Source organism: Adiantum capillus-veneris, chromosome 18 (assembly GCF_014529385.1).
Source record: "Adiantum capillus-veneris isolate H3 chromosome 18, ASM1452938v2, whole genome shotgun sequence".
NCBI classification, from domain to species: Eukaryota; Viridiplantae; Streptophyta; class Polypodiopsida; order Polypodiales; family Pteridaceae; genus Adiantum; species Adiantum capillus-veneris.
The window spans coordinates 120,505,637-120,649,815 of record NC_140948.1 but is presented as its reverse complement, the minus strand read 5'-3'; the positions used below and the strand labels follow the sequence as shown (position 1 = coordinate 120,649,815).

Here is a 144,179-nt window from a genome sequence, read left to right as displayed (position 1 = left end):
TCTGGTTGCACACAGCATGATCATCAGATTTCCATCAAAACTCATCAGGAGAATTTTTATAGTGCATAGACCTATTTTTTATATTTTTCACTTATTATTTTTAAGTGACTTTTGTTGGGAACTAGGTCGGGAAAATTTAGCAAGCAAGTACATAAGCAAACTAGCGCTAGCACTTTCTGGCAGAAGAGGCAGCAGGAACTTTGATTCAACAGGCAACTTCCCAGCACGAATCCCCCAGTAGACCTAGCATTTTTGCACCAGTTGCAAAGCCTAACATTTTTGCACCAAGACCAAGATCAGCCTAGCGTTTTTGCATTGCAACAGCCTGACGACAACAAGACCACAGAACATCTCTTGGCATTTTGCAAATCTATCATGACAGATTCAGCATATAGACTAGCGTTTTCAGTTTTCAGCATCAAGACTCCGCAGACCAAGTCCCAAACCTCACAGATCTCACCTTCCCACAGCAGATCCTCGCCGCACGGTCAAATCCAGTGCAGGTTGCAGTTTCAGCCCGGAAAATACAGATTTCAGCATCTGTGTTTTCATCGCGTCGTCGCCGCATCGTCGCCATCGACATCGTCATTGACATAGAGTCATAATTCAGCATATAAAGATTTGCAGATTTTTGCCATTAGCGTTTTTAGATTTCAATCCATCTCGTCGTCGTCCTCATTGTCGTCGACATTGTCGGCAAGTCCAAAGCATTGTAGAGATTTGTGCAATCAATAGTAGAACACTCTCGCCATACAGAGTGGGGCCTTCGAAGGAGGGTTTGACAACATTCTGGTGTCGTATTCTTCTCTCTCTATCTCTCAGTCTCAGTACTTTCATTCACAGTGTCTTATCACTTTGTTTGTGATCATTTGCACTCTCTCACTAAAGGAACGGAAGGCTCTCCCTTCCGTAAGTAAAAGGAACCCTTGAGCACAGTTCGGAGCACTCATCTTGAGCAAAGTTCAATATTCACTTCTTGCACCTTACATTGGTATCAGAGCTTTGGTACTGTTCTGTATCACTCAAGGAAAGAACCATAGAATTTTTTTATTTGCTTGAACTGCGATCGCACGTAACCCAAGTCCTCTTGGGTGTGTCGATTCCTAATCGTATTTTTGAAGAGTGACAAGAAACCCAAGAAAGAAGGACTTATCCAACCTCCCCTTGTGCCTCTTTTCACTCATTAAGAGCGGACCATGCACTTAGCGGCTGGCCAATCGACGTGAGGTGGGAAAAATCAACCTTGGTGTGAGCGCAAGGCCGCCAAGGGGTGCGCCCGCGAAAAAGAGCAGAACTCGGGTGAAGAGAAGATCCTTCTCTAACACAAACTGCAAGCTAAAGAATAACCCCAAGACTCAAGACCCACAAGAACCCAAGTTCCTCGTGAACTTTAGAACCCAAGACTTCAATGGATGGTCATCACCCGAAGTGGAATGGATATTTCCATGGAGGTGGTGAGCATGGGAGTCGCGAAGATGAGTTTTCCCCACTAGGAGGTTTTTCCGACACTTCCCCTTCCCCATCTACGCCAGGATTGCACTAACTCCTATGGAGGCTTTCGACAAGAGGATGATGGACAGGAAGTTAGAAAGCAAAGAAAGAATAACAGCCATAGAGCGCAAATATGAAGAAAGAATGGTAGCCATAGCGCGTGAGCACGAGCAAGCACGCTTGGAAGACAAAGTAAGAAAAGCCAAATTGGATCGTGAGCACGAAGAAAGACAAGCAGAATTTGATCGCGAGAACAAAGCAAGAAAAGAGATGAGCGACCAACACGTGAAAGAGTTGTTGAAACTTTTTTCTAATGCGTAGGTGCAGTTTTCAAAGGAACAGGAGAAGGAGACTCTTTTAGTCTTTTCCTCTCCAAAGCATGACACACATGATTTGCATGATGAATTGCATGATAATGATGTGATTATTCACAAGCATGATGATTTGCATGATCAAGATGTGATTTCTCACGAGCATGATGATTTGCAGGAAAAAGATATCATTGTTCACAAGAATGATGGGTTAGTTGATCTAACCTTATTGCAGTTTCGATCAATCGCGAAGAACCGATCTTGGCTCTCGAGTCCAGGTCCACAAAACCCCCACAAGAAGATTCGATCGATCACGAAAAACCGATCTTGGCTCTCGAGCCTAGGTCCAAAGAACCCCCACACAAAGTATTATGTGCTCGAATGATTAGTCAGCATGCATTGTTTGAGTGTTTCATTCAGTGATGCTTTCCTGTATTTTAGTCACTGTCCTTATGTGATCCCTTTTCATAGGCATGACATATTGTACGATGAACACGATTCACTCATGAATGGGCACGGATGTATGCGGATTACTCATGAAAGGATGAAATGTTTGCATTCAAGGAATTCACATTTCATGTCTTTTCCTTGGCATGACAAAGTATCCGAAAGAGCACAAGACAGATTGAGCATCACATTAGGAAAAGATTGGACTAAAAAATGGGCCTTGTAAGAAATGCCAGGTCAGCTTAGAGAGAGATAATAAAAAGTCCCTAATTTCATTTTTTAAATTCACTTTCAAAAAAACTCGGATATCAGATTTGGGGGGTACGTTCATTAAAACTCTCAAAAAGTGTTCAGACAATGATAGCATACGACGGCTCCGAATTGAACGCCGATTGTCTCAATCTTTTGGATTTTTCAAAACTAAGATTTGGCGCTCAACGAGGTGCATTGAATGTTATTCTTCTCCTCAGTTTAGCGTCTCTCTTGCTTTCCACCTGTGCGTAGTCTCCTCCCTTGAGCTCTCTTCCATTTGTTGCACTCTTGCGCTCTCCTCTGTTTTGAGCTTTCTCATTCACCAAGTCATCTCAATGTCATTATCATCTTCACACAGAACTCAGACAAGGAGTCAAAACGATGTGTATCATATGCATATCGAACTGTCCAGAGAATACGAGCTCCTCCACAAGAAGAATAAGCGAGGCATCCTTTCCGAAGCTCCAAAAGAGAACTTCAGATTTCAAGGTAAAAAAAGCGTTGATCTTTGGGTGGATGGCAGGATATATCCTGAGTATCGTATCACCAACTCAACTCCACCATTCAGAAACATAACGTCATTGCTGAACTATGTAGGAGACGGTTATTCTAGTTTATATGGCTACACCAAGCATTTGGCGGCCAAAATTGATATTCTTAAGCTTGAGAGAGACCTTGCACACAAATAAAACTTTTGCTTGAAGCAAACTGTGACAGAGTGCGCTCAGCAACTGAAAGGCAAGAATGAAAGCATCACACAGCTCACGTAGGATCTCAGAGAAAAAAATAATGTCTTGGGTCCTCGCTTAAGAGAACGACGCTTACGAGACATTGAACAGCTGAAGGTTGGTTCTGGGGGTTTGAAGAAGAGGGTTAAAGCAATCAAGTAAGATTATCATTCAAGCAGGTTTAATTCATCTTTACATTTGTAGTTTTATATCTTACTTTTCATATTTATGCTTAGATCGTTGTTACATCCTCAGTCAAATATTGACAGCAACACACCAACTTCTTCAATTCCTTATGGTCTCATACGAAAATGCAAAGATGTCGTCGGACTTTTGGACAATAAGCGCTACTGTAAGATTGTTGCTAAGCAGCTTGACACTCTTTTGAAACAGAATCAACTCCAAACACGTGATGTTCAGTCAATTCTCGATGAAGCCGGAAAATCCAACAAAGGTTATTCTGTAATTTTTAGGTATGTCTAGTGTTTGAATCAATTGTCTTCACCTGTCAAATCAAATGTCTGCAATTTTTAGGTATATTGGATATGCGTAGCATTTGAAAACTTGGAAATAGTCCATTTACTTAATTTTCTATTTACATAACTATGCAGCAACAAAGTAAGAAGTTCAATCTCAAGCACACGTTGCTGCCAAATCCTTTCTCCATTCGAAAGACAAGACTGGAGGTCAAGGGGAAATGCTTCGGACATTGGGCACTTCTTTTCACATTGAAGCAATGTACAGATCGCCATCAGCAGAGGAAGTGGTCTATGACAAATACAATAATATATTTTATGATTTAGTAGCTTTGCAGACATATATTGTTCAATTGTTCGAGATTTCTCAAGAGGAATGCAATGGAGTCTTGAAGTTTGTGCCTAAACTGGATGAGTGCGAGCTAGTGAAAGAGACAAAGGTTGAGCGTGTCACAATAACACTTATGAATAAAGCATTAGATGAAAGCATTGATTCAGACGACCCTAGAAACTTTAGCGTGCAATCCGAAAACAATATTGTTTTATTAGCCACATTCAAGGTTTGATATCAACAAGTTTTTGCTTTAAAAAATGGTTAGACATGTTTCATTTGATTGGTTTGGTTTTTCCATTTCAGGTGTCTGCAGAGAATTTCGATATTCTTAACTCGGTTTTCCATCAAACAAGTATTCTTGAAGTCATAAGCGAACAGAGAAATGGAAAGACACTCGATGTATTAGGCATGGGTTCATACACAGTAGAGTGGCATATGGCTGGAGATCTCAAAACCCTAAAGTGTATGTACAACATCTCAAAGGGAGCAACAAGTAAAAGTCCTTGTTTGTATTGCATGGGAGGAGTCATTGGTCTTGACAAAAGAAATTGGAGGAGAGCACCGGACAGGCACTTGCAGGACCTTAACTTCCGCCCAGTGTTGGATATTCCACTATCCAGAGTGCATATTTGCACGATGCATGCACTCCGCAGAATCATTGAGAAACTTATGTTTTTGTACATTTGTTTTGCTTGGACCACTCGGCCAGCATCAGCAAAACAAAGGGCTATATTATCATTGGAAACAGCTTTCTCAGATATGGGCTTGCATGGAGGACATGTGAAAATAGAGCAGGACGAGAAGAGGTCTAAGAATGGTCGAGATGTGCCAAAGAAGTTGTCTATTGGCGGTGTGAAAGCCTGTCTCTTCTTGTCGATGCCAACAAGTGGCAAACAACGCAAAAGCCAAAGTGCTCAGGAAAGGTTGACATTGAGATACAACCGGTGGAGAAACTTGCACAATGCAGTGGTTGACCACGCAGACAATGGTGCAGCAAGGACTCGCAAAGCGAACGTGTGGAAAAGTTTGGATTCTATATTCAAGTTTTGTGAGCTCAATACTTAGAGAGATACTGACTATACATTGTTTCAAGACGCTCTGGAGACCTTCCACAGGTCTTTCATAGCTGCATGGACAAATCAACACATAACTCATTCCATGGTATATTACTTTATTTGATAAAATTGTGATTATATATTTACATATAAACAATAGGCTGGGTTTTTTTTGGCATCGACAATATACATTGGAGCTTCTCTATTCTTCATCTTCGTCAAGAAAAGTTACAAAATACTTTGGCCTTTTTTCTTGCTGTGTGTTATCGTCTTCTTCTTGCCTTGGTCTTTTGCAACCTAGTCCTGCAAGTTTGTTTGTCGACAGTACATTTGTCTCCACCTCCACAGCCACAAGAGACATTTCTTCAGTAGGCAGATGCCCAATTGGTTGTTTATTGCGAAACATAGCATGCTTGTCATACTCTAGTAATTGCGCAGGGTCAGTGATTCCGCATGCCAAACCATATGCTGCTTGGGTCAAAAAATAACGACTACGCAAACCATACATTCCTGGCCCTTGGCCAAACATATACAATGCGGCCTTTTTCTCTAAAAGCATTATTTTATCTGCGTTCCACCTAATGACGGCCCCTCCTAAATATCTTGAAAGTGTCTTCAACGTCATCAAGGGTAGCTCCGCGTTGTCATTGGAGAAGGGCGAATGGAAGACCAAAAAACTCGGATACTTAAGATTCTTTAAGTATTGGCCGAGAGAGGAATTATTTCCTAAATCTCCCATGCCTTGTCCACGAGGGCGAGGAATGAAGGTATCATCATAGACCACCAACTGCAACAAATTAAAGTTATGAAATGAGATAAGTAGAAACCAAAAAGGTAAGGCAAATAAAAAAGATTACCTTCTGGTTTTCATCTTCCTCAAGTAAGTCCTCATTCCATAGGTTCATGCCGCCCTGACCTCCAGTGGGCGCATTGGAGGTTGAGGCCAAAGATGATGAAGAAGTGCTTGCCTTACCCATTTCTTCAATCCCTAGCTTTTTTTGCACTTCCATGAACTCCTTTTCTGTTGGAAGCATGCACTCATACCTAGCAACATCATTGTAAATCATCACAAGTGCACTTGCGGGGTCAACGAACTCATCGTCATTTACATGGGCATCTATAACAAAATACTTATCGTGCTCAGGGTCAATGACAGCATCATCCTCTTCGAGATTCTGTGCCACAATGGCAAGTCAATAGTCCTCTCGAAGGTCAAAAAGCTCCATAATGTCGTTAAGCATGACATACTGCAAATCACCAATAGGTATGGTAGGTAGAACACTAGTATGCAAAGCATCCTCCTGAAGCTGGGCTCCCTCTGAAACCTGCAAGGCAAGGCTTCCCCGAGACTTGGGCTCTTGATCCTCCCCAGTCTGATCCTCTAGCGAGGCCTCTGCAGCATCAGCATGCTCATCCAAAATTAAATGCAAATATAAACTAAAACTTGCATAATATTCAGCCACTCGACACTTGCGGTTATGAAGTGTACACTTGTAGTCTGTTATCCGCAAGTGCAATGGCAGCTTAAGGCAACTCCTAGAAAATATGTGTTTCTTGGAGGAGTCCGAATTGATATCCTTCATGTGAACAAAACGAACTCCTTGTATCTCGATAATGCCACCAGACGTTTGCTGCCGGTAGGTCTGCTCAAAACCTGATAAGTAATGTTGCGCGGAGACAATCCACTCATGCAAAGAAAAATCTGGATTGAACATCGGCCTGATCTCTGTCTCGCGCTGCTCAAGCCCAATGCAGTATAGAAAATGAGATAGTTTGTCTTGGGGGGTATCCTCAGAGCAAGGCACTTCCTCCTCTGCTTCAACATTGAAGGGGTCCATAACGGAAATTCAAAAGCGAAGATAGAGGAGAGAGCACAACATCCAAACAAAGGGAAAATGGGGGAGCAAGTCATATTTATAGGACTCCCGAGGACAATGATGACATCGATTGACGTGCATCATGGGACCGGCGTGCATCATACAGTCGCCATGATGATTACGCCACGTGTCAGCCACCGTGAAACAGTCGCACCACAATGCGAAACTGGTGCCGCCACAACAGAAAAGCACCGCTATCGCGTTTTGGCGCGACAACTTGTTGTCGCGTCATAACATAACGCGATACGGCCAGTCCAGAGTACTCAGGTCCGCCTCCTCGCGTTGTGCCGCGACGCCTTTTTTGTCGCGCCATGCGTGCATCATGCAATCACCGTGATGATTACGCCACGTGTCAGCCGCCGTGGAACGATCACGCCACAACGCGAAACTGGTGCCACAGCTCCACAAAAGCATCGCTATCGCGTTTTGGCGCGACAACTTGTTGTCATGTCATAACGCAATACGACCAGTGCAGTGTACTCTGGTCCGCCTCCTCGCGTTGTGCCGCGACATATCGTTGTTGCTAGGGCAACCCGTTGGGGCGCTTCTTTCCTCGTCGTGCCACCCCGCGAATAGGCAATGCCACTAATTTCGGCACCACCAATATCGCTTGAGTTCTGATGTGCCACATGGCGCGTAATCATTATGCTCGCACGCTTCCCGTCATACCTCGCAATGTCATGATTAATGCAGCCGCCTCTTCTCATTATACTTATTCCGCTAATATAAACTCCCCCCTCCCCTTTTTTTCTCATCGTTTTTTTCGAAGTGTCTCTAGTCACTCTGCCTTTTTACCCACATCCAGATTTCCATATTTTCTTGTATTCTCCTCGTTCAGGTCATGGCCCGCACAAAGCAAACAGCAAGGAAGGTTTTTCCTGGCCAGTCTGGTCCGCAGGGCTAGGCTAGCTCGTCTACAGTGCAACCGTCAACATCGCAGGTGATTCCGGGCAAGACCATGCCGCAGTTACGGGCAACAATGCGAAGAAGAAGATACGAGCAGAATAGGAGCGTTCTACTCAAACTTCGTAAGCTCCAAAAGCACATTTCATTGGCAATACCTAAACTGCCATTCCAGAGAGTTGTTCGCGAGATTTGCAAGCAACACAACCTAAATTTCCAGTGGTCTCGAAGTGCAATGGGGTGCTTGCACGAGGCCGCTGAGGATTTTTTTGTAGAGCTTTTCCAGGACAGCGACATTCTCTCGGCCCACGCCCATAGGACAACTTTGATGCCGCGAGACATCATCACACTTCGCCTTCTCAGGTTCAGGTATGACAAAACAATACCGCCTGCCGGTATTTTAGACCGAAAGATGGACAATATTCTTAGAATACCACCTATTGACAAGGTCAAAGTTCATGAAGTGTCTGCACAAATGCATCGATACAACACCCGTCTCAACATCGAGCGGGACACAACAGAAGATGATAGTGAGAGATTGGAGCAGTTACGCCTTGAGATGATGGAGGAACAAATGGCAAATGCCATCAGCGACGCCAACGCTGATGATTTGTCATTGCTGTTTCCTTATTTCCATGTTGGCCTTCCTGTGTGGGGACGCATTCTGTATTTTCCTTATCACCCCCACGAGATTGCAATTTTACAGAACCGGACGAGGGAACTCACAGACTCAATCATCAATTGCTTGCTTTGGTGCGTGCTATTCTTTTTTTCACAATAAATTCTTTTAATATATTCAATTTTGTATGACACGAATTTCTTTACAGTTTTGTAGTTTCAAATTTGCCATGGAATATGCAAGATGATGTCGCCGTCCTTGACTCGAACCTCCCGGTCATTTTGACGGCCGAGGATACATCTTTAGTGGAAGTAGTTGACTGGTTCCAGTCAGTGAACATGGATACGGCAAAAAAATTTGTTCTGGCTTATCATGAAGGATACGCAATGTTTTCAATAGTGAAATTATTTTCTCTTGAACTCTAATTTGTTGTGATGACATATGTTTTGCTTATGTTTATTTGTAACAGATCTCATTGGAGTCTTGTTCTCTTACACCTTGAACGAAACCAGTGCTACCTTGCTAATCCATCCCATAGATTTCATGGTGAAGTACGTAGGTAAGAGGTTTTGTATTTTGTTCGACATCGCATAGAATTTTGTCAAAAGTCGCTTATGAAATTTAATTGTATTTTGCGCAGATCTGTTCGGAAGCTTGTGTCTGCTCTTGAATCTTTAACGCAAGATCAGATATATGATAATCTTACGATTATTAGTTGCAAAGTCCCTAAGCAGGACGATGCCTACTCTTGTGGATGGAGGGTCTTATTCAATGCAGAAATTTTGTTAGGGGTCATGCTTGATGGAAGTCGTAGAAGTGTAAGCATTTGACACTCGTTTACAAATTTGTATCTTAATAAGTTAGTAGCTATGTTAATAAACATGATGTTCTTAACGTAGGTAAGAAATTTGGCCGATTATTCAAAGGTTGATGTTTCTTCATTTAGAAACAGAATGATTGAAAACTTAATCAATTGCCCGACCATGCGTCCAGGCGGAGCACGTGATGCTTTTATCCCGCCAGCACCAAGGCCCACGCCTAGGCCTCCGCCGACAAGATACCCCGTGTCTGCCACACCAACACAAGCACATATCAATATCTCCCCAGATGCCTCCCCAACCCAAGCTCCCACCAGCTCTCGTCGTGAAGAAACAGCTCCAGAACCCTCAAACCCCCCACCCAGCACCTCTCCTGCTCATGAAGCAGCTTCAGAGCCCCCAAACCCCCCACCCAGCACCTCTCCTACTCATGAAGCAGCTCCAGAGCCCCCAAACCCCCAAGCCACCACCTCTCCTCAACCTCAACCAACAACCCCCACATCACCGCACGCACAAGATTAAAAAGAGATTATGAAATGTACTTTTGACAAATTGATTACAAGCAGTGGATCGAAATTTGACTTTTGTTTTTATTATGGTTCAACGTTTACAAAATGTTGTGTACAGTTTCCAAAACAATGGGAGAGTGAGGATCCAATGGTGTTTGGTAATGTAGAGAGATGCCTTTGTCGAGTAATCTTTGAGAATAGTATTTGAATCATTGTGTACAGTTAGTTCACTATTTCAAGTCTGTCACGTTGGTAATCTTTGCACAAAGAGTCGTTTTTTCTTGTCTGTGAGGTACCTGCAATGTAACGTACGCGATAAGACATTGGGATACATGAGCACGATAGAAAAATCAACGTATAAAAGTAATACATGTAGCTTAGTACCTTTCGCATGTTACACTTGAAAACAAATTTTGAAAGCAAATTGAGATCGAACTCATTTAACAGATCCTCTCGAACCTGTCTTAAAGTGACATTTGATCTAACCACAACAACTGTAAGCAAATAATTTGAAAACCATATCTCGATGGACATCAAAGGATTAAAAGCATTGTCACTGAAATCTTGATCCATAGCTACCAACTGACCATTCACTCGATGCCACCTCATGTAGTAGAAAGAAACTATAAAATTATGTGATGCTATCATACGCTTGCACACAACTGAGCGCTTGTCAACTTTGCACAAAATGCCTTCAGAATCACTGACATCCCAATTATCATCCAAAAAATCAAGGCAAGTTTGGGATTTGCAGATGAACATAGTTTCTATTTTTCTAAGCTCCTCATCGTGGAAGAAATCTATAAAGACATGTAATGGCATAAATAGACTGACTCGTACTTACCTGCTTGCAATGTTTGGTCGCAAACACTTCAAAATTTCCTGATGAAGCTTGAGTTTAAAACACTCAGAGGTTTTTGAAGTTGGAACTCGCCACTTTGGAGAATCTTGTTGGGGAAGAGGGAAAGGTTTCAAAGTGCCAAATCCATGGACAGAGCAAGGGGCGTTGTAAAAGTAGTCGTAAAAGAAAACTCCCCTCTCTACGAGAGCTCTTCTCGCACTAGTTTTGTACATAAGTTCTCCCACCGAAGCATGAAAAGCATCAAAAATACCAATCATGCACTCAACTGGTTGCCAGTCTTCTTTGTTAGAAGGATAAATATCTGCAAAAACAAAAGATAAGAGAATGGTCACAAGAAATAGTCAACAAAATAACTTGAAGGATCTTTAAAGACTTTTTAGCAATATAGTAGTCACACAGTTTGGTCTATGAGCAGGAAACCCCAAAGGTGACTGTTGTAGTCGTAGTTCGGAGTGCATATATGCATGCTCAATGAGCACCTCTTTCACTGTCTTTCCCGTTTGAGACAAGCGAAAATCTTTCACACGTCCTTTTTAGCTGTTGATGAATTCATTTGACATCCGTTTTCTTCTTCTTGTTTGAAGCAGAACCCAACTACCAATGGTGACTATGGTAGACATCCAGCGAGACCATGGTCTAAGTCAAAGCTGTTGAATAGTTCCACAGATTTAACAGAGGCGGATGGTCGTCGTGGTTGTTTTCCTTCCATCTCCGCATTAGCTGTGAAGTGACACTATGCGAAAACGATAAAAGAAAAGAGGCTCATTAGTTTACACAAGAAGTAGTAGCTTGAAAAGTGTTCATCAAAAGGTGTGCCTCATTGAATGTGAGTTATGGCACATTCGGCGTTCGTCGCTCATGGCAGGGGAATAATTTACACAAATCGCGTCGTATCTTCTTATTCAGATCTTTTTAATAGAAAAAGATATTTTTTGAAAATGCACAAATTTGAGATAAAAATCAAATAAAGTGGAGCTACCGTTGTGGTGACTCAAACTCTATTGGCCGAACATCATTCTCTCTCTAACGCCAAAAAAAACCTTTTTTGAGTCCAAACTTTTCCTAATGAGCATCGGCATTTCCATTGTATTTTTCTACAGTTGATTGATTTAGATCAGAAAGTAAAGATTCGACCCCATTGTTGGCGTGTGTTTAATGAACGGTTTGGCACTCCGTCTATATGTTCATCTACATTGCATGCACAGTCTTTACAGAAGACTAGTATTTTCTAGTCACTTTACATGGAATGAGTATGTTCATGTTTTTGTGTTGGAAGTGGTTTTAGGAATTTTCATCTTCGGAGATTCTTGAAGAAGGTGGAGGCACGACTCTAGACGAAGTTGAAGCATTGAACGAATCTCAGAAGAGTTTGTGTTGCTTTCGGCACGGCCCAAAGAAGCAAGCGTTGCAGACCTTTATGAAGTTCAAGTATCTCATGCCCCATGCATCAGTGGGCCGCCAAAGAGTCCTTTCCAGGATTCCAAAAATTCTTGGCGATCTTCCTCGATGCCATATAGTTCGGTATCAGTACCTCACTTTGAAAAGGAGGGGATGTCACGTGCACATCTAACCCGATGTATACGTGGACAATCTACTTCATGATGTGGGTTCAGTTCAGTTCACCCAGCCTAGATTAGGAAGTGTTTTGGCACTTTTGTGAGTCTATTCGCATACCATGCATGTCCACACACTTAGAAAAGATGCATATCCTCTGGTTGCACACAACATGATCATCGGATTTCCATTAGAACCCATCAGGAGCATTTTTACAGTGCATAGACCTATTTTTCTTATTTTTGACATTTTTCACTTATTATTTTTAAGTGACTTTTTTTGGAAACTAGATAGGGTAAATTTAGCAAGCAAGTACATAATCAAACTAGCGCTAGCACTTTTTAGCAAAAGAGGCAGCAGGAACTTCGATTCAAGAGGCAACTTCTCAGCAAGAACCCCCCCCCAACAGACCTAGCGTTTTTGCACCAGCTGCAAAGCCTAGTGTTTTTGCACCAAGACCAAGATCAGCCCGACGTTTTTGCATTGCAACAGTATGACGACAGCAAGACCACAGAACAGCCCTAGTGTCAGCAGATATCCCGCAGCAGAACAATTTTCAACCCTAGCGTTTTTGGTTTGCAGATCAACCCTTAGCGTTTTGCAAATCTACCGCGACAGATTCACCATATAGACCAGTGTTTTCAGTTTTCATCATCAAGACTCTACAGAACAAGTCCCAAACCTCGCAGATCTCACCTTCCCGTATCAGATCCTCGCTGCACAGTCAGATCCAACACAGTTTGCAGGTTCAGCCCGGAAAACGTAGATTTCAGCATCTGCGTTTTCAACGCGTCGTCGTCGCATCGTCGCCATCGACATCGTCATAGACATAGAGTCATAATTCAGCAGATAAAGATTTGCAAATTTCAACCATTAGCGTTTTCAAATTGCAGTCCGTCTCGTCGTCGTCCTCATCGTCGTTGACATCATCGGCAAGTCCAAAGCATTGTAGAGATTTGTGCAATCAATAGTAGACCACTCTCGCCATAGAGAGTGGGGCCTTCGGAGGAGGGTTTGACAATGTCACAAGACGGGCACCACATGCCAATAGAAAAGAACAAACTGAACAGACTTTTTAGCACTTCAATAAAAACAGAACTGAGAGAGAGAGAGAGAGACGACACGGACACGGAGTGGCATAAGTCCACCCCAGAGAGTATTGGCCCCAAACCTTGGCGCCACTTTCGGTATTTCTTTATATTGCATCAACACAGTACAAGCCGGTACTCCAGACTCTGCACCTTCTCCACGAAGCATGCCAAAGAATGAGCCCTTTACCTCATATTTAAAAGCCCTAGGCCCCAAAAGCAGTTTACAGTAAAAAGCCTTCAAACTCAAAAGCATCTGGTCCAAAAGCAAAGCCAAAAAACTGCCAACGTAATTTACAAAAATCCGTACAACCTGCCACATCATCAGCCAGCACAAAACACAAAATTCCGTTTAGCTTGCCACGTCATCATTCCATCGCAATTTTAAAAAATCTGCCACAAGTCTCTTTTGTGTGTGTGAGAGTCCTGCTTTATATTAATCCTTTATGTCACTCTGGGCCCCATTGGACAAGGTCCCCATAAGTTGGTAGGACTTCTTCTTCTTTTACTTGTTCTTCTTAGGGTTTAGGCTCGTCGACCGGCATCTGCAAGTTGGCTCCCTTCTTTAGGGCTTTGACACGTCAGCAATTTGTGATAGACAACATTCTGGTGTCGTATTCTTCTCTCTCTATCTCTCAGTCTCAGCACTTTCATTCACAGTGTCTATCACTTTGTTTGGGATCATTTGCACTCTCACTAAAGGAACGGAAGGCTCTCCCTTCCGTAAGTAAAAGGAACCCTTGAGCACAGTTCGGACCACTCATCTTGAGCAAAGTTCAACATTCACTTCCGGTGCACCTTACATTCCTTTTCAGAGCATCTTCAAAAATTGCCTGACTTTTTAAATGGGCGGTGGTTAGATGCGACAATCTCAGAGGCAAAGAGAAATGGAGTGTTGATTACTGAAGAGGAAGAGGAGATGTCAAGGGATTGCGATTAGCATGTATATTTTCACAACTTCCTTTTCAAGCTCCACATGATCACATTACTTAAATAACTTTAAGTCTGTTTCAATTTTGTGGTTGCGTATCACAAATATGGAGCTTTATGGTCGTATGGAAAACACTTCAGAGTGCATCGGATCGACGAATAAAGGTTCACTTTCGACAGTGGTGTTAAAGCTACGTCCAAAAAGTAGGAGTAGTGCCAGGGATGAGAATACGGAGATTAACCAACTTGAATACTTTGGCTACATCCAAGAGATCTTGAAGATTAGCTTTAGAAAGTTTGATATTTTTATCTTTGATGTCAAGTGGTTCAAAGTTATTACAAACGGCCCTAATACAACTGTGTACAAAGACAAGAGATGATTGATTCAAGTGAACTCTATGCGGGTGTGGACAGATGCGCGAGATACATTCGTACTTCGCAGCATTGTGAACAAGTTGTGTTCACACTAGATCCACTATGGACATAAAAAGATAAAAATGATTTGTCTAAACCGCGCTGGCTCTATGTTGTTCAAGTTGCTCCACGGAGCAGGCAAGTGTGTGAAGGATTGGACGTTGAGGTCGAAGAGGTGATTCATGAACAAAGTGCAGGGCTGATGGATGATATACGTTTGGATTTTGAGTTGGAGGTCAGTGGTGAGCATATGCCTGAACCTAGAGATGAGGTGTCAAATACTGAAGCTGACACGGAAAGCGACGAAGAAGTAGAGTTTGATGACGAAGATGCAGAAATACAGATTGAGATAGACATTTGGTGCATCGGATCTCATAAAAGATGAAAGATTAACTAATGATTTTTGCTAAAAACTCTTTTTATTAGTGTACAATACACTTTAGATTCATTCATTTATGTTGCAGCTTCGTTTATTTGTTATTTGTATTGATTAAACGTTTCTTCTGTAAACTAACGTATTTTGTGGGTGTTATTTGTGTATGGCCGATGACGACGATACATACTCTCCTAATTTTAGTTTTCCTATCACTCTGGCCGGCATGTCACCCAAGCAGATGGGCTCCTTTTTGACACAGTTCACACCAAAGAAAATCGCAATGGCACAGAACCTTTGGGCAGCACGTTCCTCTAGACCTACTACGGACAACCCTACGCCTAGGACCAGTGTGACCCCTACACCGACCGGCCCTACACCTCAGTCGAGTGTGTCCCCTACGCCTAGGACTAGTGTGCCACCTACATCGACGGGTGGTTCATCTTCGAGACAAGGTAGGCGTCGTTTTGGAGGCTAAGGTTGTGGTTCTACCGATGCATCCACACCACCGAGAGAGCGTCCACTACTCTCTTCAGTAGATAGTTCACCGATTGGCACACCACGTACACCTTGGGGATCACACGAACATAATCCTAGCAAGGTGTACAAGAGCAGGGATGGGGTTGTTGTGGCGAATAGGGTCGAAAAGGCCATGCGACAGAGGATTTGGCAGCTCTGTATAGTTCAGTTTAGTCACTCTATGATAGAGATTTGGGATAATCTCGACGATGAAAGAAAGAGTTACATTGTCGAGGCCATTCAGAGAGAGTACAGGCCGGCAGAGGGGTACGATGCAGTCTTGAATGGCTCGGTTTTGGACGTGGCAAAGGCCACAATGTCACGCCGTCAGTCAGAGGCGAAAGATAGGTACAATGCCGGCAGTCCAAAGCTGGGATGGTTGGACGTAGAGGAGTGGGCGGGGATTGCACGAGAGACACAAGACAATCCTGACAGATTTCAGTAGCAAAGAGATGCAGCCAGAGCACGTTTGGAGTCTGTTGGAGCGTCACATCTTGAGAGTGGAAGCTACGACACGCTTCGACATGAGTTTGTAAGTATTATACGTATGCTTTGTATTGTTGAAAATATATATGTTTTGAAGATTTATCTCATGATTAAACCATAATTTTGCAGGAAGTTTTCGTGAAGCGCCTTCCGACACGGGAGAAGTATGGGTACAAGCATAGACTTGTGACCCTTTTGACCCAGCTGCAGGAGGAGGGAGAGGTCGTCGACTGGGAGGCATTACCCTGAGGGTCTTCTTGATACAAGTTTACTCAGTCATCTTGATACAGTGGTCTTCTTCATACAATCTTACTCAGTAACTGTTTACATGTACATGTTTGTAGTGTTTATGTCTATGGTTTTGCATTCCGTTTGCGATTATGATTGTGGTATGACAATTAGGTTATGGTTATGATTTCGCAATTATGGTATAGCACAGAGGTTATGGTTATGGTACGTCATAGAGGTTTTGGTCATGGTTTGACAATCAAGTTATGGATATGGTTTTGGAATGATGGTATGACAATCATGGTATGGTTAGGGTTTGGCAATCAAGTTATGGTTATGATTTTGCAATGATGCTATGACAATCATGTATTGGTTATGCTTTGGCAATCAGATTATGGTTATGGTTATGATTACGCAATGATGATATGGTTGTTATGGTTATGGTATAATAAGCAAGTTATGGTAATGGTTATGATATGGAAAGTGGGTTATATTTATGGTTTTGCAGTTTTTAAATCATGTTTTAATTATGGCTATAAAATCTTTATTCTGTTGTGCCTATGGTTTGAAATAGAATCCCAATGACCACAAAATTGAGAAAAGCTTTGCATCGATTCTTTGTTTTTCTCATTACTTTCACTCATGTGAAATAGAATCCCAATGACTGCAAAATTGGGAAAAGCTTTGCATCGATTCTTTATTTTTCTCATTGCTACAATATTATGATGCGTGTTTGCAAGTTTTTACGACAATAGTTGCAACATCATCGTTGCCATTATTCAATTACTAGTGGAAGAAAAGACACCAATGGTATTGGTGATATGCTTGATGGTGCATCTGAAAATTTTAGCATAGCACCAGGCTAGCCACATCAACTAAAGATGGCATTGGAGTAAATTTGACCACATTATTATAAGAGTTCTACACTAAAAAGTGTAAAGCACGCCTGCTTGTGTATAGATAGCACAACACTTATATACAAACATACTTAAAGATATGCAATAGATGCAATATGTACACACATGTGCACACGTACATGCCTACATGGACGAGTGTGCTCGTGTTCATGTGCACATGGGTCCGGGTGTGCAAGTAACTTCTGCTGCTTTTGTGGAGATTAAACTGTTGGGGAGAGAGAGAGATGGATGGAGGGAGAGAGAGAGAGAGAGAGGAGGGAGGGGGGGATTAAATATGCCATGGGCTGGTTAAATACATGCAAAGAAGCAAACATACCAATGCCTCCATTAACACCCTTTGCGACACATGCTTATCACACCCTTTACACAGACCGCAATGTCACTCAAAGCTTCAAGCCAGCGAATCCACACAGAGAAGATATGTACAAGAAAGGTCATAATATGTTTCCATTAAGATGAAGGCCTTCTTACAGGCAACAAAAAGTACAGAAACCAAATCTTTACATATCGAAATGGTTTGATGACACAGACCAATGCAAAACTTCAAGTATGATAAATATCTATTAAAGAGATGATGAGAATGTGAACAGAAATAATATACATCATCTCTTCACCTAGATTTCAAGGGGAAGCTTAGCACAATCCCTTTCAATCGTCACAAAACCCGTCCCTGTCAAGCAGCTTCATAGGTGGGGCACTCAAGAGGGAGAGGAGGGGAAGCCATATGCATTCCAACGTACATTCGAGCAACCCAAACTCTTTCGTGTACTCATCCCAGTCAGCATATTTGCAAAGAGCCTATTAGCAGTACATTAAGCTTTGACCAAGTCAATGTATATCTAGCCAGGTCCCGAGGAGGTCACCTAATAAAAATGTAACTTATCACGTAAGTCAACAGAAGGGTATTTAAAGTTCTTAGAACTTACAGAAATATATATACAGAAAGGTATTACTTTTTCAAAATTAAAAAAAAATTACAGATTTTAAAAGAAAAAGGTACATTATATTCTTAACAAAATTCACAGATAAAAAGTTTTACAAACATGTCTTGAACGCACGTGATATGGTAGTTTTACACATAGTGAACCCCCCGAGAGTCAGGTACACCTTAAATTGAAATTTTACAGGCTTGGAAGACGCATTTTTCAGATTTGCCTCATTGAGGACCTGTGCATTACTAGAACTTCAGGTGTTGTCTACAAATCAATGGCAATGGACCACCATGTGTCAGAGAATGCAAACATTAATAAAAACAAGATGTGGGCTTATTTATTTCGATAAAACCCAGAAGTGGTTCTAGGACAACAAAGCAAGTACAGATCAATCAGTTTTAAGATCAGACCTTACCATCCTGTCCATCAAGGTGTCATTCAAATCGGCATCTGAGAAGCATAACGCCAATTAGAAAACTAGCTCCAAAGCCACCTAAACAGCCTTACGTCAATTGTCATTGGTAATTAGACGCTTACTTTCAAAATTAGTCTTGTATGCTACCACCTTTTCCATAATATAAGCGCCATTGAAAGTGCTACCACTGAAGTCAGTTTCCCTCATATCTGTTGAGGTGAAATTGGCTCGCCTACAAACAGGTAGAAGCTAGGTTGGTAGGATTCATCAGCGATGGCATCCTTAATGACAGACTCCCATATCTTTTACCTGAAATTCTCATTTGTGTGAACAGTTTTCCTGCAGGACAAACCAGTAAACATGGCATTCAGGTACACAAAAATGAAACCAAAAAGCACCAACATGGGTAAGCTAGTAGTTTGATTAAGCAATTATGAATATACTGTATACTTAAGAAAAGGCGACTAAATGACTAGCAAAAGCAAATATCATTGCCTCCTCCATTCCATTCCTTCCAGCAAAAAAACATGGTCATGGCTTCATCTACATTAATTTTACAATAGCCATGACTAACAAGCAACCTTAACAATTGAAAACAAAAGCATCACAAATAGGATATCCTCTAGAGATGTTTGGCAGATAGCTGTTGGACTTGTTGCAATAAAGGCCATAAAACCGAATGGCAAGTATGAAGCAAATAAAGAACTCAGATGTTTTGAAAAGCGTTTAGAATACAGACAGAAAATGAAAAACTCATTCATATAAATTGATAGGTCCGTTTGAACAATCACCTTAAATCAGCAGAGCCAAATTGTGCAGCAGATCCTATCCCAAATTCTCCCCGCATGTCAGCCTCAAACTTGTTCAGATCGGCCTCTGCCTGGTACGTAGAGCCTAGAACAGCAACAGCCAGAGCTGCAGCTACACATGAATTTGTCCAAAACTTCTTGTGATTAATCCTCATAACATGGATGTTACCGAGGATGCACTTCCCCCTATTGTGGATCACTAGAGGGTTAAGTATGTGCTTGCATATGAGTTTTTTTTTTTTTGAAGTGGCAGTTAAACGAGTGCACATCGCTCAATACTTGTTCTAAGCTGCAACCGCAAGCACTGCCAAGAAGGGACACTTAGTCAACCATCATGGTGAGTTACAAAATTTCCTTGCCACTACCAAAGGCACTTGGGATAAAGATTATTCCATCAAAGCCGACCACAAAATTCAAGCATCCCCTCGCTAAGCCTTTGCTTTTAATTTACCTTATCTAGAGCATGTTGAATCTTCACAAAATAGCTCTAGTTTGAATACCAAGGGACAGCATAACCTGGAGATCGGCCCTGTATAATCTCTGTCATCTAATCAATAAGCGGTCGCTCCTCAAACCCCAACAAATGAGATACATCTCTAGGAGCCATGAGGAAGAACGAGTCTGTGACGTGTTGGTCCGATGTAGAACTAAGGTAACAGGGAGAAGCCATCTGGTCAATGAATCCATCCACACCAGTCAAACAAGTCTTTGGCTAGCTCACCCATCCAAGAGTACAATTCACCTCGAACCTCATCAAAGACAGCGTCACATATGTCATCGCTCTCATCTGTCACAAATCTGCTGAAGACACAGTAAACCTGTAAAAAGGTCCTTTTCCAATGAAGTGTGGCCCTCTCCTCCTGGAATCCTATAAGAGGTAGATATCAATAAAGAGTGCTCCGGCAGCTCTAAGCCTCGCCTCTGGAGATTCAAGGTCTCTGGCAACCAGGTAGAAGGCTGCTCGGGCGGCAGAGGTAGATCTGTATCTCCACCTCCAAGGCTGCACGTGTGTCCTCCACCATAGAAAGAGAGAGCTCGCTCGAGACTCGAGTCATTGCTCAATGCTCCAATGTCGGTACAATGTACTTTCGTATGCAGCCTCTATATATACATACTAGTATGGCCGGCCGCTGAAGCCCCCTCTCTCTCTCTCTCTCTCTCTCTCTCTTTTGTGCTGGGCACATGAGGCGTTCGTGCCCTGCGCTCGGTGAAAAAGGATGCTCCAGCTCAGCAAGGCCCACCACGCCCCTGCACGCAGACAAACGGCTAGCCACCGTTGCTACCGCAATGGAACCCCCCCCTTCATCACGTTCACCAACCGTTCACGGCGTTTGCATGGCGGGAGCGTTTTTGATTCACTGTGCCGTCTGCAAAAGCTGCTACACATTCACGTGGCGCTCCTTGGTTCCTCCATGCTCTACACCTTGAACATCAGCTGCAACGAACGCTGCTTGAAGGCCCTTATGTGCGCAAAGTGGCGACCAACAGGGTGCGTTCATTTTGCCATCGGACGTGTGATTGAACGTCCCATGTGCGCAACACATCTTCTCTCTCTCTCTCTCCCCCTCTGTTAACCCTCACGGCACACGGACACCCATCACCTACGATGGATTCGTATTATGTATTTGGTAGAGTCAGGTACCGGGCTTGTCGGACCAATAGGGAAAGGTAGAGTGATCGTCGATGAGAGGCGCACTTTAACTTGGACATTCAAGGGATTAGTTGGCTAAGCATGAGCGCCCAAGTGTGAATGGGGTGAGCTCCTATAAAAGCCAACTAAACCTAATTTTTACTCATTCTCTCATTTGTGCAATTGAAGAGTGCTCTTGCTCCATCTCCATCTTCTTCTTCTTCACCTCCTTGTGTGTGTGTGTGTGTGAGAGAGAGAGAGAGAGAGAGAGGGAGAGTGTGTGTGCGATCGAGCATTACGAAGGCACGACGGCGGCGAAGCGGTTGAGCGCGGCACGAATGCAGCTTCTTCTTCATCGCGGCGAGGAATCCACCACGAAGGCGAGCGTAGATCGGTGAGTGACACACCCTTTGTTTTCTTGAGCTTGCTAGTTTAGGCTTGTTGTGTGCTTGGAGCCTTTTGTGGCTCGCACGCGGTGTATCGGCAAGTCCCTTGATTCGACAGTGCGGCAAGGAGCGCACATTTTTGGCGCCGCTGCCGGGGATATGCCATACACTAAGCTCGGTTAGCACTTTACGCTTCCTTGTGCTGCAATTTCTATCATAGGAAAGGCAGGGAAGGAGTGTGTGGAAGGTTTCTGTTTTTTGCGTTTTCTGCAATTGCTGTCAAGTTTCAATTTCTGCTATTGTCTGCGTTTTTTCAATTTCTGCAATTTCTGCATTTTCAAGTTCGGCGTTTTCAATTTCTGCAATTTTCTACATTTCTGCGTTTTTTCAATTTTCTGCAGTTTCTGCGTTTTTTCTGCATTTTCTGCAATTTCTGCGTTTTTTTTGCATTTTCTGCAATTTCTGCGTTTTTTTAATTTTTTGCATTTCTGCGTTTTTCTGCATTTCTGCGTTTTTCTGCATTTCTGTATTTTCTGCATTAACAAAAATAAAAAATAAAAAAAAATGTTGAAAAAAAAATGTTTTTGAAAAAAAAAAAAGAAAAATAATTTTGAAAAAAAAAATCCAGAAATTAAAAACGCGAGTGAGTGGGCGGCGATATTAGTCTTATGATATATACTAGATTCACTCTTATATATATACCCTACTCCCTCAAGAGAGAATGAGAGCATGTGGGACAAGTCCTCCACTCTCCTCTTTTCTCTTCCCACTTGCACCCTTAGACTTTCTAGTTTGGGCCTAGTTCCCTACTGAAAATTGACAGTTTTAGGGATTCCGAGGGCATAGAGTGACCAAACGGAGGGCTGTAAAGCACGGTATGACCCTCTGACCGATACGCTCGTTTCGAGCTATCACACGGCCCATTCCACGACACGCTCTAAAAAATCTAGCAAAAAAACAAACAAAAAACACGCTAAAAACTAGTCACAAGGCCTCCTAGAGCAGCTTTTTGACACCTTAGGGTATCAAAAGCACATGCACTTACGCTCTGGGCGGGTGCTAGAACACGAGCATATTGAGGGTGCCTCTGTTCATACGGACACCCATTACCCATCCACGATAAGCTCTAGACCCTCAGCGGGGACACAAGGTAGCACCACCCAAGACCCTAAAATAGCCGCTAGTGATTCCTCCTCCGACTCAGAAATCATGGAAGCATATCCTACCCAAAACACTGAGAGAGAAGGCCATGCACCTCCCGAAGCTCCACAGCCTAGTACTAGTATGTTTAGCCGTTTCATGGAAACATTAGGTAGAGCTACTCGCTCGGAACCTGATGCAAATGAAGCACACGAAGGGGGTGGGGAAGTGGACTCTCCTTTCACATCGCACGTGGACCCCACACCCCCAAAGAGTGTCCATGTGGATATCCTACCAACTTCTTACCAAGAAGGCCCTGTTGAGCTGCCTCCTTCAGAAGTTCCCTCTAGAGTACCGTTGGTGACAAGTAAAACCACGGGGAGCAACATTGCTTCTACCTCACAAGAAACCGTTAACACGTCGACTCTAAAAGGATTGTTCATTAATGATCATTGGACATACGACCTCCACACTGAGGTGTTGACGGATCTACACTCTGGCCACGCCTACCATGTAGGATGGATAGAGATTGTACAATCCACCTCTAGTGCCACGAGCATCGAAGATCAACAGAAAATGATCTGTAATGTTATCCATGGCATTATTCAATCAGAAAGGCAAAACCGAGGGGTAAATATACTCTCAACTGGCCCCATGAGATTTCTGGATACGAGCAAGGCTCAACAACCTACTCTATCACAATGGAGACTCCTCTAATGAGTCCCATGGACCCATCTTACGTCATTTCACCTGGGGTCTCTATGCAATCTGAGCCTCCGAGTGAAAACTTTAGCTTCCCTAACTTGGCTCAACCCTCTATTAAGGAAAACACAGTGCTCACTTCAGGGATAAGCCTGACAGAGAATGTACCGATGACATCTACGGTTAGTGCAGTGCCACTACCTAGTGTCGTAGTACCTAATATGGGGCCTCGACCATATGTGCCTCTAGCCCCTTATGCACACATGGCCCCCACACCTCCAATTGTACCACTTGCTTATGCTCCTCGAGTGCCGCTCCCTAGCTCTTATCCGAGTGGACCTATGCCCGGTTATGTTCCATATCCTGCATCATCTACACATATGCCAAGACCGGTACCCGTTCCTCTCCCACATATGGTTCCAAGAGTACCTCCACCGGCCCTGCCTCCTCACATAGGTGACTTGGCAGCGTTTGCTCAAACCATAGGTCGATCTATCGCAGAAAATATGCGTCACGCATCTGATAGAGAGCCTAGAAGTAAGGCAGTACAAATTGCCAAACTCACGCAAAAATTCAATGGGGACGAAGATGCTAGAAAACACATTGAAGTGTTTGAACAAGTATGTGATTCCTTAGGGGAACACAACGAACTACATAAGTGCAATGCCTTAAGCTTGACATTAAGTGGGAAGGCTGGAGATTGGTATAGGACCCTAAGGGTGGACGAGAAAACAATCTACCCTACCCTTCGAAGGTTGTTTCTAAAGGAGTACATACGAGAAGGTGTGCTTTGGGGTGTAGCATCTCAGCTACAGAAGGCCGAACGTAAGGAAGGAGAGTCAGTAAGGGACTTCATTAGTCGTCTAAAGCACTTAAACTCTCGTTGCCCTGTAAATGAGCGCTTCAACAATAACCAACTGCTTGATCGATTCATTCGAGGGTTGAGGAATGAAGGAATCTATAATGGACTAGTGATTAGAGGTATCACAACCTGGGAAGATGTCACTGCCAATGCAATCCAACTATAGGACAACTTGATGATAGCAGGCATGAGGGTGTCTACTGACACGAGATCCACTAGCTCACAAGCCATTGAGTATGAACCCATGACTGCAAAGCACATTGCCAATGAGCCAAAGGTATTTGAGACATTCTTGACAGACCTCACCAAGGCAATCCAAGAGTCTCTTAAGGATAATCGACCCCCTCAAAATAGTCACATGTATCCAAGAAGGGAGCAACAATGGTGTTCCATTTGCTTAGGTCCACATAGCACTAGTGAGTGCCCTACGTTTAGAGTAAAATTTAATGGAACTTGCAACGCATGTGGTAGGTATGGTCACCAAGCTAAGGATTGTTTAATGATCAAACGTATGATGGCAAATAGACCACATGTAGCCTGGACGGATGCGCCTCGAGCTCCTGTATTGATGCCTACTCCACCTGTTGAGCAACTACCGCAACACATGGTCCCTAGATCTCAAAATGTTATACAAGCTACACCGTTACCACCTCCTGTGCTAGGACCGCAGCCCCCGCATCCAAGAGTCGCCCCTATGAACCAAGTGGGTTGCGAGCCATCAAATGCTTATGCAGATGGCTGTGAGGAGGAAATAGACACTAGTATTGCCTACGGACTTGATACATTGGAAGAATTTCCTATATACTACATGGAAGATTGTTGGGGACAAGTCAAGCCGGTTTATCAAGCTGCTGCTCTCGCATCCAGAGGTCAAAATATCAACACCCAGGCTAGGAGGCCACCTCTTCAATGCTACGAGTGTGGTGGACCACATCGAGTAGCAGAGTGCCCTATTAGGCTGCAAAAGAATGCTGCACAGATGCAAGTGAATCAAGGGAGCACGTCTGCAATGCCAATACTCACATGTAATCGTTGTGGCATAGATCACTTGATTGCCCAATGCCCCTATAACCCAAATGCGCCTAAAATCACACCCCTGAATTTGGTCGAAATTGCTAGTGTGACATCGCCAATACCACCCGTCCCACCCGCTTATGCGATTACACGGTCCATGCTTCAAGGGCCAGGACATATCCTCGAAGAGAGAGATACCGCGTCAGTTATCCAAGCAAAGAAAAAGAAGACACGAAGGAAGAAGTCGCAGAATACGGAAAATTCAAAGCCAAGTTCCAAACAAACATAGGAACAGGAGATGACCCTGTGTATATGAATGACCTCGAGGATGATTCAGATTCAGTCGAGACAATGGAGACTAGAACCAATACCACAAAGGGAAAGACCGACAAAGAAAACCGTAACATGGAACCAAATGAAAACCGAATGAGAGAAAACCATAAAGAGCCTCTGAAAACACCACAAGTGTTTCCAAATCCAATCCAAGACCCCCAAGATAAACCGCAGGGGCAAAAAGGGAAGAATCGTAAAAAGAAGATTGGGACGTATCCAAACCCAGTAGACGAGATTGAGCAGGTGAAACATCTAAGAGGTTTAGTGGAGGAGACTCAAAGGAAACTAGAACCAGAACCCATGCAGGTCAAAATTCATGACACAGTGTTTCCCACGCAAGTTCATCCACCCCACATGAACCATAGACCGTTAGCCATATCTAGTATCATCCAAGAAGGGAGTGAGGACGGGACATCAGAAAGTGAGCATACACCTTTCTTGTTGGAAAGGATGTTTAACGAAGGAATACCTGATCCCATTGAGGAATATGAGATTCCATCCTCACCAGTTCCTAGTCAAGGACCTACACCCTGCAAAACGCCAATGAATGTTGCCAAACTAGTGGACTTCATGTCTTCTGAGGTCCGAACCACGATCATAGCAAAGCTGTATGGAGATCCTGAGTTATTCCTTGCACTTCGAGCATTCCTTAACGGAGAGCTACGAACGGGATTACCGCAGTTTGCGCAACCAAATAGGCCTGACTCGATTATGATTGATGAGGAAAATCATGTGCAATCACTTGACTTAGATGGACACGAGTCTGTGATTGAGGTACCCATTAACGAATTAGGGCAGTATTTTGAAGGCGACGAGTCTAATGCGACCCTACCCATCACTACCAAGGGATTAACTATAAAGGGAATTCTTGATGGTGGTGCGGGAGTTAGCATCGTTACAAAAGATTGTTGGGAATCCATGGGAAAACCCCGCCTCAGTGTTACTAACATTGTGGTAAAGATGGCAAATGGTACCATAGCCAAACCTATGGGGATGCTCAAGGATCTTAAGATCAAAGTTCTAGGACACAAGGTACGACATACGTTCATTGTAATGGATTTCTCTAAACACCTTATGTCATATGAAATGATTTTAGGACGACCATTCATGAGGGAAGCACAAATGGTTCACGATTGGTCTAAAAATCATGTCTATTTGCAATTCCAAGACTCTGTCCTTAGAGTGGATTTGGTGACTGGTAAGGTACACCCCTTAGGGAGTAAAACCATTATTGATCATCGCTCTGACACCACAGTTCACTCGGCCCCACTACAATATTGTTACACTTGTAAGAAGGATACAGACATTGGCAAAGATTCTCCTTATATGGATATCCTACCTGGGATGACTGAGTCGGACAATGTGGATTGGGTCCACCTAGCATCAACCATAGACACTTGGGGAAATAGGGGGACGACCTGGGTAACACCTGAGGGGGATGAATTGCCTATACCCTTAAATATGCTACAAGCAATGCATATCGCTTCTGACAAGACTCATCCTAATGTAACGAAGAAAACATACAAGTGGGTCCCTAAAACTTCCTTAGCGACCATAGCTAGTGCTAAAAAACAGAAGCCTTGTAAGAAACGTACCACTCGCTCCAAGAAAAGTAAGAAAATGTTGCGATGGATCCCTAAACGACTATTGGAAGCCCAAGGCTACTATCAAGGAAATGATCAAATCTGGGTGCCAAAACGTAGATTGTGCTCTTACCTATCACCTGGCCCAAGTGAGCCCAATGCCGTAGCTCCAAAACGAATCAATGATCATGGAAAGGAAAAAATCACAGAATGCTACACATCCGCTCCCGAGCTAGTTTGGGTACCAAAGAAAGAACGATTTGTTCCACCTAGCTTAGGAAGGGGGGAGTCCCATGAAGATTCTAGCTCCTCATGTAATACATCCATAGAGGTAAAAGCGTCTGCACAGCCTCCATCTACAGTAGTGGACCTCCATGAAGCTACAAAAGAATCCACACCTCCCAGTGTTCAAGAATCACCTAATGAACCACTTCAAGTTCGATCCTGGGAGAGTACCTTACCACCGTTGCAACTCGACAAGGTGCCTAGGGTAATAGAAAACTACTGGCAAAAATCCTCACCTATTACCAACTGGAATAATTGGTTTCAAAGGGTGACAAGCTCATTTCAAACGGTATGATCTACCCAAGGAAGGGGGGAGTGTTTGTGGACATCCATCATTCACTTGTTTCCCTCTCAACCTTTTTCCCTGACCTCTCAATTCCAATCTTAGGGAATGTACATATAAAGCTTTATACTCACAACAAAAAAAAAAAAAAAAAGAGCAAGAGCAATTAGCAAACGAGTATGCACATTAAAGTCAAAACATTGACTCAGACCTATACATGTCACATCTGGTACAGTGAAACAGAAACCTATGCCATAAAACACCTTTGATCCTCATCACTTGAGTGATGGAGGGTAGGTAAGATTAGTACGATAGGAGTGTTTCTGTTTTAGAGTTGAGAGATTAGCAAAGTTCTCTTTTCCCATTGATGTGCCTCCTGGAGGTATTCCTTTTGTTTCCTAGTGTGTACAGGAGCGTGTTGCTATTGATAGGATTTGGACCTTCATGGAACCTTCAAATCAAGCGCGACCATCAACACAAACAGGTGTTTCTTGTCCATTAGCATTGCCCTTATCTTTTTTGCATCCATGTTTGTCTGCTTTGATTGTGATTGGTAGCATAATATTCAGCGCATTGGCTTAGTATCCAACATTTAATTCAATGTAATGTTTTGTCATAATCACTTGTTTAGGTGTAGCAATCAAACAGTCCGACTAAGCTAGTTTGACCAAGCTAGGTATTAGAAATCTTCTCTTAATACCATGGGAAATGCCTTCCTAATAAGCAATGGTTACTTAGGTTCTTAATCCGATTTAGGCAGCATTGTATGAAATGTACTAGGGCTTTCTAGTGGGCTTAACCCTATTGACCTTTAGCTTAAGTATTATAAAGGGAGTTTACTAATGTGATGAGCCTGGGGAGTGTAACAGTGTTATATGACCCCCCAAAGTTACAAAATTAAAATGCTGAAAATGAACAAACAAAAAATCAAAGTGCCACAATGTAAAATTTTAAGCTGGAAGAGAAATCTCAGCTTGATTTGGTACTTCACTCACATGTATTGCCTATGGTACTAGAGCCCTAGAGGTTCCCAGTGTGGGCGCTTTTCCTTGAGAAGCAAAAAACCCAAGGCATACAAAATAAGCACACACATCATAATGGAATCAATGTGAAAAGACCTTGGGGGGTCAAAGAAAAAGTAATCAGTCAGGCGATGATTTCATGAGAAATTCCTTTTAAGGTAGCTTAACTACAAAGTCTTCTAGGTATAGCCTCTAGTCAGCCCTCGAACATGAATACTTGGCTCTCGCGATTAAAAAACTTAATTGACCACAGAAAATTAAGAAGCTTACCCATGGTATTAATATTTGATCTCTAGTGCCTTTCGACCGTCAAATTAGTGACCCCAGACTTGTTTAATTTTCTACCTTTACATCTGTTTATGCATTTGATTACATTGCAATTTAATGTTCATTGCTACCAAATTGTTTGAAATTCTTTTACCAATCAATGTGTCTACCTAAAACTGCATATGCTTTTTAAGAGAATGCAATTACTGTGCCAATGTTGTTTGATTTTGCAGTGACTGAAGAAGGCTAAGGACATTCATCTCAAATGCTCTTCCACCTCGACGAACCAGCTTCAACTCAATAGCTTCCGAGGACGGAATCTACATCAGGAAGGGGGGCATGTTAACCCTCACGGCACACGGACACCCATCACCTACGATGGATTCGTATTATGTATTTGGTAGAGTCAGGTACCGGGCTTGTCGGACCAATAGGGAAAGGTAGAGTGATCGTCGATGAGAGGCGCACTTTAACTTGGACATTCAAGGGATTAGTTGGCTAAGCATGGGCGCCCAAGTGTGAATGGGGTGAGCTCCTATAAAAGCCAACTAAACCTAATTTTTACTCATTCTCTCATTTGTGCAATTGAAGAGTGCTCTTGCTCCATCTCCATCTTCTTCTTCTTCACCTCCTTGTGTGTGTGTGTGAGAGAGAGAGAGAGAGAGAGGGAGAGTGTGTGTGCGATCGAGCATTACGAAGGCACGACGGCGGCGAAGCGGTTGAGCGCGGCACGACTGCAGCTTCTTCTTCATCGCGGCGAGGAATCCACCACGAAGGCGAGCGTAGAGCGGTGAGTGACACACCCTTTGTTTTCTTGAGCTTGCTAGTTTAGGCTTGTTATGTGCTTGGAGCCTTTTGTGGCTCGCACGCGGTGTATCGACAAGTCCCTTGCTTCGACAGTGCGGCAAGGAGCGCACACCCTCTCCCGGCAAGTCCCGACCAATGTAGTGGCAAGCATGATGTTTTTTTTTCAACAACCCCTGACTAACAATGGGCATTACTTTCAAGATGCAAACATATGTGATTGCATCATAGAAACACCCTCGCTTTGAACACATCCGTTGAAAACAGCCCAAAGCTTCTTGGCCCTGCCCAAGTTGGACATATCCCACAATGAGTGCATTCCAATAGATGACACCCCATAGATTAAGGTCCTCAAGCACTTTTTGTGCTTTATGAAGTGCACCACATTTGGCATACATGCGGACCAAGGCAGTGCCATGCTTCAAGATTTTTACACTAAATTTCTCTACATGTTGTAGGTTTTCTCAAGTTCAAATTTAAAATTTAGAGGTAAATACCAAAATTTGTAGGTGGGATTACATTAAATCTAGGTTTTTTTCTAGCTCTGCGAGTCCCACCATCAGCAAAGCTCCGTATCAATGCAAAATAGCGCATCTAATCTTCTTTTCCCCCCAGATTTATTTGTTTGTTGCTTCGTCAATGATGAGTTGTAGAGCGATGCCTCAATCACTACAAGAGGTTGTGTGTACTTGTGACGCTGTTAGCGACGAAAATACATTGGGTTTTTATACTCCCCGGTGTCGCTAAGACCGTCACTAACAGCGTCGATACGGAAACGTCGCTATGAGCGTCGCTATAACGGTCGCTATATGCGTCCCTATATATGTCGTTGTATAGCGACGCCTATAGCAACCATCATAGCGACGATTACAGGCCATCTATAGCGACGTTTATAGCGACGTTCCAGAGCCTTATATAGCGACGGTCATAGCGACGCCCGAGAGAAAAAAAGTTTGGTGGCAGGGCATTCAACCATATTGAATGTTTCATTACTTGATTCACCTTCGAAAATAAGTGCAAGCTTAGATATAGATTTAAAGTGGTCACCCATAAGACAATATAACCATTAACTGGCAAAAGTAAATTGATGAAACAAGTAATGAAAGATACAAAACTAACAAAAGTAAATTGATGAAACAAGTAATGAAAGATACAAAACTCACAAAAGTAAATTGATGAAAGTAAATCAATGAGAATTGTACACATCATAGGCAAAATCACTTGATTGTTAAACTTTGCAAATGTAATAGTTACAACACCATTGTCATTATTGAAAAAATATACATGGTTTTCAAAAAGACGTATAAAAGTCGTCTCATGATTATGACAAAAGGAAACTAATGCTATCTAGCTACGGCTAGACTAACGTCGTTTAATCAGACGTCTCATCGTGTCCAAGCGGTGTATTTGTCGGATTCTGTAAAAAAAATAATAAGACAGCTTTCTGTAAGTATAAACATATAGGACGTTTATAAAACAATACAACAAATAGAAAAGAGTAAACCCTAATATTAACCATGCTGCCAAGAGAACTCAAAATGTCCATCAAGGCGTTTAAGCCCTTCCTGCATGCGTACTCGGGCTCGTACAGTTGGGGTCACGTCCTGTCATCGACCGCTGTCAAAATATACAAAGAATCCATTATGTTAGAGTTTAAAAACCCCTAAACTCTAAACTATCAAACCTAAAGAGCAATGTGAAAACACCTACAAAATCGGCCTCAAATGATGCCCACCCATCGCTCCCCAAGTGGTGTGAGCTCCCTGCCTCTACTCGCGCTCTGGCTGCCTCCTTTTGTTGCTTCCACTTGTCAGGATTCTCACGTACTGCTTTCTTCGCATTCTTCCAATCTTCTTTGGCCAGCCAATCTGGTCTGTTCAACCCATGCTTGATTGCTTTTTGCACTTCGAAACGTTTGTGCTTGCAGTATTCACGCATTCGAACCTTCATAAGGTCTTCATTGAAGCGGTCATCCCGTGTTGGAACGGGAAACTCGTCATGAAGCATGCTGATGACTCTGTCTTTTAAATCACTTGGTACTTCACTCCAGGTGTTTATTATGTAGTATCTAAACACCTGAGAGCAAAGACCCCGCATGCACGAGATCACCTTCTTGCCTTCATCATCCAAGATGATGAGGTCGTTGAAGTCGATGGAGTAAGGCAATCCCTCTCGTCGGTGACGCGTGAACCTGGGTGTCCCGGCAGGGATCTCTAGCGGCATGTTGACAGGGGTACGGACGTCAGGTGTATCCACTGGAGTCTGGGCCCCGAAGCGAGAAGTGTCGACTGGAGTGACTCCTGGAGGAGTAGCTAGTGGTGTGTAGCCGCTAGGAACGGCCGTCAGCCGTGCAAAACCTGGTGTAGATGGTGATGTCGTGGCTGGTGTCGGGGCGCTCAAAGAAGGGGAGGGTAAAGAGCTTCGTCGAACACGAGGCAGTGTCAAGGCATCGGCGGCGGCATCCCCACAACAACCGCCGCCGCCACCACTAGAGCGTCGGTGCTTAGACGAGTGTGAAGATCGTCTCGTCGACATTGAAGCTTCGAAGCACATTGAATGCTCCAAAACAGAGGGAGATGCGGCCGGAGTAGGAACGCACGATGGTGCACTAGAGCGATGATGCTCCACGTACCACTGTCTCTGCTCGGGTGACAAAGAAGAAAGAAACTGTTCATCATCTATACATGCATTAAACACACGAACATTTAAACTTAATATTGAATGAATGGAGAAGAAAACATGGACAAGTAGAGAGAGAGAGAGAGAGAGAGAGAGAGAGAGAGAGAGAGAGAGAGAGAGAGAGAGAGAGAGAGAGAGAGAGAGAGTGAGAGGGGGGGGGGGGGGGGGGGGGGGGGGGGGGGACTCATAAAGGGGGAGGGATTTCTGTGTAGAGATATTTCGTTGAATTTATAAAAGCACTGCGCTCCGGGTGCGATGGAGACTGAAGCTGCATTGTGAAGGTCTGCTCATAGAAGTTTCTTGCTCCACCACTAAATCTAATTAATCGGGTGAAAGAGACGCTGAGAAGCAGTAGTAGTGATTCTTAGTGTCTCTTTCACCCGATCAGCTAGATCTAGTGGTGGGACAAGCAGTATCTATATTGAGCAAACCAGCTTTGCGATTGCAGCTTTAGTCTCCATCCCACTCGGAGCGCAGTGCTCATCGTCCCTGCTTGTGAGAACATACTTAGAGCATACGTACTTGGAGTGGACGCAAAGACCATTAAATACAATGACGCAATGACACATACAGACAGAAATTGACAAAAAGCCACGTGAATACAATATACATTATAAAACGGAGCTAGATTGTTCAAATACAATATTTAGTGCTTTAAGAGGTCTCTCTCTCATCCTCGCAAAGCTCAGCATAACTTCCTATATCTATATAGAGCTCTCTGTTTAAACAGATGTCCTTCATTTCATTTTGTAGATCCTCTTCATGCACCCCATAGAGAGTAGCAGCTTGATGCTCGTCTGGCACCACCTCAGTGGCTTTTGACTGAGCATATTCTCTGATCTCCTCCATTGATGCCGCTGTGATTGGCATACGTCCATGCACTACGAGGGGTAACCTCTATGACATACCACCAGTTTGATGCAGACTTTGTAGGATGAAATATCACTTGCCAGAGCCACATAACTTACATGAGAGCTTCCAAGCACATAACTTCTAAAATGTGATGTTAACTATTTACATACATACTTGTTCACAATGCTCGGGTAGTACAAAAGTGTCTCTTAGGTCAGTCCATTTCTTACTTGAATCCACCTCAAGAAAACCAGGCTCTCCTCTACGCACAGTAGCGTTGCGACCCTCCATGATTATCTTGAACCATTGCACGTCGAACAAGTTGACAAAATGTCATAATAATCAATATCTAATTCTCCTAAATGATTTTCTCATGTTAAAGTGATTATTTAATATGGGGAAGTGACAGGGGAGAAAAAGTTAGAATATTGGTTAAGCTAGCAGACAGGCCACAGTGGGGATCCAAATGGGGGGCCATCTGCAAAAGAGCCATGTGCAACAATGGGCTAAAAAGACCCTAAGGTTCAGCCCATTAAGACTTCCAAAATGCTAAGGTTTCAAAAATCAAAGGTTGTGTCCAAAGGTCAATCTTAAGGGAATTGGATGCTTTGTGTGTGACCAAAAAAGTCTTTGCACATCCCTACATAGGAGTGGGTGAGCCTAGCATGTAGGGGATGAGAGAGAAAGCCACACACACACACACAAGCCCTCTTTACACAAAGGGAATGAGGGACACATGTCAGCTCCCTAGGCCAGATGCCCACAAGGTGTACCCAATTCCTATTGGATGGCCTTGGAGGTGGACCAATGAGAATTAGGCTAGAGTAAATCTAGTTTAATTAATTTAAAAACACTTAATAAAAGAACCAATGAGAATTAAGTCCTCTAGAAGACTATTGGACAGTCTCCCAAGGGGTCCAATGAGCATTCAACAGCCCAATGGCTTGCTTGATTCCTATTGGCCAGGAGGCAAAGGGGTCCAATGAGAGTTTAATTGAATTATTAATTAACCTAAAGCTCTCACAAAAGGGGAAAGGGGGACACATGTCAGAAGGCTATCACTTATGCTGCTTAATAGTCATTGGCTTGACTTGGGGAGGGCCAATGAGGGTTGAACAAGAGCAAATAGCAAGAGGGCTCGCCCAAGAGAGAGAGGGGGCTGATTTTTACAAGGCATTATCACACACACACAATCTCATGTGTGAAGAAAGAGAAGACTATCTCTTCCCAAGCTTTAATGGAGAGCTCATCACCTACTCCAAGCTTGTGAGATAGAAGCCTACATTGACACACTCTTGGCATGTGGATGCAAATCCAACCAAGAGCCAAGCTTCAATGCATGCTCATCTCCTCTACCATGCTAATTACTAAGCTAAGCTATGCTAATATGAGTGATTATGTGAGGAGATGTACATCTTTCTCGTAAGATACTCCTTCTTCCTCTCAATCTACTCTCATACCCTGCTAGCTCTCACCACCTTCGAAGGTGTGTGAGGTCTTGGGTCTGAGAACGGGGATAATTGATGTTGTGTTTACTAAGTGTTTTGCTTAGTGCATGAAGCTTTCATCTTCATTGCACTAGTTAATCTTGAAGGAACACAAAGAATTGTATTGTACAATGTCTCTCTTGTTGGGAGAAACCATAATACAAAGCCTTTTGGAGGGGGGACCGGCTCCATGCAAATCCGGTCCTCAACTGTTGTCAATTGCTTAATTTCTCTCTCTTTTGAAAGTATTGTTGATGCTATCTAACTAGGTGTTATTCTTTTTGTTGCTCTCTCCACCCAAGCACTCTTGTAATTCTCATTAGGAATCTATTCTAATGAAATGCCCACTATGTTCATGCTAATTTTCGCTACACACAAGTTATTAGGCCATTAAATGTTACATTGGTATCAGAGGACAAGGTTTCTCTTTTCTTGCTCAAGAAGGGAGTTCCTCAAGCTAGCTATAAATGGTTGGTATTATTAATTGCCTGTGAGTAAGTAGAATAGAGATTTTTCAGCCTTGCAGTGCGCCTGCCTTCGTGCAGTTAACGGGGTATCACCGTCGAGAGCTATGGTCTTAATAGTGGAGTCCTACCACTATTGAGCTATTAGAAGCCGGTGCTGTTTTGGTTTTGAACGACCCTCTCTTCTATTCCTTGCAATTAATGGTCTTCGAGCCGCGGGTACAGTAGCTTGAGTGCTTTTTCTAAAGGGGTAAAGAGGAGTAGCAACTAGGGCTTGAAGTGCCAAAGTACACCTAAAAGTTGTTAGAATGGCTGACAATAGTAAAAAGAGTGAAATTAATGTTGATAACTTTGATTTTGCTCATGAGCAAGCTACTAATGATGCTTCAATGCTTGTTAACTATCTTATTTCTAGGCTTCAACAAGCCATGGGCAATCCATCTCTCCAAAGTGAAGTGCAACGGCAGCTCCGTGCTCACGGGATTCTCCAAGATCATCGCCATGACGAGAGAACACCTAGGAAGCATCCTTGTGAGACTACCAAAAGAGGTCTCTCTCCGATTCTAGAAGAAGAAGAGAATCCGTACGAAGGGCTCAAGAATTTACATCTTGATGATGCATCTCCTTCCCAAAGGAGAACTCAAGAACCTCCACCGAAGGAACGAGAAATAAGTGAGTCTCCCACCACCTCGACGGAGATGGCTCCACGAAGACGGCGGGCTAAACGCTCTCCATCACCACCAAAGCGGAGAAGACCATCACACTCTTCTCCACGCCATAATTCAAAGAGGGATGATAAAAAGCAAGAGAAGAAAAAGGTGAGAAAGAGGACACCCTCTTCTCCATCTTCTTCATCCTCTTCCGCTTATGAAAGTGATGGTGAAGACAACGAAAATCAAGACAAGAAAAAGGCGAGAAAGAGGTCACCCTCCTCTCCACCTTCTTCAAATTCTTCACCTTCTGAAGAAAGTGATAGTACAACTTTTGAACCATAAAAAAGAAGAGGCCATAGGAAATCCTATGCCGCATGGAAGAGGTCGTCCAAGTTGAAGAAATTCAAAGAGGGAGGGAAGAGCATCTCTTTCCTTACCTATGATGGTACCTTTGGTGCTACGGACAAAGTTTTGGCCTTTATCCAACAGTTCGATGTGGCGTTTGGAGATGAGGGCTTCACGGAGTCCTCTAAGCTACGCCATGTAGCTATGCACTTTCAAAAGTCCGCCAGGCAATGGTGGTCTAGCCTACGAGCCAACAGTGAAGCTCCATGAACATGGAAAGCTTTAAGAGCTTCCATTATGAAGCAGTTTTTGGCCACCGATGCCAAAGACAAAGTACTCACCGAATGGCGAAGCCTAAATCTCTCTCCCTATGAATCCATCCACAAATATGTAGACAAGTTTTGGGACCTACAACTCAAAGCCACTGTCTTCAAAAAGTTGGATTTTGGAGAGCAAAAGCAACAATTTTGTGCGGGCTTAACCAAAGAACTGGAGGAGTATGTCAACTCCCAAAGGCCACGTACCAAATCGACGGTAATACACCATACTATGGTGGCCTCTCGAATCAATTTCCAAACGGGGGCTAAAAGAAATAATAAGCCCATGGAAAACAAGGGTTCCAATGAGCCTAAGGGGAAGGACAATGTCCAAAAGTCTCCTAAGGGAAACTCCAACAAAGCTAAAGAGAAGGGAGTTTACAAAGGTAAGAACAAACTCTCTCCTGAAGAGCTTGAGCGTTATCGCAAGGATAATGGGTGCTTCAAGTGTAGCGAACAAGGGCATGTGTACCGCGCTTGTCCCCAAAAGAACAACCGCCAAGATCCTCCTAGAGCTTCCTTGGTTGAAATCCAAGAGGAGGAGAATCACCACAAAGGATCTCCTCTATGCCATGCTTGGGAAAAGGTAAGAGAAGATGATGTTTTTATTCTCTTTGACCCTGGTTCTACTCACAATTTTATATCTACAGAGTTGGCCACCAAGCTAGGCATACAAGCCTACGAGATGGGAGATGTCCTACTCGCAGACAGTGCTTTCAAGGAGCAAGAAGCTTCAGCCACTCCCTTAATCGGGAAATTGAGGCTTCATGTTCAAAGCTATGTGGACAAAGAGTACTTCTTTATCTCTCCTCTCAAGCATGAGGATGTAATCCTAGGGGCACCATGGTTTGACCGCCTGGCTGCCAATGTTAAATTTCCTGAAAGGAGAATCTCCTTTAAGTTCAAGGAAAAAGACATGTATATAGATGCTAAGGAAATGGGTAACACTATCCCCATTGTACATACACCATCTTTCAACAAGTCAATAAAGAGCTCTATTTCCGTGTACATGATTTTTGTTAAAGATTCTCAAAATAAACCTAATGCTTTAGCAAAAGAAAATAAAAGCAACCAAAAGGAATTAGAGTTATCGAATTTTCTCAAGGGGTTTCAACATGTTTTTATTGACGACATCCCTTGTGAGCTACCTCCTAAACGAGGTAATGATGACCATGCAATTGAACTTCTTCCAGGAAGTTCACCACCTAACAAACCTCCTTATAGAGTTTCTCAAGCTCAACAAGAGGAGATTATGTGGCAAGTGCATGAGTTAGTTGAGAAGGGCATGGTTAGGCCTAGCTCATCTCCATTTTGCTCACCTGTGCTATTAGTGCAAAAGAAAGACGGCACATATCGTATGTGTGTCAACTATAGAGCACTAAATAGGATCACTATCAAGAATAGGTTTCCCGTTCCACGGGTAGAAGACCTATTTGATAAGCTACAAGGATCGACCTACTTTAGTAGGATTGACTTAAAAAGTGGCTATCATCAAATAAGCATAGTTGATCAAGATATTGTAAAGACCACATTTGGTCTTTATGAATACATTGTCATGCCTTTTGGCTTGACCAATGCACCAGCCACATTCAATCGCTTGATGGAGAAGCTGTTCAGGCCTCATCGAAACTTCACTGGAGTGTTCTTTGATGATATTATCATCTACTCTAATTCATTAGACGAACACAAGCAACACCTCCAGGTAATATTTCAAGTTTTAAGAGAGAATAAACTTTATGTTAATCGAAAGAAAAGTGAAATTTTCTGGCAAGAGATTCAGTATTTAGGTCACATTATCTCTCAAGATGGCATCCAAATGGATCCATCAAAGTTGGAGGTAATAAAAGGATGGCCTAAACCAAAGAATCTTCATGAACTAAGAATCTTTATAGGTATGTGTGCATACTATAGACGCTTCATAGAAAAGTTCTCACAAATTGCGGGACCATTACATGACCTAACAAAGAAAAGCGTTAGGTATACATGGTCTCCTAAGGAGAATAATGCTTTCGAAAAGCTTAAAGAAAAGCTTATCTCTCAACCTGTGCTTACACTATCGGATCTCTCAAAACCATTTGAGGTCCAATGTGATGCTTGTGGTGATTGCCTTGGAGCTGTTTTTCTCCAAGAAGGGCACGCCATAGGCTATGAGAGTCGAAGGCTCGACCCTTTTGAGCAAGCTCTAGGCATATATGAAAAGGAACTCCTTGCAGTTCTACATGCCTTAGACTCATGGAAGCACTATTTATTGGGGACTCCTTTCATTCTGCGAACGGATCACCAAAGTCTTAAGTACTTCATGACGCAGACCAAGATCTCCGACAAACAAATGAGGTGGGAAAATTTCCTTTAGCAATTTCATTTTCATATTGCTCACATTGCTGGCAAGCATAATCAAGTAGCTGATGCACTCTCAAGACGGCCGAGAGTGAATGCAGTTTCCATAGCAACTCACAATGATCTATCTTCAATGATAGATGAGTACGCTATTGATCCCGATTTTAGAGATGTGATTTCAGCCCTTGCATTAGGGAAGAAAGAAGAACCATTTTCTTTACAAGATGGTTATCTTCTCTATGGCAATAGACTATGTGTTACTAACTCACTACGTGAGAAAGTAATGTATGAATCTCATGCTCCACCCTATGCAGGGCATAGAGGGATTCAGTCTACCTTAAAGGGAATTGAAACATATTTTTATTGGCCTACCATGAAAGTGAACATACAAGAGTATGTTTCTAAATGTGTGGTATGCCAAAAGACAAAATTTGATAGAGGGAAGCAACTTGGATTGCTTCAACCCTTGCCAATCCCTAATTCACCATGGGAGAGCATATCCATGGATTTTATCTTTGGATTGACTAAGTCTATCCATGGGAATACGGGAATATGGACAATAGAAGACATGTTCAGTAAACAAGCTCATTTTATACCTGTCAAAAAGACTATCAAAGCCCATAAAATGGCAACCCTCTTCATTTCACAAATTTTCAAGTACCATGGCTTGCCAATGTCCATAGTGTCGGATAGAGATCCTAGAATGACCAGTAATTTCTGGAAGGGTCTCTTTGAGAATTTAGGGACAAGGTTAAACTTCTCTTCGGCCTATCATCCACAAACAGATGGCCAAAGTGAAATAGCTAACCTAACCATTCTCGATCTACTAAAAGCCTATGTAACGGAAGTAGATCAAAAATCCCAATGGGAGAAGTACTTACCCTTAGTGGAGTACGCTTACAATAACACTGTACATACTTCCACGGGAAAAGCACCTTTCGAGGTAATTGAGGGGAGATCAAAAAGTCCCTTGCTACTTAAGGTACATGGGAAGATCTTCGTTGCACATGAGTATAGCCGAGACCTACAAGAATCTTTTCAAAAGATTAAGGATGTTATCTCTATCTCACAACAAAGGCAAAAGGTTGCTGCTTACAAGCACAAAAGAGCCCAAACCTTTAAAGAAAATGATTGGGTCTTATTAAAGTTTCCCAAGGCTCGATTAAGGCACACGACGGGCAAGAATCCTACGGGACACCAAAAGTACTATGCTAAACTAACAAAAAGGTACTATGGTCCCTTCCAGATTCTTAGGCCAATCAATGAGATGGCATATCAACTCAAGTTGCCCAATCATGGGCTCATACACAATGCTTTCCATGTGAGCCTATTAAAGCCTTACAAAGGAGATACACCTCAAGAACCAACTATTGAAGACCCACCAGAGATCGAGGACCAAGAGGAGGTGCTGCAGCCCGAGTCCATTCTCTGACATGAAGACAAGGTATTAAGAGGCGTTAAGACTATCCGATGATATCTTATTAAGTTTAAGAATTATCCTTTTGAAGATGCTAGACGGATGCAAGGCATACAATTAAAGGATAACCTAAACCTTGTCAATGCTAACAATGATTCCCAAGAGTAAGCAAATGTACAAAATGTTAAAAATGAACAAATTCTTTTTGTCTTATAAGACTCTCTTTTTCTTTATTGTGCACAAAAATTAAGTAGTATGCATGCTTAGATCAAGTTTGTGGAGACGACGTCTCCCAAACACCAAGTAGAGCTTGTCACTATACTATGGAAGACTGATAGGACTAATGTGCAGACATGCTTGCAGCAGCCTCAGGCTCTCAAGCACCAAATGGACTAGTCATCCATTGTGGAATGATGTCGTAGGGTAACATAGGGATCCTCTACCCGCTAAGAAAAGGACTCATGAATATGCTTTATCTTCTCTACACCATAGTCGAGGACGACTATGATTTCAAGAGAGAGGTAATGTCATAATATCAATATCTAATTCTCCTAAATGATTTTCTCATGTTAAACTGATCATTTAATATGGGAAAGTGCCAGCGAAGAAAAAGCTAGAATATTGGTTAAGCTAGCAGACCGGCCACAGTAGGGATCCAAAGGAGGGAAAATAGGGATCCAAAGGGGGGGCCATCTGCAAAAGAGCCATCTGCAACAATGGGCTAAAAAGACCCTAAGGTTCAGCCCATTAAGACTTCCAAAATGCTAAGGTTCCAAAATTCAAAGGTTGTATCCAAAGGTCAACCTTAAGGGAATTGGATGCTTTGTGTGTGACCAAAAAAGTCTTTGCATATCCCTACATAGAAGTGGGCGAGCCTAGCATGTAGGGGATGAGAGAGAAATCCACACAAGCTCCCTTTACACAAAGGGAATGAGGGACACATGTCAGCTCCCTAGGCCAGATGCCCACAAGGTGTACCCAATTCCTATTGGATGGCCTCGGAGGTGGACCAATGAGAATTAGGCTAGAGTAAATCTAGTTTAATTAATTTAAAAACACTTAATAAAAGAACCAATGAGAATTAAGTCCTCTAGAAGACTATTGGATAGTCTCCCAAGGGGTCCAATGAGCATTCAGCAGCCCAATGGCTTGCCTGATTCCTATTGGCCAGGAGGCAAAGGGGTCCAATGAGAGTTTAATTGAATTATTAATTACCTAAAGCTCTCAAAAAAGGGGAAAGGGGGACACATGTCAGAAGGATATCACTTATGCTGCTTAATAGTCATTGGCTTGACTTGGGGAGGGCCAATGAGGGTTGAGCAAGAGCAAATAGCAAGAGGGCTCGCCCAAGAGAGAGAGGGGGCTGATTTTTGCAAGGCATTATCACACACACACACACACACACACACACACACACACACACACACAATCTCATGTGTGAAGAAAGAGAAGACTATCTCTTCCCAAGCTTTAATGGAGAGCTCATCACCTACTCCAAGCTTGTGAGATAGAAGCCTACATCTACACACTCTTGGCATGTGGATGCAAATCCAACCAAGAGCCAAGCTTCAATGCACGCTCATCTCCTCTACCATGCTAATTACTAAGCTAAGCTATGCTAATATGAGTGATTATGTGAGGAGATGTACATCTTTCTCGGAAGATACTCCTTCTTCCTCTCAATCTACTCTCATACTCTGCTAGCTCTCACCATCTTCAAAGGTGTGTGAGGTCTTGGGTCTGAGAACGGAGATAATTGATGTGGTGTTTGCTAAGTGTTTTGCTTAATGCATGAAGCTTTTATCTTCATTGCACTAGCTAATCTTGAAGGAACACAAAGAATTGTATTGTACAATGTCTCTCTTGTTGGGAGAAACCATAATACAAAGCCTTTTGGAGGGGGGACCGGCTCCATGCAAATCCGGTCCTCAACTGTTGTCAATTGCTTAATTTCTCTCTCTTTTGAAAGTATTGTTGATGCTATCTAACTAGGTGCTATGATTTTTGTTGCTCTCTCCACCCAAGCACTCTTGTAATTCTCATTAGGAATCTATTCTAATGACATGCCCACTATGTTCATGCTAATTTCTGCTACACACAAGTTATTAGGCCATTAAATGTTACACAAAAAATCCTCTATAATTGATCCTCAAAATCTCTTGTAGTGTGCCAAAGTAAGCTTGTTCCGCCACCACAGGATCTGCATCACAGGACCGTCATCGACTAAACTGTTCAAACTTTGCCATGATTCCACAATCTTGAGTAGAACGCTTTTTGTCGATCCGTTCCACCCTAAAATGTCGACCTTTACACCATGCTATTGTGTATGACTTATACTACAACCAACAAAGATTATGAGTGGCCGTTCAAACATCTAGAAAGTCACTAGTCGTACATTGCAAACTTACCTTGGCCACGCAACCCGGAGAGTACTCCCACTCCTCCTCAGTCACTTCTTCACCGCACTGTTGTGTACTTTTCAATTGGTTGTGCAACCATCTTAAGCTCATGAATGTTGGTAGGCTCTCAAGACCCGTTGGATAGTGCATCGATGGTCGTCTTCCCCGTCTCCACTCGATTCGTACCCTTTGTCGCTCTTGCTTTGCATCCTCATATTGTGAAATCCACTTTTGCATCACTAGATTGTGAAGCATGCAAAATCGGTTGATTTTAGCCTCTAGATCTTCCGTCATCTTCTTCTCAACACCGAGATTGCACATGACAATCCCAGATATGCGCTCATCATCCATGGTTCGCCATAGCGTGTCCCGGGCTTTATCAAATCCATCTAGCCACTCTCCAATGTACACTAGGGACTCTGATACCAGCCAACCTTCTACCATGCTACCCTCCGGACGTGCCTTCTGACGCACATATCCCTTGAGCATTTTCATGAAACGTTCTAAAAAGAACATCCATCTAGAATGTGATGTGCCAGCTATTTTCACCTCATCAACCATGTGAACAAGAAGATACACCTGAATGGTTAGCATGGTAGTAGGAAAGTGTTTCTCAAACATGCACACAAGCTTCGCAGCGTTTAGTTTGGCGAATGGTATGGAGTCTACGTTGATCTCTTTTTGTGAGATCCATTGCACCAACTTCGCAAGTTTGAAGATTGTGTTACGGAAGTCAAGAGACAAACATCCCTCAATGGCCACCAGTAAAATAAACTACAAAACACATGCAGCAATGATATTAAAGTCCACACACGAATTTGTTACACAATTCCCACTATGATATATTCCACTATGAACACATTATGAAAAATATGAACTCTCTAGGGGCCCTTTGGGATTAAGGTTAATTAGAGGCCACCCAATGAGAAGAGGGTGGTGGACACACTCTATGCCCTCAAAAATGTAGGGGGACAAAGTAGTTTTACACTTCTTAAATGGGCTCTTACCTAGTGAGAAGGTGGGGTGGGGGTGGGTGGACGGGGGGGGTAGGGGGGGCCCATATGGAACCTCCAACTTCTCTCCTTTTTGATCCGGTTTTGAAAAAATCCCAAAATTTTAAAATTTTTCAAAATTTTCAAAACTCAAATTTCATCTTCTTAAAACCCCCCTAAAACTATTTTATGGTCAAAAAAGCATTTTTTGACCTCAAAAAGTCAAAACGTGCACCCAAAAACCTTAAAATTCAATTTTTAAAAAAAACTTTTGAAAAATCGTTTTTTGCTATCCAGAGCTCCCCCAAAAGTAGTTCTTAGGCAAAAAGTGATTTTCTCTCTCTAGAACCCATTTTCCAACCCCTCCTTGGTTGCAACCATCACACTCATCCTCTACTCCAACACTCTCTCTCTCTACACCATCTCCATTGCTGCAGCAAGGAAACTCCTCTCTCCTCCCCTACCACCTTCCATTGCCACACCAAGCAAAGGTTATCCACCTTCTCCTCCCATTGCCACACCAAGCAAGGGTTATCCACCTTCTCCTCCCATTGCCACAAGGGTTAACCACCTTCTCATATCACTTTATCCCACCTACATTGTAGCAACAAGCAAGGTCCTTCTCCTCCTCCTAGTTTTCTTTGCTCAACCATGGCCAACTCTACTTCGCAAAGGCGGCCAAAGGATGAGGTCATAGCACTTGCATGCCACAACACTAGAGGTGTAGATGATGAGTGGGTGCCACAAGAGTTCACCAAAGGTGCTTGGGTATACATGCAACCATCTGCTATTGACCCTCATCGTGTGCAGAATCATGCAAACTTGGATCTTCATTGGAAAGGAAAGCTCCTTGGCTTCAAGAACCGCAAAGACAAGGGGACCGTAGCCATGGGACCGTATCCATTGTGCAACATGTTTTCTCAATGTCAACTATGCATTTGCAACAACCACCTCGATTTCCAACACATTGTAAGTACATGTTTTGAGAATACAAAGCTAGGTGTGAAATCACAGTGTAATGTTATTATGGATTCATACTTAAGATTTGTCATGCATTTATAGTCATATTTCCATCCACGTTGGTGGAGGAGCAGCCACTACATAGTCTCGCTGGCACATTCAATGCTATACATGCGGATATTGGAGCAATAATGTTCCCACACCTTTGCCCAACCAAACTGGTTCAAAGAAGGATTTTCTTCTATTCTCACTCCTATATTGTCCCTACTTCTACACAAGCGTTTGGAACGCTTGAACCCATCAAAGTAACTTCCTTATTAAGTATGGAGTGGCCGGTGCCAGATTTGTGGTCGGTAGCATCTTTCAAGCAAAAGATAATAATGGATGTCCAAAACTCTTTGAAATACTCTAAAGCTTCTAGGTCTGTGGGCTTGAGTTGGTGTTTGCCTATTCATTGTTTTGTGCACATTTTTAAACAGTTTGGATTTGTGGAGACTACCACAATGCTTGTATGTAAAGATGCGCATTACGAGGAATTAGGAAGGCTTTTAGAAGAGGACTGGGGTTTTGTGGAGGGCATGCACAATCGGGACCGGTACCGTTGTAAGGTTGGAGCTTCAGGTATTGGAATGCGCTATTTGAAATCCCGCACCTCCTTGTACATACGATTTCACTATGATCGTTGGATGTGCAAGCTTAGAGTGTGGACTCCCTTACAGAGTGTAGACGGCGCTATTGCAAGCTTTGACATTGCAGTGAAGATGCCCAACGATGCTTTGGAGGCAGTCCAAGTGAACAAGCATTGGACTCTCAGTAATGTTCGAGAACATTTGGTTATTATGGGTTTTGAGGCCCTTCAACAATCACAATTTCGTTTACAAGGTCACAAGGTGAGAATCCTTCCACCACATCTTCAATACATCATGGTTTGTCGATCATTGGATGCTTATTGTAATGAATGTCCGCAGATTGAGAAGAGAATGGAAGACAAATTGAAGGTCGAGGAGGACTGGGGGATGGATGGAACTATGCTATCGATCTTATAACTTTATAACTCTTGCAATTTTCAAACTGATCCCCGTTGTAATCAACATGATTTGCTTCGGCAAATCATGCCTTTGAATATAATTTTTTGCATTGGGATGAGAAATCATTTTTTGGTGAAAGTGCCTCTTTTTTAATGTCTTAAAAAAAGGGTCCATTATAAAAGGGGGGCCACCTAACTCATTCACTATTTTCACTTTTGCAACCCTTGAGATCCTCCACTCTCTATCTACACCCCAGGCTAGACATGGATGCTTCCACAGCCTCTGCATCTACAGCCACATCCACCCCTTTGTCACGATTCATCCTCTTCCTCGAGGACACCAAATACAAAGGGAAGTTGGACCTCCACACCTTTTTTACTCGTCTCCCTGACCTTGATGCCACAGTTGCACTTCACATGGATGCATTTGCCAAGATTTTTGCGTTCATGGAGGAGCACATCATAAAATATTATGTATCTATCCCCCCACATGTAGGGATCTCGGTGCCTTGCGATCTTTTGCGCTATATACACAAAGGTGATCGCCCATTCTCCATACGGTTGCAACGATTCCAAGAAATTGCAACCGATGCAGGCCATTACTTGGACGAGCAAGCCCCAGGGGTGTCAGCGCTCAAGAAGCGCAAGTTGGGGGTGGAGTACCTTTCTCAGCTCACAACATTCATCTTCTTGGTGAGCGAGGAACCTGATTTGGAGGAGCTTCGCTTACCACACCTTCAGGTTGGGTCCTTTATCAAGTACACCAAGGAGCAGTAGGTTATCCCCATGAACCCTGCGTGGAAGGAAAGGCACACCGGCTCGAGTACCCTAGGGATCTTGAGGAAGTGGTTGAGAAATCCATAGTTGTGGCTGGCCCTAGTGACACTCCATTGCCACTACCACTGACAGATGTGGCTATCCCAAAGGTAGAAATCAGCCGCTTCTCCTCAGTGTTAGTGGATAGGGAGGAGTATGTGTTCCTGCATGATTTGGAGAAAGCATTTGGCCTACGCATGGATGAATTCTTGAGCGTGCTATGCAATAGCACCAAATGTCCCTTAGACAATACGCCAGATGCCCTAGAAAGCAAGCTCTTGCCAGATGGGGACTCTGTTGTTGACACTATTGCAGTTGTATGTGTGGAGGTCCTGGCAGCAGAGCAGTTGCATGTGGCTGCTGAAGAATTCCAAGCCACGCAAGCCAAGGTTGAGGCTGCTAGGATGCCTATGCCATTATGGAACCTCCCATCTGATGATGCAAAGGTCGTACCTGTGGTGCATGGGAGCATTGACTTGGATGCAAAGGGCAACAGGGAGGAGGACGACAAGGAGCAGGAGGTAAATTGTATCCTAAATTTCATGTTACTATTTTATCCTTCATTGTCGATTTTTTCAACCTTCATCGTTTTATGATAGGATGTCGTGGAGGTTGATGATTTTGCTGCAAGGACGGGTGGCAAGCGGGCGGGCTTTGGACCCTGGCTTTGGACCTCAAGCTTTCCTTGCACATTACCTAGGACAACTCCCCCCTGGCGATGTGGCCATTATCCATAATGAATTTACTCCCTAAGCCCATTTTATGACTTGGTCGTTAAAAGCTTTGAGCAAGTTTTTGTGTTTGAGCACCATTGCTCAAACTGTGCATCAAGTGTTCCTAGTGCGTAGAGCCCTTGTATGCACAGCGTTTGGCACTGGCTTTCGTGGTAAAGTGCTTGCCCAGATAGGGATACATGCTTCCATTGGCTCAACTGACCCAAAGGCCATAGCACAGTCCCTCTTGAATGGGGAGTTGCCTTACGCGCAAAATAGGCACCAGGAAATGGTCAAAAAAATTATGAACTCAGATACATGATGTAAAATCACCGTTTTGGAAGTAATAAAAAATATTTGAAATTGTCTCTCTATCTTGAAAATTCTTTTGAATGTGATTTGTCAATCTTGAAAATTGTTTCAATTGGTGATATGAAAATTGTTTTGATTAGTGACTTTGTAATTTCAGTCAATTTCAGTAAATTTAGGTATTTATGTTCCCTAGGGGGTAGATAAGCCTACCAAGGGCCAAAAAAAGCTTGGCCAAAAGGGCGCGCAAATGGCCCATCCATCAGTTTTGGATGGGTCATTTGCGCGCCCTTGTGGCCAGGCTTTATTTTGCCCCTGGTAGGCTTATCTAACCCCTAGGATACTTACAAAGCACGAATTTATTGAAATGAATTGGTTTTGCATCATTAATTTAGATTCACCCTTTTTATGGCAATTCCAGCATATGTTCACACTCAAGGACACTAGAAAAGGTGAAATCAATTATGAAATGAAGTTTCCAGCACACTATCACCTGCTTTAGCTCTACCTAGTACACCCCTGCACCAAAAAGTCCAATTACATTGGACATTTGAAAAATCCAAATTAATGTTGCATAGACACTTGGTTTCAAAATATGTTATTTTTTTTGATATCCTATAGGGAATTCAAAGCTTGAAATGGCCAAAAAAGGGTGTCCACAAGGATCCATGTAAAATAATGTTGCAAAACCAATAGGTTTTAGTAAATTTGTGCTTTTTAAGTACCCTTGGGGGTAGATAAGCCTACAAGGGGCAAAAAAAATCCTGGCCACAAGGGTGCGCAAATGGCCCATCCAAAACTGATGGATGGGCCATTTGCGCGCCCTTGTGGCCAGGCTTTTTTTTGCCCCTTATAGGCCTATCTACCCCCAAGGGTACTTAAAAATCACAAATTTACTGAAATTGACTGAAATTACATACAGAACTTGAAATTACAAAGTCATTTCATTACAAAGATAATAGACACAGTAGACACAACTGTTGATCATATTGTCATTGGAAAGTCAAATCATTACAAAGATAAGGGTGTGCAATACAAAAAGAGGGGTAACTTTGGCTAATGCTCGAAGTCTCGTCGCAATCGACGTGCAAGCTGCATATCTTTTGGCTGTATTGTCACTCGCTTTGCATATATGGCGCATAGGTTGGTATCTTCCAACACTGAAATGATGTGGGCCTCTACAGCTTCTTGAATAGCCTCTAGCGCTATTGCTTGCATTCTATACTAATTTCCATAGCTTTGAAGCACCTCCTTCACAGTGCGAGCAAAGGGGGTGCGTCGAATCAAAAGCTCCGTCGTCTTCTGGTAGTGGCAGATTTCTGCAAATGCCCTTGCTATTTTTCGGCGCCACTGCGGTTGTCTTGGGGGCACTCGCACATTTGCTGGCGGGCGGCGTTTAGGCTTCTTGAAAAACTTAGACTTGCGCCTATTTACATGCTTAGGGGTTGGTTCTGCAGCCTCTTCTACTTCTTCCTCTTCCCTTGGCTGCCGATCTTGTCGTGTGGGGAGAGCTCCCTGGCCTCCAGGCAATGTATTCCCCCCAACAGCCACCCGGTGTGTGCGCGGTATTTTATCTTGCAGCCATGGTGGCTCACTCTTTGATTCAGTGTCTGTATGGACCACCCAAGTCCTGGATGGTCCTACTTGTGATTGGTGGCACGATGGATGCTCCCTGTCGGACTCTGTTGTTTGCTGGCCCTCTTCTTCTCTCCAGCGCTGGGCACGTTGCTTCATTCTCCTTCTAGGTGTTATATCTTGAGGAGGTGGAGATTCAACAGTCCTCGATGACTCTCGTGCCCTACCACCATGCCCACTACCAGATGAGTTCCTGGAACGGCCAGGCGTTCATGGCCGTTTTCTTGTGCCTTTAAGCCATGACGGCTTCTCACATCCTTGGAGGGTGTTTTTGTTGGCAGGCGGATGCTCTTTCGCGGTTTGTTTGGTGCGCGCCATTTCGTTGGTAAGAGCTCACCTGTTCTTAAGAAATGAGTGGTTTATTCTGAGAGCATGCAATATTTATAAGGGCCCATTTAAAAAGGGCCCTGTTCAAACTAATTTTTTTTTAAAAAGTATTATTTTTTAAATAAACATGTCGCTAAGAGTTGGACCCTGCGTTCACGTTTAGTGACTCGCGCAGTATCCACTTTGATCCTTGTTGCACTCTGCATCGCCGCCATGCAACATGCTTGGTGGGACCTTGCAACATTTGCCACTTGTTGCTATGCTCTTGATGACTCCATTTCCGCACTTCTATAGCAATCTTGGATTGTCGCACACGCTCCATTGTGAGCTTACGAGCAAATGTTGTGCGAAAAAACCAATTGAACATCTCCTCCAAATCATTGGATTGCACCATTCCACCACCATGTCGAGTATTTTTGAAGTACACTCCCCTTGCTCGATAATGGGACTTCTCCATGCCTTGAGTGCTAAAAATTTCAAGCGATCCATACTTGTGCATAAAAAATGTTAGGAAATAAGACGTAGCTAAATAGATAATTGAGTAGATTACTTAATGGAGAGAGACAGATTTATATACACGAGATTATAGAGTAGAGAGAGAGAGAGAGAGAGAGAGTACACACGATATACGTGGTTCACCCAATGTGGGCTACGTCCACGGGAAAGCAGCCACTCAATGGCTTTAGTACTTCAAAACAAGAAGTAGTTTACAAAGGGATTATACCCTTAATGGAGCTCCCGCCTTGCTTCACTCTCACCACCTCACACTCACCTTGTTGCATCAACTTCACACTATAAAATGTGTGTAGAAATGGCCTCCTTTTATAGGCCAAAAGGGCTGCCCTCTCTTATGAGAGACAGCCATGTGTAGCCGCCCTTGTGTGAATAAGTCCAAATCGGACCCTCCAATCCGCCCATGTGTGGCCGCCCTTGAGAAGACAAGTCCGCTTTTGAATTCGGCCACCGGCCATTGAGTTCGGCCACCGGCCACCGGCCATTGACTTCCGACCACCGGCCATCGGCCATTGACTACCGGCCACCGGCAAACCGACCGGTTGTTTTCCGACCACTTTCCGGCCGCCGGCCGGCCATAATATTCCGGCGAAAAAGAATATTCCAGCGAAAAAAAAGTCTCGAGGACCTCCGCCCCCGAGGCCTTTAAAGTTGCCCCTGATTCTTGTCCGTGAAAATTTTGGTTTCCAGTGAGTGATTTTCCTTCACGCACGATGGCTTCTCCTCATAATGGGGGCCTTACAAATGTGCGCTTTTACCACAGAAAATTACAAGGGTAAATCAGGCTCCATACTTAACAATCTCCCACTTGGAGACTGATCTCCAAACCAAACCTGTGACTGCTTTCCATTCTGGCTTCTTATCCTTGAATGCCGATTGAAGATGAGCAAAAGCTCAACTTGTCCTTGTTGACCACCTTTGTAAACATGTCTGCAGGATTTTCACTTGTATGCACCTTTCCTAGATTTAGTTGTCCCTCTTCCAAAAGAGTGCGTATGAAGTGATATCTCACCTCAATGTGCTTTGTCCTTGAATGAAAAGCTGAGTTCTTCGCAAGATGGATAGCGCTTTGGCTATCACTGTACAAGACACAATTGTCTTGTTTGAATCCAAGCTCTTCTAAGAATCTGTGAAGCCACAGAATTTCTTTGCTTGCCTCCGTCATTGCTACATACTCTGCTTCCGTGGTAGAAAGTGAAACCACTTTCTGCAGCTTTGAAGCCCAGCTTACTGCTGTGCCTCCAACCGTGAACACATAGCCAGTAGTGCTCCTTCGAGTATCTTTGTCACCTGCCATATCTGCATCAGCATACCCTTCTAGAAAAATATCAGTTCCTCCAAAATACAAAGTATTTGTTGTTGTCCCTTTTAGATACCTAAGTATCCACTTCACATCTTGCCAATGCTCTTTACCTGGGTTGTCCATGAACCTACTCACAACTCCCACTGCATGTGCAATGTCTGGCCTTGTCCAGACCATAGCATACATTAGAGAACCTACCGCTGCAGCATATGGAACTTTAGACATATAGGCTATCTCCTCTTGTGTCTTTGGACACATATCCTTCGTTAGTTTAAAATGACCAGCCAAAGGTGTAGAAACTGGTTTTGCATTTTGCATTGCAAACCTTTCTAGTACCTTCTTGATGTAATCTTCTTGAGATAGCTTTATTGTCTTCTTCGTCCTGTCCCTTGATATTTTCATACCAAGTATCCTCTTTGCAGCACCTAAATCTTTCATCGAAAAAGATTTGGATAGCTCCTCTTTTAGGTCTTTGATGTCCTGCATGTTAGCACTTGCAATCAACATGTCATCAACATACAACATTAGGATGATGAATTTCCCATCTCCCAAATTCTCCATGTAGACGCAGTGATCCGAGTTACATCTTGTGAATCCATGATCCAACATCCATCGATCAAACTTCAAGTACCATTGTCTTGATGCTTGCTTTAAACCATACAAGCTCTTCTTTAATCTGCAAACCATTTTCTCCTTACCTTTTACTTCATACCCCTTTGGTTGAAGCATGTAGATTTCCTCCTCTAAGTCACCATGAGGGAATGCCGTATTTACATCCATTTGCTCGAGATTTAGATCATGAGCAGCCACAAGGCTTAAGACAAGCCTAATTGAGTTCATTTTTACAACAGGAGAAAATATTTCATTCAAGTCAATACCTTTCTTTTGAGAAAATCCTTTTACCACAAGCCTAGACTTGTACCTTTTCTTCCCACCTTCTTCTTCCTTTAGCTTGTACACCCATTTGTTTTGAAGTGCCCGCTTACCTTTAGGCAACTCAACCAACTCCCATGTTTGGTTGCGATGTAGTGAGTCCATCTCCACTTGCATGTTGTTCGTCCATTCTTCTTTGGATTCATGTTGCATAGCTTCTTCATATGATTCCGGCTCTCCAGAATCTGAGATCAAGAGATGGTTGGAGGAAGGAACAAACCTTTCTGGAGGTCTACTTGCTCTTGTAGATCTTCGGGGAATAGGTTGAGGCTCCTCATTTGGTTGACGTTGATGCACATTGTCACCGTTTGCAGTCCTTGAGTCTTCACCGTCCTCAAGCTCCATGTACTCATCACCTATTTCTTTTGTTTGTTTTCTTTCCAGGTAATCTTTGTACATATTTTGTTCGTTAAAAATTGCATCCCTACTCCTTAAGATTTTACCATCTTCAGGATTCCATAGGCGATACCCAAAGTCTCCTTCTCCATAGCCAATGAAGAAACACTTTTTGGACTTTGCATCTAACTTTGATCTTAGGCTTCTATCTATGTGCATGAAAGCCTCACACCCAAACACTTTGAGAAATGCATAATTCACCGGTTTACCTGTCCGTGCCTCTTCTGGAACTCCCCCATCCAATGCCGTTGAGGGTGACTGATTGATTAAGTACACAGACGTACTTACAGCTTCCGCCCAAAGCTCAAGCGGTAGGCCTGCATGTAGCCGCATGCTTCGTGCTCGCTCCATGATTGTCCTGTTCATCCTTTCCGAAATCCCATTTTGTTGAGGTGTTCTTGGGGTTGTTCTTTGCCTCCGAATGCCATTGCTAGCACAAAAGCTTTCAAAAGCTTGGCTGCAATATTCGCCTCCATTGTCGGATCTGAGGCATTTAACCTTGGTACCTGTTTCATTCTCCACAAAGGCTTTCCACCTTTGAAATATGGAAAATACATCGGATTTATTCTTCATGACATAAACCCATGTTTTTCTAGTCGCATCGTCTATGAATGTTACATAGTACAATGAGCCACCAAGTGGTGGTGTACTTGCAGGACCCCAAACATTAGAATGAACCAACTCAAGTTTTTTATTTTTTCTTTCATTTCCTGATTTTTGAAATTTTACCCTCTTTTGTTTACCATAAACACAATCTTCACAGAACTCTAAGTCCACTTCTTTCAAACCTGGTAGAAGCTTCTTTGTTTGAAGGATTTGCATTCCTTTGGCACTCATATGCCCAAGTCGGTAGTGCCACACCGCACTATCAACTTCTGTAGTTGCTGCACAAGCTGAAGGTTGCGTGCTAATAGTACACAAGTAAAGTGTACCGACTTTTTCACCCTTGGCAACCACCAAAGATCCCTTTGAGATCTTCCACCGTTTGTTTCCGAATGCAATGTTGTGACCTTCATCGTCCAATTGTCCTGTAGAGATCAAATTTTTGCGAAGAGAAGGAACATGCCTAACATCTTTAAGCTTCCATTCATTTCCGTTAGCAGTTTTGACAGAAACTGTACCTTTGCCGACAATCTCACAAGCTTCATCATCTCCCAAGTATACATACCCAAAATTACCTTTGGTGTAGTCTTGGAAATGTTACTTGTGTGGTGTCGCATGGAATGAAGCCCCAAAATATACTATCCAGGAATTAGACACATTGTCTAATGAGAGAATTAGAGCATCTTGCTCTACTTTACCTGCCACATTGGCCTCCGATGTTGGCTTGTTGTCTTGAGACTCTGTCTCCTTCTTCTTCTTGGACCAGCAATCCTTCTTGACGTGGCCCTTCTTGCCGCAGTTCCAACATTCAAGAACTGACTTTGTGCGTGACTTGCTCCGCCTTGAGCGATCACGACCCTTTTGGTTTTTGAACCTCTCCTTAAGCCTTCCTCTTGTTTCCACTGATAGTGCAGCACTTGATGATTCTCCTATGCTTCTCCTTTGTATTTCCTCGCTTAGGAGAACACCCACAACATCATCAAACTTAAGAGTATTTGTGCCAGAGATAGAATTACTTACAGCCATCACAAGGCTGTCCCAACTATCCGGTAGAGATGATAGTATAAGGAGAGCTCGCACTTCGTCATCGAAATTGATTTTCACTGATCGAAGTTGACTTATGTTTGTGTTAAAGTCATTTAGGTGTTCTGCAACTGAACCATTCTCTGCCATCTTTAGATTGAACAAGCGCTTCATAAGAAATACCTTATTGGATGCTGATGGTTTCTCGTAGAAGTCGTCAAGTGACTTCATCAAGTCCTCCGTGGTCTTCATCTCCGAAACATTGAAGGCCACCGTTGACGCCAAGCTTAACCGGATTGTTCCCAGTGCCTTTCGATCAAGGACAATCCATGCTTCATCTGCCATTGTTGCGGGCTTCTTCGCAAGACCGCCTAGTGGCAAATAGAGGTCCTTCTGGTAGAGATAGTCTTCAATCTGCATCTTCCAATGTTGGTAGTTTTTGCCGTTGAACTTCTCAATCTTGAGCTTCCCTTCCTCCACCATAACTCCCACTCAATTCAAGGAATCCTTTCCTTGAGATAATTTAGCTACGAGCAAACCTTGCTCTGATACCAGTTGTTAGGAAATAAGACGTAGCTAAATAGATAATTGAGTAGATTACTTAATGGAGAGAGACAGATTTATATACACGAGATTATAGAGTAGAGAGAGAGAGAGAGAGAGTACACACGATATACGTGGTTCACCCAATGTGGGCTACGTCCACGGGAAAGCAGCCACTCAATGGCTTTAGTACTTCAAAACAAGAAGTAGTTTACAAAGGGATTATACCCTTAATGGAGCTGCCGCCTTGCTTCACTCTCACCACCTCACACTCACCTTGTTGCATCAACTTCACACTATAAAATGTGTGTAGAAATGGCCTCCTTTTATAGGCCAAAAGGGCTGTCTCTCATAATGGCCTCCTTTTATAGGCCAAAAGGGCTGCCCTCTCTTATGAGAGACAGCCATGTGTAGCCGCCCTTGTGCGAATAAGTCCAAATCGGACCCTCCAATCCGCCCATGTGTGGCCGCCCTTGAGAAGACAAGTCCGCTTTTGAATTCGGCCACTGGCCATTGAATTCGGCCATCGGCCACCGGCCATTGACTTCCAACCACCGGCCATCGGCCATTGACTACCGGCCAACCGACCGGTTGTTTTCCGACCACTTTCCGGCCGCCGTCCGGCGAAAAAGAATATTCCAGCGAAAAAAAAGTCTCGGGGGCCTCCGCCCCCGAGGCCTCTAAAGTTGCCCCTGATTCTTGTCCGTGAAAATTTTGGTTTCCAGTGAGTGATTTTCCTTCACGCACGATGGCTTCTCCTCATAATGGGGGCCTTACAAATGTGCGCTTTTACCACAGAAAATTACAAGGGTAAATCAGGCTCCATACTTAACAAAAAATGCACCATGCGCAAACAAGATATGCTGTTCACATGACTAAACGATCCACATTATTAAATAAAAACAATCCCTTGTAATGAATACACCATGTAAAATGACTTACCATGTAATGTGTTATATTATTTTCACCCCAAGAAAGGGTGAAGACCTTGGTAAAATCCGCCAAGGCTTCCTGAAATGATTGGCGTTGTTCTTATGTTGTGTTGTTAAGGCCCATAAGCTTGACCATTTTATCAAAATGTGCCCAAACTTGTTTGCAAGCTCGCCATTTGAATCATTGTCGGTAGTAGCTTTGCATAACTCCTTCCAAACATCCCAAAGGTTACCTGCTTGCTGGTTGGAGCTGTTTTGAGCATCATATCGACTTGGCTTTCCTTGGGAAACTTTCTTCAAAAAGTGTCTAGCTTTTTGTCCACTCATTGACACTTGTTGAGCAATTTCATGGGCCTCCCTTGTGTTCTTTGCAGCAACGATAGACACATTTCCACCGTGACAGCCAATGGAATTCAAGAGTACCTCCACTCTTTCGATCGCTTCCTGGGACTTTTCCAATGGTTTCATTGTGAAAGCATAGTCAATGTGGAGCTTCAATAGCCTATCAAAAATGCGCATGAATGCGTGTAATGTACAAAAATGTACATTCGATAGAGGAAATCGAAAGATTGGATTCCAAGCGTGGTCCTTTTGATCACGGTCTGGGGCATTGAGCATGGGACATCTTAGAATAGACGCTTCCCATTCTCTACCTTCATCTCCGACATCACGACAATCTAACCCTTGTTCTCCATGCCCTTGCCATGGAAGCATGGAACCGGCCTTTGCAGTGCTCTTCTGTGATTTTTTTTCCATTAGGTTTGTACCCTCGAGTGCAAAATGGACAAGGCATGAGAGAAGAAGCCCCTTATTTGCAACCAAGCAAACACTTTATGGTCTTCAAATCCCCACCTAAGTGCCACTCCATATCATAACTACCAAAACCCTCAATATCCAACTTCTGACCTGCAATTTGGGAGTGTATTACTTCTGTGATCCATGGAGTTCTCTCAAAAATCCATGAAAGTACTCCATTGGTCTCTTTGGGCACCTCAATAGCACCCAACCACCAAATGTCTTTCTCTGATTGGACGCTAAAAGATGGGGTGGGAGATGGCTCGACTGAATCCCTTCGCTTGGTTTGCAGAAGGGCCTCGTTCATTAGAGTGACACTTAGCCTCTCTAACCTTCGGCCTTTCACTAATTGACACTCATCGAGTTTCAGCACAAAAGCGACTTTTGTGCCAAGCACTATAAAATAAATAGTGCTAAGACCTTAAACTTCAGAGTCTATGATAAGAATAATACCAAAGAAAAAAGTAAAGTGTGTCACCTTCTTCAGGTAACTCGTAAAATCTAAGCATGGCTTCTTGAAGCCTTCTAAGATCCACGAAAATATTGTTCACATTGTGTAAGGAAAGCCCTTCTCCGAAGGTCTTATGGATTGTTTCTTACCTTTTCCCCTTGTCTTTGTTTCACACGAAGCATAAAGGGAAGTTGGCATTGTGTCCTCAATGTGTAGGTATGTCCCAATGCGGGAGAACACATCTTTGTTTGTGGCCTTCTTTGCGAGCTTGACCTTGTGAGGAACAGGAAATAGGTTTTTCACAATGCCATGTTCTTTGACGGCATTCTTTAGGAGTTGGAAAATAGCCTGATAGGCTTTGGTGCTGATTCCAGCCTCATCACAAGCTTGTTGAACGTCATCATCACTAACTGTTTGGAAATAAGACGTAGCTAAATAGATAATTGAGTAGATTACTTAATGGAGAGAGACAGATTTATATACACGAGATTATAGAGTAGAGAGAGAGAGAGAGTACACACGATATACGTGGTTCACCCAGTGTGGGCTACGTCCACGGGAAAGCAGCCACTCAATGGCTTTAGTACTTCAAAACAAGAAGTAGTTTACAAAGGGATTATACCCTTAATGGAGCTCCCGCCTTGCTTCACTCTCACCACCTCACACTCACCTTGTTGCATCAACTTTACACTATGAAATGTGTGTAGAAATGGCCTCCTTTTATAGGCCAAAAGGGCTGCCCTCTCTTATGAGAGACAGCCATGTGTAGCCGCCCTTGTGCGAATAAGTCCAAATCGGACCCTCCAATCCGCCCATGTGTGGCCGCCCTTGAGAAGACAAGTCCGCTTTTGAATTCGGCCACCGGCCATTGAATTCGGCAACCGGCCACCGGCCATTGACTTTCGACCACCGGCCACCGGCCATTGACTTCCGACCACCGGCCATCGGCCATTGACTACCGGCCACCGGCCAACCGACCGGTTGTTTTCCGACCACTTTCCGGCCGCCGTCCGGCCATAGTATTCCGGCGAAAAGGAATATTCCGGCGAATAAAAAGTCTCGGGGGCCTCCGCCCCCGAGGCCTTTAAAGTTGCCCCTGATTCTTGTCCGTGAAAATTTTGGTTTCCGGTGAGTGATTTTCCTTCACGCACGATGGCTTCTCCTCATAATGGGGGCCTTACAAATGTGCGCTTTTACCACAGAAAATTACAAGGGTAAATCAGGCTCCATACTTAACAATCTCCCACTTGGAGACTGATCTCCAAACCAAACCTGTGACTGCTTTCCATTCTGGCTTCTTATCCTTGAATGCCGATTGAAGATGAGCAGAAGCTCAACTTCTCCTTGTTGACCACCTTTGTAAACATGTCTGCAGGATTTTCACTTGTATGCACCTTTCCTAGCTTTAGTTGTCCCTCTTCCAAAAGAGTGCGTATGAAGTGATATCTCACCTCAATGTGCTTTGTCCTTGAATGAAAGACTGAGTTCTTCGCAAGATGGATAGCGCTTTGGCTATCACTGTACAAGACACAATTGTCTTGTTTGAATCCAAGCTCTTCTAAGAATCTGTGAAGCCACAGAATTTCTTTGCTTGCCTCCGTCATTGCTACATACTCTGCTTCCGTGGTAGAAAGTGAAACCACTTTCTGCAGCTTTGAAGCCCAGCTTACTGCTGTGCCTCCAACTGTGAACACATAGCCAGTAGTGCTCCTTCGAGTATCTTTGTCACCTGCCATATCTGCATCAACATACCCTTCTAGAAAAATATCATTTCCTCCAAAATACAAAGCATTTTTTGTTGTCCCTTTTAGATACCTAAGTATCCACTTCACAGCTTGCCAATGCTCTTTACCTGGGTTGTCCATGAACCTACTCACAACTCCCACTGCATGTGCAATGTCTGGCCTTGTCCATACCATAGCATACATTAGAGAACCTACCGCTGCAGCATATGGAACTTTAGACATATAGGCTATCTCCTCTTGTGTCTTTGGACACATATCCTTCGTTAGTTTAAAATGACCAGCCAAAGGTGTAGAAACTGGTTTTGCATTTTGCATTGCAAACCTTACTAGTACCTTCTTGATGTAATCTTCTTGAGATAGCTTTATTGTCTTCTTCGTCCTGTCCCTTGATATTTTCATACCAAGTATCCTCTTTGCAGCACCTAAATCTTTCATTGAAAAAGATTTAGACAACTCCTCTTTTAGGTCTTTGATGTCCTGCATGTTAGCACTTGCAATCAACATGTCATCAACATACAACATTAGGATGATGAATTTACCATCTCCCAAATTCTTCGTGTAGACGCAGTGATCCGAGTTGCATCTTGTGAATCCATGATCCAACATCCATCGATCAAACTTCAAGTACCATTGTCTTGATGCTTGCTTTAAACCATACAAGCTCTTCTTTAATCTGCAAACCATTTTCTCCTTACCTTTTACTTCATACCCCTTTGGTTGAAGCATGTAGATTTCCTCCTCTAAGTCACCGTGAGGGAATGCCGTATTTACATCCATTTGCTCGAGATTTAAATCATGAGCAGCCACAAGGCTTAAGACAAGCCTAATTGAGTTCATTTTTACAACAGGAGAAAATATTTCATTGAAGTCAATACCTTTCTTTTGAGAAAACCCTTTTACCACAAGCCTAGACTTGTACCTTTTCTTCCCACCTTCTTCTTCCTTCAACTTGTACACCCATTTGTTTTGAAGTGCCCGCTTACCTTTAGGTAACTCAACCAACTCCCATGTTTGGTTGCGATGTAGTGAGTCCATCTCCACTTGCATGCTCTTCGTCCATTCTTCTTTGGATTCATGTTGCATAGCTTCTTCATATGATTCCGGCTCTCCAGAATCTGAGATCAAGAGATGGTTGAAGGAAGGAACAAACCTTTCTGGAGGTCTACTTGCTCTTGTAGATCTTCGGGGAATAGGTTGAGTCTCCTCATTTGGTTGACGTTGTTGCACATTGTCACCGTTTGCAGTCCTTGAGTCTTCACCGTCCTCAAGCTCCATGTACTCATCACCTTTTTCTTTTGTTTGTTTTCTTTCCAAGTAATCTTTGTACATATTTTGTTCGTTAAAAATTACATCCCTACTCCTTAAGATTTTACCATCTTCAGGATTCCATAGGCGATACCCAAAGTCACCTTCTCCATAGCCAATGAAGAAACACTTTTTGGACTTTGCATCTAGCTTTGATCTTAGGCTTCTATCTATGTGCATGAAAGCCTCACACCCAAACACTTTGAGAAATGCATAATTCACCGGTTTACCTGTCCATGCCTCTTCTGGAACTCCCCCATCCAATGCTGTTGAGGGTGACCGGTTGATTAAGTACACAGACGTACTTACAGCTTCCGCCCAAAACTCAAGCGGTAGGCCTGCATGTAGCCGCATGCTTCGTGCTCGCTCCATGATTGTCCTGTTCATCCTTTCCGAAATCCCATTTTGTTGAGGTGTCCTTGGGGTTGTCCTTTGCCTCCGAATGCCATTGATAGCACAAAAGCTTTCAAAAGCTTGGCTGCAATATTCGCCTCCATTGTCGGATCTGAGGCATTTAACCTTGGTACCTGTTTCATTCTCCACAAAGGCTTTCCACCTTTGAAATATGGAAAATACATCGGATTTATTCTTCATGACATAAACCCATGTTTTTCTAGTCGCATCGTCTATGAATGTTACATAGTACAATGAGCCACCAAGTGATGGTGTACTTGCAGGACCCCAAACATCAGAATGAACCAACTCAAGTTTTTTATTTTTTCTTTCATTTCCTGATTTTTGAAATTTTACCCTCTTTTGTTTACCATAAACACAATCTTCACAGAACTCTAAGTCCACTTCTTTCAAACCTGGTAGAAGCTTCTTTGTTTGAAGGATTTGCATTCCTTTGGCACTCATATGCCCAAGTCGGTAGTGCCACACCGCACTGTCAACTTCTGTAGTCGCTGCACAAGCTGAAGGTTGCGTGCTAACAGTACACAAGTAAAGTGTACCGACTTTTTCACCCTTGGCAACCACCAAAGATCCCTTTGAGATCTTCCACCGTTTGTTTCCGAATGCAATGTTGTGACCTTCATCGTCCAATTGTCCTGTAGAGATCAAATTTTTGCGAAGAGAAGGAACATGCCTAACATCTTTAAGCTTCCATTCATTTCCGTTAGCAGTTTTGACAGAAACTGTACCTTTGCCGACAATCTCACAAGCTTCATCATCTCCCAAGTATACATACCCAAAATTACCTTTGGTGTAGTCTTGGAAATGTTGCTTGTGTGGTGTCGCATGGAATGAAGCCCCGGAATCTACTATCCAGGAATTAGACACATTGTCTAATGAGAGAATTAGAGCATCTTGCTCTACTTTACCTGCCACATTGGCCTCCGATGTTGGCTTGTTCTCTTGAGACTCTGTCTCCTTCTTCTTCTTGGACCAGCAATCCTTCTTGACGTGGCCCTTCTTGCCGCAGTTCCAACATTCAAGAACTGACTTTGTGCGTGACTTGCTCCGCCTTGAGCGATCACGACCCTTTTGGTTTTTGAACCTCTCCTTAAGCCTTCCTCTTGTTTCCACTGATAGTGCAGCACTTGATGATTCTCCTGTGCTTCTCCTTCGCATTTCCTCGCTTAGGAGAACACCCACAACATCATCAAACTTAAGAGTATTTGTGCCAGAGATAGAATTACTTACAGCCATCACAAGGCTGTCCCAACTATCTGGTAGAGATGATAGTATAAGGAGAGCTCGCACTTCGTCATCGAAATTGATTTTCACTGATCGAAGTTGACTTATGTTTGTGTTAAAGTCATTTAGGTGTTCTGCAACTGAACCATTCTCTGCCATCTTTAGATTGAACAAGCGCTTCATAAGAAATACCTTATTGGATGCCGATGGTTTCTCGTAGAAGTCGTCAAGTGACTTCATCAAGTCCTCCGTGGTCTTCATCTCCGAAACATTGAAGGCCACCGTCGACGCCAAGCTTAACCGGATTGTTCCCAGTGCCTTTCGATCAAGGACAATCCATGCTTCATCTGCCATTGTTGCGGGCTTCTTCGCAAGACCGCCTAGTGGCAAATAGAGGTCCTTCTGGTAGAGATAGTCTTCAATCTGCATCTTCCAATGTTGGTAGTTTTTGCCGTTGAACTTCTCAATCTTGAGCTTCCCTTCCTCCGCCATAACTCCCACTCAATTCAAGGAATCCTTTCCTTGAGATAATTTAGCTACGAGCAAACCTTGCTCTGATACCAGTTGTTTGGAAATAAGACGTAGCTAAATAGATAATTGAGTAGATTACTTAATGGAGAGAGACAGATTTATATACACGAGATTATAGAGTAGAGAGAGAGAGAGAGTACACACGATATACGTGGTTCACCCAGTGTGGGCTACGTCCACGGGAAAGCAGCCACTCAATGGCTTTAGTACTTCAAAACAAGAAGTAGTTTACAAAGGGATTATACCCTTAATGGAGCTCCCGCCTTGCTTCACTCTCACCACCTCACACTCACCTTGTTGCATCAACTTTACACTATGAAATGTGTGTAGAAATGGCCTCCTTTTATAGGCCAAAAGGGCTGCCCTCTCTTATGAGAGACAGCCATGTGTAGCCGCCCTTGTGCGAATAAGTCCAAATCGGACCCTCCAATCCGCCCATGTGTGGCCGCCCTTGAGAAGACAAGTCCGCTTTTGAATTCGGCCACCGGCCATTGAATTCGGCAACCGGCCACCGGCCATTGACTTTCGACCACCGGCCACCGGCCATTGACTTCCGACCACCGGCCATCGGCCATTGACTACCGGCCACCGGCCAACCGACCGGTTGTTTTCCGACCACTTTCCGGCCGCCGTCCGGCCATAGTATTCCGGCGAAAAGGAATATTCCGGCGAATAAAAAGTCTCGGGGGCCTCCGCCCCCGAGGCCTTTAAAGTTGCCCCTGATTCTTGTCCGTGAAAATTTTGGTTTCCGGTGAGTGATTTTCCTTCACGCACGATGGCTTCTCCTCATAATGGGGGCCTTACAAATGTGCGCTTTTACCACAGAAAATTACAAGGGTAAATCAGGCTCCATACTTAACAATCACCACATTTCTTAATTTACACATAAGGTCCTTGGTGGCTGCATCCTTAATGTGCTTACCTCCAGGTGATTGTAAGATAGAAATCACGTCCTGGGTATTGAGACAACTAGTGAGAAGGTTGACTCGATCATCTTGGCTTGTTCCACCGCATGCCTGCTGGATGAAGTTTCTAGCAACAAATAAACATAAATATTAGAAAATAGTGTGAAGTAAGAATGCATCATGCAAGTAAAGACCAAATCACCTTGTGGCTGTAACTCGTTGTTTGCGTGCTCCTCCCGAATGTGCAAGAGTTTCAATGGATGAATACGTGCGTTTGCGTTCCCTTGCACCAAGGGGTGTTCCTTTCAAGTATGTGATGGTGTTGGTAAGCTTTTGGATGTGGGACTCCTTTTCTTGAATTTGTTGTTCAAGAGTTTTAACTACCCACTTGGAAGAGGCAACACTCTCTTGTAATGCCGTCGTCTTGAGGTGAAGAGCTTGACATTCGTGCATCCACATATGCAAAGAAGCACCTGCACCCATACACAACCGCTTGCAATAGCCTAACAAGCCTGCTTCTCCCCTCCCAAGAAATTGAAGAAATGTGGAAAGGCTATTGAACGGTGGATGGAAGCGGCTTATAGGATCGTAAGGGTACAAATGGCCATCCACCCAAATGTCAACATTGGTCTCACAAGCGGTGCGACGTTCCTATGATGACCTTTGATCACCTTCACTAGTGGTCTTCGATGCAAATGCCGTGGGTAAGCGACTATGTATGCTTTTGGTGTGCAGAGTACGTGGTGGTGGAAGCAAACCATTTGTGATGTCCGTGAGCACCATGGAAGCTGGTACGTGAGGAAGCAAATGATGAAAAGATAGAGGGGGAAGGGTAGAGAGGTTGAGGAAGATGGGAGGAGAGAAGGAGGGAGGGGGGGGGAGGGAGAGATTGGGGAGGAGGAGGAAGGTAGAGGCAGGGAGGGAGAGGAGAGGGAGAGAGAGAGAGAGGAGGGAGGAGGGAGGAGGAGGAGAGAACAAAATGTTTATTACTTTTTGGGGGAAAAGAGTTTTGAAAAAATGGACTTTCTAAGCTTGTGGGTTAAAAAATGGGTCAAAAAATTATTTTTGGATATGTATATATGTTGGGAGGGAGTTTTAAGTTAGAAACAAGTAAAATTGATTTTTTTTTTTAAAGTCAAATTTTGTCTCTTTGTGACCCACGTTTTTGTTGATGTGGACACACCCCTATGCTTCCTTCACTTTAAAAAAACTAGAGAGAGAAAGTACCCTTTTAGGTCCACATCCTACATTTGTCTTAAAAAAAAGGCTAGAAAAGCCTACTCAAAACTACCTTCTTGCCCCCTAAACCCCACACAACATTAGCCTTAATCCCTAAAAATTTGGATTCCTTACAAGGCCCATGCAAGGTTCATATTTCTCCTAATGATACCTGACACATTTTATGCCAATCGTGTGACTTCAAACCGATAAGCTTTTCTTCTTTATTAAAACACGTTCGGAGCGAGTGCATTACACCAGTGGGGGTCCGCAAAGATCGAATGGTCTCTTTTACTTTGTGTTCTTGGGCTCCTGTGAAAATCCATGGTGCTTTAGGGAGTTTTATCGATCCATCGGATGCTGTCTGTGGTCAATATTGCTCCATACGATCCACATTTCTAAGGTCAACCCTGGCTCCCAAAGTATCTTTCTTGCCGGTCAGATGGTCCCATAGTAGATTACCCACATTCTTAAATATGTGCATTGGATCGAGCAAGTGATTGATCATGAGTCGGGGCCAATATGGTAACACCATAGAGATAGTCTCTTCATCCCTGGGGACAAACCATCATCACACATCTCCTTCTGCTCTAACCATGCTTGTGCAGACATCCTTGGTGGCTCTCTTCCCAAAAAACCGTCGCGTAACACATGATTCTCTGGAAGATACGCTTGATGACCTTCTTACATTTGCTTCCTCAATGAAGGCGCCCGACGTGCATTCATTCTAGGTCCACATGTGACACATGCTATGTATCCGCTTGTTTGAAGCCCTGCATGTATACACATGATAATAGATAAGCTTAAGAAAAACCAACATTTACAATGTTTGAGTGAGGAGCATTCTGTTAGTCCAGGATAGTCATGCATGGTCCATATTAGAATGCCTCTGATCAAAGCATTCCGTCGACCTGTGTGTCGGCTCATATCCACCACTTCTATGCCAATCCACAATTGTAATGGAATTTGCCTATTCAATTTGAGAATAGCGGAATTTAATGAGAGTACTTTCAAGAAATGATTTTGTGAGCATAGCGGGTAGACATAATTGAAGATAGCAACATAATCATAGCAATTAGTTAACTTGGCATAGACAATACTTTTGAAAGACAGTAGCTTTGAGATGTAAATCCCAAAACTTGTCTACATACTTGTTGATAGACTCATGAGAGAGAAGCTTCAAGCCGCGCCATTCGGTAAGAACTTTATCTTTAGTATCGCTTGGAAGAAATTGCTTCATGATGGAAACTCGTAGAGTTTTCCATGTCTTTGGGGCTTCTCCATTGCCACGAAGGCTAGCCCACCATTGACGAGCTGATTTTTGGAAGTGCATAGCTACATGGCATAGCTTGGAGGACTCTGTGAAGCCCTCGTCCCCAAAGGCCGCATCAAATTGCTGGATGAAGTCCAACACTTTGTCGGTAGCACCAAAGGTGCCATCGTAGGTGAGAAAAGAGATACTCTTTCCTCCCTCCTTGAACTTCTTTAGCTTTTGTGACCTTCGCCATGCAGGAAATGATTTGCGATGTCCTCCCCTCTTGTATTCTCTAGGAGAATAGCCATAACTTTCATCGGAAGAGGAGGAAGGTGAAGAAGAAGGAGAAGAGGGTGACCTCTTCCTAGCCCTTTTCTTCCTTTGTTTCCTCTCTTGCCTTTCAGAGTGATGAGGAGAAGGACTATAGGTTTCTCTTTTCCTCTTGGGAGGAGTAGGCGATCGTCTAGACTGCCGTCTTCGTGGAGCCACATCTTCAGAAGAACTTAGACTGTCATTGCTTTCTTTCTCTTTGAATTCCTCCTCTCGAATGGGAGAGAGTCTTCTTTTGGGGGTCTCTTCAAGAGGCCTCCTAAGCTCTCTCTCCTCTAGGAGAGGAAGGGAAATTCCATAAGCACGAAGTTGTTGAGTAACTTCGGCTTGCAAAACAGGGTTGCCCATAGCTTGTTGCAACCTAGTGACGAGATAATTCACAAACATGGGAGCATCATCATTAGCACCTTCATGTGCAAAATCAAAGCTATCAATGTTCATTCTACTCTCTTGATTATTGTCAGCCATGTTAACAAAGTTTATGTTTATACTTAGTGTATGCTTTGGAAATACAAAACCTTAGTTGCCACTCCTCTTAGCCTTTGAAAATCGGCTCTTAAGTATCTACACCCATGGCTCAAAGTGGTTAATTATAGAGAGTAGAGGAGTAGGTGTAACATAGCAGAGTTGCCAAGGGCTAGCTCCTTTCGGACTTCTTATGGCTCAATAATGGTAAAGCCATAGGCAAGTCTAAAAAGACTCCATTATTAAGTCCAAAGCTCCCGAGGTGTGCACCATCCCCCACATAGTGGGCTTAACAAAACCGATATTAGATCCCAGTTCCACTTACTCTATTATAATTAACAACATCAACCATTTATAGGCTACTTAAGGACCTCTCTTCTTAAGCAAGAAAAGAGAAACCAAATGCTCTGATACCAATGTAATGGAATTTGCCTATTCAATTTGAGAATAGCGGAATTTAATGAGAGTACTTTCAAGAAATGATTTTGTGAGCATAGCGGGTAGACATAATTGAAGATAGCAACATAATCATAGAAATTAGTTAACTTGGCAAAGTCTATCTTTTGAAAGACAGTAGCTTTGAGATGTAAATCCCAAAACTTGTCTACATACTTGTTGATAGACTCATGAGAGAGAAGCTTCAAGCCACTTCAGAAGATGTGGCTCCACGAAGACGGCGGTCTAGACGATCGCCTACTCCTCCCAAGAGGAAAAGAGAAACCTATAGTCCTTCTCCTCATCACTCTGAAAGGCAAGAGAGGAAACAAAGGAAGAAAAGGGCTAGGAAGAGGTCACCCTCTTCTCCTTCTTCTTCACCTTCCTCCTCTTCCGATGAAAGTTATGGCTATTCTCCTAGAGAATACAAGAGGGGAGGACATCGCAAATCATTTCCTGCATGGCGAAGGTCACAAAAGCTAAAGAAGTTCAAGCAGGGAGGAAAGAGTATCTCTTTTCTCACCTACGATGGCACCTTTGGTGCTACCGACAAAGTGTTGGCCTTCATCTAGCAATTTGATGCAGCCTTTGGGGACGGGGGCTTCACAGAGTCCTCCAAGCTACGCCATGTAGCTATGCACTTCCAAAAATCAGCTCGTCAATGGTGGGCTAGCCTTCGTGGCAATGGAGAAGCCCCAAAGACATGGAAAACTCTACGAGTTTCCATCATGAAGCAATTTCTTCCAAGCGATACTAAAGATAAAGTTCTTACCGAATGGCGCGGCTTGAAGCTTCTCTCTCATGAGTCTATCAACAAGTATGTTGACAAGTTTTGGGATTTACATCTCAAAGCTACTGTCTTTCAAAAGATAGACTTTGTCGAGCAAAGACAGCAATTCTGTGCGGGATTACCTGAAGAGATGGCCGAATACATCAACTCTCAACGGCCTGGTACTATTACCAAAGTAATCCATCACACCATGGTTGCTTCACGCATCAATTTCCATCAAGGGGCTAGACATAATGTCAAGCCCATGGAAAACAAAGATAAAAATGATGCAAAGGGAAAATCCAATGCACAAAATAATTCCCAAGGCACTTCTAACAACAACAATAACAACAACAACAATCGGTCCAAGGAGAAGGGAGTTTACAAAGGTAAAAACAAACTCTCTCCTGAAGAGCTTGAAGCTTTTCGCAAGGACCATAAATGTTTCAAGTGTGGGGAGCAAGGACATGGCTATCGTTCTTGCCCCAAGAAGAATACTCGCAATGAGACTCCTAGGGCTTCCACCATCGAAGCTCCAAAAGAGGATGCTCATTGCAAAGGATCATCACTCTCCTATGCTTGGGGAAAGGTAAGAGAGCATGATGCCTTCATCTTGTTTGACCCTGGCTCTACTCTTAACTTCATATCAATAGAGTTGGCCACCAAGTTGGGCATTCAAGATTTTGAGATGGGAGATATAGTAGTCGCTGATGCAGCTTTCAAGCGACAACAAGCCTCCGTTACTCCCTTGATTGGGAAGTTGAGGCTTCATGTCCAAAGCTATGCCGACAAAGTAGACTTCTTCATCTCTCCTCTCCAACATCAGGATGTTATCCTAGGGGCACCATGGTTTGATCGTATGGCTGCCAACATGAAGTTCCCTGAAAGGAGAATTTACTTCACTTACAGGGGAAAGAACATGTATATAGATGCTAGTGAGCGTGGTCGCACTATTCCACTTGTAAATCCTCTTTCTTTTGATAAATCAATGAAGAGCTCAGTTTCTGCGTACATGATTTATGTCAAAGAGTCTCTAAAAGCTAATAATGTTTCATCAAATGAAAATGATACGAATCAAGAAGAGTTAGACTTGTCTACTTTTCTAAAAGGATTCCAAGATGTGTTCGTCGATGATATCCCTATGGACCTACCTCCAAAACGAGGGGATGATGACCATCGTATTGAGCTCCTTCCAAGAAGCTCACCGCCTAACAAACCTCCTTATCGAGTCTCACAAGCTCAACAAGAGGAGATTATGAGGCAAGTACAGGAATTGGTAGACAAAGGGATGGTGAGGCCTAGTTCCTCTCCCTTTTGTTCTCCAATCCTTTTAGTGCAAAAGAAAGATGGTACATACCGTATGTGTGTGGACTATCGAGCACTAAACCATATCACTATCAAAAACAGATTTCCCGTGCCTCGGGTAGAAGATCTGTTTGATAAGCTACAAGGCTCTACCTACTTCAGTAGGATTGACCTTAAGAGTGGCTATCATCAAATAAGGATAGTGGATGAAGATATCGTAAAGACCTCGTTTCGCACAACATTTGGTCTTTATGAATATCTAGTCATGCCTTTTGGCTTGACTAATGCACCAGCTACTTTCAATCGTCTCATGGAGAAAATTTTTAGACCATATCGTAAATTCACTGGAGTGTTCTTTGATGATATCATCATCTACTCCAAATCTTTGGAGGAACATAAGCAACATCTCCAAGTGATTTTTCAAGCCTTGAGGGAAAACAAACTTTTTCTCAACCAAAAGGAAAGTGAATTCTTCCTTCAAGAGATTCAATATCTAGGTCATATTATCTCTCACGATGATATTCGTATGGATCCATCAAAGTTAGAGGTAATAAAATCATGGCCTAACCCTAGGAATCTACATGAGCTAAGAAGCTTTATTAGTATGTGTGCATACTATAGACGCTTCATAGCAAAATTCTCTCAAGTAGCGGGACCACTACACGACTTAACAAAGAAGAACGTTAAGTTTGTATGGACTGCTAAGGAGCAAAATGCTTTTGAAAAACTCAAAGAGAAGCTTACTTCCCAACCAGTCCTCGTGCTTCCGGATCTCTCAAAAACATTTGAGGTCCAATGTGATGCGTGTGGTGATTGCCTTGGAGCGGTTTTGCTTCAAGAAGGGCATGCCATAGCATATGAGAGCCGAAGGCTCAATAGTGATGAATGAGTCTTGGGAATTTATGAGAAAGAGCTTTTAGCTGTTCTACATGCCCTAGATACATGGAAGCACTACCTATTGGGGACTCCATTTATCCTACGAACTGACCACCAAAGTCTCAAGTATTTCATGACGCAAACCGAACTTTCCGACAAACAAATGAGGTGGGTAAATTTTCTTTCGCAATTTAATTTCCAAATTGCTCACATAGCTGGTAAGCACAATCAAGTTGCCGATGCACTTTCACGACGACCAAAAGTTAATGCGGTGTCTATAGCTACTCACAATGATCTATCCTCTATGATAGATGAGTATGCTATTGACCCTGACTTTAGAGACATAATGTCAGCCCTTGCTTTGTGGAAGAAAGAGGAACCATTCACCTTGCAGGATGGTTATCTTCTCCACGGCAATAGGCTATGTGTTACCCATTTCCTTCGTGAGAAGGTTATGTATGAATCCCATGCTCCTCTATATGCAGGGCATAGAGGTATTCAACCTACTCTTCGAGGAGTAGAGATGTATTTCTATTGGCCTACCATGAAAGTGGACATACAAGAGTATGTTTCAAAATGTGTAGTATGCCAAAAGACCAAGTATGATAGAGGGAAGCAACCTGGATTACTCCAGCCATTGCCTATTCCAAATTCACCATGGGAGAGTATATCCATGGATTTCATCTTTGGATTACCCAAGTGTATCCATGGGAATACAGGAATATGGAAAATAGTCGACAGGTTTAGCAAGCAAGCACATTTTATTCCTGTCAAAAAGACTATTAAGGCACATCAAATGGCAACTCTCTTCATATCTCAGATTTTCAAGCACCATGGATTACCCACATCCATCGTGTCAGATAGAGATCCTAGAATGACCAGTAATTTCTGGAAAGGTCTCTTTGAAAATCTAGGAACAAGATTGAATTTCTCTTCGGCCTATCACCCACAAACGGATGGTCAAAGTGAGATAGCCAATCTTACGATACTCGATCTACTCAGACTTATGTTACCGAAGTAGATCAACGCTCACAATGGGAAAAGTATTTACCTCTAGTAGAGTATGCCTACAATAATACTGTACATACTTCTATGGGGAAAGCACCTTTCGAGATCATAGAGGGAAGACCTAAAAGTCCCTTGCTACTCAAAGTACATGGTAAGATCTTCGCCGCCGATGAGTATAGCCGTGACCTACAAGAATCTTTTCAAAAGATTAGGGAGGCTATAGCCATCTCTCAACAAAGGCAAAAAGCTACTGCTGATAAGCACAAAAGAGCCTTAATGTTCAAAGAAAATGATTGGGTCTTACTCAAGTTTCCTAAGGCTCGATTAAGGCAAACGACATGCAAAAATCCTACGGGCCATCAAAAGTATTATGCTAAACTAGCAAAAAGATACTATGGTCCTTTCCAAATCTTGAAGCCCATTAATGAGACGGCTTATCAACTCAAGTTTCCCAACCATTGGCTTATACACAATGCCTTTCATGTAAGCCTACTTAAGCCCTACAAAGGAGAGCCACCAACAGAACCAATTATTGAAGACCCTCCCGAAGTTGAAGACCAAGAAGAGGTGCTACAACCCAAAGCTGTCCTTCGGCATGAAGACAAGGTACTACGACATGGTAAGATAACCCGACGGTATCTTATTAAGTTCAAAAATTATCCTTTTGAAGATGCTAAATGGATGAAAGGAGTACAACTTAAGGATAGTATGAACCTTGTCAATGCTTACAATGCTACATTAGTGTAAGCAAATGTACAACTCTCTTTTAAATGACTCATGTTTTTGTCTTATAAGACTAATCCTCTTTTTAATTGTGCACAAATTTAACTAGTATGCATGCTTAGAATCATGTTTGTGATGACGACGTCTCTCAAACACCAAGTAGAATTTGTCACTCTACATTGGGAAAATGAAATGGACTAAAGAGCAGACATGCTTGTGGCAGCTATGTCTCCCAAGCACCAAATGGATTAGTCATCCATCTTGGAAAGATGTCGTAGGGTAAAAAAGGGATCCTCTACCCACTAAGTACGATTGACTAATGACTAAGCCATTATCTCTTCTACCTCATAGTCGAGGACGACTATGATTTCAAGAGAGAGGTAATGTCATAAAATCTAATATCTAACCAACCCAAATGATTTTCTCATATTAAATTGATCACTTAATGTGGGAGAATAAACGGGAACAAGTGTTAAGATATAGATATGTGCTTATAGATCTATCTCAACACGGGGCCAATAGTAAAGGGGCCCAAATGGGAGATGGTCTATCAAGAGCAAGGCTAACCAATGGAGCATAAGACCTTAGGGTTAGCTTCATTGAAGACCTCCAATAATGTGTGTAAAAGTCCTTTGACCTTAGGTAAGCTAGGGCTGAGCTTGAGGTGGGAACCCGGCCCAAGCTCGAGGTGTTTGTCCTGCTTGAGGTGCTTGTCGTGCTTGAGGTGTTTGTCTTGCTTGAGGTGCTTGATTAAGGTGCTTGAGGTGCTTGACTTACTCCATGCTTGAGGTGCTTGACTTGCCGCTTGATTAAGGTGCTTGAGGTGCCTTGACATGCTTGCCTGAGATGCTTGTGGGAATACCCCCTAGTCCAAGTGCTTTGTCATGCTTGATGACTAAGGTGATTGAGCTCCTAAAGTCAAAAGCATCCCTACAAGAGGGGGGGCGAGCCCTTTTCCTAGGGATTAGAGAGAGAACACACACTCACACTCACAAGGGAAGCCCAAGCTTGAAGAGGCAACAAGGACACATGTCAGGTCCCTACCCATGTTACCTTCATGTGTTGCTTGAAGCTTATTGGCTAGGCTTCAAAGGGGTCCAATGATGAATTACTTGAATTATCTAATTGTTTTTGCATTTATCAAGTCCTCTCTCTCAAAGGGGAAAGGGGGACACTTGTCCCAAGGCTATCCCTGTTGCTTGTAATAGGCTCTGCTTGTCATTGGCTAGGCCTGCAGGGGTCCAATGAGCTTCAAGCATGAGCTACAAGGGGGGGTCGACCCAAGCAAGCTAGGGGGGTGCTTAGGGGGTATACTCACCCACACACACGCACAAGCACTCTCATTGTGTACTATGCAAAGTGCAAGAGCTCCCTCTCCTTCTCCAAGCAAGTAGAGGTTGAGAGCCTACACCAACACTCTTGGCTATGGAGTGCAAATCCAACCAAGAGCCATGCTTCAATGCTTAAGCTTGCCATCTTCTTCTTCTTCATTACTATGCTATTATGTATGCTAGCAACAAGAGTATGATAAGTGAGGAACTAATTCTTTCTCCTACGAAATGTTTCTTCTTCCTCTTCCCTACCCTCATTCCCTGCTAGCTCTCTCCACCTTCGAAGGTGTTTGAGGTCTTGGGACTGAGGCTTGGGATAGTTAAATCTTTCTTCAAGTTTATGTTATGTTTGTGATGCATGAAGCCTTCCATCTTCATGGAATCACCTAGGTCACAAGGAACACAAAGACTGTATTGTAACAAGTCTCTCTTTATGGGAGAAATCATAATACAAATACCTATTGGAGGGGGGACCGGCTCCACATAAATCCGGTCCTCAACTGTTGTCATGTTCTCTAAACTCTCTCTCTTGCAAAAGTATTGTCTATGCCAAGTTAACTAATTGCTATGATTATGTTGCTATCTTCAATTATGTCTACAAGCTATGCTCACAAAATCATTTCTTGAAAGTACTCTCATTAAATTCCGTTATTCTCAAATTGAATAGGCAAATTCCATTACACAATTGTTGTAGTTCTTCCAGTAGTGGACGAAGATACACATCCATATTCTTCACTTTATATCACCCCGGCACAATGAAGCTTAGCCATAGGTGCCCCTTCTTCGTAGTCAACCACGGGGGAATGTTGTAGTTGACGATGACAACGGGCCATACACTGTAAGATGTTGATCTTTGACCAAATGGATTTACACCATCCATAGCCAGGCCTATGCGCAAATTTCGAGCTTCCCTTGAAAAATCCAACCATGTTTCATCTATATGTTTCCACGCTGCACAATCTGCAGGAATCCGTAGCACACCATCCGAAGATTTATTCTCCTCATGCCATGATGCTAGGGTGGCCATTGACTTACATTCAAAGAAATGCTTGATGCGAGGAAGCAGAGGAAAATATCGCAAAACCTTTTGCGGAATTTTTTTTCCGTGGAGATCTACTTGATATCACTCGGAATCACATTTTGGACACTTCTCCATGTCTATGTATTCCCCTCTGAAAAGAATGTAGTCGTTAGGACAAGCGTGGATCGAATTGTAATTCATCCTCAAGTTTTGCAAAAACTTTCTTGCTTCCTCTCTAGAATCTTGCATCACATTATCAGCTAGCAGTATGTGCTCTTTGAGCAATCTACACAACGAAAAAAATACGGTACCATTGTGTAAAAATCTATCAGATCATTATACATCTAGAGTTTTTTATTAAAGCAAACTAATTGTAATAGATCATCTGAAAAGCGTTGTGACACTAGTGTCACTCCATCCAAACTTTGTCTGCATTTTGAGAAGAACCAAGAGCGCCTTCAATCTAGACACACGTGCTCCATCATACAATGGCGTATCGGCTTCACTTTTCATATCATCATAGATAAGCCTTTTTGAATCCATAATCGTCTCGATCATTTCATCAGTCTCGGGCTCAAACATTGCCTCATTGGGAATGTGGTCTGCATGATCATCCCCCGAGCTGTCAGAGGCTACATCTTGTGGCCTCACATATGCTTCTTGACCAAAGTGCATGTGAACACGTCTATTGGGTTGTAAGATTACTACCTATTGGCCAGCGTCAGAGTCCGACGAGTTATAATTGGCTACAACTCGATCTATAATAGATGGATGGAACTCACCAAATTTGCGAACGTGCTGCAAAGAAACGTGTCTTGTCCATCGCACAACATGCTTGCATTGATTACAAGAACATAAGATCCTCGTTGAGAGATGGGTGTTTCGGTTGGATGGCCCCACATCCTCGTCACTACTCATAATGAGGGTAAAAACCTTATAACCTGGACAACAAATTTAATCTTCTGTTGGCATTCTTTGTCTTTTATCTCTCTCTCTCTCTCTCTCTCTCTCTCTCTCTCTCTCTCTCTCTCTCTCTCTCTCTCTCTCTCTCTCTCTCTCTCTCTCTCTCTCTCTCTCTCTCTCTCTCTGTTCACACTATAAACTACCTCACATTCTCTAGTCATGTCCAATCCCCACACACCTCGGTCTAGAGGTGCACGGAGATCAGAACCACCGGGTTATAATCTTGTCTTTATTGGTCAATGCATATATTTGTGGATACAAAAAATCTACACATCCACGTCTACATGATAGTGCATGTAGTGGACAAAACCCCTTTGCCTCTTCTCTAGCTGTAGCATTTCACAGCATCTTAACATCTTTTCACAATAGATCTTTTCACCGTTCGTTTAACTCTAATTTTTTTACCGTAATTTCGAAGGTAGACTCTAATATAAAAACTCAATCCAAAATCTAATCTTAAATCTAACCTAATTGAACATGTGGTGATTTGCTCCATTGAAGGGTAAAAGACATACCAATGGGGCTACTAGCTGCGTAGATGTGAATGGGCCTCACATATACAAATACCTTAATGCAAGGGTTTAATAATCTCACCTCTCCACCCCGTCGATCCATGACCCGCTCCTCTCTTCAAGCCAGTCAGGTCTGGCATCTGTGCATCTGACCTCCGATGCTTCATGTAGTCGCGCATGTGTCTCCTCATCCAAGCATCGTCAAATGTATTCTCAAGAGAGGGAACTGGAAACTCCTGATACAGCGTAGCAATAAGATAATTCTTGGAGGCTTTATCCTGAGCCCTCCAAGAGACCATGACAGAGTACAATGTGTCAGAAAACCTGTCTACACAACTGTCGTATGCGGCCCATCACATGCTTCCCCTCATGGGTCATAATGATCTCATCGGACATATGTTTGATGAGGTACGCGTATCCCTTTGGCATGTCCCTCCCGTGAACTATAGCAACCCTGTCCGGTGAATGCTCATCGTCTAGGCCTCTAGGCGACCCCTATGTAGTGTTCGGGTCACTCCTCAGCATCTCCGACGCAGTGGTCGGGACACCACTCTCAAACGGGTAGGCAGTATGATCCTTCGATGTAGTCTAAGCAGTCTTACAAGCAGGGACACTCCTCGGTGTGTCCTAGGGACTCTGCAACACATGAGCTCCAGGAACGAGGTGCTCTCGCCACAACAACCACCACCGCTAGAGTGTCGTGGAATTGCTGGTCTGCATGGTCCATCAAACATAAATCTAGATCTAATCTAATCTTAAACTCAAAATAAACCTAAATTTAATTTAATCTAACATAAATCTAAATCTAACGCGCGTAAATAAACCTAAACTAATCTAACGTAAATCTAATTCAAAATAAACATAAATCTAATCTAATCTAACCTAAATAAACCTAAATCTAATCTAACTTAAATCTAAATCTAACCTAATCTTAAATGATAAAAAGAGGAAAATGGTATAACCTTTCTATCACCCAAGTGTGGTAGATTGGTTATGCCATTTCCCTCTTGAATAACAGTTCTTGAGTTCAACTCCTCATTGACTAGATCTTTAAGGTCTCTTGGGATAGTTTTGTATGATGTTAGAACTTTCTTCTTCTTGGGTGTGTGTGTGTGTGTGGGTGTGTGTGTGTGCCAATAAAAAGAGGAAAATGGTATAACCTTTCTATCACCCAACTGTGGTAGATTGGTTATCCCATCTCCCTCTTGAATAACAGGTCTTGAGCTCAACTCCTCGTCAGCTAGATCTTTAAGGTCTCTTGGGATAGTTTCCTATGACGTTAAATTAAACTCTCTTCTTCTGGGGTGTGTGTGTGTGTGTGTGTGTGTGTGTGTGTGTGTGTGTGCGCCAATAAAAGGAGAAAAATGGTATAACCTTTCTATCACCCAAGTGTGGTAGATTGGTTATGCCATTTGCCTCTCGAATAACAGGTCTTGAGTTCAACTCCTTGTCGACTAGATCTTTAAGGTCTCTTGGGATAGTTTCCTACGACGTTAAAACTCTCTTCTTCTTCTTCTTCTTCTCTCTCTCTCTCTCTCTCTCTCTCTCTCTCTCTCTCTCTCTCTCTCTCTCTTTTCCTCTCTCAATGTATGTGTGTATGCATTCTTTGTTTATGCATGTGTGTGTGTGTGTGTGTGTGTGTTTTGTTTATGCATGTGCTCTCTCTCTCTCTCTCTCTCTCTCTCTCTCTCTTTCAAAAACACAATGTGTGTGTGTGTGTGTGTGTGTGTGTGTGTGTGTGTGTGTGTGTGTGTGTGAGAGAGAGAGAGAGAGAGAGAGAGAGAAAGAGGGGAAGGGAACATGAGAGAGAGGAGAGGGAAGGAGCATACCTGGCTCTCCTTCCTCTCCTCGTGTGTGTGTGGGTGTGTCTGTGTGTGGAGAAGAAAGAGAGAGAGAGGGAGAGCGCGGGTTACCTTTTCTTGCTTGAGCACCGAAACTGTAACATTTAATGGCCTAATAACTTATGTGTAGCGGAAATTAGGATGAACATAGTGGGCATTTCATTAGAGTAGATTCCTAATGAGAATTACAAGAGTGCTTGGGTGGAGAGAACAACAAAAAGCATAACACCTAGTTAGATAGCATCGACAATACTTTCAAAAGAGAGAGCAATTAAGCTATTGACAACAGTTGAGGACCGGATTTTCATGGAGCCGGTCCCCCCTCCAAAAGGCTTTGTATTATGGTTTCTCCCATCAAGAGAGACATTGTACAATACAATTCTTTTTGTTCCTTCAAGACTAGCTAGTGCAATGAAGATGGAAACTTCATGCACTAAGCAAAACACTTAACAAACACAACTTGAATTATCCCCTTTCTCAGACCCAAGACCTCACACACCTTCGAAGATGGTGAGAGCTAGCAGGGTATGAGAGTAGATTGAGAGGAAGAAGGAGTATCTTACGAGAAAGATGTACATCTCCTCACATAATCACTCATATGTAGCATAGCTTAGCTTCGTAATTAGCTTGGTAAAGGAGATGAGCATGCATTGAAGCTTGGCTCTTGGTTGGATTTGCATCCACATGCCAAGAGAGTGTTGATGTAGGCTTCTATCTCACCAGCTTGGAGTAGGTGATGAGTTCTCCATTAAAGCTTGGGAAGAGATAGTCTTCTCTTTCTTCACACATGAGCTTGTGTGAGTGTGTGTGTGATAATGCCTTGCAAAAATCAGCCCCCTCTCTCTCTTGGGCGAGCCCTCTTGCTAAATGCTCTTCCTGAAGCCTCATTGGCCCTCCCCAAGTCAAGCCAATTACAATTAAGCAGCATAAGTGATAGCCTTCTGACATGTGTCCCCCTTTCCCCTTTTGTGAGAACTTTAGGTAATTAAATAATTAAACTAAACTCTCATTGGACCCCTTTGCCTCCTGGCCAATAGGAATCAGGCAAGCCATGGGGCTCCTGAATGCTCATTGGACCCCTTGGGAGACTGCCCAATAGTCTTCTAGGAGACTTAATTCTCATTGGTTTCTTTTATTAAATGTTTTTAAATTAATTAAACTAGATTTACTCTAGCTTAATTTTCATTGGTCCACTTCAAGGGTCATCCAATAGAAATTGGGCACACCTTGTGGGCATCTGGCCTAGGGAGCTGACATGTGTCCCTCATTCCCTTTGTGTAAACGGAGCCTGTGTGTGTGTGTGTGGCTTTCTCTCTCATCCCCTACCTTTAGGTCTTGCCCCCTCCCATGTAGGGATGTGCAAAGACTTTTAGGGCACACACAAAGCATCCAATTTTCCCTAGGGTTGACCTTTGGACACAACCTTTGAATTTTGGAACCTTAGCATTTTGGAAGTCTTAATGGGCTGAACCTTAGGGTCTTTTTAGCCCATTGTTGCACATGGCTCTTTTGCAGATGGCCCCCCCTTTGGATCCCTATTTTCCCTCCTTTGGATCCCTATTGTGGCCAGTCTGCTAGCTTAACCAATATTCTAGCTTTTTCTCCCCTGGCCTTCCCCACATTAAATGATCAGTTTAATATGAGAAAATCATTTAGGAGAATTAGATATTGATTATTATGACATTACTCAGATCTAAGATCTGAGTTTTCGAACGCTCTCGGTTATTTTTTTTACCCCTGTCGGCGTCGCTATGGGCGTCGCAAGTTTACTTGTAACTAGCGACGCCCATAGCGACACCTATAGTGATACTGTGGGTTTTCAATTTTGAGCATTGCACTGCGAGCATCACTAATATTAAGTACCTCTTGTAGTGAATTCCTCCTCCTCCTCTTGGCTTTTGAAACTAAGTGTAGGTCACCCTCGTTCAGTGATTGTTTTCGTCATGTGGGGGAAGGGAATCGACAACAGTAGTGGCAGATGCTTGTGTGTGTGTGTGTGTGTGTGTGTGTGTGTGCGTGTGTCCTTGCAACGCTGGCTTAGCTTGCTGGTCATTGCAAGGAGCTTGCGACGTGGGAAGATGGGGGGCGGGGGATACTATTCCCTTTTGGAGTCAAAAATATTGATAATTGGACCCTGAACCAAATAAAAATCCATGTTTCAACTCTAACAAAAATCCACGTTTCAAAGTACTGCACAAAATTAGAGATAAAACTGAACCTATCCCGGCTCCGCCCACTTTCAACATCCATGACACCTCATCATGCGAGCTCAACGACCATGCCGGTGTTCAACACCCTCTTTTGCACCTGTGAGTAGTCCAAGCACGATCCCCATTTTGGCTCGCAAGTTCCCACACACTGCTCACCCCCTTATATGGCGCTTCTCCTTGTTGTGTGACATCTCCAATCACCCTGCGGCACCTTATCATCGCCCTGTCTTTTCTTCCTCCCTTATCTATGAGCATGCCCCCTCCCAGCTCCTTCAAAAAGGTGACTGTTTGTCAAAACCTGGAGATCCAACAGACCTACAAAAAACCAAGCTAGCTTCCAACTCTGAATTGTTCTCTCCCAGCATGAAATGAGGAGTCCAATACCATCTGCTCCAAGCATCATCTCCTATGTAACAAAAATGGCTATGTTTTCGAATGATTTGACGATCTTGTTGTTGATGGCCTTGTAGGGATTGGTCCTCCGTCTTTCAGCGCCCCTTCAATTCTTATACCTGCGGGACCCTGGCGGCGGCGTCATCAGAACGACCATTATGCACAGTCACTCTTTGCGGCCATCCTTGGGCATTGACAACCAGCCGGACCATGACACAGAGCAAGAGTTGGACTCATCAACGGCCACGTCTAGTAGACGCTGATTGCAAGAGTCTCCCGTCTCCTCTGGCCAATACTTTGCACACATTGGCGATTATCTCGCACAACTAACAGTAGACGGCAGCAGCCGCCAAAGGGGGAAATAGCATAACCAATCTACCACACTTGGGTGAAAGAAAGGGTTATACCATTTTCCTCTTTTTATTAGCACACACACACCCGAGAAGAAGAGAAATGGAAAGGTGGAGACGGCGCTGAAGAGGATGTTGGTGATGAAGCTAGGGGTGATCGGCCTTGGGGTATTTGAAAGTAAGCAGGGCACCACTTGGGGGGCAACCAATGCCGTGTGTGTGTGTGTGTGTGTGTGTGTGTGTGTGTGTGTGTGTGTGTGTTTAGGAGAGAGTGAGAGGGATGACTGATAGTTGCGGCCTATTCTGAGGAAGACACGTCGAGACTCGAGATGCAAAGTTATTTTAGTTTAAACTTTAAAACACTCTCTCTCTCTCTCTCTCTCTCTCTCTCTCTCTCTCTCTCTCTCTCTCTCGTTGGGCCTTCTAACAGCCTGATAATCCACACCATTACCGTTGCATGCAACTCGACGCAAGTCTCACCTCTCTCTAGTCCAATGTTCGAGAAAAATGTGTCTCAGCTTATTCTCGTGTCTTTTTCAATTTCTAAAATGCCGGTAAGAGCAAAGGGAAAAGGATAAATTCCGCCCCAAAATAAAGAAAAATAGTCTGGAAAAATAACCTAAATTTCTAAAATTTCCTCTTTGCAAATTCAAGGAAAGGAATTTTGTGTGCTTCGAAAAATGATACTGAACACTGCCCGAGTCCCAGCTTCGAGCCGCCGCCTCGTGGACTCTCCGCGCTACTGCCATGCATAGCGAAGTATGAGTAGGCAAAGAGACATAGAGAGAGAGCACGCTTGCTGTTCAAGGGATCAAGGGCCATGAGCAAGGTAGATGTGGTAGACTGCGTAGGAGTTCTGCTAAGAAAGTTGGGAGGGGAGGGGTTGAGCAGAGCAGATCGGGCTGATTAATGGGAGATTGGGGGCCGCGAGAGGTCGAGGACAGATCAGCTCCATCAGCGGCTTGGTGAGGCTGGCTATGGTTCAGATTCCCGCTGCTTTATGATAAGCACAACAAAGTTCGAAATGCTGCTACTGATTGCGGCAAGAGCAAATCTTCTACCACTTTTAATTTTGTTCGCTCTAAAAGTTCCTGATCATCTTGGCATGGCATGCACACCCTGAGTTCGCAATGACAACTTTCTGGAGTCTTTGTGGGAAGAGATGTGCAAGACGGAAATCTACAAACCCACTGTAGCTTGTGCGGCCTATGATACTATACGAAGGTACATTCATGGTTTCCATGGCCTTCGCGATCATCTCAGCTTGAAATATCTCAGACCGACTGCAGCTTCCCTTACTTGTGGATTTACCAAAGAAGATGAGATCAGGGACAAAAACTCGGAAGTTCCTCTGTAGTGGCTTCACCTGTTCACACCATTGCCATAAGGCACTGGTAGCAAAGCCATGTATTAGAACAATGGCAGGCTTATTCTGGTCTGCTAACGTTTCGGCTGCAGAGGGCTTGCACCAGCACGCCATGGTTGTTGCTGGGTCCACCTGGAAACATAACTGTTGCAAGACGCAGCTACGAAAGAAGTAATCGAGCCGCCTATCATGCAAATGCGCCAGGCTGAAGCCAAAGCAGGGAGCTGAAGAAGCCCTGGCTATGGCGGCTTCCTTGAGCAAGATGATTAAGGAGGTGTGTGCGAGTGGAGAGAGTGGTAGTCGGCAGCCCACTTCAGCCGCAATCCAATGGACGCAAGCCAGCTTGGAGAATTTGGCAAGCCACGATGGCCTGCTATGATTGTGTGTGTGTGTGTGTGTGTGTGTGTGTGTGTGTGTGTGTCAAAGAGAGAGAGAGAGAGAGAGAGAGATGTTGCCGCTCATAGGTGTGTGGGCCATGGCAATGGCAGATCTACAACTTTGGAGAGCCACGGGGACCAATGCAGGATGGGGTTCTTGAAGTATCTGGCTTCTTCCCCCCACTTTAAGGCTCCTGCTACTCTATTGCATTTTCTTACCAATTCTCATAAGCTACCCCCCCCCCGTCTTAAGGTAGACCACGCCGGGGCTAAGAGTTTGTCTAGAAACTCCACTCCTCTCCACTTTCCACCTTTCGAGCCAAGTTTATCTGCTTCTATCATATCTCTGATCATAATAGCCCAAACTTGATCCTGTTTAGCCAAGGAGTCAACAAATTTTGCGCAACAAGCTTCTGCATGGGCCACAGGGTTGAGAATTCCAAGGCCTCCTTGTTTCCCCGTCGAGCAACTGATTCCCAACGAGCCCATTGCCATGGCCTGGAAGATTTCGTGTTATTTTTTCATAAAAATCTTTTTACTTGTTTTAAGAACTCTTTCCAGTGACACTTAGCCATCTTGAGAAGCGGGCTAGTGAAGGCAATATAGGGAATCATAAAGGCATTCATCACTTTTATCCGACTTGGGAATGGGAGAAGAGCATACTCCCACCTCCTCATTTTTGTTTTGATTTTTTCAAGCACCCACTCGAATCTATGCTTGTGAGTTACGTCCACCCCCAAGATATTCCCTTTTGTGACAATCTCCCCCGACTAGATAGAAGGGCCAGATGAGTCATTTTCCGATAGGCAAATCATCCTTGACTTCTCTATATTACACTGGGACCGCGAAGCTACTGAGAATAATTGTACAATCTCCAGCGCTTTTCTAATGACCTGGGGGCACGCCTTCAAGAAGAGGAGAGAATCGTCTGCAAAAAGTTTTGCTAGGAGTTGTCTATTTCCTGGTAAGGCCAGGCCTTGCAACTCCCCTCGTTCAGCACTAGCTTTGAGCGTCGTGATTAGAGGATGTGATCCTATGGCGAAAAGTAGGGCGGTCAGAGGGCATCCCTGTTTAATAGACCTTTTGATCACCTCAAAAGAGCCCACAATTCTATCGTTGAATAGGAGCTCTGACTGGCTTCTAGCCCCCATTACCCGTACCAACCGACATAGGCGAGGCCCAAAGCCCAGAGATTCCATGAAGGCTTCTGTATATGTCCATGTGATTCTGTCATAGGCCTTGTCCAGGTCCAACTGCAGCAGAATGCACTCCTGCATTGTGACAGTTGCGTATTCTATGCCCACCATTGCTGCAAAGATGTTATCCTAAATGGACCTTCCTTTGATGAAACCATGTTGATGGGGAGAGATGATCTTGGTTAGTAAGGGGGGCTAGTCTGAGGGCCACTGCTTTAGCTATAATTTTGTAGGCCACCGACATCATCGTTATAGGGCGTCAATGCTTCAGTTTAGAACAACAGATCTATTTTGGGATGGGCTTGATAAGCCCTCTCTTTACACTTATCTCCAACGACCCTTCTACCATGGCTTTAATGGCCAATCTTGTGATTGGGGCTTTGAGATCATCCCAAAATTCTCTATAGAATTCCACCGTCATCCCATCCCAACCAGGGGACTTTTCCTTGCCAAGGGCTTGCAATGCTAGTGAACATTCGTCTTCGAAGAATGCCCGTTCCAAGCTATTAGCTTTTGAGTGGGGGATTTCCTTCTTGACACTCTGAAGTAAGGTCCCTCTGGCGTCTTCCACTTCTTGGGACTAGGTCTCCGGCCGTCCAATGATTTGACTGAGAAAGGTCAACATTAGACCAACCATTTCAACCTGGTTATGAACTGCTATCCCTTTCTCGTCATTGAGCGAGTGGACGCGGCCCCGACTCTTATTGATTTTTAAAGCCCTAAAAAACTGAGCTTGATTAGAAGCTTCAGGTTGCAAAAAAGCCTCCCTGGAGAGAAGCCTAGCCTTTTTGATATCTTCTAACTGCTCATTAGCAAGGTTAGATTTGGCTTCGAGCCATCGTTTGTGTTCGTCCTCAGTAGCATGCCCATTGGCTTTTATGGAAGTAAGCAAGTGTACCTCCGCTGTAAGATACAAAAGGTGATCCTCCCTAGCTTTCTTGATTTGGGGGCCCAAGGTTTTGATTGCTTTCTGGATGCTCCGAGCAAAGAGGTCCCACGCATTGTGTTTGTTGAGATCGACATCCTTTTTTAGCTTACCCAGTGCTTTCTTGGTTAGATTTCTGAAAAGAGGGTCTTTGAATAGGTGTTCCCCTGTTACCTACCGTTTTTTCTCACCTCTTGGGGTTTGCTCCTCCTCTTTATTCTTCTTAAAATGTATGTACAGAGGAATGTGATCCGTAAGGATTTTTGTTGGGACTACCTTCATCTCCATCACCGTCGGTATCCAGTCAGCTTGGTGTGAGCAATAGCATTTGTCCAGTCTAGAGGTAGTGCGGGCGTACTAGAGGCTTGTGTAGGTGAACCCAGGCATGCTATTCCATGGGCCAAATTCCCATAAGTCGATCATTGCCCACTTTTCGCACAAACTTTGCCATTTAGACTTTTTTTGAGCCAGCCAACATACTAGAGGATCCTGTTCTATCCGTGCTCTTTTCTACCATATTAAAGTCGCCAACCAACAACCACTCCCCTTCAATAGGGGTATCTCTGAGATGCATCCATACTTTAGCTCTATCTTTTGGATTGCAAGGTCCGTACACATTCACAATGGTGATGGGATGTCCTTCCCATCTGATTCTAATCCCTAGGATTCTGCCGGATGGGTGGTTAAGAACCAACTTCGGCTCCAATTCTCTGTCTACAATGTTGAGGACACCACTAAAAACGTTATTTCCTTCTCCATAGAATACCAGTTTCTTTCCTAGCACCTGCTTTCTCTTGCTATGAGCATCTAGGTGGTGTTCTTGGATGGCCCAAAAGTTGACTGTCTTCTCATTTTTTATTTCCTCCCATAATAGGGTACTCTTCTTACGGGTTTTCAAGCCCTTTACGTTCCAAGATTGGATAGTGACAGACTCCATCATAAATAAGAGGTTCATTGGGATAGAGGAACGAATTCTTCAGCATCCGAATCATTCCCTCGCCCCCCCCCCCCCCCCCTTCTCCTTGGTCTCAGGAGAATCCAAGGGTTCCAAGTCTGATGATTTCTTTTCTTGCAGTGCTGCAAATGGATTGTGTAGGGGGACAATGAAACCCCCTCCTTTCGAAGGGGTGGAGGATGAATTAGATCCTTTCACCTCAAGTGTTCTCACGACTTGAAGCACTTTGGAGTCTCTTGCCACTGCCTTCACTCTTTTGGCTCTTTTCAGACCAAGGACTTGAACTGCCATCGCCGTTGTCGTTGTCATAAATTTGGGGGTAGTAGCAGGAGTAATGATCCTATTATTATTGCCTGTACCTTTAGAAGCTCGTTGTATGGGAATCAATTCCTCCACCATCTTTGCCTACATCTTCGTATTCATTTTCTCACATACCATCTCTCCTTTATCCTTCCCTGCATTTGTCCCTTTGGTATTGTCTCCCTGCTTCTCCATCCCTTCCATCAAGGATTCCATTTTATTGGGGGCATGTGCTACCGGAGCTGCAGTATCATTAGACTTCAAGGGGCAATCCTTGGCGAAGTGACCAAAGTTGTTGCATTTAAAACACGCCCCAAAGTATGTTCCAAAGTTTAGCAGAATAGTAACAAGCCCAGCTCTGACATTGATAACCATGCTTTTAGGTGGCATTTTAGACGCATCCCATCCTATACAAACCGTGTTTGAGGTTCTGACAAACCCTCTCTTGCTAGGTATAAATAAGGGAGTGCCCAGTTGGCTAGCAAGCATCCTGAGATTATCCCATTGCCAGCTAGGCAATCCCACAAACTCCACCCAGACCGGATAAAACGCTTGTAGAGATTCAGCTGAGTCGAACACTAGCTCCCAAGGATTCAGCTGAGTCGTAGTCCTATTAAATACTAGGGGCCCTTTGTCAAGGATCTTTTCCACATCAGAGGACTCTTTGAATCTCACTGAGCAAAAACCTTTAGCTAGGTAAGAAGTACTTTCAACTGCTCCTCCATGACCAAGAATTTGAGGGCCCTGAAGCCATTGAATCATCTCAAACCTGTTCAGGATACTTCCACTAAACCCAAATACAAGCGTTACTTTAGCTTGCCTTGCTAGCTGTTTTTTGATAAGTGCTGGTGGAATCTCTACAGTAATAGCTTTGGCCACCTCCACATGCTATGGCAAAGACTTTTAACACTAGTTTGGTACCTGATATTCAGGTACCAAACTAGTGTTAAAAGGACCGTAAAATCCCTGGAAAGTTTGACAACTTTGCCTTTTCCCACGGTTTTCCTTAATCTAGCTTTTTCAAACTTAAGCAGAACATATTGTCCTGTCTTAAGTTGATTTTTTTTTTTTGTGCTTGTCTACTTCTCTCTTGTGCTTCTCTTGAGATTGAAGGATTGCTCCTTTAACTTAACTCTATGCGGTATCAATATCATGCAAACTCGTCTACAACAGAAATCTTTTCTTTCCTAAGTAGTATGGGTAGCAAAACAAGCTTCCCATAGATTACTTCAAAAGGAGCTTTACCCAAGTTGCTTCTGTACAAACGTATTGTACGGAACAATACGGTATTTCCGTCCATACGGATCCATATGTGCTGTACGGATCCACATGTCTGATATGGATCCATATGTGCTGTACAAATCCATACGCAGTCAACAAAAAAATTTCATTTGCTTCAATGGTGCACCGAATGCCCACACCTAGCCTCAGTACTAAGTAGCACCCATATTTAAGAAGAGGAGGCAATGGGATCAAAGGCGGAGAAGCTCATGTGCGAAAGCAGAGGAGATCGCAGCTGCAACAGTCAAATAAAAAACTAAACCTGGACGGGCACTAAACCTGGACAGCCTGGGAAATGCATATCACCTCACAATATAAGGCCATAAAAACGACTAGGCATACATGATGCACGCGTGGGTGAGGTGGTTAGCCTATGCGACCCTCAACTTGGACTACAAGGCCATCGGTTCAAAACCCAGCAACGTGCCTCATTTTTCCCGTTGGCCGAGTTTACTGTGCCTCGTTTTTTGTACGGCGGTGTTTAGTGCACCTCGAGATCCCGCCCCTCAATCCGGACCGTCAATCCCATTACTCCACCGCACATTTAATATGGGTGTCACTTAGTGCCAAGGCATGCCTAACACTTGTGTTTATTGTTGGGTGTTATTATTGGATCAAGGAGCGTTATTAGACTCTCTGTAAGAGTTTGTTGTAGAGAGCAAGAATTACTGCAAGGACCATAGAGAGCAAAATCCTTCGTTCGAAAAGGTAAGCCCCGCACTTTGCTATGAATTCTCCGCTCTTTCACTTCTCTTTGCAGTTTTCCTGTGTTCTCGCAAGCATTGAGTATTTACTATTCTTTGTGTGCACTCTCCACATGCACAAGGAACTTTTGACCTTTCTCTACATAGAGAATCAATCTCTACCTAGAAAATCGATCCTATTTTATGGGGTGGTAGCGATCTCATTCTCCACATATAAGTGGTGAATTTAACCAGCTAGGAAAAATTATAGGAAAAAGGACTCTACATAGAAAAAGATCGAATTAGATATAGGAAATCTTGATTATAAAGTAGAGAAAATGAGATGCCATCTTTTCAAGAAGACCTTCCTAGACAATAGTTTTGAACACACTCTGCTCAGTCTAAATTACATGGTAATACCATTGAATTACATCGTTTTAGTGTACTAGAGTCTTCTTAATTATCACCCCCCAAGGAAACCTCTCTCAACCTCTCTCTCTCTCTCTCTCTCTCACTCTCACTCTCACACTCTCTCAAATAATTGTGTATAGCATGATAAATTAGATATTTGTTTACCCAAATATGTTGGTTTCCAACTTACACTCTGAGAAAATTTGTAAGCTTAACCAAGTGATGAAATCACAAGGCCTACCATATGGAATTTTGTTGCCTTCAAGAGAATATTAAGAACCTTTACTTCTATTTTCGTCTCTAAAGAGAAATTACTATCTACCATGGACAAAGTAGTTCAAAGGATTTTTAGAAAAGAAATGTAGTATTCAAAACCCCTGGGTCTAAAGAGTACGGATAAAATGGAGACTCAAAGGACAAGGCATCATGTCCACGAGGGACTTGGAATTTCAAAACAAAGTAAAGCTAAAATTTGACAAGGTGCCTAGCAAGAAAAAAAGCTAAAGCAAAAGTAGCTTTCTCCGTAGACGCCCATCTTGTTTGCCAATGCACATAGAAAACGCACAGTAGTCATACGACAAGTGGGAGCAAAAGTCTCTTCATAATCTATGCCTTTTTGTTGTGCATAACCCTTTGCAACAAGTCGAGCCTTATGGCGATCGATCTCACCATCCGGCTTGTGTTTCAACTTGTAAACCCACTTCGTACCAATGGCCTTTTTGCCAGGAGGCAAATCACATAAAGTCCATGTGTCATTCTCTATAAGTGCATCATATTCTGATTTCATGGCAGCAATCCAATTTTCTGAATTCTGTGCTTCATCAAAAGACAGAGGCTCCTCAACATCATGTAAACTAGACACAGCCAAAGCATAACAATCTGATGCATAAGATGCATGGCGAGAGCCTGAACGAGTACGACTAGATAAAGGTGCATCCAATTTACCGTCACGCAAAGTGTGCACCAGCCATTTTGGCATACCTCTAGCCTGCTCATTTTCAGCCCTTTCCTCATCAAGTACATCATGTACATCTGCATCAGTAATAGGCTGTTCTAAAACATTTTCAGAAACCCCCATAGGCTGTACATTTGCCTCATTGGAACTTACATTCGTATTTCCACCACTGAAAAGAGGCAACAAAGTGTCATAAATGTCCTGTGAGCTTACATTACTGTCTCTAGTACATGACAGCAAGGGCTGAACAGAGTCTTCCACAAACACTACATCCCGTGAAACCAGAATACGTTTTGTTTGCGGATGATACAACCTGTAACCTTTGCTTTCAGCACTATAACCAACAAAAATACATTTGACAGCCTTATCATCCAATTTTCTGCGCTGCACTTGTGGCACCAAAGCATATGCCAAACAGCCAAAAACACGCATGTGCTCAATAGAAGGTTTTCTATCATGCCATGCTTCATATGGAGTAATAGACTGCAAAGCTTTCGTAGGACACCTGTTAAGTACATAAGTGGCACACATGATGGCCTCAAGCCAAAAAGAATGCGGCAAAGCTTGACTTTTGACCATACATCGTGCCATTTCCGTTAGTGACCTGTTTTTCCTCTCAGCAACACCATTTTTCTGAGGTGTATAAGGCACTGTACATTGGTGTTTTATCCCACGACTAGCCAGAAATGCATTAAATTCATGAGACATATACTCCCCCCCTCGATCGGAACGGAGGGTGCCCATAGTACATTTTGAGACATTTTTAGCCATAGCCAAAAATTGTTTGAAGCACATAAAAACTTCGGACTTCGCTTTAAGCGGAAATACCCATGCATGCCTGGAGTAATCATCAATGAAAGTCACGAAGTACAGGTAATTGCCCAAGGACGGAGTTTGCATGGGCCCACAAACATCACTATGCACAAGCTGCAACCTGCATGTGGCCCTAACTGAACCATCCTTTGGAAACTTAGAACGTTGCATTTTACCCAGAATACAGCCTTCACAAACATGTTTGACAGGTGCTTCAAGAGGCGGCAAAGAAGCAACCATATCAGATTTCTGCAAACGCAGCAAACTGGCAAAATTCAGATGACCAAAACGTGCATGCCAAAGTTTTGCATCTGAAATAGCCCTTGAATCTGCAACAGCATTTGCAAAATTTTGTCCACACTTTTCATACAAAGTGAGCTTATACAGCCCACGGCACAAAAGCCCAGATGCAACAATTTCATCACCAAAACTGAGATCATGAACTGTACATCTGTCATCCACAAATTTGACTACAAGTCCAAGTCTAGCAAGTGCGGATACAGACAAGAGATTCTTCTTGATCCCAGGTACATAAAGTGCATCAACAAGTGTGAAGGAACTGCCATTAGCAGCAGTGAGCACAATCTTTCCAACTCCCTGAACTGGATAAGAGGCGTTGTTGGCACAAGTGACTGAATTCCCATGAGGGACAGACTCGAGAGAGGTAAACAATTCACGATGTGAGGTAATGTGCTTTGTAGCACCACTGTCGAAATACCACACATGTGAATCTGCAGCAACTGACAAGCATGCATCATGGACAGCAGGATTGTAAGTGCACTCTGCGCTAAAATCCCATTCTGCATCAACATTAGTATCACAATCTCCTTTCACAGAAGACTCAACAATGGCTGCATTTGTAGTGGAACCAGCATTTGCAGTGGAACCACCCTCTTTCTTCTTAGCCTCTTTGGCCTTCAACTTAGGACACGACTTGATCAAGTGATCATTGGCTTTACAATAATGGCAACGCATCTTCTTTTTGCCCTTATCACGAGAATTGCCAGACGAAGTGCTGCCAGCAGAAGCATTAGGAACAGAATTTTTGCCACTCGCAGCAGAACCATAAGAAGTGGCTGCATTACTGTTACCACCCTTTCTTTGAGAAGCAATAAAAGCCTGTTCAACTGCACGCTGCCTAGTCCTGTTTTTTCTAGAAAGTGACTCTTGCAACAGCAATGTGCATAATGCATCAAACTTGACAACTTCAGGATTTCCTTGGGTCATCAGTCTCCAAGTACTAGCAAAAGTCTCGTAGGAATCTGGTAAGGCATCAAGAACAGTCTGCACAAGGGAACTGTCCGAAATGACTTCAGCTGCAGAAATGAGTTGCTCATTGATATCCTTGACACTAGCAAGGAAAGTGTCCATATCATCTTTCTCATGCATAATCTTCGACTCTAGCTCTTTACGTAGCAAAGCAATTTTAGCCTCATTGCGGCTTGCATAAAGACCTGCTAGAATATCCCAAGCCTGTTTTGCAGATTTTGCTGAACGGATGTGAGGAATAATGGTGCGCTTCACAGACAACGCAATCAATGCATGAGCCTGCGCATCCTTAACATCCCAACGAGCTTGTTCTGCCGTAGGCAAAACAACTCTAACAGCTGCAATCCTTGCAGCAAGACCTGCAACATCCTCAACATCGCCTACATCTTCAGAACCAGGACGTACATCAATGCCCTGCACAATGTTCCAGACACCTTTTGACACAAGAACATGTTGCATCATATAAGCCCACATAGGGTAGTTGTCCCCATCCAACCTGTCCTCAGCAGCAAACATCTTGAACACATCTGTGTTGTTGTTGTCAGCCATGGTAAATGCTGCACCTGATGTGAAAACTGCCCGAAAATAGGAGAAATGGAGCGGGAACAACTTGTGCTATATAGCACAAACCGTAGAAGACTATAAGGCACCTGTTATGCAGAAAACGGCACTGACAGAAAATCTGCACAAAATGACGAAATAGCCTGTGCAGTACTGCCCGTAGTGGAAACGGAGGCCGAAATGAGCCCAAATCAAAATTCTGAGCAGACCAAGCTCTTCGAGCTTGCCCAAAATATTTGTCGACCTGCGAACGCTCGCCAAAGCTCACTGAAATCGGAGAAAGTGAGCAGGCGTGTGCTGGAGCAGCTGGCGACTAAGCCCGGGAGGACGTGACCTGCTCTGATACCAATTGTTGGAATTAGGGTTGCAGAGAAACACACACAGCTTGGAGAAGACGAAGGAAGCTCAAGGCACACAATAGAGAGTATGTTACTTAGTGTGCAATGGAAAGATAGTTAGCCCTAGAGTGATGGGCGTATATACAATGCACGGGGGAAAAAACCTCCTAAAGAGGGAAAAAATGCCCCGGCGGTCTTAGTGTGTTCACACACATCACTACCACATGTATATGGTAACAAGATCTTAGATTGCATTACTTTCTTAATGTCTATTGGCTTTCTAAAACAAGCCTTAGTGAATAAGAGAATTAAGCATGCATTTGGATTTTGCACGTGAAGTATTGATTTTGCACGTGAAGTATTGAATGATTGAAGGCTTGCCAAAGACATTTTACAACCAAAAAATAAATAAAGCAACTCATTTTTTATTTATTTTTAAAGCCACTCTTAAAACTCATAGAATCTTGCCATGTTTTTTCAAGGTGTGTGTGTGTGTGTGAGAGAGAGAGAGAGAGAGAGAGAGAGAGAGAGGGAGTTAATCATGTATTCATTGCTTGTGCAGTATTCAAGTGAGACATTTTTGGAGTTTTCAAGTTAAGCAAGACCATAGCGGGATTGTGGAGCTACATTGTCATCCCTCGATCAAAAAGCGTAACTCATCTCTTGTGGTACGGGTAGTTATTTTTGCTTTGTGCATGCATGAACACATACACACTCAAAGTAATTTTTTTTTCCCAAAAGCTTTGTTTTGAATTCATAGGACACACTTTATGCTTAAGTTTTGGATAGGCTACATATCTGATCTACACTTTCAGACTATCTCATGATGTGTCTTGTAATGTTCTATTGGAAAACACTTTATGCTAGCTAAGAGTTTATACTTTAGTGGATAGACTCCACATCAAAATTGTATCAAAATAGTATAGTTTAAATTCGAATACATATTATTTTCACACTTCATCACACACATACATACATCCGAAGATTTGTCCAAGCACTAAGCTTTACACTTTATGCTTGAGTTCTTTGTGATAAAAGCACTTAATTGAACAGACATACTTGCTCGTAGGCCCCACATTTGCAAATTCACTCTATGTCATGAGGTTAATTGGAAGGTTATCTAATTCGAATAGGCTTCATGCTTACAAATAGTTCATAAGAAAAACATTATTATGAAGATTAAGCTCATTTTAAGATATTTTACTTTCCCATGCGTCTCTTCTATCTTATATGATTCTCTAAATGATGCTTAGGCCATGCCTACATATCACTAAGAGTGAGTTAGTTAACTTGTCTTCATGCCACTTACAAAAAAAGTTCATAGGCATGACTAAATGTTACATCCATAGACACATACGCATTTAAAAAGAAAGTGTTCAATATTTGATCTTACTTTCAAACATGTATGTATAAGTTATGGCCGGACAAGAAATCATAGTTGAGCTTGTTGCTGAGTTAGCTAGTCCACATGAAGGAATGATTGTTTGGCCCGAGAAACAGTTCTATGTGTTAGAAAAAGAGAAACCTCTGATACGCATTTTAAGAATAGTTGTAGATGACAGTCGATGTTGGTTAGAGAATATGGCTATAGTTCTTTTAAAGGAAGTATTATATCCTACTAACTTCTACAAATTAGTTTATCATGATGTAAATAATATGTCTTCGAGGATTTTACATAAAAGGCTTGATGTGATTAAAAGCCTTATTCCTGGCAAGAAATTATGTCTTGAATAAATGCACTCATCATTCATGCTAATAATGAGGAGAAATTTTTGTTACACTTTTTGGAATAATATGTAACTCTCTTATTAAAGTTTGTTAATTTCCTCCATGCAGTGCCAAAAGTATCTGGTAACGTGCACACCGACCCTTTTATTCTTGAATCACATATAATTGTGGTCTTTGAGACTCCAACCATCTATTACACCATGACTTGTAACTTAAAGTTCATACACATAAGCATGGCTTCCAAGCATAGGACTCTCAAATGTCCACGCACGCATACCTAAGGTAAACAAATAGCTCCACTTCTAAACTCTGTAATTCTATCACAGGTCAACATGGCCTCTTCATCTAAGATGTTTAGGTGCACTTGTAATTACAAGTGTCGACATTCGGAAGAAGGTTTTGTAGACTTAGGAAAGAGTACCTATCATGTTCACCATCAACAAGATGGTCGAGGCAACGTACATCCGTCGATGCGAAGGTCAGTTTCAGACAATATACATCCCTCAGCATCAATTAGTTTCCAGCAATTCTTCCAACCGATCAGTATTCCCTGACTTGTCTACTCATGAGAGAGATTTGGAGTCAGTCACATCCAGACAATTGTGGTATAATTGTAGGGCTTATTGTAATGAGGGCAGGATGGTGAGTCGTGCAACTTATACTAGACATTGCAAGGCTAGTCAAAGATATGACACTTATTGGAGTAGCGTGCATGGTCAAATGCAGGACATCAATTTTGACGAACCATTGGATCCTTCTCATGTGGACCAAGAGTTTTCACCATTACCTAACCCCTTTGAAAGTAATGTTGCATCCCTTGAAGAAACAATAAATGAGTTAAACAGAGACACGCACAATTTTCCTAATGGAAATAATATAATGGGAGTTGAGTAAACACAAGAGGATGTGTCTTTGTATGACCAGATACTAGACACGATAGTTGAGCTACAAACCCTTTGGGATGAGCATCAAGCTTCTATAGGTTTCCAAGATAGCATGCTCCAAATTCCTTTTGGGGACATGGGAGGCTCTCAAGTTGGTAGTCATGACTCACGTGAAGGAGATGTTAGCTTAAGAAAACTTTTAATTCAAGTACCATCTACTTGGGATGGATCACTCGGTGACATTTATGTGCCAGCTTGTTGGGATCAGCTCACCACAATGTTCTCAGGTCTTGGGATGGTAGAGGCAAATAGATAAAGAGTATGTCAAGGATCTCTTAACAATATGCATATTCCTATGTTGTACTATCTCAGCTTGGAGCACAACCATAATGGAAATGTTGTTCAATGCACATGCAACAGATCTCATCATGGCAAAACAAAACTAAAAAGAGATTGCATAGATTGCTCTAAGAAATGCACAGTGTGCAATATTCCTCGAAAAGAAATGTTGTGTTTTGATTACATCTCAATCAATGACAACTGAGATGCCTCTCCAAAAGCCAAACCATCTGTCATGACTTTCTTGAGATGTGGAGGAACAAGAACAGGTGGTTATCAGATGGCAATGCAACCATAGTGACTAATATAGATGAGATTTGGGATGGTGCAAAATGTAAAGAAGTGAATACATTTTGGAATCCGAATGCTCACTTTGAGTTGCCTATTATTTGTCCCAATGCTGATTGCAAACATGCCATTAGAGCTTGGCCAAGCCCATAGAATGAGATTCAAACGACATGGATAAATGGAGAGGAGATGTACAAGATATTGTGAAAATCTTGTCAGAAATCATTTTGTAGCCTCAAACACGTATGCAAGGTATTCTATAATCCATTCTTCTTTGTGCATAGGTGTTATTTGATAGGACTTATACATTTATTTTCTTAAAACTCGTAGGGTGATTCACACAACTTTGCATTGCTTTTGCATTGGGATGGTTTTCAAACATCTCGAACTACTCAAAAGAATTGTGGAGTAGTGGAGATAAAGATTCTTAATGATGGGAAAAGATCAAAGGTCGGAGCTTTGCCAGTGGTATTTATATTCTTCAGCTGCAAGAAGATAATTGGGTGTTCATCAAAGTTGTTTCATGTTTTTTTGAGGCCTTTAATGGAGGACTTAAAGAGGTTGTTTGTCGATGGATTAGAGATAGAGTTCAATTACCCTCTTGATTTGCTCCCAATGTTGTCCCCTATGTCCTCTTCGCAAAGGTTCACAGCTCGAGCGATGTTGATGATGGTGATCGGAGATCACCCCGTCCAATGTAAGATCGACTGCTGTAAAGAAGGAGGGCAATCCTTTTGTTGTAGATGCAAGGCAAGTGCTCGTTTGGATAGTGAATAATGTGGAAGGTATGTTTATGACAAAAATAGGTATCAATTTAGATATTCTCCTGCAAAACGTCAGATAGAGGAGTCCACTACTGCTATCTTAGCCTCCAAAAGGGCCTTCTCAGAGGGCCAACATGAAGCCCTACTCAAGGAATGTGGTCTTTTTGGAGTGTCTCCACTGTCGAGATTTTATGGCCTACATGGGTTTAATCCACATCTTGACCTAGTTTTTGATTGTATGCATATATTGTCATTAAACATGTTCTTGAATTATATTGGTGCTCTCATGAAATCCCTAAGTAATGATGTGAAAAAGATGGTGGATGATGCCACTGAAAGAGTGAGTAGAGTTGTCCCTGCTCACAATCGCTATGGTCGTTGGCCTAGGTTTCCCAACAAGTATCATGAGAGCTACAAGGAAGAGCAGAATCAGAAGTTTATCAAATGGTACTTACCATATGTGCTATGTGAAGTGAGGGGAGTACCCAAAGAGCTCTTTGATTAAGGTCTTCTTGTCATAGAAATTTCCCATGCTTTTCTCAACTTCACTAGAGATAATGGATGGTCTCTGGAATATATAAGTTTGATATGCAAACTCCTTGCATCATGGAGAGTTAGAACGGAAGAGATTTTTGGTTCCAACTCAGCTCCACTGGAGCATATTGCAGGTTAGGCATATTCTCTTATAAATAAATTGAATTTATTTTAAAAATCAAAGGTTATTTTAATTTTCTATCTTTTTGGTCAGGGTTTGGTGAAATTATTGATGACATTTTGCACCACGATAGTCATGATGTATTTATATGAGCGCATGGTGTCTATTTATGTTCGTGTGAGGACAAATCACGAGGAGGATGAGATGTCTTTGGTGAACTACCATCGAAGGTTACTCTTCACTAGAGTTTTCTCAAATGTTAAAATAGATAGAGATAGACTTCTGCCAACACAAAGGATCTTTAAAGTTTTTCATAATACTATGGTCCCCCCTAGAAGGTGACTTAGTTGACAATGACAATTGGTTACATTGTCCAGAGTGGCATAAATGTGGGATTCTGAAAGTCTCTTCAATAGAGAAAGCCAAAAATTTTATGGGGCCTGGCCACAAGGCCCCATGTGGACTCCCCATGTACACAAGTGCTTGGACAAAAGGGGATTGTCATTGGTGGGAAGAAAAGATCTTACTGAGATGCAACTTTAGAGTAGAAAAGATTTTGTGCTGAGTATTTAAATAAAGATGCAACAAAAGTTGGGGTTTATAACAAGGTCTTCTTCAAACACTACAACAAAAAAAGGTGTCATCGACGCAGATATCGATGGTCGGCGTCGATATCTACGTCTATGTGAAAAGTTGCTATTTGCATCGATATCTGCATGGAAAGGCTTTATTTACGACGCAGATATGGACGCAGTTATAGACGCAGATAGCAACGCAGATATGGACGGATATATAGACGCATATATCCACGACCATAACAGGAAAAAAAAATCTTGGGCAGAGGGCAAGTAGCCTGGCCTATGCCTAGTGAAGAGATGGACACATCCACCACAGCCAGACTTCCTACCCTCTGCCCAAGAAAGCGAGCAGCACCAAAATCAACCGTGCTCCATAGAAATTTTGGCAGAGTTCCCTTCCTTTTTACATAAACTTTTCAAAAAAAATATATCATGTATACGCCTCCTACATGCTATCCATGTAGGATCTCACAGATTTAAGGCCAATGACCATAACGAACCATAACCATAACTTAAAAGCATAACCATAACTTAAAACCATAACCGACCAATATAACCACTTTGATCATAACCAAAAACAAAATTAACAATAACCATAAGCATAACCAGAAAGTTAAACATAACCATAAACAAAACCTGAACCATAACTATGTCTATACAAGAATAGGAGAAATAACCATGTCTATACAATGATAATGACAATTACCATAACCATAAGGAAAACAATAACTGTCTGAACAATAATCATAACCATATATATATGTCTATACAAAAGGAGACACAGAAGCGTGTCTTTGTCTCACAAAGCATATATATGAAATCCGGTCCACTGATGACTAGGCGTCACAACCTGCACATAAGACAACTCACAAAATTAGTATTGATATTACTTCACATATACTTACTTAATTAAATCAACTCACACATATTAACGTCTCACCTCAAGCAATCAGCGAGACTGTAAGGCCGTCCAGTCTACAGGCTCTCCTGAAGCATCAAGATCATTCAATACTTCATAGATACCTCTGCGATATCCATCTGACTCCTCCTGACGTGTCGGGGCTCAATCCATCGCAAGATTCTGCATTTATACAAAAATCAGAGTAATAAGAATACATGATTCATCGCGTTTTAAAAAACGCAATAGTTAAGATTGGATTAGAAAATCAAACTCATAGCGAAAGGTGTCGAAGCCTCCGCTGCCAAGATGAGATGCCCCCCTGGTCATCTGTCGTATCTGCGCGGCCTCATACTGCTGTCTGAACTGCGTGGCCGCTGTCCGCTCATCCTCCCTGATCTGCAGCCACGTCTCGTGTGGGATGATCGAAGGCTTCGGCGAGCCGATCCTGAAAGCCTTCCGAGCTACATCTCGTCGATGTTTCACGGTGTCTCGTGCAACACCCTTGATCCACCTCCTCAGAAAAACGTCAGAACCCGAAGTAGGCTAGTACTCTCTCACAATGGTCTCCACTATGTAAGTGACTTTGTCCTTTTCCTGCTGATCCCAAGACGTCAGAATGCTAGTCGAAAACTGTAGCTCCGCGAGCTGGCGAATCCGCTGTCTCATCTCAATCCCGACTCTATCCATGTCAACAGAACCATCTGGCCGTACAGTATAGAGCTTGGAGACACTAGGATCTTGTGCCCCCCAAGGTGTCCGAGGTGTGCCAAGAGGTGTGTCAAGAGGTGTGCCTGGGTAGGACGGGGGTCGTAATCGAGGAGGGGTCGAAGCATCTGTGGACCCTCCTCCACAGCAACCACCACCTCCACCTGACGATCGCCGAGATCGGCGAGTGCGCCTGTGCTGCGGAGATGAGGACGTACCCGCCTCTGCCCCACCCCTAGGTGTCGAAGCGGCTCTGATGGGAGAAATAGGCGTCGTACCCATAGGCGTCCCCCCCCCCCCCCCCCCCCCCCCCATAGGTGTCTTCACACAAATTAACTTTAAATTTAAATTAACGTCTTCACACAACACTTACAGGCCTAGGCCTCAACGAGTGAGGCATCATCAATAAGATCTTGAACCGTTTCATTGTCTATCTCTAATTGCAAACATAACTCTGCCCCAACTCGTTCTGGTAGATTGTCTTCATCAATTGCATCTTCATCTACAAGTGTCAATTCTGGCTCGTCTGCATCATCCCTCGTATATGTGGCAGCTTCCTCTGCCATACTTTCATCCATCTCATCTAATGTCACAGTAGTATGGACGTCGTCTGACTGACTTTCCTCCAGGAGATCTTGCCCTTCAAATACTTGTTTATTTCTTGAAGCAACCTGAACCACAAACCACCACTGTCGCTCTCAAGGGTCCGGTACAAAGACCACTTGCTCCCAATGTTTGGGGAGAGCAAATGTGTTGCTTGCATCTGTCCAAACCTTTGTAGAATCTATTTGCACAAGTTTGTTTCCATCTCTGCGTACCGTTGCATTGCGACCAGAAGTAATCACCTTGAACCACTTCACATCCAACAAAAACATCTCAAACCGCCTGAAGCTTACTTTCAGGATATCTGACACCATAGCACAGTAATCTAAAATGCTAGTGCTCTCATTCGTGTCTCTGACACTAGCCTTGCTCTTTTGCATGAAACTAACCATTACCCCACTGTCAAACGTGTTTCTTCTGCTGTCAATTTGTTGTGTTCTGAAATGCTTTCCATGCGACCACACTGCCATGTATGTATGATACTTCCAGCCACATCCAATAGCCAGCTCTTCCTATTCTAGAGATATGGGTTCTCCGATCCGTCGAGCTGCTCTCACTGTCTTGTCCAACCATGCCATTGTAGGGAATTCAAGTAGAGGAGCGAGATAGTCTGGCAAGGATAAACCTCTAGTCGTTCGGCTTCACCTAAAATCCTGTCGCTCCCTATTGCGTCTCTCTTTCTCTTCTTCGTACCTTTCAAGCCATTTTTGCATCGGCGCTGAATTTAGTATACAGAACTTCATGATCGTTTCTCGCATGGCGTCGTTCATTTTCTTCGGCACCCCTTGCCCTTGCGGCTCCTCTACCACCAGTCTTGCATCTATGCCATACGGACTCTTGACATTACCTAACGACTACCTAATGGACTACGGATGGTTTCGGCAGGCATAGAATCAGTTTCCAAAAACCGTCTGCGTTTTCCCGTAGAAAAATGCAATCGGATTTGACCTACGGCTTGTGTATTTGACGTTTCTTCTATCCGTTTGACCTATGGCTTTCCATACACGCTCTTGACATTGCCTTAAGACTACCTAATGGACTACGGATGGTTTCGGTAGGCATAGAAGCCATTTTCAAAGTCCGTTTCCATTTTTCCATAGAAAAACGCAACCGGATTTAACCTACGGCTTGTGTATTTGGTGTTTCTTCTATCCGTTTGACCTACGGCTTTCCATACGAGCTCTTGACATTGCTTAAGACTACCTAATGGACTACGGATAGTTTTAGTAGGCATAGAAGTCATTTCCGAAATTTGTTTGCGTTTTTTCGTAGAAAAATGCAACCGAATTTGACCTACGGCTTGTGTATTCGGCGTTAATTCAAACCCATTGACCTACGGCTTGCCATACACGATCTTGACATCGCGTTAAGACTACTTAATGAACTACGAATGGTTTCAGTAGGCATTGAACACATTTTCGAAGTCCGTTTGTGTTTTTCCGTAGAAAAACGCAACCGGATTTGACCTACGGCTTGTGTATTTGACGTTTCTTCTCTCCATTTGACCTACGGCTTGCCATACACGCTCTTGACATTGCCTTAAGACTACCTAATGGACTATGGATGGTTTCGATAGGCATAGAAGCCACTTCCGAAGTCCGTTTGCGTTTTTCCATAGAAAAACGCAACCGGATTTGACCTACAGCGTAGAAGACGTTTATGAAGTCCGTTTGCGTTTTTCCGTAGAAAAACCCAACCGGACTTCAAAAACGGCTTGTATTTTGGGCGTTTCTTCTATTCGTTTGAGCTACGGCTTGTTATATTCCCCCGCCCAACCTTTTTTGAGGAGGAAGCTTGTCTCTAAGAGCAACGACGGCGTTGTTGTTGCTCCCTAGAGGACTTTCATGTGTAAAGGTGAGAGTTGAGCTTCGAATGTATTTTGAGCTGGTCAAATGAAGTCATAGGCTGCATCAGACGATCCAGGTCACTTTGGCTCGACATGCACAACGCCCGGTCAGACTACCACACATGGAGGAGATTGATAAGATCCGCCAACGACAGATGCTGGATCTCCTATGATCTACCTATCCTAGCTAGCTGTTTTAGCCATTTAGTCCACACCCAGAGTTTAGGATTCCATAATATTTTATTTTGTCATTTTGTCATCTTTTTACTCTGACTTTGTATCAGATCCACCACATTGTAACTTTCTTGTCTCATAGGTCACTTTGGCCTTTCGAAGACATTAATATAACATTTCATTTCATTTCTCTCTTTAATTTTTCTTTCTTTAATTTTAATTTCCTACGCATACATTAATTCTCTCTCTCTCTCTCTCTCTCTCTCTCTCTCTCTCTTTGATTACCTACACACACACACATTTCTCTCTCTTTCCTACACACACTCTCTCTCTCTCTCTCTCTCTCTCTCTCTCTCTCTCTCTCTCTCTCTCTCTCTCTCTCCCCTACACACACACACACACACCGCCCTCTCTCTCTCTCTCTCTTTCCTACACACACACACACACCGCTCTCTCTCTTTCCTATACACACACACACACACACACCGCTCTCTCTCTCTCTCTCTCTCTCTCTTTCCTACACACACACACGATGTAGAGAGAGAGAGAGGGTTTGTGGGGGGGGGGGGGGGGGAAGGATTGATATAATACCTGCGCAGCAAGTTCCGGCCAAGATTTGAGCAGGCAAAAATGGCCCCTGCGCGCGCTGGTTTCCTTTTTTTCCGCCAAATTTTTTTGCATCACAAACAACGTCGATATACCCGTGGGAATTTGCGTCGATATACGTGTGGCAAAGAATGTCTTTCCATGTGTATATCGATGCGCATTGCGATGCGTATATCGATGCGTATATCGACGTGCTCTAATTACGTCGATATATGCCTGGAAAAGCATGGCTGTTGATATATGATGCGTCGATATCTTCATGATATGCAGTAGTGAAAGGAGAACTTTACAAGGTTGGAGATAATGTAGTGGTCTCGTGCGATGAAGAGAATACACCAACCAATAATGTGGGACATTGGAGGGCTTGCATCAACCACTTCTTCTCATTTGAGCATAATGGCAACTTGAGACTATTCTTTGGAGTGAACTATTATCACCAAAGGATTTTGCCTATTCAAGGGCATGACATCTTACAAATTGATAGTACTACAGTAATGAGTCTTCTTCAACAAAGAGTTATGCCCTATACTTGGGATTGCATAAGACCCATCGAATCTTTGCTACACAAGTTTATAGCTTTTCATTGTGGAAACAATATAATTGCATATGAAACTAAAGACTTACGGCTAAGACAACGACTAGTTGCGCTTGGTTGTGTTGGAAGTATTCCACCTTGGATTCAGGAGAATGACATTATCCTAATCAAAACATGTCAGAAACCTTTGTGTTCTTTAAGCACGTTGGAGAGGGGGAATGAGGAACACACCCGACACACACGCAATGTCCCCTATATAGCTCAGGGTATTCACAACACCCTTGTCCTCTCGAAAACACCTTCACAAAAGACAACTCACACTAGTAGGGCCTCGCCTGCACTTTGCCCAGTGCACACATGCTCTGTAAAATCACCAAACAGCGATCACACCGATCTTGCCTGCTTCCAGCACTTCCACAACTCAACACCTCTCTCTCTTTCTCTCTCACACACACAGGGGGCCCGGGAGACGCACACGCTCACACACACCGGCACCACACACCCTGGAGACGAGCAAAGAAGAAAGGGGGGAAGGGAGAAAGACGACGCCAAAAATCGGCAATCATAGCTTCTCCTTCAAAACAAAAACACATGTACAAAATCCATATGGCCTGCTCTTGGTCACAATAAGGCCATCACCTGCTTCATACAGAATGGCACACACCTCCCTCCAAACTCAAGTACGTCGGCACACACTTCGACGGCAAATCCATCACGGCCTTCGCTCGCATAGTGGCTCCTACTTGTGGAAACTCTCGCTGGCTCCCTCTTCTTTTGAGCCCTCGTGCTCTCGGGTCGCTTCACGGACCACACTTCACCATCGTGTGTCGACTCCGACTGTCGAGCGCGAGTGTATGAAGATCTCCTTCCTCCTTCCTTAAGCCAAAAAAGAAAACCCTTCCACCTTTTCGAAAACGGCTGGCCTTCTTTTTCTTCCTCTTCCCTTTTCAAAGCAAAGAAAAAACTTCTTTTCTTCGGCATTAGGCTTTCTTTTGGGAGTTTTTTTCCCTTTGCTTTTGAGCAAACTCCACCAAAGCTAAGGCCAACCTTATTTTCCCTTTTTGAACTTATAGCCAAGGGGGGTTTAGGCCTAGTTTCCCCACACCGCCGGTGCTCGTATGTGCACGAGTTTGTTGAATCCTCTTCTCTCCAAGCCACACCTCTCGAGAATTTTTTCTGTATTCCGAACATTCCACATCCTTCCACCGCAAGTCGCCCAATTGGAAAAAAATGAGGCTTGCCCTCTTCTTCTGCCGTTATTGTTTGTCCACTTGAAGTGGGCGCATCTCGATGCCCCTGACTCCGATCGGCCATCCGCCAATTTTGACTGACGCTCCACGTTGCATGCGATTTTCTAGGACCTGAGCGAGCTCAAAATATCTTTCTCAGCACACCTATCGACGTGGCCCGATGAGCACGTACCCGACCCTCGGCAAATATTCCACAGGCCATAACTTGCCCGTCTGAGCTCTGAATGGCAATTCGAAAAGACCGGCATGCTCCACAGTTTGAGCTTTACACACATATCCACTAATCCGGATTCTTCCTCCATCTTTGTACCTGCCCTATCTGTCAGGATCTGCAAAGCCTTTTAATTTCGGACTGGCATATCTTTCACATCGTGGCTCCGTTTGACGAGCCATCTGGGCGAGCTTCTAGAGTATCTTGAACACCACATTTCGGGTCACATTACCAGAATCTCGAACACTTTGACCTGTTGTCCCAATTGGCCCACTTTGGAGGCCCCCCTGGCCTAAAAAACCACTTTAAGCATACATTTCCGATGCCACTCTCATGTTGAGGTCTCCCACACTAGCTTTAGCCCTCTACCATGCACCTATCAGCATACATAGCGCTGCACTGCACACTTCTCAGCACGGACCAACTTTGGTTGCACCATCATTGCCCACCCCCTTGTTGAACATTCATGTTCAACCACTAACAGGCTTATTGCACTAAAAAACTGCCACACCAAAACAAACTCTCAACACATCACAAAACCACCTAATATATGTACAAAACCTGGCATCTGCTACCCGCTGTCTTTGTTCATGCGGGTTGCCCAACCCCCTGCTTTACAACATGGACACCACCTGGGTCAAACACTTGGCACTGGTCACGTCCATCCATCTGTATCAGGCTCACATAGTGCCACACCAAGGCATCTAGCCAACCATCTACATAAGTTTCCCTCAGCATACTTTTACTACTCCCAACATCCGTAGGCATACTGTACATTTCCAAGAAAACACCACCGAATGCATCACTACTTCCATCAGACATATTGAATATACCATGCCCTCCCTCCCAACCATATAAAGTGAGATCCTCCTCAAGCAAATCCTGCACCTGCTCAACAGCCCACTGCACAGCTGCGTTTATCAGCACCCCCTTCAACCACCATATGGAAAATTCCTTTGACAGCATGAACAAGTCCACACCCTTGGAGTTTTCTTCATGATCAAAAGGACCACTCTGCTTAGCGGGAAACTCTTTCAACATAGGCACTCCGGTCACTATTGCTTCCATATTCTCCTTCGTACCTGTCTCTGTCGGTACCATCATAGCAACAGGCTTTTGCTCTTCCAAAGAAACTGCCAACTGGAGAGGGATAGACCCTCGTATCACCTGCATTCTGGTCAAAGCTTTCCCAGCCATCACCTGTGTCTGATCATCCATCTCACCCACTGGGTCATCAAACCCCCAATCAACCTCATCTTCAATGCATTCCTGGCCAAAAGGACCTCCATCCAAGGCACTACCCGTGAAATCCATATGTGATTGCAGCTGCTCTTCCCTTCGACAAGTATCCGATGCCTCGCCCTTGCCATGTTCTTCAACCTGTTCTTCTTTCTTAGCCACAACAACACTCTCTTTCTTGGGAAACCCTTGTATCTGTCGTACAATCAAAGCACCTTCCACAACTACCTTGATGAGCATCGTCATTAGTATGGTGCCGCATACCACCCTCACGTGCATGTCTCTATTCCCAAGCTCTGACACTCTTCCTTGCTCTTCATCCATAGTGGCAACCACCACATCTTCATGCATATAACAAGTTAACTTTACCTTTACCAACATAGACCCTTCGGATTCTGTCTCCCAGCTCGTATCTCTATCCTCCTCACTCGTTTCCCAGAAACTCGAGCTTGTAGCCTCATCATCTTTACCATAGGCCGATTCGTCACCTGCATCATCATCCTCTAGCTGCTCCACAAAAGCTGGACCATCGTCATGCCCACTTTTGTCATCCAATCCCAAGCTCTGGGCACCAAACATTTGGCCACGATCCGTTACCCTTTCATACAAGCACTCCACGAGAACAGGCTCCACCTCTTGAAGTTGCATTGGACACCTGGCATCTGCTAACTCCTCTACACATGGGCTCTCTTCAATAAAAGGCTCATCTTCACTGACAAGCTCTTCCACAAATGGAATAGATGCTTCACCAACAGGTAATTCCCAAGGAACATAGTCAATCATAGGCCTTACCCTAACAGGCTCCACACTTCGCATCACTGGCACCATCCTCGACGAGCCCATAGAAGAAACTGTTGCTTCAACATGCACACAATCTGCAGACTTTAACAAGCCTAACTCTAGCTTTCTTTTCATTTTCCTGCTCTTCACCCTGGCAACTCTGACTGCCTCGGCATAAGTCTTTGGCTCTTCATCATCCACCTTATCTCGAACTCGAGGACACAGGCAAGCTAGGAATTTCTCCAGCTTGAAATCATCCGCATTGACCACTTGGGTGGTAGCAACCAGATCACTCCAACAAGCTTCGAACTTATCAACAAAAGCATCAAAATTTCCACTTACTTCTTGTCGCAGCCCTTTAATCTTTGCATCCGCTTCAGTAGCCGACACCACGTTGCGAAATTTGCAGAGAAACTGCTCTTGGAAACCAACCCAATTCTGCTTATTTACAGCTTCTAGACCATCGAACCAGGCCTTTGCTTTTCCTCGCAGCACAAGCGGCACTGTCTTTAGCTTTTCTTCATCACTCCACATGTGCAATGAGAGCATAAATAACTCAAAATCTGCTAGCCACTCATCCGCATCTTCATCACCATTGAAAATCGGGCCAACACTCCGCCACATTTCTGCTTATAAACACATCACCAAGAAGCAATCAGTGTGCTCCTCAGTGGGGGCACCAGAAGATGGAAGGGGGAATGGGAAACACACCCGCGCACACGCAATGGCCCCTATATAGCTCAGGGTATTCACAGCACCCCTGTCCTCTCGAAAACACCTTCACAAAAGACAACTCACACTAGCAGGGCCTCGCTTGCACTTTGCCCAGCCACACACGCTCTGTACAATCACCAAACAACAATCACACCGATCTTGCCCGCTTCCAGCACTTCCACAACTCAACACCTCTCTCTCTTTCTCTCTCACACACACAAGGGGCCCGGGGGACGCACACGCTCACACACACCGACAACACACACCCTGGAGACGAGCAAAGAAGAAAGGGGGGAAGGGAGAAAGACGACGCCAAAAATCGGCAATCATAGCTTCTCCTTCAAAACAAAAACACATGTACAAAATCCATATGGCCTGCTCTTGGTCGCAACAAGGCCATCACCTGCTTCATACAGAATGACACACACCTCCCTCCAAACTCAAGTACGTCGGCACACACTTCGACGGCAAATCCATCATGGCCTTCACTCGCATAGTGGCTCCTCCTTGTGGAAACCCTCGTTGGCTCCCTCTTCTTCCGAGCCCGAGTGCTCTCGGTCACTTCACAAACCACACTTCACCATCGTGTGTCGGCTCCGACTATCGAGCACGAGTGTATGAAGATCTCCTTCCTCCTTCCTTAAGCCAAAAAAGAAAACCCTTCCACCTTTTCGAAAACGGCTGCCCTTCTTTTTCTTCCTTTTCCCTTTTCAAAGCAAAGAAAAAACTTCTTTTCTTGGGCATTAGGCTTTCTTTTGGGAGTTTTTTTCCCTTTTGCTTTTTAGCAAACTCCACCAAAGCTAAGGCCAACCTTATTTTCCCTTTTTGAACTTATAGCCAAGGGGGTTTAGGCTTAGTTTCCCCACACCGTCGGTGCTCGTATGTGCACGAGTTTGTTGAATCCTCTTCTCTCCAAGCCACACCTCTCGAGAATTTTTTCCATATTTCGAACATTCCACATCCTTCCACCGCAAGTCGCCCAATTGGAAAAAAATGAGGCTTGCCCCCTTCTTCTACCATGATTGTTTGTCCACTTGAAGTGGGCGCATCTCGATGCCCCTGACTCCGATCGGCCATCCGCCAATTTTGACTGACGCTCCACGTTGCATGCGATTTTCTAGGACCTGAGCGAGCTCAAAATATCTTTCTCAGCACACCTATCGACGTGGCCCGATGAGCACGTACCCGACCCCCGGTAAATATTCCACAGGCCATAACTTGCCCGTCTGAGCTCCGAATGGCAATTCGAAAAGACCAGCATGCTCCACAGTTTGAGCTTTACACGCATATCCACTAATCCAGATTCTACCTCTATCTCTGTACCTGCCCTATCTGTCAGGATCTGCAAAGCCTTCTAATTTCGGACTTGCATATCTTTCGCATCCTGGCTCCGTTTGACGAGCCGTCTGGACGAGCTTCTAGAGCATCTTGAACACCACATTTCGGGGCACATTACCAGAATCTCGAACACTTTGACCTGTTGTCCCAATTGGCCCACTTTGGAGGGCCCCCTGGCCTAAAAAACAACTTTAAGCATACATTTCCGATGCCACTCTCCTGTTGAGGTTTCCCACACTAGCTTTAGCCCTCTACCATGTACCTATCAGCATACATAGCGCTGCACTGCACACTTCTCAGCACGGACCAACTTCTGCTACACCAACGTTATAGTATGCCATTGTAAGGTTCGTGGATCATGCTCTCATGCAAGTGAAAGTTGCATGGATTAAAGAGATTGAGACTCAATATGGAGAGAAATGATGGAATGTTGTGAAAGAAGATGAAGAGTGGAAGACTTGGTGGCTGTGTGAGAGTAGTTACAAGAGCTGGTTAGTTTTAAAAAGAAGAAACATTGTTGTTGGAGGTTTTATAAAGGAGGTTCCTGTTATATGGCAATCATGACTATACAATAAAAGGTAACACTTGAATCTTAACATAGTTAGTAAATATTTTCTTAGGAGAGTGTAATTTGATTGTTTTTGAAAGCAATAATATTAATGTGGTTCATTTTGTGTTTAGTGTACAAATTGCTAGGATCCAAGAGAAAGACATTGAAGCTATGGTAAACAACCCGAAGTTGGTAGAATTTCTAGAGGCCATGATTAAAAAGGCTAAAGCTGCAACTCAGACCAAGCAAGGTACTAGTGTATGTTTGTTCAATAGCACGTTACTGTAGTGGTGGTTGCAAAGTTGTTTAATAACTTCTAATTAGCATTAATATGCATAGAAATACAAAGTGGATCCTCTCGAGTAGTTGCCGCAAAAAACAAAGATTCTTTGCCGAATGAAAATGGTAACATTCTCTGATTATTAGCATCAAATATATGATTCAAAAGTGGTTGACTTTATTAGAACTAATCTTTGTGAATGTTATTTATAGGTGTAGGGATTTTTTCATCCTCTAGTAAAGAAAAAGTTAGGACACCCTCTTATGACGATATATTTTGTCTACCAAAGGGGAAGGATAGGGATCCTAATAAGCTCTATGGGAAAGAGCTTTTAGAGAAAATGCATATAAAAGAGCATCATGCAATTATGCTTGATAACTATCGCACTGTCCGTCGATGGTTTTGCAATTTCTCTATGCCGGCCGACTTACATCACAACACAAAAGGCAAAGATGAGATTATACAAATTATCCGCGATAACTATGATAAAATTGTGGTGCTTTCTTGGGAAGGAGTTCAATACAAATGGCATGTGGAGGACATCTACAAATGGGTTGTGACCTCTTGAAACAAGCAAAGTTTAAGTACAAAAAGTCAAAAGTAAATAAGAACTTTATCCCTGTTTTTACTTGCTTCACTACAAGAGGTTGTGTGCTCTTGTGACGCTGTTAGCGACGGAAATACATTGGGTTTTTATAACCCTCGGCGTCGCTAAAACCGTCGCTATATGCGTCGCTATAGACGTCGCTATATGCGTCGCCATAAGCGTCGCTATATAGCGACGCTCATAGCGACGGTTATAGCGACGTTTACACAGAAGTCTATAGCGACGCTACAGAGCCATAAATAGCGACGGTTATAGCGACGCCCGAGAGAATTTTTTTTTGGTGACAGGGCATTGAATGCCCTGCCACCCATCAACCATATTGTACTTGATTCACTTTTTAAAAAAAGTGCAAGGGTAGATAATAGACCCAAAATAGTCACCCACAAGACGCATTGTTTGCAAAATTGACAATTGTACACATCATAGGCAAAATGAATTGATTGGCAAATATGATAATGACAATTGTACAACATCATAGGCATAAAGAATTGATTGGCAAAATGAACAATATACATGGTTCAAAAAGACGTATAAAATCCGTCTCATGATACATAAGCTATGAGAAACCCTAAACTAATGCTATCTAGCTACGGCTAAACTGACGTCGTCTAGTTAGACGTCTCATCGCATCCAAGCGGCGTATCTGTCGGATTCTGCAAAAAAAGACAATAAGACAGCTTTCAGTAAGTATAAACATATAACGAAATTTATAAAACAATACAAAAAATAGAAAAGAGTAAACCCACTAACCATGCCGTCGCGAGAACTGAAAATGTCCATCAGGGCGTTTAAGCCCTTCCTGCCTGCATACTCGCGCTCGTACGGTGTGGGATCACGTCCTGTCATCGACCACTGTCAAAACATACAAAGATTTCATTATGTTAGAATTAAAAAACTCATAAACCCTAAACTATCGAACATAAAGAGCAATGCGAAAACACTTACAAAATCGGCCTCAAATGATGCCCATCCACCGCTCCCCAAGTGGTGCGAGCTCCCTGCCTCTACTCGCGCTCTGGCTGCATCCTTTTGTTGCTTCCACTTGTCGGGATTCTCGCGCGCTGCTTTTTTCGCATTCTTCCAATCTTTTTTGGCCAGCCAATCTGGCCTGTTCCACCCATGCTTGATTGCTTTTTGCACTTCGGAACGCTTGTGTTTGCAGTATTCGCGCATTCGAATCTTCATCAGGTCTTCATTGAAGCGCTGATCCCGTGTTGGAACGAGAAACTCATCATGAAGTATGCTGATGACTCTAGATTTTAAATCACTTGGTACTTCACTCCATTTGTTTAGTATGTAGTGTCTAAACAGCTGAGAGCAAAGACCACGCATGCGCGAGATCACCTTCTTGCCGTCATCATCCATGATGATGCCGCAGCTGAAGTCGACGGAGTAAGGCAAGCCCTCTGGCCGGTGACGCGTGAACCTGGGTGTCCCGGCAGGGGTCTCTAGCGGCGTGTCAATGGGGGTACGGACGTCAGGTGTCTCCACCGGCGTCTGGGCCCCGAAGCGAGGAGTGTCGAGTGGAGTGGCTCCTGGCAGAGTAGGTAGAGGTGTGTAGCTGCTAGGAACAGTCAGCCGCGCAAAACCTGGCGTAGATGGCGATGCTGTGGCTGGTGTGGGGGCGGGCAAAGAAGGGGAGGGTAAAGAGCCTCGTCGAACACGAGGCGGTGTGGAGGCATCGACGGCGGAATCCCCAAACCAACCGCCACCGCCACCACTAGAGCGCCGGTGTCTAGACGAGTGTGAAGATCGTCTCGTCGGCACCGAAGCTTCGGAGCGCGCCGAATGCTCCGAAAGAGAGGGAGATGCGGATGGAGTAGGAACGCGCAATGATGCGCCAGAGCGATGACCCTCCACGCACCACTGTCTCTCCTGCGGTGACAAAGAAGAAAGAAACTCCTCATCATCCATACCTGCATTAAACACACGAATATTTAAACTTAATATTGAATGAATAGAGTAGACAATGACGCAAAGACCATTAAATACAATGACGTAATGACGCATATAAATACAATGACGCAATGAATTGAGTGATAGAAGAGGCAAGTCGAAAACTCAAAATTTTCAATCAAAAGATGTGAGCGCGAGTAGAAAAGAGCGTTATACACCATGGAAGGTACTTAGAGAGCCAGAGCTTTTACAACACGGAGCAAATTTGTTCAAATACAATATTTGTGGCTTTAAGAGATCTCTCTCTCATCCTCGCATAACTCAGCATAACTTCCCATATCTATATAGAGCTCTCCGTTTAAACACATATCCTCTGTTTCATTTTGTAGCTCCTTTGCATGCACCCCATATAGAGTAGTAGCATCTTGATGCTCGTCTGGCACCACCGCAGCGGCTTCTGATTGAGCATCTTCTCTGATCTCCTCCATTGATGCCGTTGTGATTGGCACATGGTAGCCTTCATACGTCCTTGCACTACGAGGGGCTACCTCTATGACGTACCACCAGTTTGATGTAGACTTTGTAGGATGAAATATTACCTGCCAGAGCCACATAACTTACATGAGAGCTTTCAAGCACATAACTTGTAAAAGGGGGATGTTAACTATTTACATACTTACTTGTTCACAATGCTCGGGTAGTACGAAAGTGTCTCTTAGGTCATTCCATTTCTTAGTAGAATCCACCTCAAGAAAACCAGACTCTCCTCTACGCACAGTAGCGTTGCGACCCTCCATGATTATCTTGAACCATTGTACGTCAAACAAGTCGACAAAAAATCCTCTGTAATCGATCCTCAAAATCTCTTGTAGCGTGCTGAAGTAAGTGAGTTCCGCCACCACAGGATCTGCATCAGAGGAACGTCGTCGACTAGACTGTTCAAATTTTGCCATGATTCCACAATCTTGAGTAAAACGCTTTTTGTCGATCCGTTCCACCCTAAAATGTCGACCTTTACACCATGCTGCTGTGTATGACTTATACTACAACGAACAAAGATTATGAGTGGCCGTTCAAACGTTTAGAAATAAAGTCACTAGCTAGTCGTACATTGCAAACTTACCTTGGTCACGCAACCCCGAGAGTACTCCCACTCTTCCTCAGTCACTTCGTCACCGCATTGTTGTGCGCTTTTCAATTGGTTGTGCAACCATCTTAAGCTCATGAATGTTGGTAGGCTCTCCAGACCCGTCGGATAGTGCATCGGTGGTCGTCTTCCCCGTCTCCACTCTATTCGTGCCCTTTGTCGCTCTTGCTTTGCATCTTCATATTGTGGAATCCACTTTTGCATCACTGGATTGTGAAGCATGCAAAATCGGTTGATTTTAGCCTCTAGATCTTCCGTCATCTTCTTCTCAACACCGAGATTGCACATGACAATCCCAGATATGCGCTCATCATCTATGGTTCGCCATAGCGTGTCCCGGGCTTTATCAAATCCATCTAGCCACTCTCCAATGTACACTAGGGACTCTGATACCAACCAACCTTCTGCCATGCTACCCTCCGGACGTGCCTTTTGACGCACATATCCCTTAAGCGTTTTCATGAAACGTTCTAAGAAGAACATCCATCTGGAATGAACTGTGCCAGCTGTTTCCACCTCATCAACTATGTGAACAAGAAGATGCACCTGAATGGTTAGCATGGTAGTAGGAAAATGTTTCTCAAACATGCACACAAGCTCCGCAGCATTTAGTTTGGCGAATGGTATGGAGTCTACGTTGATCTCCTTTTGTGAGATCCATTGCACCAGCTTTGCAAGTTTGTAGATTGTGTTATGGATGTCGAGAGACAAACATCCCTCAATGGCAACCGGTAAAATAAACTGTAAAGTATGTGCAGCAATGATATTAAAGTCCACTATGAACGTACCTGACACATTTTATGCCAATTGTGTGACTTCAAACCGGTATGTGCAGCAATGATATTAAAGTCCACATTTTATGCAATGATATTAAAGTCCACTATGAACGTACCTGACACATTTTATGCCAATCGTGTGACTTCAAACCGGTAAGCTTTCCTTCTTTAGTAAAACATGTTCGGAGCGAGTGCATTACGCCAGTGGGGGTCCCCAAAGATCGAATGGTCTCTTTTACTTTGCGTTCTTGGGCCCCTGTGAAAATCCATGGTGCTTTAGGGAGTTTTATCGATCCATCAGACGCTGTTTGCGGCCAATATTGCTCCATACGATCCACATTTCTAAGGTCAACTCTGGCTCCCAAAGTATCTTTCTTGCCGATCAGATGGTCCCATAGTAGATTACCCACATTCTTGAATATGTGCATTGGATCCAGCAAGTGATTGATCATGAGTCGGGGCCAGTATGGTAACTCGTACCATAGAGATAGTCTCTTCATCCCTGGAGGCAATCCGTCATCGCACATCTCCTTCTGCTCTAACCATGCTTGTGCAGACATCCTTGGTGGCTCTCTTCCCAAAAAGCCGTCGCGTAACACATGATTCTCTAGAAGATACGCTTGATGACCTTCGTAGATTTGCTTCTTCAGTGAGGGCGCCCTACGTGCATTCAGTCTAGGTCCACATGTGACACATGCTCTATATCCGCTTGTTTGAAGCCCTGCATGTATACACATGATAATAGATCAACTATGGGAAAAAACAAGATTTACAGTGTCTGAGTGAGGAGTGTCAATAGATCACTTGAGCATTCTGTTAGCCCGGGATAGTCATGCATGGTCCACATTAGAATGCCTCTGATCAAATCATTCCGTCGTCCTGTGTGTCGGCTCATATCCACCACCTCTATGCCAATCCACAATTGTTGTAGCTCTTCCAATAGTAGACGAAGATACACATCCATATTCTCTACTTTATATCGCCCTGGCACAATCAAGCTTAGCCATAGATGCCCCTTCTTCGTAGTCAACCACGGGGGAATCTAAATCAACGTAAATCTAACTAAAAATAAACCTAAATCTAATTTAACATAAGTCTACATCTAACCTTATCTTTAACGTCTTTTGGGATAGTTTCCTACGACGTTAAAACTCTCTTCTTCTTGTGTGTGTGTGTGTGTGTGTGTGTGTGTGTGTGTGTGTGTGGTTAAACCTAAATAAACCTAAGTCTAATCTAATATAACATAAATCTAAATCTAACGTAAATTATGTTATATTAAAAACAAAGAACTAAACTAACAGGGATTATAAGAACCTTAAAACTGATTTAACACATAATTTTTCACATAACTCGGCAAGAGTTGGCATTCTCATCACTAAAGATGTGAGAGTTAACTTCCGGTGGTGACACTGCCTCATCTCCATCCACATTTGACGACATCAATTGGCCCTTTGGACCGTTCTTGCTCTTGTTACTAACTTTGAAGTTGCTGTTGAATGACTAGAGGTTGTCTAGATGGTCATTGTCGGGATGTAGTGACTCTTGCCGCCCTGAAGATCCACCTTCTTCCCTATCTTCTGAAGACATTTCACCAGTACTTTTGGATCTACGGAGCCCACCATGAGTGAAGGCAGCAATACCCTATATTCCATTGAGGGCTTTCTTCACCCGCTTCATGCAGGCATCGCAGTCTATGGAGACCTAAATCTAATCTAATATAAAGTAAATCTAAATCTAGCGTAAATAAACGTAAATCTAACTAAAAATAAACCTAAATCTAATTTAATTTAACTTAAATAAACCTAAATCTAATTTAACGTAAGTCTACATCTAACCTAATCTTTAACGTCTTTTAGGATAGTTTCCTACGACGTTATAACTCTCTTCTTCTTGTGTGTGTGCGCGTGTGTGGATGTGTGTGCCAATAAAAAGAGATAAATGGTATAACCTTTCTATCACCCATGCCAAGTATGATAGATTGGTTATGCCATTTCCCTCTAGAATAATAGGTCTTGAGTTCAACTCCTCGTCGGCTAGATCTTTAGGTCTTTTAATTTTAATTAGTTTCCTACGACGTTAAATTAGTTTCTCTCTCTTTCTCTCTCAATGTGTGTGCGTTTTTTTGTTTATGCATGTTTTCTCTCTCTTTTCCTCTCTCAATGTGTGCGTTTTTTGTTTATGCATGTTCTCTCTCTCTCTTTTCCTCTCTCAATGTGTGCGTTTTTTGTTTATGCATGCTCTCTCTCTCTTTTCCTCTCTCAATGTGTGTGTGCATTCTTTGTTTATGTATGTGTGTGTGCATTTTTGTTTATGTTTGTACTCTCTCTCTCTCTCTCTCTCTCTCTCTCTCTCTCTCTCTCTCAAAAACACTATGTGTGTGTGTGTGTGAGAGAGAGAGAGGGAGAGAGAAAGAGGGGAAGGGAACATGAGAGTGAGGAGAGGGAAGGAGCATACCTGGCTCTCCTTCCTCTCCTCGTGTGTGTGTGTGTGTGTGTGTGTGTGTGTGTGTGTGTGTGTGTGTGTGTGTGTGTGTGTGTGTGTGTGGAGAAGAAAGAGAGAGAGAGAGAGAGGGAGAGCGTTACCTGCTCCTTGCTTGAGGACGCCGAAAAACTCAGATCTGAGATCTGAGTTTTTGGGCGCTCTCTGTTATTTTTTTTAGCCCAGCCGGCGTCGCTATGAGCGTCGCAAATTTACAAGTAAATTTGCGACGCTCATAGCGACGCCGGGAAAAAAAAAATTGAGCGTCGCTGTGTGAGCGTCGCTAATATGAATAGCCTTTTGTAGTGCTTAATTTACTTTGTGTATTTTAAAAAAGATTCTTTAATTATTTTATTTATGACCTTAAATTGGAGGTGTTTGTGAAAAGTGAAAGCAAAAGTCATCCAATGAGAAAAACATCGATCCTGCAATTTCACTTGAGGTAGTGAATATTCTTACAATAGTAGCTTATTATTAAATGATCACTTGAAATTTATCTTTTTTTTATTGCTATCTTTTCGAGCCTTCTCTTTGTGTTGTCTCAAATGCTAGTGATGAGAAAGAGAAAATGATTGATAGCTTTGAGGTAACTTTTTGTAGTATCAATCTTTTGAATATAGATGTATATATAGTATCTATTACACATAATTTTACTATTTCAAGCAGCATGACCAAAGTGTGTTAGTCAAAGGAGATTTCCCGGGGCGGTCACTTTTTAGAATGTGTATGATATCACGTGAGTTAACCGGAGAGGATTATTAAAAGACCAAAATGTATAAAAATGTATATATACAGAGAGGGGTGGAGGTTTTTTAAATAGGCTCACAGTGTAAGTATAGTATGTATATTGGGTATTATTAATTACCTCTTGAACGCACGTGATATAGTGGTCTTTTGATAAGTGACTGCCCGGGGGGAGATTTTTAATGCTTTGATGGTATGTCAGAGGTAAATATTTCATCATTTACTTTTTGTTATCTCTTTTTAACATAACATGCTTGTTCGTGAAATATAAATTTGTTCTACTTGTAAGCCGATAAGTTTCACTATGGGAGAATGTTGTTGTTACCGCACAGCATTACAGCATAAGAGGAGAGAGAGAGCTTCAAGAAAGAGAGAGATTGTATGTTGTAGCCCCGCTGGCGTATTTTTTGTTTTTTTCGCGAGCATTACCGCAATTATTACCGCACATATAGCCGCCCATATTACCGCAATAGAAAAATTCTCCACTCGGCCTATTCCTCTCCCACTTTTCCCTTTCTTTAAATCCTATTCTATTTTGTTACTTTTCAGAAATTGGTACCCCCTTTTTGCATGGAGTGTAAGAAATCCCATTCTCATTGGGATTTTTAGTACCTCTCTTCTCTTTGCTTACCTCATCTATTGGTATGAATCTCCTACTCTACTCATTTATACTCCATGAGATTCTATAAACAAAAATATTTTGTTTCCACCTCAAAATTTTATGTCAACTATGCATTCATATGGAAATGGCTAGAGAACAATGATCAAAATTGTATTGTCTTGCGTTCATAAACAAATAGCCCTTTTGTACAGCATAAGTAGAGAAAGAAGACAAAATCCAAAAGATATTTATTACTTTTCATCCTCCAAGAGATCTCTACAAGTGCTTACATCCATGTCCAACCCCATGGTAGCTAAATCAACAAATAAATCTATTGATTCATCCTCTACAGCCTCTCCTATTGAATCATCATCATCCTCTCCATCCTCGTCCTCCTCCTCACTATGGTTGGTTATTGGGAATGGTTGGTTCTCCTCGACCTCAATTGCATCATTGTCATTGGCGTCTTCTTGAGATGGTATGGTGGGATCTGCCAAAGTCTCTATGTTAGTATGTGCAAAGATAGATCTGCTCCGTGGTGTAACTGGAATAACATACCAAAGTCCTCTTCGATACATACAAGGCACATAAAACACCTGAAGGTCATAGAGCAAACAACAACATGAATGTAGTTTTATATGTATCATATAATGTTTTAGTGAGTTGCACATGAACTTTACCTTCTCACAACTACTAGGTTGCACCAAGTTGTTGGTCTTCCCGCGATGAAATTGCCCGGAGTCTACCATATAGAGCCCATTCTCATGTCTCTTAACCTCACCCGCAAACCATCGGCAATCAAAGAGATATTTGTGAAATGTTCTGAAATCCACTTTGATTATCCTCTCTATTGTTCCACATTCCCTCACCTCTTGTGTTGTCGTGTCAAAGATGCCCATAACTCCACTATCGTGAGTGGTTCGACGCTCATCTATCTTGTGGGTTCGAAAATGACGTCCTTCGGACCACATAGAGTTGAATGTGAAGACCTGCAAAAACCAATCAAGATAGATGAGAGAGAGAGAGATATATATATATGACACACACACACACACACACACTCGCACACACATACTAAACACATTGAGTATATTACCCTTAGTAGAAATCCTCGCGCGTACTCCCATTATTTAGGGCTTATTTGTTATCCTTGTGCCTTGGCCTTGGTCATGGCATTGTGTATCCACCCAACTGGAATTAGATCAGGGATTTGGAAAGCTCTTTAGGAAAGGGAGGTGCTCGCCTACGCCATGCGACCTCTTTCATGCTTCCCTCTCCCTTTCTCTCGTTGTACGCACCTCCACATACATATCCACTCATTTTCCCATGATGGGAGCATTGAGTAGACAATGGTTGTTGACTATGGCTTGAAATTCCCTATCCAAAATCAATAGAGAACCTTTCCCACTTGGAATGTTTGCGTGTTTTTTTGGATCCTCTTCCTCCGTCTTTAAATGAGGCAATGATGGGTCTATTGTGAAAAGATATTGAGAGACATACACAAAAGCCTCTTGTACAATCCAACCCTCTGACATGCTTGCTTGAACACATGAAACCATTAGTGATTAAAGTAACCAATAAAAAGCGTTGTGAATACAATCCAATCCTAATAAGGTTTAAAGCTTAAGATTGATGAATACCTCTGGTTGTGATTGTAGCCTTACAAAGTCTTTTAAGGTCTTTAGGAACCTCTCAAGAAAGAACATCCACCTGGAGTGAACCACACAACAAATGGCTATCTCCTCAACAAGATGGAGCAATAGGTGAACTTGGCTAACAAGGATAGAACGTGGGAATGCATCCTCAATAGCATGAGTTGCTTCAATCGTTAGAAGTCGAGCTGTTGGAATGGCTGAAACTTCGATTTCTTTGGAACTCACAAACCTGTAACCAAAAAACCCTTCATAATCTTCATAGTAAAGTTAGTCTTCAAAGTAAAGTTTAGGAGGGAGGATCAAATGTGCTATACCTGACAACTTCTCCCACCTTGAATATTGAAGGCCTTTACCTTCGTGTCCGCAAATCCACTAATGCTAATTGGAAGCACAAACTATTGCACAAAAAAAAAGATTTATTAGTATCCAGAACCCTAAACTACATACACACACACTCACATATACACACACACACACACTCACATACACACACACACACACACATTACCTGACGAATCTTGTGCCAATCATGGGATTTGAGCCCATACAGTTGTGTGGATCCTCCTTTCTTAGTTTTAGTGAAGGCACCCTTGAGCGAACGCATATAACCTATTGGAGTACGGATGGATGCAATGACTTGTTTCATCCGCTCTTGATCCACCCTTGATAGAATCCAAAGTGCCTTTGGAAGAACCATCTTCCCCCGAGGCCCCATGCGAGGTGTGGACGAAGGAGGGAGCCTCCTTATGGCCCTCATGTCCTCTCTAGCCCCCAATGAATCTTTCTTGCCTACCATGTGATCCCATATATCTTGCCCAACATTTTTGAACACATGCATTGGATCCAATAGGTGTCGGATTTTCAATGAAGCCCAATAGGGTAGTGATAAGAAAATAGAGTACCTAGACATACCCCTAGGTGGATCATTGGGAGGAGGCAATGTGTTGTGATGCTCGTTCCAATGTCTTGCCCAATCGGCCATGGTCCAATGGAGTGGCTCCATCCCATTGCACGGTGGAGCATAAGATTGATGTGTGGGCGGCAAGAAGCGATGGTTATTGGGGTAGATCACCTTACCAAGTAGAGCGGGTCTCTCTATCACGAGTGAGGGTCCACAAGTTGGGCATGCCCTATGTCCATATGTCGATAATCCTACAAAAACAAAAGACATAACCGCATATAAGTGACCAATGCAAAGACATTAAAGAGCGTCACAAAGTATAAGCTTACCAGAAATCTCTCCAAGCCCGGGGTAATCATGCATGGTCCACATGAGAATGCACTTGATCATTGTGCGCCGATCACGAAGTGGTCTTGATACATCAAAAACATTTATGCCCACTGGCCAAGTATTCCATGAGGTAGACCGATGCCCAAATGGGTTTACCCCATCACTAGCCAGACCAAGCCTCAAGTGACAAGGCTCTTCTCTAAACTCCGGCCATGTCTACTCAATGTGTTGCCATGCCGGCGAGTCAGCCGGCACTCTCATAACCCCATCGGTGGAGCGATTTGTCATATGCCATGTAAGAAGCTCGCTTGTTCCTTTGGTGCTAAATATGTGCTTTATGCGGGGAATGAGGGGGAAATGACGAAGAACCTTGGGAGGTATTGTGGTTCCTTGCATTCCCTCTTTGTACCTTGATTCTCCACCCTCGGGGCAAGCATCAAGCCCTGCATGTTCATTGCGGAATAGCACGCAATCATTGACACATGCATGTATGCGATCATAGTCCATCCCAAGCCCTGTCACCACCTGTCGTGCCTTCCTTCGATTTTCTGGAAGATGATTGCCTTTAGGTATCATCTTGCCTAATAGCCTATGACATAATTAAAGAACACTCATTATTGCATATAACCACTAAAAAAACTCACAACTAACACTTATTACACTTAAACGTACCTCAATAGTGCATCGACCCCTGCATTGCTCCATCCAAACATTGCTTGAATATTCAAGATCTCAACAGACGCTCGTAATATGGAGTAGGAGCATCCCTCATAAAGAGCGGTGTGTGTTGCTTCTAGCAATGAATCTTTGGTTTTTTGGGCGGCTTCTTCACATGCACACTCAGGCTCACACTCATTCGCCGCCTCACGTGCAACAAGATCCTCAACCATATTGTGCAAATGATCTTCCTCCACCTCCATGTGGGGCGGGGTGGTGGGGAGATCCCCATATGTGGTGGATGTAAGATGCGCATACGCTCGTGTGGACCCACCCACATCGGACGGTGGGTGTGACCCCCCTCCCATGACTGCTTCCTGGTGCAATCACTCTTCCGTCCTCCTCCCGCCTCCGCCCCCGGTCACACTCCAATGGGGAGCGACATCAATGGATGCCAAAACCCTCGGATCGCTAGTTTCCATTCGAGCGCGTCTCTCGGATCGTCCCATAGTCCATAATCATCCACGTGAGCCAAGCATATACGCCGAAGCCGTGCAATCGCACGCTTACATCGCGTACATGGACATGGTAATCGCTCGCTCAACCATCGAGTTCGTCCCGCGCCAACCGGCGGACCCACATCATCCTAATCGACCTGCACACACGACCACACACTAAATAAGAAAAAGAAGAATCAAGAATGTTGGTACTGACATGACTGACACTCATTAAAGATAGAGGGGAGGTGGGTACAAGAGGTCATGCAGTCGGCGTAACACATGCAGTCTCATCTGAGATTTTCGCGGTAATACACACGGTAATACACGCGGGAACAGGCGTGGTAATACACGTGGTAAAATCTCCAGCAAATTTTTTTATATAAAGGGGGCACCTGCATGCCCCCGCAAAATTGAATGCCAAAAAGTCAAAAACGAGCTCCTTTTTTGCGCGGGCCTGTTTCCCTCTCCATCTCCAAGCTCTCTCTCCTTCTCCCTCTCCATCTCCAACCTCTATTACCCTCTTCATCTCCATCCCCACCATATCCAAGCGATCGAGGTCACGATTGTAAGTGCTCGAACTCTCTCTCTTTCTTCTCGTTCTTCTACACACACACACGCACACACAAAGAGGACTATCGATTAGCACACCCACATGGAGGCATAGCATTAGCCCGTCTATCGATCCATAGAGGACTTTCTCGCCAAGGGCCTCTCTTACGAGGATGCTTGTGATGCTTACTACTCGCAGTCTTCCTCCCACCAGTCACAATCCACCTTCGGCTTTCGATGGTTCCGAGATCCAGTACACGACCCCGACCTGGAGAGGGCATACCACGCCCAGGCTGAGTGGCTATCCTCGCAGTAGAGTCTTCGTGGGCGGTACACACCAGCACAGTTGGCTGCCTATGGGCTCTCACCGCTTACGACACCGGGCGCCGGCACTCCGATCGTGCAGAGTGTGCCTCCCAGTGGGCCTCCCTCCACCTTACCCTCGTCTTTCCCGTCACCCGCAGCTCCCTCCACCTTGCATTCGTAGCGATCCACGCCCGCACCGTTGAGTTATCCGTCGCCTACACCACCCAGCGGTTCGAGCTCGGGCCAGCGCTCTTCGGGTGGCCAGCGCTCTTCCCGTAGTGGTGGCTCACGCTCTTGTCGAGGTAGTGGCTCGTGCTGCTTTGGTGGTGGAGGGGGCAGTGCTACAGATTCACCTCCTCCTACACCCCGACCTCCTCGCTCACCCCTTGGAGCTCCACATGAGGATGAGGACCGCGATGCGCCCGCCCCGACGCTCGTGGCTACTACTATTATATACATCGAGGGGGGGAGGTGGATCTAGGTTCCTCTTTTGGGAGGACATTTCGAGGGCACCTTAACCAGCTGATCCACTCGACATACCAAGATTGCTTTAAATCTTTCAAAGATCAGGACCCAGTCGACTTGACGTACATTCACACGACATTGCTCATGCGATTCCCTAATCCGGAAGTGGAAGAGTTCTCCAGGCAGTGGCTCGAGGAGTACGTCAAGAATTTCTTGAAAAATAAGAAGTCCAGTGTGCGGAGGGCGGCAAAGCGAACATTTGAATCTGAGGGTCACAACTATCGCCCTGGAAATGTTCACGACGAGGAGTGGGAGAAAGCCCAAGGCGAGCTGGAGGACGAGAGAGTGGCAGGTGTTAGGGCGCACACTCGGTAGGTGAAGGCGAGGGCGCAGCAAACGCCCACGCATTACGGCTCGGGCGGAAAAGCAGCATGGAAAGATAAATTTGTGAGTGCGTGTATTTTCATTTGAATTGATTTAATTTGTGGTAATAAGGTTAGGTTTGTGATATTTTTTAATTGATATACATCAAAATATTACTATGACCCGCCCAAGTCGAGAGATCCAGAGATATAGAGAGAGCCACTCCGAATATTAGACATGGTGCTGGTTGTATGAAACCAACAAAATCAATCACGAAGAATTTACAAATGCATGTCGTACAATACAGCCTGTAAGTGGGAACTTTTTTTTTTAAATGAGTGCATGCAGAATTATGTATCCATTTGTATTAATTAAAGGTTTTGTTGTTTTTTTCTTTTCCAGAGTCAAGGAGTCCCTCGAGAGGTCCCAGGATCCGAGTAGCTCAATCCTCCAAGTGTTTTTGGGCCCGTCTTCTTTTGGCCACAGTTGTATAGCCCCCATGTATCGCCTATTTGGGCAATTTTGTAATATCCAATATAATTAAACACTTGATTTTGGCCCAAAGTCTTCTTTTGGCCACAGTTGTATAGCCGCCATGCATCACCTATTTGGGCAATTTTGTAATGAACAGTTTCTCCAATATAATTAAACATTTGATTTTGGTCCAAAGTTTTTGTGCAATGAAATTGTTGTTTTTTTATTTATTAAATGTATAGGAAAAAAAAGGAAAATGACCATTTGGATGGGTCCTACCAAGGACCATCCAAATGGTCATCTGCTTTTTTTTTAAAATACTTGCATGTGCGGTAATGGTCGCGGTAATACTGGCGGTAAGTCCCGCGGAAAAAAGCACGGCAATATAGCCGGGCCGATTACCGCGTGCATTGCTGAAGGACCATTACCGCGAGCATTGACTCGAGCATTACCGCCCCCGAGATTTTTTGACTTCAACTTTTCCTTTGTTTTTGTGCGTCTATCTGAGCGGTAATGTGCTCCAAATGTCATAGTGTTTTTAATGGAAATTAACAACATTGATGGGATTAAAGAGTACCAAGATGAGGTATGTCATAAAGATTTTATATAATTTGAATACATAATCGGATTTTGTTAAAGTGTTATTTTAAAATGTAGGATGGTGCTATGTTTAATGATGAGCTTCTTCCAATGTCGTACACGGAGCTATTACACACAGGACAATAAAAAAGTGTCCAAGCAAACAAGATCTTGATACATCCATTGAGACTTCTTCATCAAAAGTTCTAGATATAATTAAGATTTCATACTTTTTTTTTTATTGAATGTTTTGGTTTTTAAAGTTTTTAGTTTACAACATAATATGGTTTTGCTATCACTTTCATTAGGAGCCATATTGTCAACGTAAGAGTGGCAGAAAGAGAAAGGTAAGTGTTCTTCTCTTTTGTTAACTTTTTATAATCTTGGAAAAGAATATTGCTTTGATTTTTAACTTCGTATTCTATGCTTTTTATATTGAAGATGAGTGAGAAAATGAAAACACTTAGTTCGCTTGACAGTGCTCGCAAAAGAGAGAGCAATGTCAACGAAAAGGTAAATAACTTAATTTAGGGGTAAACTTAATTTTTGTGTTTTAAAGAGTCTAAGTACAAGATTGCTTTCTTCTCTTTTTATGATTAAATTGTGAGTACAAGTTCAAAGAAAAATATTGATTATGATGATTTTGCAAAGATTGCAAAGGTGAGTGTTTAAAAGTACATGCTTAGGATTAGTAGTGAATCCGTATAACATATCTTATTAGATTTTTTTCTTTTGTAGATGGATTCATACACATTAAGGATATGGAGACTATCTTATTGGTGTACACTAAGAAGAGAACAGTCAATGAGATGTATTTTTCGCTTCGAAAGGTGTATCTGAATTTGAAGAAAGAGAATATTACCTTCAAGGCTTATACTAAGGATTTGAAAAATCCAGATAGCCACTTGATGGTAAAGCAAGTTACGAGTTGGCTAATTGAGATGAAGAAGATAGTCATTCATGGCTACTCACCTTTGAGTGCCAATGATATTGAACTTCTTTGTTAGAAGCATATTTCATGGCAAAAACTTATGATTTTGACTTTAAGAAGTTATTATGGTCTTTTAAATTGGGACTATATTTAATAATTTAAAACATTGCAATGTGGTGAGCTCTCAAAATTTGTCTTCTAAACGTTTTGTCTACATGATTTGTGATGTGATATTTAAGTATAGTTGTTGTTTTAATTATGGTCAATTTTGATTACAAAGAGTTAGAGATTTTCACCATATAGATATTAGGGATTATACATATAGACAAAAGAGCACTTAGGTGTTCAAATTACCTATTTAGATAATTTTGTATATGTAGAATAAGATTCTATGCTTGAATCACTACATAGAGAATGTTTCACGTTCTCTATTTGGACGTTTACTAGGTATGTATATCTAAAGTAGTAAAAAACATAGAGAATTTATTTTTTTTGTTGTATGTAGAACGGTCTAAAGTTCCTTATGATATGCTCTCAGGCTGAAATTTGAATCATGCCGTGCAAGGCCAACCCAAATTGGGCTCTCCACACCAATGTCTTGAAGCTTGATACAACTCCGTCTCAGAAAGGCACAGGTACACGTGTGTGTCGATGCAAGTATTGTGGGAAGAAGTACACTAGCACCATTACTTGGGTGATCAAGTATTTGACAGGTATTGAATGCACGAACGAATGTGGTCCATGTGATAAAATTCCGCCGCGTGTCACAGATTAAATGATTGAGGAGTACCGTCCTGCAATGGGTGGTGCAAGGAGTGTGAGAGGTGGTTCGACTGTGCAGGATTCTCTAGATGATGCTTTCATTGGAGAGGACAGCCTAGATACTCAGGCTGAGGAGGCTTCCATGCATCCCTCTAGTGCCAAGAAGAGGGCACGTGCAGGTGTTTATGAGGAGGATTCCTTGCCACATGAGAGAGGTGCAGGGGAGCCACCAAAGCAAACCACTTCGTCGAGTCGTATCTCAGCAAAGACTTGGGTCAAGGAGCGTCAGAGGGTGCCAGAGATGGAAATATGTCACACGCTTGTTGAGTGCAGCATATATTTTAAGGTGTTAGGATAGACCGATGGAAAACAATGGTCAAGGCAATTGCACAAGTAGGGCATATTGAGACTTGGACACGGCTTGAATATTCAAAGATGAGGACCACCATTTGGATAAGCAAAAGGCCTTGATTGAAAAGGCTCTCACTCCTGTGAAAGCAAGATGGCAGGAGTTTGGTTGCACTATCATTTTGGATGGGTGCAAACATTCATGGATGGCACATAATCAATATTCTAGTGTTGTCTTGTTTGGGCACCTATTTCTTGCGTGATGTGGATGCAAGGAGGGCAAGAGATAAGATCACAGGGGAGTTTATTTTTGGTCACATTCGTACAACCATCAATGAGGTTGGCAAGGAAAATGTAGTGCAGGTTGTGACAGACAATGCTAGCAACTGCAAGGCAATAGGTCATATGGTTGAGGAAAACTTACTCATGAAGAACATTGGGAAACTTGGTTGGGTGCAACCCACAGTTGCAAAGGCTACAAAGATTACTACCATTTTCCGCAAGAAGCATCATGCTCTTGCTATTTTTCGGGGCCACAGTACTCTGGATATGGTGCGATCCTCCAAGACCAGGTTTTCCTACATTTACTTGTTTTTGCAGAGGCTCTACAGGTTGAGAGATCCACTCCTATAGACTGTTGTGGATCCGAGATGGCGAGACATGCATCACTCTCAGCAAGAGCGCACAAAGCACATACAGAGGTGGGTCTTGGATGAGACTTTCTGGCAGGAGGTGCATGCCCTTTCAGTGGTACTTCAGTCGGTGTATGTTCTCCTACAAGTTACAGATATGGAGGCCTCCACCATGGGATTGGTCTATCATCTATTTATGTAAATGAAAGAGCATGTCTCTAAATGCTCTCTTTTGATTGTTGAGCGGTAAGCTGCACACGAAGCATTCTTTGCTCTTGTGTATTTTACTATTATGCACATTGTAACCTGTTACCTAATAAATGCCCATTGTGTTCTATCATTTCATCCGATCAAATATATTAGATATTGTAGAGAGACGCTGGTCGTTCATGAGCCATCCCATCCATGCGTTGGCTGCCATGCTGCATACTCTCTACATGTCACCAGAGCTATGGAGTGACACTGCCTTGAGAACGAAGCAATCGGGATACGTCAGGAAGATGTTCTCAGAGGAGGATCAGCTACAAATAGATAGAGAGTTTGCATTGTACATAAATGGCATTGGTGCTTCTTTTGTGAGACCGGTTGCATTGAGGCCAGAAGCCATGAAGCTTCCTTTGACGTGGTGGCACTCTTATGGGAGGCTTGGTCTTCTTCAACTCTTGCGGGTTGCTCTTTGTGTTCCTTCTCAAATAAGATTCATACTTATTCCTCAGTTCTCACGGCTTTAGGGTACCTATAACTATGAACCATACTATGCATGTGCAGGATTGTTGACCTGGAGCATGTGAACGTAATTGGAGCTCCTACTCTTTGATATAGACAAAAATTCTGAATCTCCTTAGTACTTCTCAATTAGAGAAGTTGGTGTACTGTAGAGCCAACATGAAGATGCTCTTAGAGACTGGGGATAATTAATTTTGTGTGTGAGGTCTTGGGTCTGATACTGGGGATAATTAATGTTGTGTTTGCTAAGTGTTTTGCTTAGTGCATGAAGCTTTCATCTTCAGTGCACTAGCTAGTCTTGAAGGAACACAAAGAATTGTATTGTACAATGTCTCTCTTGATGGGAGAAACCATAATACAAAGCCTTTTGGAGGGGGGACCGGCTCCATGCAAATCCAGTCCTCAACTGTTGTCAATAGCTTAATTTCTCTCTCTTTTGAAAGTATTGTTTATGCTATCTAACTAGTTGTTATGCTTTTTGTTGCTCTCTCCACCCAAGCACTCTTGTAATTCTCATTAGGAATCTATTCTAATGAAATGCCCACTATGTTCATGCTAATTTCCGCTACACACAAGCTTTTAGGCCATTAAATGTTACATCTCTAATGTACTATTGGTTGTACCTTTAAATAGGTGGATCCGACACAGCTGAAGATGGTAGATGATCCTAAGCCGGAGGAGGTGGACAGACAGATTAAAGACGAGTAGGAGGAGATCTCGAGAGACTTACATAGAGAGCTTCAGAGTGTGGATCGCCGTGTGACCCGGTCATGTGCAGGGACTCTCAACATTCCTTTACGCATTGCAGGTCCACATCTAGAGAGTTCGAGATGAGGGAGCATTCGCAGGGGGAAGATTATTATTTGCCATCATGGTTCATAGATTAGATTAGATTTAGGTTTATTTTGAGTTAGATTTACGTTAGATTAGATTTAGGTTTATTTACGTTAGATTTAGATTTACATTAGATTAGATTAGATTTAGGTTTATTTTGAGTTTAAGATTAACTTAGATCTAGATTTATGTTCTATGGACTAGCTTTTTTTAGATTTAGGTTAGATTTTAGTGCATGTCAATGAAGGTGCGCTTTGCCCAAAGAGCAAACACTAGTACACAACAATATGTATATTCCCATCAGAATCTGACACCTATTAACTCACACACTAGCCATATTCAATTAGCCACGAATCACCACATGTTCAATTAGGTTAGATTTAAAATTAGATTTTGGATTGAGTTTTTATATTAGAGTCTACCTTCAAGATTACGGTAAAAAAATTAGAGTTAGACGAACGGTGATCCCTCTCTTCCTCTCTATGGATGCGACCTTAAGCTGGAAAGCTTTCAACGGCATGATACTCAGATTGGAGGCCAACATGTAATGTGCTAAGTAATCCCTCGAACAAAGATCTATTGTGAAAAGATGTTAAGATGCTGTGACATGCTACAACTAGAGAAGAGGCAAAGGGGTTTTGTCCACTACATGCACTATCATGTAGACGTGGGTGTGTAGACTTCTTGTACCCACAAATATAGGCATTGACCAATCAAGACAAAATTATAACCTGGTGGTTTTGATCTCTGTGCACCTCTAGATCGAGTGTGCAGGGATTGGATACGACTAGAGAATGTGAGGTGGTTTACAGTGTGAATAGAGAGAAAGAGAGAGAGAGAGAGAGAGAGAGAGAGAGAGAGAGAGAGAAAAGACGGAGGATGACAATAGAAGATTAAATTTATGTCCAAGTTATAAGGTTTTCACCCTTATTATGAGTAGTGATGAGGATGTGGGGTCGTCCAAACGAAACACCTATCTCTCAACGAGGATCTTATGTCCTTGTAATCAATGCAAGCATGTTGTGCGACAGACAAGACACGTTTCTTTGCAGCATATTCACAAATTTGGCGAGTTTGATCCATCTATTATAGATCAAGTTGTTGTCAATTATAATTCGTCGGACTTTGACACTGGCCATCATGTAGCAATCTTGCAACCCAATAGACGTGTTCGCAGGTACTTTGATCAAGCAGCATATGTGAGGCCACAAGATGTAGCCTCTGACAGCTCGGGGGATGATCATGCAGACCACATTCCCAACGAGGCAACGTTTGAGCCCAAGATCGATGAAATGATCAAGACGATCATGGATTCAGAAAGGCTTACCTATGATGATATAAAAAGTGAAGCCGATACGGCGCGCCATTGTATGATGGAGCACGTGTGTCTAGATTGAAGGCGCTCCTGGTTCTTCTCAACATGCAGACAAAGTTTGAATGAAGTGACACTAGCGTCACAATGCTTTTCAGATGATCTATTACAATGTGTTTACTTTAATAAAAAACTCTAGATGTATAATGATCTGATAGATTTTTACACAATTGTACCGCATTTTTTTCGCTGTGTAGATTGCTCAAAGAGCACATACTGCCAACTGATAATGTGATGCCTGATTCCAGAGAGGAAGCAAGAAAGATCTTGCAAAACTCGGAGATGGATTACAATTCGATCCAAGCTTATCCTAACGACTGCATTACTTTCAGAGGGGAATACATAGACATGGAGAAGTGTCCAAAATGTGATTCCGAGAGATATCGAGTAGATCTCCACAGAACAAAAATTCCAAAAAAGGTTTTGCGATATCTTCCTCTGCTTCCTCGCATCAAGCATTTCTTCAAATGTAAGTCCATGGCCGCCCTAGCATCATGACATGAGGAGAATAAATATTTGGATGGTGTGCTACGGATTCTTGCAGATTGTGCAGCCTGGAAACATATAGATGAAACATGGTCGGATTTTGCCAGGGAAGCTCGAAATTATGCCTAGGCCTGGCTATGGATGGTGTAAATCCATTTGGTCAAAGATCAACATCTTACAGTGTGCCCCATTGTCATCATCAACTACAACATTCCCCAGTGGTTGACTACGAAGAAGGGGAACCTATGGCTAAGCTTGATTGTGCCGGGGCAGTATAAAGTGAAGAATATGGATGTGTATCTTCATCCACTATTGAAAGAGCTACAACAATTGTGGATTGGCATAGAAGTGGTGGATATGAGTCGACACACAAGCCGACGGAATGCTTTGATCAGAGGCATTCTAATGTGGACCATGCATGACTATTTCGGACTAACAGAATGCTCAGGTGACTTACACTTAAACTCAAACACTATAAATATTGGTTTTTCTCAAGCTTATCTATTATCATGTATATACATGCAGGGCTTCAAACAAGCCAATACAAAGCATGTGTCACATGTGGACCTATACTGAATGCATGTCGGGCGTCCTCATTGAAGAAGAAAATCTACAAAGTTCATCAAGCGTATCTTCCAGAGAATCATGTGTTACGCGGACGACATTTGGAAAGAGAGACACCGAGGATGTCTGCACAAGCATGTTTATAGCAAAAGGAGATGTGTGATGACGGTTTACCCCCAGGGATGAAGAGACTCTCTTTATGGTACGAGTTACCATATTGGCCCCGACTCATGATCAATCACTTTCTAGATCCAATGCACATATTCAAGAATGTGGGTAATCTGCTATGGGACCATCTGACCGGAAAGAAAGACACTTTGGGAGCCAAGATTGACCTTAGAAATGTGGATCGTATGGAGCAATATTGGCTAAAGACAGCATCCGATGAATCGATAAAACTCCCTAAAGCGCCATAAATTCTCACAGGGGCCCAAGAACGCAAAGTAAAAGAGACCATTCGATCTGTACAGAGCTCCACTGGCGTAATGCACTCGCTTCTGAACGTGTTTTACTAAAGAAGGAAAGCTTACCGGTTTGAAGTCACACGACTGGCATAAACTGTGTCAGGTATGTTCATAGTGGAATATATCAAGTGGGAATTGTGTAACAAATTCGTGTGTGGACTTTAATATCATTGCTACACGTGTTTTGCAGTTTATTTTACCGGTGGCCATTGAGGGATGTTTGTCTCTTGACGTCCGTAACACAATCTACAAACTTGCAAAGTTGGTACAATGGATCTCACAAAAGGAGATCAACGTAAACTCCATACCATTCGCCAAACTAAACGTTGCGGAGGTTGTGTGCATGTTTGAGAAACACTTTTCTACTACCATGCTAACCATTCAGGTACATCTTCTTGTTCACATAGTTGATGAGGTGAAAATAGCTGACAGAATACATTCCAGATGGATGTTCTTCTTAGAACGTTTCATGAAAACGCTCAAGGGATATGTGCGTCAGAAGGCACGTCCGGAGGGTAGCATGGCAGAAGGTTGGCTAGTATCAGAGTCCCTAGTGTACATTGCAGAGTGGCTAGACAGATTTGATAAAGCCCGGGACACGCTATGGGGTACCATAGATGATGAGCGCATATTTGGGATTTTCATGTGCAATCTCGGTGTTGAGAAGAAGATGATGGAAGATCTAGAGGCTAAAATCAACCGATTTTGCATGCTTCACAATCCAGTGATGCAAAAGTGGATTTCACAATATGAGGATGCAAAGCAAGAGCGACAAAGGGCACGAATTGAGTGGAGACGGTGAACATGACCATCGATGCACTATCCGACGGGTCTGGAGAACCTACCAACATTCATGAGCTTAAGATGGTTGCACAACCAATTGGAAAGCGCACAATAGTGCGGTAAAGAAGTGACTAAGGAGGAGTGGGAGTACTCTCAGGGTTGCGCGACCAAGGTAAGTTCGCAATGTACAACTAGTGATTTTTTAGATGTTTGAACGGCCACTCATAATCTTTGTTGGTTGTAGTATAAGTCATACACAACAGCATGGTGTAAAGGTTGACATTTTAGTATGGAACGGATCGACAAAAAGCGTTTTACTCAAGATTGTGGAATAGAAGTAGAAAAATGGACGGCAAACAAAAGGGAGGTAGAAATAAATCCAACGAACAGTCTAGTCGACGACGGTCCTCTGATGCAGATCCTGTGGTAGCGGAACTCACTTACTTCGGCACGCTACAAGAAATTTTGAGGATCGATTATAGAGGATTTTTTGTCGACTCGTTTGACGTGCAATGGTTCAAGATAATCACGGAGGGTCGCAACGCTACTGTGCGTAGAGGAGAGTCTGGTTTTTTTGAGGCGGATTCAACTAAGAAATGGACTGACCCAAGAGACACTTTCATACTACCCGAGCATTGTGAACAAGTAAGTATGTAAATAGTTAACATCCAATTTTAGACGTTATGTGCTTGGAAGTTCTTATGTAAGTTATGTGGCTCTGGCAGGTAATATTTCATCCTATAAAGTCTGCATCAAACTGGTGGTACATCATAGAGGTAGCTCCTCGTAGTGCACAGACGTATGAAGGCTACCATGTGTCAATCACAACGGCATCAATAGAGGAGATCGGAGAAGATGCTCAGTCAGAAGCCCCTGAGGTGCTGCCATCAAGATGCTACTCTCTATGGGGTGCATACAAACGATCTACAAAATGAAACGAAGGACATTTGTTTAAACAGAGAGCTCTATATAGATATAAGAAGTTATGCTGAGCTTTGCGAGGATGAGAGAGAGACCTCTTAAAGACATAAATATTGTATTTGAAGAATTTGGCTCCGTTTTATAATATATACTCTATCACGTGGCTTTTTGTCCATTACTGTCTATATGCGTCATTGCGTCATTGTATTTAATGGTCTTTGCATCCACTCCAGGTACGTATGCTCTAGGTATGTTCTCACAAACAAGGACGATGGGCACTGCGCTCCGAGTGCGATGGAGACTGAAGCTGCAATCACGAAGGCCTTCTCAATATAGATGTTGCTCGTCCCACTGCTAGATCTAGTTGATTGGGTGAAAGAGACACTAAGAAGCACTACTACTGCTTCTCAATGTCTCTTTCACCCGATCAATTAGATTTAGTGGTGGGGCAAGCAACTTCTATGAGCAGACCTTCGCAATGCAGGTGCTTTTACAAATTCACAGAAAGTCAACGAAATCTCTCTACATAGGAATCCCTCCCCCTTTATGAGTCCTCTCTTTCTCTCTCTCTCTCTCTCTCTCTCTCTCTCTCTCTCTCTCTCTCTCTCTCTCTCTACTTGTCCATGTTTTCTTCTTAATTCATTCAATATTAAGATTAAATATTCGTGTGTTTAATGCAGGTATGGATGATGATGAGTTTCTTTCTTTTTTTTCACCCCAGCAGAGACAGTGGTATGTGGAGCGTCATCGCTCTGGAGAACCATATCCGTTCCTACTCCTTTAGCGTCTCCCTCTATTTCGGAGCATTCAACGCGCTTCGAAGCTTCGGTGTCGATGAGACAGTCTTCACACTCGTTTAGGCACCGGCTCTCTAGTGGTGGTGGCAGCGATTGTTGTGGGAATGCCACTGCCGATGCCTCGACGCCGCTTCGTGTTCGACAAGGCTCTTTACCCTCCCCTTCTTTACCGTCCCCACCGCAGCCACGACATTGCCATCTACACCAGGTTTTGCACGGCTGACGGTCGTTCCTAGCAGCTACACACCACTAGCTACTCCTCCAAAAGTCACTCCTAGCTCTTTACCCTCCCCTGCTTTACCGTCCCCACCGCATCCACGACATTGCCATCTACACCAGGTGCACGGCTGACGATCGTTCCTAGCAGGTACACACCACTAGCTACTCCTCCAAAAGTCACTCTAGTCAACACTCCTCGTTCCGGGGCCCAGACTCCAGTGGAGACACTTGACGTCCTTACCTCCATCAACACGCCGCTAGAGACCCCTACCGGGACACCCAAGTTCGCGCGTCACCGGCGACAGGGCTTGCCTTACTCCGTCGACTTCAGTGGCAGCGTCACCTTGGATAATGAAGGTAAGAAAGTGATCTCGCACATGCGTGGTCTTTGCTCTCAGGTATTTAGACACTACATACTAAACACCTGGAGTGAAGTACCAAGTGATTTAAAAGACAAAGTCATCATCATGCTGCATGACGAGTTTTCCGTTTCAACACGTGATGACCGCTTCAATGAAGACCTGATGAAGGTTCGAATGCGCGAATACTGCAAGCACAAGCGTTCCGAAGTGCAAAAAGCAATTAAGCATAGGTGGAACAGACCAGATTGGCTGGTCAAAGAAGAAGAATGCGAAGAAAGCAGCACGCGAGAATTTCGACAAGTGGAAGCAACAAAAGGAGGCAGCCAAAGCGTGAGTAAAGGCAAGGAGCTCGCACCACTTAGGGAGCGGCAGGTGAGCATCATTTGAGGCCAATTTTGTAAGTGTTTTCGCATTGCTCTTTAGGTTTGATAGTTTAAGGTTTCAGGGTTTTTAAATTCTAACATAATGGATTCTTTGTATATTTTGATAGTGGTCGATGAGTGACAGGACGTGACCCCACACCGTACGAGCGCGAGTACGCAGGTAGGAAGGTCTTAAACGCCCTGATAGACATTCTGAGTTCTCGAGGCGGCATGGTTAGTATTAGGGTTTACTCTTTTCTATTTGTCGTATTGTTTTATAAATTATATCTTTATACTTACAGAAAGCTATGTTATTGTTTTTTTTTGCAGAATCCGACAAATATGCCGCTTGGACGCGATGAGACGTCTGATTAGACGACGTCAATTTAGCCGTAGCTAGATAGCATTAGTTTCCTTTTGTCATAGCATATGTATCATGAGATGACGTTTATACGTCTTTTTGTAACTATTGAAAAACCATGTATATTTTTTTAATAATGACAATGTTGTTGTAATTATTACATTTGCAAAGTTTAACAGTCAAGTGATTTTGCCTATGATGTGTACAATTGTCATTGATTTACTTTCATCAATTTACTTTTGTCAGTTTTGTATCTTTATTCTGCAAACAATACTATGGATGATGGAGTTAATGATTATATTGTCTTGTGGGTGACTACTTTGGGTCTATATCTAAACTTACACTTTCTTTCAAAGGTGAATCTGGGCTTATTTTGGATTCATTTAGATTTACTCTATTATTGAAACATTCAATATGGTTGATGGATTGAATGCATGCCATCAATTTTTTTCCCTCTCGGACGTCGCTATAGAAGGCTTTGCAGCGTCGCTATGAACGTCGCTATAGGTGGCTTGTAAACGTCGCTATGAACGTCGCTATAAGTGGCTTGTAAACGTCGCTATGATTGTCGCTATATAACGACGTCTATAATGACACATATAGTGACGCTCATAGCGACGTTCTCGTATCGACGGTCTTAGCGACAACAGAGAGTATAAAAACTCAATGTATTTTCATTGCTAATAGCGTCACAAGTGCATACAACCTCTTGTAGTGGTAGTGTAACCTTCATCGTCCAGTATTGCACATGTAATTTTGTCCTTCTTTGTAGAATTTTTAACATTAGAGATTTTCATAAAATAGGCACTTTGTAAGCTAGGGGTAGGGGAGGTTGTGCTACATAGCATATACCATTTTTGTACGGGTTTTCTTCTATTTACCCAATTCAGGTACAATCACATACCATGGCTGATAGCAATGATGTTTTTCGCATGTTGTCTATTGATGACAAACTAGATGGAGATAAGTGCTTATTGTGGCATACATGATGCAACATGTTCTTGTTGCAAAGGGCATTTGGAACATTGTGCAAGGTTTTGATATAAGACCAAGTTCTATCGATATAGGTTCAATGATGACAACGCAGGTATTGTTTTGCTCCTGTCACCCAGTCCAGTTTCCCACACAAGCACGGCCTTGCCGCCCCTCTCTCCTCTCGCTTGCCCTGGCCGCCACCAAGCCGGAGCTCTAATAGCCTATAACGCCCTCCGTGCACAATTCTCACACACCATGCTGGCAAGCCTGTAGTGCACACGTGTCTCACTTGCACTCTCTTCGCAGACGAGTGTAGAACAATCACAGCAGGCAGAACCTTTTTTCTGAGACCAAGGTTTCCTGACAGCGGCCTTCACCATGTCAGCGACACAAACAGCAAGAAACAAGCTGCAAGAGGCCTCCTATTCAGCTGCCCCTTTTTGAAGGCAGCCACACAAATCTGCATAGCAGCATGACCAACATCCACAAAGTCAGTCTCAGGCAAAGCAGTCTTGTTTATTCCATATGCCAGAGCGATTGGATTCCTGTCTTCTTCACGGAGCTTTAGTGTCGGGCTATGCTGGATGCAGCATGAATCTCGGGCCTTTGCCCGCTTCGCTTGATGCATGAGACTACTGCCACATGAGTTTGCAGATTCTTCTCTGCAATGGTCTTAAGGTTGGACAAGATCATGCCAAAAATCTGCGTAGGGGGGAAGGATCTGCTCTCGCCAGGGGATAGCCATCTGGTCCTTCCGTGACTTTGAAAGGCAAGAGACACAGATCCTGTTGTACCTCGGGATCATTGAATTTTCTCCCAAGAAGACGTTTGATCTGTGCAACAGTGTTTTTGGGCGTCATGGTGAGTGCAGCAGAAGCTGCCGTTCCAATAAAGCGCTGCTTGTCATTGAAGGAGACAATCGCTGGGGTCTCACGCTTGGACTCATCATTCAACACCATATCAATCCCACGCTGCCGGGCAACTGCAACAATGCGGTTCTCGTTGCCTACATCAAGACCCACGACACTCATGGCTGCCACCGGAATAGCAGAAAAAATTTGTCAGAAGCTAGGATTCCTCGCCCAACTTGACGCAGCAATGCAGAGTTTGATGAGAGGGTGAAGCACCTGCAATCAAACCAAAAGAGGTGAAACGAGAAGATTAGGGTTTGAAGCGAGCGAGGCAAATCGTTTCTACCAGAACTGTGTGGGAGGAAAAGTGTGTGCGCGCGCAAGGCAGTGATAGAGAGGAGAGAAGAGATTGTACACTTACAGAAGAGATCTCTGAACTTCAGAAGCCCGCAGTGATAGGTTCAGAAGCCCGAAACTCTAGCTGCACTTCGAAGAACATTTCAGAACTCGGTGCTTCAAAATGCACGCATCTCCCTCCTTCCAAGCAGCGGCTAAAATTCGTGACGTGGCAATTAGGTTCTTGCCATCACGTTTTTCGCGTCAAAGTAGGGCAACACACACAAGTTGGACGCTGCGTCTGCACGGTTTTCGGGGTTCGTTTTGCCTCTCGCACTAAGCGAGCGACCTTGCCACAGGAGCCTAGCTGGTTGGCGCAACAAAGTCCCCGCGTATCTATACTAAGGATAAGGGGGGAGCGAATTTCGGTTCCCTCCCCCTGCCACATGGCGCGACCTCCTTCTTCCGCCGCATGTCTTCTGCAGCCCGGCGACTCAACGAGAGAGAGAGAGAGAGAGAGAGAGACTCAGGAGGTGCCTCTCGCACGTGGGGCCTGTCAAGCGCAGTGTGATGAGGACTTAGGAGCGCCCGCGGCCCCCCGCCCACCTTATCGCACGTGGATGTGACTGGAAGGGGAATCGAGAGAGAGAGAGAGAGAGAGAGAGAGAGAGAGAGAGAGAGAGAGAGAGAGAGAGAGAGAGAGAGAGAATGCTCTGTCAGCACGTGTACTCACTGTAGAGAGAGAGAGAGAGAGAGAGAGAGAGAGAGAGAGAGAGAGAGAGAGAGAGAGAGCAGTCTCACGTGGAGAGGAGGGAGATGAAATGAAATGTTATATTAAACGTCTTCAAAGGGCAAAGGGTCTATGAGACCAAACTCATACAATCTTGGTGGAACTAATACAATGTCTGATTACAAAATAAAAATGAAGTGAAAAACTAAAATAATTATCATCATCATCGTCAACGCCCAAGCATCGGGCAAGGGGAAAAGGAGAAATTCCACCCCAAAATAGAGAAAAATTAGGACGAGTCGGGACAACCACGCAACCTCATGTCCGGGAGAGTGTGTCTCAAGTTAATATCGTGTTGTTTTCGATTCCAAAAATGCATGTTGGGGGCAAGGGGAAAAGGAGAAATTCCACCCAAAATTTTATAATTTTTAAAACTTCCTCTTAGCAAATTCCCTTTCTTGAATTGGAATTTTGTATCAGTGTTTGGGGAAAATGTGTCTCAGCTTAATATCGTGTGGTTTTCAATTCCAAAAATGCATGTTGTGGGCAAGGGGAAAGGAGAAATTCCACCCCAAAATAGAGAAAAATAACCTAATTTTTAAAATTCCCTCTTCGCAAATTCAAGAAAGCGAATTTTGTATGTATAGGAAAATAGTTTTTTCGAACATTGGGCCGGGTTGTTGGGATCAACCATCGCAGTGCCATAGCAGGTTGTGGGGGCGCCAACTACGGTGTGGTGAACCAGGGTAGGCCAGAGAGAGAGAGAGAGAGAGAGAGAGAGAGAGAGAGAGAGAGAGAGAACCCTTTAGGATAGAAAATTTGCAAAATAACTGGCATTTTTAATAGACGCGATTTTTTTCCTTATCTCCAGTGTTTGGGAAAAATTGATCTCAGCTTAATATCGTGTCGATTTCAATTTCAAAAATGACGGTTGATCAGAGCAAGGAGAAAGGGAGAACTTCCGCTCCAAAATAGAGAAAAATAGTGCAATTTTTTAATAAAACAAAATAATTTTTAAAATTCCCTCTTCGCAAATTCAAGAAAGGGAATTTTGTATGTTTGGGAGAATAGTTTTTTTGAACATTGGGCCCAGGCTGTTGGGGTCAACCGTCACAGTGCTGTAGTAGCAGGTTGTGGGGGGCGCCAGCTACAGCGTGGTGAATCAGGGTAGGCCAAAGAGAGAGAGAGAGAGAGAGAGAGAGAGAGAGAGAGAGAGAGAGAGAGAGAGATGTATGGGAGTGACAAGGGTCCAAGAAAAATTCATTTTCACGAACATGCAAAAATACCCTTTAGGATAGAATATTTGCAAAATAACTAGCATTTTTAATAGTTTACGCTACTTTTTTGAAATTTTCACGTGATTTTTTTCCCTTATCTCCAGTGTTTGGGAAAAATGTATCTCAGCCTAATATCGTGCCGATTTCAATTTTAAAAATGCTGGTTGAGAGCAAGGAGAAATTAGGGAGAACTTCCGCTCCAAAACAGAGAAAAATAATGCAATTTTTTTAAAAAAAATTAAAAAAATTCCTCTTGAAAAAATCAAGAAAAGGGGAAAATGTGTCTCAGCTTAGTATCATGTTGTTTTCGATTCCAAAAGTGCATGTTGAGGGCAAGGGGAGAAGGAGAAATTCCACCCCAAAATAGAGAAAAATAACCTAATTTTTTAAATTTCCTCTTCGCAAATTCAAGAAAGGCAATTTTGTATGTTTCCTCTTCGCAAATTCAAGAAAGGCAATTTTGTATGTTTGGAAAAATGGTTTTTCTCGAACATTGGGCCCAGGCAAGGGGAAAAGGAGAAATTCCACCCCAAAATAGAGATAGAGATAGCCATGCCACTGCCGAAGGCGGCACCGTTTTACTAGTGTGAAATAAAATTTTCCTATCCTTTTTTGTGCTCATGTGCGCAAAAGAGCTCCATCGGCTTCGTCCGGATTAGGTGGAAGTCGAAAAACTTCAGGGTCTCACAACACATGTGCGCACCCTTGGAAGACCCGGATGTGCGCACCCTTGAAAGACCCGGATAATATACTTGACGCACACAAGTTTTTTAATTAATCTCCCACTATGTCTGGTCGTTTTTGAAAAAGTGCAAATGGAGAATCTTTTGAGATGCTTAGCTGCTTTCGAGAAGCCTTTTAGAAAGGCGGGCGGTCCTCTCTCTCCCTCTCTCTCTCTCTCTCTCTCTCTCTCTCTCTCTCTCTCTCTCTCTCTCTCTCTCTCTCTCTCTCTCTGTGTGCGACACCTGGTGGAGCTCCGGCCATCCTCTCTCTCTCTCTCTGGAAGCCTGTCGAAGCCTCTGAAGGGCGATGGGCGGCAACTCTCCAAGGCGTTTAAGCCACGAATGGCCGGTGGTCTGCAGCTGAGTGGCACGAACCGAGGCGAGAGCTGTGTGTGTGGATGTGTGCGGGGTATGCAAACGAGTACTGGTAGGGTCAACTACCTCTCTCTCTCTCTCTCTCTCTCTCTCTCTCTCTCTCTCTCTCTCTCTCTCTCTCTCTCTCTCTCTCTCTCTCTCTCTCTCTCTCTCTCTCTCTCTCTCTCTCTCTCTCTCTCTCTCTCTCTCTCAACATTGGAGTTGCCGGCGGCTAGCGTTGTAGGTGAAGGTGGGAAGCAGGCAGGGGTTTTTGCGTGCAGGGACGAGGGCTCGGAGGCCGACATGGAAGGGGGGATGCAGTCTCGACGAGGCTGGGCTACAGCCTCAACTCAGTCCGCTCAGGTAACCTGATGGAGTCTGGAGGCATGAAGGCTGAAGCCATCTCATGCAAGAGGGTCTCTATTGCGATGAGCTGCAGACAGTTCAGGCGCAGGATGGAGGTTGGGGGGGAGATCAGCATCTCGGGAGGGAATAATAAAACTATTGGGTTTTCTTTATTAGTATGTCAGTATGTGAGGTTCAAGCCTACACTGGCTTACTAATATCTAATCCCAACAAGTGATGCAACACGTTCTTCTGTCAAAGGGCATCTGGAATATTGTGCAGGGCATTGATGTACGTCCTGGTTCTGAGGATGTAGGCGATGTTGAGGATGATGCAGGTCTTGCTGCAAGTATTTCTGCTATTAGAGTTGCTTTGCCTACGGTAGAACAAGCTCGTTGGGATGTAAAGGATGCGCAGGCTCATGCATTGATTGCGTTGTCTGTGAAGCGCACCATTGTTCCTCACATCCGTTCAGCAAAATCTGCAAAACAGGCTTGGGATATTTTGGCTGGTCTTTATGCAAGTCGCAATGAGGCTAAAATTGCTTTGTTGCGTAAAGAGTTGGAGTCGAAGATTATGCATGAGGAAGATGATATGGACACTTTCCTTGCTAGTGTCAAGGATATCAATGAGCAGCTTATTTCTGCAGGTGAAGTCATTTCAGACAGTTCCTTGTGCAGACTGTTCTTGATGCCTTACCAGATTCTTACCAGACTTTTGCTACTACTTGGAGACTTATGACCCAAGGAAATCCAGAAGTTGTCAAGTTTGATGCATTACGCACATTGCTGTTGCAAGAGTCACTTTCCAGAAAAAACAGGACTAGGCAGCGTGCAGTTGAACAGGCTTTTATTGCTTCTCAAAGAAAGGGTGGTAACAGCAATGCAGCCACTTCTTATGGTTCTACTGCAAGTGGCAAAACTTCTATTTCTAATGCTTCTGCTGGCAGCAATTCGTCTGGAAATTTTGGTGATAAGGGAAAAAAGAAGATGCGTTGCCATTATTGTAAAGCTAATGATCACTTGATCAAGTAGTGTCCTAAGTTGAAGGCCAAAGAGGCTAAGAAGAAAGAGGGTGGTTCCATTGCAAATGTTGGTTCCACTACAAATGCAACCATTGTTGAGTCTTCTGTGAAAGGAGACTGTGATGCTGATGTTGATGCAGAATGGGATTTTAGCGCAGAGTGCACTTACAATCATGCTGTCCATGATGCATGCTTGTCAGTTGCTACAGATTCACATGTGTGGTATTTCGACAGTGGTGCTACAAAGCACATTACCTCACATCGTGAATTGTTTACCTCTCTCGAGTCTGTCCCTCATGGGAATTCAGTCACTTGTGCCAACAACGCCTCTTATCCAGTTCAGGGAGTTGGAAAGATTGTGCTTACTGCTGCAAATGGCAGTTCCTTCACACTTGTTGATGCAGTTTATGTACCTGGGATCAAGAAGAATCTCTTGTTTGTATCCGCACTTGCTAGACTTGGACTTGTAGTCAAATTTGTGGATGATAGATGTACAGTTCATGATCTCAGTTTTAGTGATGAAATTGTTGCATTTGGCCTTTTGTGCCATGGGCTATATAAGCTCACTTTGTATGACAAGTGTGGAAAAAATTTTGCAAATGCTGTTGCAGATTCAAGGGCTATTTCAAATGCAAAACTTTGGCATGCACGTTTTAGTCATCTGAATTTTGCCAGTTTGCTGCGTTTGCAGAAATCCGATCGAGGGGGGAGTATATGTCTCATGAATTTAATGCATTTCTGGCTAGTCGTGGGATAAAACACCAATATACAATGCCTTATACACCTGAACAAAATGGTGTTGCTGAGAGAAAAATAGGTCACTTACAAAAATGGCACGATGTATGGTCAAAAAGTCAAGGTTTGCCGCATTCTTTTTGGCTTGAGGCCATCATGTGTGCCACTTACGTACTTAACAGGTGTCCTACAAAATCTTTGCAGTCTATTACTCCATATGAAGCATGGCATGATAGAAATCCTTCTATTGAGCACATGCGTGTTTTTGGCTATTTGGCATATGCTTTGGTGCCACAAACACAGCACAGAAAATTGGATGATAAGGCTGTCAAATGTATTTTTGTTGGTTATGGTGCTGAAACCAAAGGTTACAGGTTATATCATCCGCAAACAAAGCGTATTCTGGTTTCATGGGATGTAGTGTTTGTGGAAGATTTTGTTCAGCCCTTGCTGTCATGTACTAGAGACAGTAATGTAAGCTCACATGACATTTATGACACTTTGTTCCCTCTTTTCAGTGGTGGAAATACGAATGTAATTTCCAATGAGGCAAATGTACAGCCTATGGGGGTTCCTGAAAATGTTACAAATCAGCCTATTACTGATGCAGATGTACATGATGTACTTGATGAGGACAGGGATGAAAATGAGCAGGCTAGAGGTATGCCAAAATGGCTGGTGCACACTTTGCGTGACAGTAAATTGGATGCACCTTTGTCTAGTCGTACTCGTTCAGCCTCTTGCCATGCATCTTATGGATCAGATTGTTATGCTTTGGCTATGTCTAGCTTACATGATGTTGAGGAGCCTCTGTCTTTTGATGAAGCAGAGAATCCAGAAAATTGGATGGCTGCCATGCAATCAGAATATGATGCACTTACAGAAAATGACACATGGACTTTATGTGATTTGCCTCCTGGCAAAAAGGCCATTGGTACAAAGTGGGTTTACAAGTTAAAACGCAAGCCGGATGGTGAGATCGATCGCCATAAGGCTCGACTTGTTGCAAAGGGCTATGCACAGCAAAAAGGCATAGACTATGAAGAGACTTTTGCTCCCACTTGTCGTATGACTACTGTGCGTTTTCTATGTGCATTGGCAGCTCATTTTGGTTGGGATGTACATCAATCAGACATTGTTACTTCTTTCTCTAATGGTGACATATTTGAGGAAGTTTATGTAATGCACCCTCGCGGTTTTGTCATAAAAGGACGAGAGGAGAAAGTGTGCAGATGTAAGAAGGCTTTGTATGGGTTGAAGCAATCTGCTCGTGCTTGGTATGAGAAAGCTGACAATCATTTGGTTAAACGAGGCTTTCGTAACAATCCAACAAAAAGCACATTGTATGTAAAGCGTGAGGGTGATGTACTTCTCATTGTGGTTCTTTATGTCGGATTTGTTGATCACTGGACCAAATGAGAGACATATTGTTGAATTTAAGGCTGATTTGAATGCTACTTTCAAGATGAAAGATTTGAGCATGTTGCATCATTACTTGGGTATACAGTTTAAGCAGTGTGCTGGTGGTATTGCTTTGAGTCAGAAAAGTTACATAGAGACATTGCTATGTAACTTTGGACTTGAGGATTGCAAACCTATTGCCACTCCCATGGAAACAAGTTTGAAGTTGAGTCTACATGATGTTGGCGATCCTACTGATGTCACTCTTTACCAAACTGCTGTTGGCTGCCTCATTTATGTATGCAACACGAGGCCATATATTCAGTTTGGAGTCTCAGAGGTCAGCAGATTTATGCATAGCCTGGGGTCTAATCATTGGTAGGCTGTCAAGAGGATTTTCCGCTACCTTAGTGGCACTTTACATCTTGGCTTGTTTTATCCCAAGGGGGGATCATTGCTGCCAGACTTACATGCTTTTTTGGAATCAGATTGGGCTGGTTGTTTTGACACGCAAGTGTCCACAAGTGGTTTTTGTTTCATGCTTGGCAGTTCTTGTATACTATGGTTGAGCAAGAAGCAACCTACTGTGGCCACTTCGAGTTGTGAGGTTGAGTACAGGGCAGTCTTCACAGCTACGGTTGAGTGTGTATGGCTCAGACGCCTTATGGCTGATTTGGGTGTTGGACAAGACACTGCCAACAATATCTACACTGACAGTCAGAGTGCATTGGCAGTTGCGAGGAACCCAATTTTTCATGCTTGCACAAAGCACATTGAGGTGCATTACCACTATGTTAGGGAGAGGCTCTCACCAGGAGAGATCAGCTTGGCTTCTGTGCCAACACAGGACAACCTTGCAGATCTTTTCACAAAGGCATTGTCTTGTGAGAAGCTTGAAGATTTCTGCAAAGCTTTGGGCTTACTCCCCTTTGTGGACTGATCATATCCTTAGGGCATGGAACTTCCCTTTACTCATGTGCTAGCTCTCGTTCACCGCATCACTCAAGGGGGGATTTGTTACCATATACATGTGGTAGTGATGTGTGTGAACACACTAGGACCGCTGGGGCA

The 144,179-nt window shown here is 43.3% G+C and overlaps 1 protein-coding gene and 3 pseudogenes across 1 annotated transcript; 2 read left to right on the top strand and 2 right to left on the bottom strand.

The window, feature by feature from the left end:
• Positions 1 to 17,623: 17,623 nt before the first annotated feature.
• On the bottom strand, positions 17,624 to 20,504 carry LOC147436309 (uncharacterized). The gene is made up of 10 exons (XM_086489238.1): positions 20,294 to 20,504; positions 20,097 to 20,215; positions 19,940 to 20,017; positions 19,799 to 19,834; positions 19,627 to 19,651; positions 19,330 to 19,459; positions 18,848 to 18,877; positions 18,661 to 18,770; positions 18,539 to 18,573; positions 17,624 to 18,054 (listed from the first exon to the last, which is right to left on the bottom strand). The coding sequence occupies exons 1-10, from the start codon at positions 20,400 to 20,402 to the stop codon at positions 18,031 to 18,033; spliced, it is 696 nt and encodes a 231-aa protein (XP_086345364.1). The 5' UTR covers positions 20,403 to 20,504; the 3' UTR covers positions 17,624 to 18,030.
• Positions 20,505 to 81,006: 60,502 nt separating this feature from the next.
• Positions 81,007 to 85,343, bottom strand: LOC147436308 (uncharacterized; annotated as a pseudogene).
• Positions 85,344 to 95,292: 9,949 nt separating this feature from the next.
• LOC147436307 (uncharacterized) lies at positions 95,293 to 115,756 on the top strand (annotated as a pseudogene).
• Positions 115,757 to 115,878: 122 nt separating this feature from the next.
• Positions 115,879 to 124,441, top strand: LOC147436306 (uncharacterized; annotated as a pseudogene).
• Positions 124,442 to 144,179: the final 19,738 nt, after the last annotated feature.

What these genes read in the sequence shown, in the direction of transcription:
- LOC147436309 (XM_086489238.1), bottom strand. Translation starts at nt 20,402, where the DNA reads ATGACTCGAGTCTCGAGCGAGCTCTCTCTTTCTATGGTGGAGGACACA. An exon ending in TTCAACATGCTCTAGATAAG is followed by an intron (nt 19,652 to 19,798) that starts GTAAATTAAAAG and finishes CCTTCTTGGCAG; the next exon opens with TGCTTGCGGTTGCAGCTTAG. An exon ending in GCGGTTGCAGCTTAGAACAA is followed by an intron (nt 19,460 to 19,626) that starts GTATTGAGCGAT and finishes ATTCATGTGTAG; the next exon opens with CTGCAGCTCTGGCTGTTGCT.